The sequence below is a fragment of the Momordica charantia genome, assembly GCF_013281855.1.
Source record: "Momordica charantia cultivar OHB3-1 chromosome 5 unlocalized genomic scaffold, Mcharantia_2.0 BLBB01000005.1, whole genome shotgun sequence".
In the NCBI taxonomy this organism is placed as follows: Eukaryota; Viridiplantae; Streptophyta; class Magnoliopsida; order Cucurbitales; family Cucurbitaceae; genus Momordica; species Momordica charantia.
Genome location: NW_028275163.1, coordinates 4,093,138 through 4,221,503, shown reverse-complemented (window position 1 = coordinate 4,221,503; position 128,366 = coordinate 4,093,138). Strand labels below are relative to the sequence as shown.

Here is a 128,366-nt window from a genome sequence, read left to right as displayed (position 1 = left end):
GGTAGTGTTAAAATTATAATTAGATAAAAGTGATAATGAATTGGTTAAAATAATCTTCTTTTAAAAATATGGGGATCAAAATAAATGTTCAAAAAGTACGTTAACTGAGATGAATAAAATTTGAAATTTTAATTTTTTTTATACTAACATTTTCTTGTGGTCTCACATAATTAATGAGTTCTTTTTTCCTTTATATTATTTATTGATTTATTTAAGTTGAAGTTTGAAAGATGGAAACCCAACCTACTACTCTCTTAAAGGAGATTTACTCATGCAGACAGTGAACATGTTAATATGATTGATGAATCAATTAACCAAAAAAAAAATATGTTTTGAATGTTTGGAATAAGTTCTATGGGGTATCTAAAGGTGTTACATATTTTTGTAATAACAAATGTGGTTGTTTTATATTGTTAAGATATATAACTAGTATTAATGTCGATTCATGAGTAGCGTCATATATGATGTCTTTGTTTCCTAATTCAAGGTTGACTTGCTCACAGAAATCTAGAACCAGTATGATACTTTGTCGATTCACTCAATACCTAAGTTAGTATTAAAAGTGAGAGAAAATAGGTATAGAGTACGTAGAGTTATTGCAGGAATCTCAGTGAGAATCTACTTCTTGTAAGTGGGAAGAATCTACGTAAGGGTTGTCGTAGGACTTCTTGCATATCTAGATTAGTGTTTATGTGGAGTTTTTATATGGATAGAGAGAGGGAGAGAGAGAGAGAGAGAGAGAAAACGATAGAGAGTGTGGAGACCTCTCCCGACGTTCCATGTCCGTCTCCCACTATCTCAAAGTAATGCAGCATCATCTGGGACACTTGCCTAACACCGTACTAGACACTGTACTAAGCGAGTTTATCAGTAGCTCTAACTGCATATGCGTCTGTACTACTAGACATTGATCCAGTGCGTTGTGCACACCTCTTGCAGGTCAAGAGAGTTCTACACGGCGTTTGAAAACTTCGCCCTTGACACCTAGCATGACTTAGTGTAGAAATAGGGATGATTAAAAAAGTTAATAAAGAAATTCTATAAGCGATTGGTCCCTTAACCTAATTTAGTGTATAAACCGGGATGATTAGAAAAGTTAATTAAAAAAAAAAATGTTGTGAAGGGTTTGGTCAAAAGGGATCATGCTCCCATTTAGTACGAGAGACTCTTATCTAAAATGGAGTTAGATTTAGACACATATGCCAATTTCCACTAAGTCATGTTCATATTGACTTCAACTAACAATATTATTAACGAGTGAATAATACACGAACAGACACTGATAATAATGAAGTGAGCATTAGTTGTCCTTGCTCCCAAATTCCCTAAATTGGAAAATGAGGAAAGGACAAAGACTAAAAATCTCTGCATGGTCTAGATGGACATGACATCTCCAACCATGTCTAATTTCTTTGACATCTCTAAATATAAGCATTTTCAAAATATGAAGTTTTGAAGCAAGCATCGGGAAGCAAACAAATCTAGATGGAGGAGATCTAGAATATACTCAATTTACAATTTTTTTAAAATTTATAATTTTAATCTAAAAGGGAAGACTGAAGAGGAAGAACCCATAAATGATTAATATTTTTCTATTTAAAAAAAAAAAGAAAAAAAGACAAGATGTAGAAAAGGGAGAGTGAGTTGTGAAAATTTTGCACTGTTTGCTGTTGCTGGCAGTGGCACATAGCCTGAGACACTAATTAATGTGGGGGCAGCGCCTCTGTTTGGTAGCGGGGATAGGCTAGCACATTCCCGGACTAAAACCAATTCCCATTTCCCAATTTCCATGTCCGGAAATTCCCCCAATTTCTCTCTCTCTTTCTTTCTCTTCTTCCGCAACTCCGCCACGTGTCCTTCATGCTCCCACCCCACAACTTCTTCTTCATACTATGCACTACGCTATCCCCTATATAACATTTTGCATTTTTTAAATTAACAATCGCATAGGTTCGACATTTTAAATTTGAAAGGGTTAAGTTTCATTTAAGTTTAAGTTTCTGTTTACGAATAAAATTATACCAAATGTAAATATTATTTGTGGAATAGGAATTCAAAACCAATTGAAATTGTTTACTAAAACTGGATGAAATTAGAATAGAGATGAGAGATATAACCACTACTAATATGTCGTTTTCTTATTTATAGTTCAAATAGATTAATTAAAAAGGGTGTTAGTAATATTTTTAATCAAAATAATAATTTATTTAATATTAACAAATAATAAATAATTAAAATAAAATTATATAAATAGAACAACCGTCGTTAATATAAAATATTATTAAATTTTATTGTTATAATGTTTAATATGGATGAACTCATGTCAGAAATTTTATTGATATTAATTAAATAATTTATAGATTAAATAAGAATTTATAATATTTTATTATAAAATTAAATTAACTAAGAAAAGGTAGTATACCATTTTGTTAGAAAAATTAAATGAAAAAATAAATAGTAAAATGGTAAAACAATTAACAAAAAATTTATGAATATTATTAAGAGACTAATAGAGAAAGATTAAAAGTTATAAGTTAATTATTGAAAAGATGTGTGGTCCATAGACTAAAAGAATCAGAATGACATTAATTAGGTTGCACGGTAAGAATGAGATTACTAATTTGATTCCTAAATTTAAGATAGATCTTTTCATTTAATTTCAGTAAACACCGACCAATGTAAGAAAAAGATATAGGAAATTTAGATCCAGGAAAACTTTGAGTTTGGATGCAAATTTAGAAAATATAAATTTAAGAAAAGTGTATGAGATAATAGATTTGAAATATTGTTGAAATTGAGTACCTTGAATTTAAGATTAATGAACAAATCCACAAGTCAGATATATATGTGTTTAACATCTCAAGTTGACCTCCCTAACAAAGATAAAATAAATTATTTGTTTTGAATTATAGGATGTCCATATGGAGACAAGAACTCTTAAGTTGATTTCTTTTTTTTTTTCTTTCTTTTTATAGGAATTTAAGTAAAAATATTGCTATTTGTATGAAATGCTTTAATTAAAATTAAAAACAAAATCAATCTAAAATGAACTATAGCGTACAAATATAGGAACGATATATTCCCATGACATAACTTTAATTAAATTATATTTTTATATCTTATTTTGGTCATAATTTTTTTTCCCAAAAAAATTCCTACTAAGTATTGATACGTCAGGTGCGAAAACTCATGTAATGATAGAAATTAGAAGTCAGAAAGATATATATAAAGAATTTTTTATAGGAGAAGTATATTTCTTTCTTTTATCTTTTTAGTTAAAGCACCTAAATTCAAAGGGTAAATATTTAAATTAAAAATTTTAAAATCAGGGAGTTGTTTAAAGCCAGAAAAGTAAGGAGAATAAGAGAGGAGAGGGAGGGAATTATTGTGTGCGCGTGCTCAGAGGCGATGGTGGTGTACACACAGTGGCACGCCTGTCGAGTCGTTGTCGTTGGCTTTCTTTGGATTGGATAACTCTTCTCGGTGTCACCAAACAACACACACACACACCAGGTTTTCACGTGACCATCACGCCCACCTCCATATATATATTTTTACATTAACCAACTTAATCTTGTTACAATAAATTTAATGTTGAGTGCCACGTCACCTATTCATCTCCAACGAGAAAAGCTATCAACCAAATATTCTTGGATACCTAAGATAGAATTCGAAGAGTGAATAATGAATATGACAAACTAGACTTGTTTGCACAAAGTTTGCGTACTTTGGAAAAATGTGTGATCGTAGAAAAAAGATGTGGCGACATAAAGGTAGATTCTCTAACACTTGAATTGTCATTCTACCGACCACGGTGGGACATATGGCTCTCAGTAGATTTTTCCCATACTTAAATTAATGTTTGGTCCGAGTTTTAAGATTACTATGATTCTTTTAAAGAAATGTTCAATAGATTTTTAAAATTTCCATTGTGTTTGAGATGATCTCCCAAACTTTTACTTTTGTGTCTAATAAGTCTACGAACTTCAAAAGTATCTAATAGATTTCTAAACTTTCAATTTTGTATAATCTCTAACTTATGAGATACCTTTTAAAATTTTCAAATAGATACTAGACACAAAATTAAAGAAGTTATGGTTGAAAATAGATTAATAAATTTTAATAACGTTGAATAAGTCCGAACCTGTTAGATACAAAGTTGAAAGTTCATATTAAGGCAGTTTAAAGTTTTTTTTTTTTTTTTTTGTTATTGGAGGTATATACCAATTATTGCTGAACTACGCTCGTTTTGACAGGTCTGTTTAAAGTTAAGAGACCAATTATACATAAAATTAATATTAAAAGATTTATTAGATACAGTCTTAAAAGTTCATAGACTAAACTTATAATTTAACTCTAAAATAGGATTTCACAATGTTTGTTTAGTACAACATTTGAGGGTGGAGAATCAAACTCGCAACCTCTCAATTAGAAATATATGTCAATTACCGCTAAGCTATACTCCCTTTGGCAGGATTTCACAATACTATGTAGTCTCTCTTTTTATATTTATATTCCACTGTTTTTTCTTCGTACGTTGCCCAATTATATTAATTTACTCTCCAATAACTTCTTTTTCCACATTTTCTTATTATCTTCCTATAATAATTTGGTTAAAGTAGATATTTTTGTTTTCATTCTTGTAACATTGTGTCTATTGAGAGTGTATGAACCTTAAAAATTCTAGTCACGTTATTTGACTTTGAACTATGTTTATTTTAACCCTTTTTACTAAAATTGATCAACAAATATAGACATGGTACTCATAAATTCTTGATATTAAAGGACTTGTAGGCAAATATAATTTAGGACTAAATCATCGCATATAATTTGAGAAAGTGACCGAACATGTTAAAATTTTGTCGAGCTCAAAAATTATTTGATGAGGGCTCCATATTTTTTTGCTTAGATCCAACAATACATTATTCTAATCATGGAGAAAGGTACATAAAGTACATAGACATCTAACATATTAGGTATTTCTTATTCTATGAACGCTTATTAACTATCGCTTTTTAAATTTGTAGATTCAGATATTATATTTGTTTGACATGTTTCATGTCAGTATATTACAAAATTTTAAAACAATTTATTTAAGTTTCATGTCTTTCTAATACTTCAAGTGCTTAATATGATAATGTTGGGTTACAAACACAAGAATTCTTAAATTCGAAGGGGGATTGAATAATATATAAGGGATTCAACCATTTTCAAAAGCCCTTAATCGCTAAAGAAAAAGTTAGATGAGAAGAAATGTAGTAAATAAGCAGGGAAAGGAGGGTAGCAGATAAAACAACCAACACATTTGGAAAAATGGACGATGTATATAGTGGGTGTTAACAGCATATAAAAGAACAAATTGAAACAATACGTTCTATATGTCAAAACGAGTACAGTTCAACGTTAATTGGCATAATCTACAATTTAGAAGTTGTGAGTTCGACCTCCTACCTCTATATCAGAAGAAGATATCTATCTAAACGACCTCTGCTAATAAATCAAATAAACAAAACTTTACAACCACCATTATTATACAAAACAACCTTAACTTCATCCAATTAAGTACTAAATTTTGTTTGTCGTTGTTCTTGTTCATTGACATGACGGAACAGCAGAGCAGAATGGAGTTGCTAATGCAATTTCTTCAAAAACATTGAAGCTCGCATTAAAAACACATTCGATTTGATATTTTACGAACTTCCATTATCGGCAGTCCCGCGGATCACGGACCCAAAATATTTCATGTATTTCTGCAGCCGAGTGGTGGAGCGAGACCACTTTTCATTCAACTCAAAAAGAACGAAAGACAGCGGATTAGGGCAAAAAAGGGCAAAAAGAAAAAAAAAAAAAAAAAAAACGCCATGGAAAGTGATGCCTTTCCTTTGTCACCTGCTCCCTGCTTGATTTCCGGGTTCAGTCTAATAGAATATCTCTCCGAGTCAAACGCAGCTTTCCCGAGATTTGACGTTTAGTGCCCGTCTTCTTCCACATTCCTCCACTTCCATCCAAATTCCAAACCCACAACAACAAGTGGGTTTGATCAGACCCTCAAATGGCCAGTCAAACCCCCTCTTCTTTACTACTCTGTTTTATGTATTTTATATGCTTTTATTTGCTGAAAGTTGAAACCCCATTTGGGATTTTAGTGCTGCAAGTCATTGAGTCAGTCAGTCACTAAACGTGTTTGATGAAATGCCTCAATGAATCCTGTGATGTGTTTTTGCCAGTAGGAATACGGGGGATTTATTATGTGGTTTGGGGGGGATGTCATAGGATTCGAACGGATTTGCTTGAATTGGTGCCCTGAATGTGTTTGATGAAATGCCTGAATCAGGCTTTCTTTAATATCTTTTATGAATATGCTGGCAGAAACTAAGCCTCAGTTGCACGAAAGTATAGAGTAATCAATTGTAGTGGCAAACTGCTTCAAATGCTTAACTAGGACACATCCTTTGGGGGTGAGCAGAAAAATTTTGCAGCCTTATTATTCAGGAGGGGAACAGATTGGACTTGTGCTACAGAATGATTACTTTGAGTTGTCACTATTCATTTAAAGTTTTGATTAAGTTGGAAGAAAAGATAATTTAGCGACAAAAGCTGATGATTATAAGCCGTTTCAATATATTTTTTTCCTAAGACTTTTTCAGTAATCTTCACGTGCCTCTGGCTTTCTAGGAGAGAGATACCATGCCTCAAATGATTATGATTAGATTTTAATAAAGAGGTGACCCTACTAATTCTCTTGATTTGGGCAAGAATGATCACCTCACCTCACACCTCGACCCAAAATTCACCCCTCTCTCTCTCTCTCTCTAACCGAAAAAGCAGTCTGCTTTTGGTTATTTACTTTATCCGCTCAGACTTGACAGAGGCAGAAATTTTCTTTTTCACAGGTATTTGATAATTTGTGCTTTTCTAAATGGTCAAATTCTTTGGTTTTACTCCACCCCAGGTCATAATAAAGTTCAAAAAGGTACTCCTTCAGCCGTGTCTTTTAATGAAGATATTACATTTCTAAAGTATAATATCATAGACTTAAGCTGCACTCTAAGTACTACTCTCTCTCAATCACACCCAATACACCATTTTAATAATGGTTTACAGTTCAGATTAAGCCATTTTGTACAAAATATATCTATTGTATTTTTAGGAAAGAAAATCATATGCATTGTCTGTTGGGAATGAGACATCAAATTATATTTTAGACCCCCAAAGCTCAATAATGTATGGTTTTGGTAGAAAGAAACTTTAGTTAATGTGGAGCCCTTTAGGAGCATAAGGCACTACACAGTGCTTGGAATCTCAGTGGCAGAGAAATTTTAGGCTTCAATTTCTTGCCCAACAACTTGCGCAATTTCAGTACAAAATGCCAACTGAAACCATCCATCTTTCTGTATGTATAATAAAGATCGAAAGTGGAATTTATTTGGGTGTTTTTGGTACGCAAAGTTGGTGTGTGAACTAGAAAATAGCCAAAACGGAGTCAGCCAATAGGTTCATTTATTTTATTTCAATGCCCTAGCCATTATTACTCGCACTAGGGGTGCCAATCGAGCATGAACAAAGAGCCACTCCTCTAAAAAATGTTTGACTCACGAGTTGAAAGTTTGAATTTGTATAGTCATTCGAGTCAACATCATAGGTGATTCATTGGTCCAAAGGGATTAGAATAAGTAAGAGGGAATGAGCTCAACCTCACCACATACTTTAAAAATTAATTTCTATATGTTTCTCAGTATCAGATATTGTAGGGTCAGACGGTTACTCTGTGAGAATAATCGAGATGTACGTAAGCTGGCTCGGATACTCACGGATATGAAATATATATAGAAAAATAAACTTTAGAAGCTCACATTTCGTTTGAAGAATTGTGGTTTACAAAGTTAAGAGGGTAGTTTGAAAGGTAATTAGATCATGATATATGAGTTTATGCAGTCATTTAAACCAATAAATTTGTGGTTGGAGAACACCTACACCATATACACAAGTCAATCTGAACTATAGAAATACAATCTATAAGCTAATCCCAACTGTCCCCTAATGGATTAGGTTCCTACAATAATTTAGAGGGCCATCACTGAAATTGGCGAACAAGCACAAGCCACAACGCCATGTTTGGTGCAATTGATAAACATTGATTACTCATATTATATTGTTGTTTTTCTTGTATTTAATATGTTATCTCAATAGTTATATACAATCCATTTTCCATGTTGACCAACCTACCCATCTATGGCTTTGGTTGCATTTTGTAGCAGTGTAATTTAATAAGTGATCAGTTGTGGAAGATGAATCTAATTGGCCTTGCTATAAGATCCTCTCTTATATACAATTAGACACTATTCTAATTGACCTCATATAATAGTGACAAATAAATCATTACTGATAGGCTTTAGAAAAATGGAGTCGGCTACATTTTCTTGAATGGTCCAAATTGCAGAAAGAAGCTGGGCTATGATTCCTAGTCCTCTTATAATTCCTTCTCATTCTAGCTGAATAATTTTAGAATGAACCTCAACTTTATCTTTTAAAGTATTGAATATTATCTGTTATTGGAATGGAATCACAAGTAGTTTATTTACGAGGAAAAAGGGTGAGGGACAATTCAGCCTAACAATAATATAGTGTTTAGTTGAAGTTATTTTGATAGTCAAATCATCGATACACATGACATAAAGAATTTTAGATTTTGGAGGACAAGAGTGAAAAGGGAGAGAGACAAGAGAAATTGTATTGAAAAAGATGAAGATCTTATTTTTCAATGCATATTTTGCTGGGTAAGATTATTTGATACGTGCAAGTAGGGTCATTATTTTTATGCAATGTGTGGATTGACTTAGTTCTAAAGAATGACTTGAATTAACCTTAGAGACAGTTCATGAGTCTCTGGTGTTCCCAATTTCTTAACTCAACATTTCCAATTGGAAAAATAGTCTCATTTGAGAAGTGAAATTGACACAATTTTTTATTCCAATTAGTATTATTTTGATTTAAAATAATTCGTGTATTTATGACTTAGGTTCATTTTGGTCATTGTACTTTCAAAACAAATTCTCTATACTCTATAACTTTTGTTTATTTAAGTTCTCATGCTCTCAAGACATCCAATTTGGTCCTTGAAAAGTGACCGTTATGATCTCTTTATTTTCATCTTGATCTCATTTAAATGAAACATAGTCGTAACTTTGTATTAAATGGTATCTATTGTGTATAAAATGTGTTAAATTTATGCAAATGAAGGTCAAATTGATCCTTTAGAAAAACATAGATCAAAATACACATTTTCAGAGTATAATAACTAAAATGAATTACAAAATATACATCAGTATAGGAACTACATATTTTAATCTTATTTTATATATTTTCTTTAAAGAAAACTTATCAAATTGAGGCAGTCTTCCAGATGACAAGAACTAGTGCTTTATGAACTGAAAACTAGTGAGACCCAACAATTTTTTTTTTTTTTGAATAATCTCAACATCTAAAATAAAAAATTGGACTTTTTTTTTTAATTGGGTATTATAAACAATTGTGTAGTAATAGTAGACCTAAAACTTGAATAATAAGTAGAGTGAGGACCCAGGAAAATGCAGTACCCAAGTCACATGCTCCACTCATTATTGGTCCAATTTGTCATACAATAGTCCATCTCAAACATTTTCAAACGTATTCTTTGAAAATTTAAATAAATACTTGAGATTGATTTTTAGGTAAGTTTACTTATTTTTGCAATTAAAAAAAATTCCTTTTGAATGCAAATCTCTAAGAATTGTTTTCTTCTACTGTGTACTAAATGACATCTTTCCATACAATTCCTAAGATTTTGAGTGCTACTTAAAAAATAAGTCATTTTAAAAAGTGAAAAATGTCACACGAAATAATTACGAGTAAACAAGTTTAGTTTTTAAAATGCAAAAAGTAAAATTCTTATCAAGTATGACCTTAGTGGCCAGCATTCCGAGTTTGAACTTCACTACCACAAAGATCATTGCTCAGCACCGCTCGAGCTAACAAATACTTTAATTTTCTTTTTTTTTTTTGGGTAAATATATTAGTTAACAATTATTGATTTTTTTTGCAATAAAATAATTAATTATAACTAAACAAAATGCAAGTTCATATTAATGAAGTATATAGCTCAATAGATTAATAGGTATTTTCTAACCTTAGGAATAATTGATCATTCACGTAGCTTAGTAAATTAATTATGTAAGTATCTTAAGTGAAATCAAAACATGTATTATTATTTGCATATTAAATGTACAAATGAAGAAGGAAAAGAAATATAGAAAATGGAGGATGAAAAGTGAAAATATAAAAAGTTGGGGGAGGAAATAAGAAAATAAAGGAAAGTGAAAGTGAAGCCGATTGGAGGCGGGAAGCCGAGCCGAGCGAGAAAGCGAAGCTGGCTGAAGCCGAATGGTTGTATCTGGGAGGACCGGCTTAGGCGGCTGGATAAGAGAGCCGCAGCGGGAAACTCAATTATTAATTATTATTTGGCGAGACCCTTCCTTTTTTATTATTTATTTTTTTATTTGGACTTTAGGACCCATGGTAAGTGCGCAGTGCACCTTCCCACGCCCAATTATTACCCCATGGTACCGAATCCAGGCCGTAGAAGGAAAAAAGGCATCGTCGTTTTCTGAGCGTACACGTGCCTTGATGATTTGGTTTCGTAACGTCAGAACACGCCTATGTGTATGAGTGACCGTACCTGATTATGATTGGTCAAAAACGTCAACGCTTTTCCTTTGGTTTAGACTTCAGAGCGCCTCTGTAAATGATGCCATCTTCATGCATAAATGATTGATGATGTAGAGCCACTTACGACGTCGTTTTCCACTTCATTATTCTTGTTCTTTCTTATTTTTTGGTTTGATATAACTCTTATTTTCGTTAAATTATTATTAACAAACAATATCAATGTTATTACAATTTCAAATAAGTATACGTTTTTGAACAAGAACTAAGGAGAGAAAAATGTGCATGCTCATATGTATGTGTATATATCGTGACTTGAGAAGATTATAAATAAGAGATGGCAGGATCAAAACGAACACAGCTCAACGGTAATTGGTATATACCTTCAACCAAGAAGTTGTGAGTTCGAATCCTCTGTATAGACAAAACCCTAGCTACGTGTTGCTTAATTTCGATACTTGATTCAAAGAACTTTTCACATTTAAAAAATAATAATTTTTGATACGTCAAAAATTAAAAATAATGGAGAGAAAAAAGATGAATTTCAAAGCAAATTAAAGTTTCGAGGGAGGAACAGTTTGATTCTCTCTTTTGATTAAGTATGAAAATCTAATCATAAATGATACAGCACATATAAAAACTTTTGATATAGTAAACAGTAGTTGTCTTCACTGATCTGAGCAAGCTTTGTTATTTCTACTCTTAATTAAAAAGGAAAACCATATTTAATTAAGCATATAATTAACTTCTTCAAACGTTAATTCTATAATTTCTCACTGGCATAAGTAAACTTGAGAGCAGAAGCTTTGTTGAACTTCAAAAGCTAGCTCCTCCAAACTTAGCTGACATTCAAGCCCTATCTGCATCCAGAAAATCAAACAATTCAGCTCCGAAAAAGAAAACGAGCAAAGACGATCGTCAGTAAAATATCGACTTAATTCGAATGCTCATTCTATTAAGAAAATATATGATCAAAGTCTCGTATTGATCCTAACAAGAGAAAATAATAGGTGATCTAAGTAAATTTATATAGATTTATATTTGAAGTAAATGGGGTTGTGTCCTCAAAAGTTTGGATTAATTTTAGCATTATTTAAGACTATGGAAGAGTAATTCAATCAATTTTGTGTATTTTTCCATCATATTTGTAATGGGTATGTGCATGCATGCATTTAATATAATTCTAGTTGCTGAAGATGAATTCATAGCTAAAATTGAAAACCCAGAACCCTAGCCAAAGCCCAAATCTTAAGATTGCTGAACTCACTTCCAAATTACTCAAGAAATCAAGAGAAAATGGCCATTGATTTCTTGAACCCTACTATGATCACATGCCAAAATATTGTTAAAGGAATTTATTTCGATCTCATATATATGACTGTAAATTTAAGAGCCATTTGGTTTTACAAATATTTTGTTCATTAATTAGTTTCAAAATCCTAAATTGTTGATCAATACTTTCAATATATATGCATGTGGCATGAGCTTTTGAAAATATTGTTGATAAATTAATTATTGAGTTTTATATTACCCACTCCCAATCCCTCCAAAAGCTTTAATTCCTGTCTAAAATTGACAATTTTGAACAGAAAAAAAAGGGGTACTTAATAGTAACAAAAGTTATGGAATTTTAGGGTTAGAAAGAAATTAGGGTTTCAAGTCTCATTGTAAAATCCCCAATCAAAACCCTAACAAGGCCAGTTAGCCCTATTTTTTTTTTGTATACCTTGACAACGAAAGAGTATAGAACAGTGTCATCCATGCTACTGACGTTGAGATGAAGAACCTCAAAGGAGAGCCCCTCCAAGACACTAATCATCTTCGAAAGTTGCCCGGGAATTCGCCGGGAAATGATCTTCAGCAACACGTTTGATCCCGAAATCTTCGCTTCAACATCCGCAACCGATGAGTTGCAAGAAGCTCCAACCTCACCTGCGTTGTTCTCGAACCCAAACAACCCGTGATCGGCAACCACCACTTGCCGCCTCGGACTCGGACCAGGGCTAGGGCTTACGCTCTTCCTCCTCCGCTTGTTCGACTCTAATGACTGCAGAACTTGGTGCAACTCCTTGATGAACTCAATCACTCCCCCTATAATGGACGCTTGATCTCCCTAATAAAACACAAAACCAAGATAAGAGCGAGAAAAAAGAGAAACAGTTCACCGTAGTACCTGCCACATAATGTGGCAAAACCCCTTCTGGCCCAATATAAATTTCTCTCTAATTCATTGAACAATATATAAAACCGTCAACCACATTGCTCCAGCTCCCCAAAACACATTTCTCGAGCGAGAGGAGAGAAAAAGAGAGACCCTTTTGATATAGAAGCAAGGGGTCAAAGATCTCAAAACCCTAAGATGTTCATTCATCTGCCTTCTCCTGTTTCTCTCCACAGCAATATGAGCCATATGATCTCTGTTTCTTGTTGATCGCCAAGATTTGTTGATCAATTAGGCACCAAAAAGAGAGAGAAAAGTGAGCAGTATTTATATGGATAACAATGCAGGAGGCCAAGTTGGTGGGGGGTTTTTGGCAATAAATGCAAAATGCTGCAGTCTCGTGAGAATTTTTTCACTTTCTTTTTGGTTTCATAATTTTTGCCTCTGTAATATGTGCATGTATTACGCGTCTCACGCCTAATAGCTTGCCCTCAATTACGTGCCCTCGTGAGTTAAAAAGATTTATTTCTTTCTTTGATTTGCCTTTCTTTTATTATTTCCATGCAAAACTACTTCTTTCTCATTATATCTCTACGTACGTGTGGATCAAGGCTGAGGTGTCGATACACATGTTCGATAAATTGGAATTGAAGGGTTCGATATCGATATGTGGGAGTACTATTAACGTATATTCTTCTCTTTCTGTTTTCGCTCTTGAAATATGTGTAATAGAGAAGTCGGTAATATAAATATAAGTATTGTAAGTGGTTTGATAAATCAAAGTATTTCTCCTAAAGGCATGGGGCCTTCTAGTATCGGGTACGATGTAATATTGTGTTCAAGTGAGCTTAATTTTATAATGACATCTTCGTACTCAACTCTCTTTGTCACTTGAATTTCAGTTCCCTTGATAATGAGAGTAAGACAAGATTTTTAAAAGAATTAATAAATGAGATGAAAGTTTGTTATCTTTTATACCAAAAAGCACCTTAAATAGAAATATCGATAAAATTTGAATTCCTTTTAGTACAATATAAGGTTAACCGTGCATGATTGAACTTTTGACCTCGAGGAAGATAATAATGCCTAGCTTTTTCATATTCCTATACGTTCTCATTCAGCTTACACGCCTGGCATAATTGGGGATTTGCAAATAATTCTCACAATACCGGTGTAAGCAATAAAATGTTTGTTTTGTAACGTTCTCGTTTCTTGTCTCTGTTGCCTATTTTTTAATAAAGAAAAATAAAATGGCATGGCCTTCAACACTCATGCATTCAAGAATGATACAACAAAATTTTTATTTACATAGGAACAAATTGGAAACGGGAACAAAAAACAAGAAATTTGTTTTCATTGTTTCCAAAATTTATATACAATTTTGAGATTGTTTCTAAAAAATAAGAAACAAAAAACATAAACAGCTGTTAGAGAACATTATCAAACGTGCTCAAAAATCTAAAAAAAAAGAATCTAGAGATGACCTTTTTCTCCAACCATAAGGGATAAGTTTATAATTTTAAATTGACTAGAGCATATCTCAACTCATACGAACAATTTACATTAAAAAAATGTACTATTTTTTTCTTAAAAAAATCCAATGTCATGAAAGATTAGTCACGGAAAAACTTTGCAACACAACTCATTTTTTCAAAAAGGCTAATTGGAGAAGAAATGACCCTATTAAATATAAAATAAAAACTAAATAGAATACAAACCATGAAATTATAAGTCAAAATATGTCTATTTCAGCGGTAATTGACATAAATCTCCAACCAATAAGTTATGAGTTCGATCCCTTAGTCCTACATGTTGTACTAAAAATACCGTAAAATTACAAAAATAATTGAATAGAAATTTTATTCACATTATCAACTTCTAACAAATCGATTCTTCAGTTTGGCATATATATATTAGTGATTATTAGTCAATTTTGATTTACAAGTATATCAACTATGATTTAACTTGTCGTAAAAAAAAGAAAACCCATATTTTAAAAATCTAATTAAAAAAACTACCACTAAAAATAAAATTTTATTTCTTAAAATGAATTTTGGGCTTTTGGGCCTTGGGAGATTACTGAAAGTTTTCAATTGTGGGCTCGGCAGCCGTGCAGCTAGCCCAAGTGTGTTTGCAATAAAGACATTTTTTAAGGCAGGAATTTTTCCACTTTTAAAATATTATTTTTAAGATTTTGAAAATTATTCAATATTTGGTTATTAAAAAAAGTTGAAACACTTAGAGGAGTGAGGATACAAACCTCTGATATATCTTACAAGTTGAATTCTGCTCCACTTTGGATACTTCAAGTTCTCTTTTAGTTAATTTAATCTTGTTTTTATTTAGGTGAAAGAAATTTAACACATAAATTAACTTTTTCTTTTTCTTTTTTAATCTCACTTAAATTAATTTTTTATATTTCTAACATATAAATATAGTATTTTTTTAGATGTACCGATTTTAGTAAGTTACGTTATAATCTATTTATCATGGTTACGAAGTTTATATATACAACATATTTATCCAAACAGATTTATGTATTGTGTTGGATTATAGTTTTGGCTTTCTTTTTTTTTCTAATACTTTTTTCAAACGAAAGTTGATATTTTTCATCTTTATAATTTTAGAGGCTTATCAATTATGGAGGTTGTGCTGCTGGTCAATAAATCACTGCAACTTGTTTTCTTCTGCCGACAAAAGCATTTCATAATTATCGTTTATATTTCTATTTCATAAATTAGATATGCATAAATAAAAAAAATAAAAATTGAGATTACCTTTTCTCTTTCAAAAGTTGATAATAACTTTTTTTTATTACTTTTGGGGAAATTAAGATTTTAATATAATTTCAATTTTTAAATTAGAATACTAAAATAAATTTCATAGTACTTTAACTTTAATTGTACATATATATATCTAGCTCGAGGTACACCATTTTTAAAAGCTTTATTTTTTAATGAAATTTCTTAATCAAATGGGTAATCCATCGATCATGTTTGCTAAATTAAACTTTTGATTTAATGAAGGTTTAAAATCACTCTAAATTTTTCTTTTGAAGATGATTTTGGAAAATCAAGGAATGTACTCTTAAACAAAAGTATTCAATGGTAAAAAAATTTAACCAACTTCTAAACTTTTGTCTTTAAATAATGCTTTTGTTTTAAACTTGTTTGTAAAATAAACTTGTTTTCTATTCCAATGTATTGTTTCATATCATTGACATTTGAACCAGAACATTATGCAATTACTGAAACGTATCAAACAGAGCCTCAAATTATTGTATATATTCCAATGGCCAAGAGAGCAAATTTTGTCTATGGTGATGTGATGGCCTTAACGTTGGTTTAATTAAACCAACGTTATTTTGGAAATAAGTGGCGGTGGCAGAAGATCTTGGTAGGAGGGGAGGAGGAAAAGACAAAGTGGGATGGGAGAAAAAGACAATGAAAAAAAAATTGTGGGCATCCCACGTGTCTATCATGCCCGTTCGTTATCTCTTGATGAAACGATCGCATTTCGTGACAAGATGGTCGCCTGTGTTGGTTTTAAAAGTAATTTCCTGTTGGCGCCACGTACTATGTATGGTCGAGATGATTAAATGACGAAACAAAATTAAAACATATTATTTTTTAAATAAGTTGTGAAAGTTTGCATTTAAATTTGACCCTAAACTTAAATAAATATCATAATTTTAATCTCTAAATAAAAATATCTAAAAAAAAACTCACTAATTTAATAAAAATCAAAATTTTCACATTGTTACACAAAATCTCCTTTAAATAACTCTACCAAAACTTATCAATTTAAGTAAAAGTAAACCATCAAACTCTAATATTTTATCAATTATTTCATAATTATACCTATTTTCTAACTCATTTAACAAATAAGAATATTTTTCACAAAAATTTCAAATGAAAATCGATTCAAGAATAAAATTTACATGTGAAAATTTTATAACATTTGTGTAAAATACAAATGGATACAAATCACCATATTTTTATTTATTATATTTATATGCATTGGTGACCAGCACGAAATCCTTGGATATGCTACCGTCTCTAATCATATTATTATTTTTATGATATGATTCTATAAATGAGTAGATTATAGAATATGATAAATGTAGGTACGTAATCCAACATATTTTCAATAAAGTCAACTTGATTTGACATTAATATGCTTTAACATAAGATATTATATTATTTAATTAATATGCTGTTACATCGTAAGTTATCCACACGTAAGATGCTGATTCTTCCTTCACAATCTTTTCTCCACGTCTATCATTCATGGACACCTATTTTATTTTTTATTTTTTTAACTTTTGGTTATTGTAGTTTCAATTGCTAGATTTTTTTTATTTTTTATTCTGTATTTTGTATTTTTCACATCTCAATTGCTAGATTTTCATATAACTATAAATGTATCACTCAAATCGTAACAAAAAAATTTATGCGAGTTAAGTGGTAATTGATATATATCTCATACTAAGAGAGTGTGAATTCGATCATCCCCTCCTACATGATGTTGTACTAAAAAAAATAAACAAAAATTTTATATAATTTATGTTTTATCATCCACGTGAGATACAATCTCCCCAATTAACTTCATCAACTTTTAAATTATTATTTGATTATTTTTCTATGTTAAAGATTCAATTATTATTTCTATAGTAATGTAGAGATTAAAATGAAAAACATATACATATAAGTGTTTAGAATTTATAAAATTCCAATTTTTAGGTGTGCAATGTATCAGTAACGATAAATTAGTTCTTTTATGAATTGACTCATCTAATCTTTAATCTATTGTATGTTTAATATGTAGAGCATAAACCATATATTGCATTTTGTGAGACAATACGACTAAATCTTGAGTATAACACTTGTTGATATCATTTGCTAGAATAATTGATATCTTCCTATTTCTACAGTTGTATGATATGGTTCACTCTCAATTTCACTGGCACATGCATTTATTTTTAGTTTCACAAAAAAAAAATAACAATAATAGGGATGTGAACTTTATTTATATATCATATATCTAATAGAACTATGTTTACATTTTAATTAATATAGATATTTAAACGAACTATATTTGTTTAAAATATAGATTATTAACGTCTTTAACTAGTCTGATCTTGATATGGAGTGTCATCATTTCAATATCATTTTTTCACATTTTACCATAAGAATTTGATTTTAAAATTTATTAAAATGAAAATAAAGAAAATAGAAAGGTTATGAACTTTTTTTATAAATTATAAAGTATTTAATTGATCTCTAATCTTTAAATTTTGTGTCTAATTTATCACTTAACTTAAAAAAATGTCAAATAAATCTTTGAGTTTTTAATTTTGTGACTAACCAGTCTTTATATATTTTTAAAAATTTTAAAAATAAGGAATCAATTAGATATAAAATTGAATTTTGTAAGTAAAAAATCTTAAATTTTTAATTATAGATATAATAAATTATTTATGAATTTAAGAAAATATTGAATAAATCGATTTATTATATATAAATTAAAAGTTTGGAGCGTGTAGATACATGATTAGAAAAAATGGGTACTTTTTAAACGGATACTTTTTACAGGTTAAAGTTTTGTAATTTAACGAAAGTTGAAAACTTGACCAATAAAAAAAAGTATACTTTAATTGAAAAAGTAAAATTGAGTGTGTTAAATCATCACTTAATTAATTTATGTTTTTTTTGTTAAAAAAAAAAGTCCGGATCTAATAGTGGCAAATGGCAAACAGCTGGCTTGTCAGAGGCTCCACGTGGGCTCAAAGCGCCAACGGTTTCCATTTGCAAACTTGCAAGACTTTTCAAAGCCTTCCAGATTTGAAAAATAATTTTGAATAGGCTAAATTAAAAAGTTTCAAAAATATTACTATTCTTCATATTTTAATACTCTTTCACACACGTTTCACATGTACTTTTTTTTATTTGATTATTCACGAATAAGTGACTTTTGACGTTTATATCCCTATATCTGAGATATACATATTAATCTTAAAAAAAGTGGCTACTAAAGTTTAGTTCAATACTAATTGATATATATATCTAATCAATAATTCATGAATTCAATTTGTACACACCACTTATTATAATAAAAAAATCTAAAATGACGTAATAAATAATGTGAAAACTTTTCCAATATTTATCCAATTTTGTTATAATCACTCCTCTCACATGTTATAAATAAAAATCATCATTTATAATATCTTTGAAATAAATATTAGTTAATTTTTTTACCACTAGTTGGTTGCGGCAGAATGGAAATTGTATCTAATTTTGTAATAATCACTTGCCTCATTGGATCGCACCCGGCGGCTATAAATACACATGCCGATCCGTACCCAACTTCACCACCAAACAGCAATGGCTCCTTCTTCCCCTTCCACTTCCGTCTTCTTCTTCTTCTTCTCCTCCGTTCTGCTGCTGCTCGTCTCCACCTCCATAGCCGCGCCCACCCCGTCCTTCCGGCCCAAGGCCGTGGTTCTGCCCGTCACGAAAGACCCATCAGGCCAGTACATCACCCAGCTCCAGCAGCGCACCCCTCTGCTTCCGATCAAGCTGACCGTGGACCTCGGCGGGCAGTTCCTGTGGGTGGACTGCGACCGCTATGCCTCGTCCAGCTACAAGGCGGCCCGTTGCCGGTCCGCCCAGTGCTCCCTCGCCAAATCCAGCTCCTGCGGCGAGTGCTTCTCCGCCCCCAAGCCCGGCTGCAACAACAACACCTGCGGCCTCTTCCCCGGCAACACCATCATTCACCTCTCCACCAGCGGCGAGCTCGCCTCCGACGTCGTTTCGCTTTCCTCCACCGATGGCTTCAACCCAACACGGTAATTTCAATTCAACTCAACTAAACTACTTTCAAAATTAACTTAAAAGGTTAAAATATAGATTTATCTTCGATTTCCAGTTTTGGTTTGGCCTGTATTTTTTAAACATTTCTGTTGTCTATACTTTCTACTTTTATTCCTTTTAATCCCCTATTTTTTTAAAATACATTATTTTTATTTTTAATTCTAAAATTTTAACATAACCTCTATCCATAATAATTATTTTTAATATAAAATTATTGTTACATTTTTTATGGAATTACTATTGAAAAAATAGATTAAAAAATCTAATTAAACAATTAAAATAGTTATTTAAAGTACAACTAAAATAGATCTATTAAAAAATGTAGACAAAAATAAACCATAATTAAAATACATAATGATAGGGAGGAGATATTGTTTTAACCTTAATTTAACTCCCAAGTTTAATTATTTTATGCCCAAAGTAAAAAAAAAAAAAGATTTATACCCATTTTATTTATTTTTTTACAATTACATCCAATAGGCCTGTGTCGGTGCCGAAATTCCTCTTCGTGTGCGGCACGACGTTCCTTCTGGAAGGCCTCGCCGGCGGCGTGAGCGGCATGGCCGGATTCGGAAGGACCGCAATCTCCCTCCCGTCCCAATTCGCCGCCGCATTTAGCTTCAACAGAAAATTCGCCATCTGCCTCAGCGGCTCCACCAGATTCCCCGGCGTCATCTTCTCCGGCAACGGCCCCTACGGCTTCCTGCCCAACATCGAACTCTCCGATTCCCTCACCTACACCCCGCTCTTCATCAACCCCGTCAGCACCGCCGGCGTCTCCACCGAAGGCGAGAAATCCGCAGAGTATTTCATCGGCGTCAAATCCATCGTGTTCAACGGCAAGCCCCTCCCCATAAACGCCTCCCTCCTGGCCATCGACAGCGACGGCGTCGGCGGCACCAAGATCAGCACCGTCGACCGCTTTACCGTCTTGGAATCCTCCATCTACAACGCATTTTTGAAGGCCTTCACGACGGAGCTCCGGAAGGTTCCGAGAGTGGAGGCGGTGGCGCCGTTCGGAGCTTGTTACAAGACGGGCAGCTTCGGGAGCACGCGGCTGGGGCCCGGCGTGCCCTCCATCGACTTGATTCTGCAGAACAAAAAGGTGATTTGGAGAATCTTCGGAGCAAACTCGATGGTGCAGGTGAACGACGACGTTTTGTGCCTTGGGTTCGTGGACGGAGGGGCAAATGCGAGAACTTCTATTGTTATTGGGGCGCACCAGATTGAAAATAATTTGCTGGAGTTTGATTTGGCCACTTCCAGGCTTGGATTTAGCTCCCTTCTCTTTGGTCGGAGGACTACCTGCGCTAATTTCAATTTCACGTCCAAAGCTTGATTAAAATAACAAAATTAATAAATTAATAAATTTGAGTTCAAAAGTTTAAAACCCATCCATAAATATTGTATTTTGGCATTATGTGAGACGCTTTTATTTTATTTTTAATATTATGTGTTGGTTGTGAATTACATTTCATTCGAGATTCGGATAAAGTGGTGGCATTATTATAATTAAATACAACGTACCGACCGGATTTACGGAAATCTATGTTTTTCATTAGTTTTTTAATGGTTAATCCTACTCTTTTGTCGTTTTATTTTTACTTAATTTTTTTTCTTTTTCGTTCTTCTAAATTAACAATAATTTTTTAAAAATAATAATAAAAAAACAATTTATCATCATTCTTGTCCTTTGGGCTTACTAAAGGCCATTGCCACTTAAACGAGCAACAAGGTTTTAATTCAAAATTTAAAATTAGATTAATTTATGTGTTAACCAATGTAACTTGTTAAGTTTCCGTTTAAATTAAATGTCTTATTATATACTTTATTACTAAATTGTAATAAGGGCTAGAAATGGTAATAAAATTTTCAGAAATGGATGGGAGTGTTCGTTTAATTTTAACATTATCATAATTTACATCTAACCATATTTAATATTTTTTTATTATATTTAATCTTGATTATTAACACTAAATTAAAGTGAGAATATAAAGCTTTAAACGTGTGTAAAGGCGTTAAAGCGAGTATAGCTCAACTGTAATTGACATATATCTCTAACTCAAAAGATTTTGAGTTTGATTCCCACTCCACATGTTGTACTAAAAAAAGTAAATGTGGGTAAACGAGATGGCGATTTATCGTATAGAAGAAGAGATCCGCGGACCTATTGATTGACCATAGATGCGACCGCCGGCATAACCATAAAAAAGATCATTAAAAAAGCGTGAGCCGTTATTAAAACATTATAAAGTTGATGATTCCCACCAAGAATTTGATCGCCGGGTCGTGCTTCCTGGCAAGATCAGATCAAGAATAGCCAAAGGCTAGGAAAGCACAGTCAGACTAGTGCCACGCCGACTTTCCCAAATGCCCACCACCGGCCCAGAAAAAGAAGTTGGCTTATTGAATGCAACAAGAGAGGGCTCCCGGATCAAGGAGCACGTATAGAAAGAGGTCTTTTATGATGCGGCGGCGGACCGACAAACTGGAAAAACAGCTATAGCTATCGATACCATATTAAACCAAAAGCAAATGAACTATTTCTTCTGTATTGAGGATCATCGAAATAAGCAAGAATACTATTTCTACGAAAAATACCATTTATGGGTATTTCAATCGAAATATCGGAAGGGGGCGGTAGCTCTTTTTCTCATTCTTGAAGTGATTCAAATTGAATGATGAATCCATTTCTTCGCCTCTTTGCCAATAAATCATAATTACCGTGGAAAATAGCAGGATATGTGAGATTACATTGACCCGTACATAGGATTGGATTAAGTTCTGAATAATCAGGAATTACGCTTTCGTTTTTACCAGAGAGATCTGAACTATAAAATTTTTGTCTCACTTTATCGTTAGGTCACACGTGTAAAGTAAGTACCACACATATCATAAAAAATAAGTTAACTTTAATTATTAAACATCAACTAGCTAATTATTTATTCATTTGGAATATTAAAACATCTATCTATGAATTATCACATTGACATGGGATTTTTTTAAAAAAACAAATGACAAAAGTAGGTAGGATCAAAACACATTCCAAAAATAGGGTAGGTAAATCGCAGCCGTTGGCTGTGATTTCAAGAAATCGCGACCGTTGTGCGCGATTTAGCACGAAATCGCGGCCTATGACCACGATTTTAGCCTTGGCTGCGACTTCCATTCTGAAGCAAGTCGCAGCCGTTGGGGACAAAATTGCTAGGGTTTTGGTGGGGACAAAATTGTCTCCACCCGTGACCCCCTCCCCCATTTTTACTTTTTCTTTCTTTCCTCCATGGTCCCCCCTCCCTCAATAAAAAATATATATGAAAACTCACTAAAAAAAAAGTGAAAAATGTTTGGAAGGAAGTCGCATGCATCGCGGAAAAAAAAAGAAAAGAAAAATGTGTGGAAGTCGCGTGCGTTGGACGCGACTTCAAGGGGAAGTCGCTAGCATCAGCTGCGATTTCCGTGGACGCAACTTCCACGTCAATAACACCTCACCCGCCACATAGACAATACACGTTGCACGGAAGTAGCGTCCATTGTATGCGAGTTTTGACCCCTCCTTTGACCCAACCTATTTTTGTCAATAGTTTCAAAAACCTAAATTACTTTTGTATTTATTTATTTAATTTACATTTATTTAGTTATTATTTTTAATTAACATTATTTTTGTAATTTCTTTTTAAAATGTCATTATTTTAAAACTTAACCCCATTGACATGGAGAATATAATGTTAGTATTATTAATTGTAGGGTTTGTAAAAGAAAGAAAAAAAAGCGTTGTCGATAACCCTTTTGTTTTATGTTTGTTTTAGAAAAAAATTGTTTTTTACAATTTTATTTGTAATTTTCACATTTTTAATAGCATATTGGAATTCTAAGTCAACTATTGAAAATAAACACAAGTTTTCGAAATTCTTTTCCCTCAATATTTTCAAATTTTGATTTTGAAAATATTTATTAAAACTATATAAGACTGTCATAAAAATAAAAAAAAATTATAAAAAATAAAAGTGAGATCCAACTAGTTTTTTTTTTAATCTAACAAACGTTATATATAATAGTGAATCCAGTTGTGTCAAGATACAGACTACAGTAGTCATGACATTTATTATTATATTTTTTAAAAAAAAAAGTCCATTTATTAAAAAATTCTAACAAATTCAAAGTTTTTTTTTTTCTCAAGATAATTAGCGCGCTTGCTAGAAATTGTAATGGAAGAATCAATCGAAATAAATAAAATCAATGAAATGGTAAAAGTATAATGAATATTAATAGAGAGAAAATAATAATGTAAAGATTCAAACATAAAACCTATCATTCTTATAATTAAACTACCAATGAACTAAAAAAATTAACGAATTATAATAAATTTAAATATATGTGTTAGATATCTAACGAATATATTTAAATAATTGAAATTCTTTTTAATTACATTTTGTATTTTTCATCGTTGCTCAAAATCTCGTGTTTTAAAATGAAAAGCTCCCTTATTCTAAGATTATGTTTTAAATTTGTAATAAAAAAAATTGGACTTGTTAGTCCATATTATTAATTAAATTTCAGAGATATTCATGTGTCCCTCGAACGAGTCGCTTCGCCAAAGAACAAATGAGCCTGCAACCAGAAAACTCGACACTGATGCAGTGTTCCGCTTAATACACTACAACGCTCAAGTCAGTAATCACGTCGTGTTGTACGACGCCTGACAGGAGTGTATGCCCTTGACAATGGATTGAACGCTCCTCCACTTGCAGGCCTGCAGCCTACCACCTGCCACCAGCAGGCCGCGAGGCTAGACGTGCTCCCATATTGTGGGAGTGGTGGTCCTCTCCCCTACCTTTGCAGTGTACGGTACGTAACCACCATGTTGTCCTACGCCTCTTTGTAGTTGACACGCATCCTGCTCGATTTTGACCCTTAACACATATCATAGTTTAAAAATGAGTAACTATTCTTTCTCAAATTTCAAATTTCATTTTAGTTTCTAAATTTTATATTATGTACACAATGTTAAGGATCTGTTGAGAAGATAAAAGACTTAACTATTATAGATCAGTGACTGATCTTATTGTCAATTGGTTTTGACATGAAACTCATAAATATCTATATGATATAAGAACCAACAAATTTAAATAAGCATCCAATTTAGAAATGAGATCGAGTTAAGATTAATGAATCCAAAAGAGGCATAATCTTAAAGGACATGTTAAAGATTTAAATATAAGTGGGTTATTCTCGGTGAGAGAGTATTTTTAATTTGTCTGGTAAAAATTTCCCAATACTCGAAAATATCATAATTGCCAATTGCCATATCTACAACTTATCATCGTTTAACTAAACAACTTATTTAATATTTACCGATTATTCCTATCGTTATCCCCGTATCTTATAAACAATGACTAATCATTGTATTTTTTATAACGGTTTTTTTTTTTGTTTTTTGTGAAGACAATATAATCAATATATTTAAACGAATAAAAAGTTTGAATATGAAATGTCCACCGACCAATGTAAAGTTTCTGATTGAAAAATATGGATGCAAGAAATATACGAGAGGGGTTGCTGAAGTTAATTTAATTAATATTCACTAAACAAGTTATAAAATTTAAATTAAGACAATTATACGTGAGTTATAGATAGAGGTATATTTCCTAGTCCAATATGTGGAGGTGGAGGTGAGATTTGAGCTCATACCGTTTTGTCTTAGATTTGTTCTCGCAATTTCATAGTACAATATGTTGGAGAGGAGATTCGAACTCGCAATCTCATGATTAGAGGTATATTTCAATTACCACTGAGTTGTACTCGCTTATCCTTTTTCTAGAGCTAGGCTATCTTTCTTCAAGTGAGAGATCGGATCGTGAAACCTCCGCCTTTGGGCTCCTCTGAAATCCTATGCTCATGTCTTTATCCTAAGGGCTATAGAACTATCTCTGGCAAGCATTAAGCCGTCGAACTGCCGACTCTAGTTGCTTCTACGTGCTATATTCTCTTCGCCTAACACATTCAACTACCTTTTCTTGCAACGAGTTCGACTGCAGCTCACATTTTGTTTATAATCTCTTTTTATGTGGCTCCCCTTCAGGTTCGGTTCTTCTTAGTTGGAACCTCGAACTTAGACCACCTACGCGCTGGTAAACGAAAACCACCTCGACCAGATCAGAGTAAACAAGAATGTCGATCAGGCCCCTTGCCTTGAAAGAATTCACACGCGGCCACCTGCTTTCCCAAAATAAGGGGAGATCCGCTGCTTACTGTTCACGGAAACATCCGACCTATACGAGAGTCAAGTCGTCCACGTATCTTTCTGATCTCCTTTCCTTCTATTTATCTGATTTTTGACTTTGACTCATTCTCAAAACTCAAAGGAGATGTTTTCGGATTTCTAAACGAATGAACAAATTAATTTAGAAGAAAATCTTGATTTTTTAAAAGATACGACAGATGAAGGCATTCAAGAGTCGATTTTAAATTATTTTAATGAAAATTTCAAATACTTGTTGCAAAAGGAATATAAACGTTGACCAACAATTATTATGCTTTCTTCCTTCCATTACGTAATTTACTGGGTCGCTTTTATTAATAATGTTAATAATAAAAGTTATTTTTAAAATATTATATTTTAATTAAAAATGTTTAAAATATGATATGTTTTGAAACTTTTTTAAAAATATAGTAGTTTTAAAAAAGTGAAGGGTGATCGTCTCTTGAATAGACGACCATTTAGACGTGGCGCCACGCGTAAATTTTTTTAAAAAATTTGAATCTTAGGTCATGCATTTTTCTTTTTTATAATCATTAACCATCATCTCTTTTTTTTTGAAAAAAAACGCGTGACTTAAGATTCGAATTTAGGACGGGAGAGATATAGAGCAGTAGTACATCCACTACACTACTCAGGAATGTTTTTGAATTAAAGCTACTAAATAATATATAATATAAAACATTATACTTTTTTTTTTCAGAAATAAACCGACCGGGTGGTCGTCTCTCGAAAGAGACCATCCCACATGGTCAAGAGACGACCAACATTCAAATTTTTTAAAAAAATTTACGTAGCGCCCGCGTGGCGCCACGTCTAAATGGTCGTAAGAGACGACCAACTTTCAGTTTTTTAAAACTACAATATTTTTAAAATAAGTTTCAAAATCTACAATATTTTTAATATTTTTAATTAAACAACTATATTTTTAAAATAAGTTTCATTTACAACAATATTAAAAAAAACCGGGTAATTTACTTGTACGATTTAGCAAATAAAGTCAGTTTTTCTAAACTCTTACAGCTGGCACTCCACGTGGCATCCTCCATTTTAACATGACCATGATTTTCTATTGGATAAATGTGTAATTAAGTTTCTTATTTTAATTTAATAAATTAAAGATACTCACTCATTAATAAAAAAAAAAAGAATGAAAGAATTGCAAAAGAAGTCAAATAAAAATATTTTAGCGATTGACAACAACACTTTAAAAAAATAATAATCTGTTACATCCATTGAGTCATTGACCATACAAAGTTAGTTCAAAAAAATGTTGTAATACATGAAAATTAAGTTAAATTAAGAACCAGAGGAATTAAGAGATATAATGATAAATAAACTTTTCGTTGACAATTTCTATTGAAATTTATTACAAAATGACCAAATTAATAACTATCAATACATGGATAAAAATTGGAATTTGAATAAATTTAATTCCTGGTATAAAAAAAAGGAGGAGATAGGCATGAATCTATATGCATCAGAAAAGAACGTTGAGTAATTCACCTTTGCCGAGCATGTTGTGCTATAAATAGACTCGGACCAGTTTACAAAATGCAGCTCCTCAACCTTTGAAGCCATAGCTAGTAATAGTATAGCTCCTCAAACCTCCAATGGCTTCCTTCATCCATTTTCAGCCATTTTTGTCCTTCACATTCTTCTTCATCTTCTTCTTCTTCTTCTTCACCTCCATTTCTGCAACTACCTCTTTCCGGCCCAAATCACTGGTTCTTCCGGTCATCAAGGACCCATCTCTTCAGTACATAACCCAACTCCGTCAAAGAACCCCATTCGTCCCCTTAAAATTGACCGTCGACCTGGGCGGCCAGTTCCTCTGGGTTGACTGCAATCACAGCTACGTTTCCTCCACCTACAAACCGGCCCGTTGCCGGTCGGCCCAGTGCTCACTCGCCAACTCCCGCACGTGCGGCGAGTGCTTCTCACCGCCCAAGCCCGGCTGCAACAACGACACGTGCAGCCACCTCCCCGACAACACCGTCGTCGGCCTCGGCACCATTGGGGAAGTCGCATCCGACGTCGTTTCGCTCCAGTCCTCCGACGGGTCCAATCCGGGTCGGGTCGTCTCAATTCCGAATTTCCTCTTCGTCTGCGGCACCACTTTTCTGTTGGAAGGCCTAGCCGGCGGCGTCCACGGCATGGCCGGGTTCGGCAGGACCCGAATCTCTCTGCCGCCACAATTCTCCGCCGCCTTCAGTTTCAACAGAAAATTCGCCGTCTGCTTGAGCTCCTCCACGGCGGCCCCCGGCGCCATCTTCTTCGGCGGCAACGGTTCTTACTTTCTGCTACCCAACATCGAAATCTCGACTCTCATTTACACCCCACTTCTGATCAACCCCGTCAGCACCGCCGGAGCTTTCTTCGACGGCGACCGTTCGGCGGAATATTTCATCGGCGTCAAATCAATTTTAATCGCCGAAAAAAACGTCCCCCTCAACAATTCCCTCCTCAAAATCGACAGCCACGGAATCGGCGGAACGAAAATCAGCACCGTCAATCCGTACACGGTCTTGGAATCCTCAATTTACAACGCCGTCGTCAAAATTTTCGTGGAGCAGCTGCGGCTGCAGGGGGAGGAAATATTCGGAGAGTAGCGGCGGTGGCGCCGTTCGGGGCATGCTTCGACGGGAAGAACATAAGTAGTACACGCGTGGGGCCGGCGGTGCCGACGATCGATTTGGTGCTGCAGAGCAAGAAAGTGATTTGGAGGATTTTTGGGGCGAATTCGATGGTGGAGGTGAACGGCGGCGTTTTGTGCTTGGGATTTGTGGACGGCGGCGTGAATCCGAGGACCGCCATTGTCATCGGCGCGCATCAGATTGAAGATAATTTGCTGGAGTTTGATTTGGCGAGTTCCAGGCTTGGGTTCTCGTCTACTCTGCTTTTCCGGCAGACTACTTGTGCCAATTTCAATTTTACTTCTAATGCTTAGAGATGAACAAATAAGATTTGATTTTAAGTGCGTGTGATTCCATTTCTGTGTGAGTGATGGTGAATGTTGTTGAATGAATGTTTGTATGTAATAATATGTATATATTTGTGTACAAATAAAGGAAACAAATGGGGATTGTTGTCGTGTTTATTGTTTGAAATTTGGAGCTATTTTTATTTAGAATACAATCTATGGGTGTGTTTAGTTAGAGCAGAGTCTCCGGCTACCAAGAAAGTACAAACCTTACTAGATAGAGGTAAGTTGAAGAAGGGTTTGGGATCTGAGGACCTATCAGAGCAGGGAATTTTAACTACCTTGATAGTCGGGAAGAATCTTAGACTTCCGCTTGGGTCCCACAATCCAATAACTTCAACCAAAACTACATTACTTTCATCAATTTAATAACTGTAATCATTTTAATACATTTACTTTTAAATGAGCAACAATTTAGTCTTCAAATTTAGCATCTAATAATGTAGTCTCTGTTGTTTCAAATTTGTAACCATTTGGTATTTGAAAATTTTTCTTTTAAGTTTCTTATTTATATATAGATTGATTAAATTGAAGTTTCTTATATATATATAGATTGATTAAACTGATGAGAGATCAAATGTGTTTATAAATTACAAATACTATATCATTATAGGATAAAAATCAACACTTAATTTTGATAAGAATTTTTACGACTAAATTTTTACAATATTTGACCTACATGGATTAAATTATTACCAATTTAAAAATACGTAGACTAAATCATTATAAATTTAAGTTCAAAGATTAAATCATTAGTTCAACGAAAACACAGAGATGAAAGGTATTTTTTAACAAAATAAAATATTTATAACAAGGTTACATTACAATTGTGGAGTAAGATCTTCAACCCTATACTCGAAGTTACTAGCATTTTAATGGCAAATTAAATAAAATTGCTAATATATTAACCAAGAAATTAATAAAGTAAAGATCGAACTCATAGCCCTCGGAAATATATGTCAATTACCATTAAACCTGTGTTCGTTTTTGCTATATTTTTGAAGTTTTAATGGAAACATTTGATTTATATTTTAATTAATCATGTAAATGTTACTGTTTAATATTTTAATTAATTAGTTCATTTTGTTTTTGTAATAATAATTAATTCATTTAAAATATTTTTTATTTACTTTTTTTCTTAAAACTAAATCCAGTCTTATTCTCTACGGGATCCAAAAAGAACTTTTAGGTCTGTTTTTCGATTCCGATAAATGCACGTCTGAGTTCGAAATTATATTAACTTTAGACAGTAACCAACAAACATACGATATACCACCATATTATTTTCAACATTATTTTCAAGGTAGTCGTCCTTTTCACGGTCACAACAGCATTCTTTTCATCCTAATCTTCATTCTATCCTAATAAATTATTTGGGGTTAAGAAAAGACACTACAAGGAAACAAAAAAATAAAAATAAAAGAGTTTGAAACATCATGAAAATCATGCTTCCAACTACTCATCAACAAACAAGCCAACCAAAAGCACCTGCCCACAAACACAAAATGGCCTCAAATGAACCCAATCACCCCACAAAAACACACCCCGCCGCTGCTCATGGACCCCAATCCGGCGCGCCCCGTAAATGCTGATCTGCTTTCCTCATAACAAACTAAAACAAAGGCCTTGAATTCAACATGAATCTTATAATCTTGTATGTTTTGTTGCAGGTTTTGGCTGAGATGGTTGGGAGTTTTCTGCTGATGGTCTGCGTGTGTGGTACCACGGCCAGCGCTGGACTGATGGGTCTGTTCGACTACGCCGTCGCGGCCGGTTTAACGGTCGGCGTTTTGACGTTCTCCTTCCGCCCCATTTCCGGTGCTCATTTCAATCCTGCCATCACTCTTGCATCCGCCATTTTTTCTCACTTCCCATGGTCCCTGGTAATGCCCTACGCAGTGGCACAAACCACAGGCTGTGTGATGGCTACATATGCAGGAATGTTCATATACAACATCAAGCCACAACAATTGACCACTCGACCATTTCAGCCCACAATTTCTGCATTCCTCGTTGAGCTTCTCGCAGCCTTCATTCTCATGTTCCTCGTTTCTTCCTTGGCCCATCATCAACACCAATCAGTAAGCAAGTAAATCAATTTATTAATTAAATGTTAAATTAGAGCCGTCGTGATTTGGGCTTTGTTGGGCCGAATTTGGTGTGATGCAGGTTGGTCAGTTCTCTGGCTTTGTCATTGGAATGGCCATTGGGCTTGCTGTGCTCATCACAGGGTAGGTGCCGCCCCATTTTCCTCTCTCTCTTTAAAATACTCTCCAATTTATTTGCCAATTTCCAATTCCATCCCTCGTGTTTAATTAAGGCATTTATCTATATCTTATCTACACATTTGATGGACTAAAAATAAATTTTTTTTAGAAAACGGCTAAAAAATAAAGTTACTCAATGTTAAAGTAAATAAAGTGACTTCACCCTCGTTATTGGGCCGACCCAATCTAAAAAATAAAAGGCTCGAGTTCGACCTTAGCCCAACTGCTATGAGCTTCAAGTATTGTTTAGGTCGACCCCGACCCAACTTCTAAGACTTAGACCCATGACCCAATCTATGGCCTAAGTCAATGAACTAAAGTTGGATCAGCTTGAATTAACCCTTTGAATCGGATCAAACTAGCCCATATAATAAGTTATTTTTTTAAAATCAAATTGTTTATTTTAGGTTTAAAGTAACAAATTATATTATTATATTAATATAAAACACATTTAGAGGAATTAGAATTACACTACAGAACAAGGTTAAATACTTATTAATTATATATTAATAATCAATACATGTATATATAGTTACAATATATAAGAGTAATATTTGATTATATTAATTGAAGTTTAGGGCTGGTCCATTTGGGTCAATCCAAATATGACAAACGGGTCGATGTATGGGCTAGTCAAATATGAAAAATAAAGATCCATATCCAGTCTAATTTATAGATGGGTTAAACTGTGTCAGGCCTATCAAATGTTGACTTTAGACCGGGTTGTATTGGGCCTTGATTGAGTTTGAGTCGACATTTGTGCTTCAGCGCCGATGATAAGGCTGAAAGTGAGTACATTTTTTAAACGAGTAAAGGAGGAGAAATAATGTATATTTGGTTTATTTTAGAATTATGTATGATTTTGTTCGGTAATGGGCTTTGGGCCAATTCAGGCCCATTTCTGGTGGATCAATGAATCCAGCAAGATCGTTAGGGCCGGCAATTGTTTCATGGGCTTTCGACGACATATGGATATACATTACAGCTCCGGTGATCGGAGCAGTTTCCGGTGCTTTCTTGTACGGCGTCCTCCGCCTTCGTCCCCCGCGGGCCAATTCTCCCTCCTCCGCTTCCACAACCAGACTTTTTCCTCGCTCCTCCTCAGCCAATGCATGTCTAATAATTACTTAGCAAATTATCATTTTGTTTAAGGCTATATTTGTAATTGCATTGGCTTGACCAATAACAAATTAGTTTTTGTTTTAAGATATGAATGCAATATTTTCATTTTAATTACGCCAATCTTTTCTTTTTAATTATTTTGAGTAGAATATGTGTGGGTAGAAGATCAAACTTACAACCTCTTTGTCGGCGATATATGTCAATTACCATTGAACTATGCCAATCTAAACCTATCTTAACAATTAATACATTAGTAACATTTTTTATAGGCTGAACTCACATTTGTAATAACGCTATTTTTTTTTAATAGAGATGACAAAACAAAGATGTTAAAATCTTCTTATGTAATTAAAATTTTTAAAATTTAACTTAAAAATAAACTCATAAGTTTCACGAGAGAAGGCCATGTATTGGAAAGTCCCTTTTTTTGTGGTATTGTTTTGAATATATCAACTCTCTCGTCTACCTCATATCATTTAATTTTGATAACAATTTTTCATAGCACTTTAAAACTATTTTTAATTAGTTAAAAACAAAAGAAATATTGCAATTAGGGTTTTGATGGAATTTAATTCATCAATAAAAGACAATCCAATCAAGATTCAACTTTATTGGATAGGGAAAAGTGTGTAGCAAGTTGTAGAAATGATAATTAAAAAAAAAAAAAAAACTCCATGAAAAATCCTAACCAAGAAGGGACAAACAAAGGCAATGATGCAAGATAGTTTTTGTGGATGGAGATTGCTTTCTACTTTTCCAACCAAACAATCTTATCTTCTTGAATTTAAGCCCAACCACTCACAATAACTGCTTCTTCACATTTTGGACTCTCCAAAAATGGTAAAAAAGGATTTAGAATTACACATATAACCATCCCCAAGAATTTCAAAAGTTAGAATTAGATTATATGCTTGTTTTGGATGGCCAAGCGTCGAAACATCTCTACTTATTTTTTAAAAAATCAGTAGTCTAACAATAAAAATCTTGTTTTGTTATATCCATCGAGAACAATAATCTTCTCAAACCCCAATAAGAAACATGATCCATGTTGGTGATATCAATGCCATTACCTTCTCAATTAAGAAATGGAAACCAATAAAATTTTTAACTTTCTTTCTTCTCTCTCATCAAGATCACATGAGGCCCTTTCACCATCAAGAAAAATGGTCCACTTATAGTTTTTAAAGGAAGAGATCACCAATACAATAAATTCTTCCCCCCAATCCATAACACAAACTTTGAGCTCCAAAAACCTTAAAACAAAATTGACCATTTCTTCAACTTGGGATGAAAGTGAAATTAATGACTAAGAAACCCCCTAAATTGGTTTCTTACTCAAACAAAATAAAAAATGGGTTTAAAGACCAAAATATTTTACATTTGGAGAGTATACAATTGGGAGTTCAAGTATCTTTCTCATTGGAAGTTTAGCTCAAGCCTTCTTTATGACCTAAAATATAGAACATGTCACTTTCCATAACCTTCCCCAACTGAAAATTGTCTATACATATGATAATGGGAATATTGAAAAACTATTATCTCAAGATTTTGAAGTTCTCTCGTATATCCTTACTTTAGACTTTCATTCTTGTGTCATATATATTTAGAATTGATAAATTACTAAAAAGGGCAATTTTTTTTTTCAACGACATATTAGGTGGGTATCCGAACACACGATATTTTGGTTGGATACATACTTTGGTTGAGCTAAAAAGTGAAAATATATATATATGAAATAACTAAATTAGAAAATATTGGATATAAAGAGAAAATATTAATGAGAGAAAATTTAGTAGAGATAGATTCACTACTTTTTAACAAAGAAAAAAAAATCTAAGAAGTTTTAGCTTCTAAAAAAAGGACAGTAGTCAAACAAAAGTATTTGTTGAGGTTTTAATCATTCAAATAATGCATTTGGGAGCTCCCAAGTAAATTACCTTTATTATTTAATTGCTAATATTTTGCAAGTATTTCTTTCATATTTAGATTAATAATTAATTCATATTTATTTTAATATTTTTGAGATATTGAACTGCTTTTATAAAGGAAATACATACCTTCAAAACACACCTTATTGAAAACAATAAAGAAAAAAAAAAGTCTATTTATTTGGCCTCAAACTCCTTGATAAATTCGAATTCTCTCTTAGACAAAAATAATTGAGTTCAAGATAAAAGTGGTAAAATATAAAGTTGAATTAACGTTGAACCACACCAACTAATTTAATAGAAACTAATTTTTATCAATGGTGACTAATTTGATTAGATATGTGAATGTAAATTGATCATGAAAATTCAAGTAACGATTCAGACAATAATCAATCAAATAGAATCATAAGCGTTCATGACAATACCAACTTTTAGAAAATCAGCAAGATTTTTTCATTATATTTAAACCCAATACTTTAGATTAAACTTTTATTCGAAGTTGGAAGTTGTTATCACTAAAGCCATCAGCTCCAACTTAGATTCAAATATGATGCAAAGAAAAGTGGTCCAATACAAATTTGAAGATGTGGTTGTCTTTGAAGAACACAAAAACAAGCCCTACCAATGGTTGCTTTCTATGGCATGGAGGATAAAATGGATATTGCCAATGTCATAATTCCAAGGTCAATGGAAACAATAAATAAATAAAAAAACAAGATGAAGATGTATGGCCCTTTCTCACCTATTTTATCCCAATAAATTTATTTTATTTATCCATTTATTTTGTCTCAATTAGGATATTGAATTTCGGTTAAAATAGTAGTTTTAGTCCTTTTACTTTCAGCTTTGGTTTATTTTTGGTTCATGTACTTTTAAAAGGTTCGTTTTTTATTCATGTACTGTCACTTTTAGTTCCTTTTAATCACTGTACTTTTAAAATATTCATTTTAGTTCGTATACTTTTAAAAAGTGATCATCATTCTACTTCCTCTTTGTAAAATTTTACACAATTTTTACATGTAATGGAAACTCTTTAGTATAAAGTAATATGTACCTTTAAAGACATATATTGATTGGAGTGTCAATTTGAAATTGTGATAAAAAAAATTGAGATTAAGAATAAAATTAAAGGTCGTGCACTCTTTAGAAGTAGAGCAAAATGAATCGAGGTTGAAAGTAAAGCAATCAAACTAGTATTTTAATCTTGAATTTTCGTCGCAACTCAACATTTTTATATGTCTATAAATTTGACGTTGACATAAAAAGTATATTGACAATTTTCAAAAAAAAAAAATATATTTATTTATTAATTTAAATATTTTTTTTAGGAATCTTTTCAATTGACATGAATATTTTATCAAAATTCCTATTGATATTTCTATCAAAGTCGATTTAAAACCTCTCTCAATCCATAGTGGTGGTAGTGGTTGGATTGTGCCCAAACCCTAATTTTTAATTTCCCTTCCTACCCCTCTCTTTCGAAGAAATTCAAATAAGTACCACAATTATTTTTATTTTGTCCTTTTCCGCTTTGTTAAGCTAATTATTAATTATATCATTATTTTTTTTATTGGCTGCTTTATATATAATTATTTGATTCTCTACTTTGACTCTCTCTACGTTTAATTTAGATTTTTTAAATTAAATTTGTTTTTGAAGTGACATTGGAAACTATGGGCCATAGCCCAAAACCGTGGACGTCGCCATCAGATATTGCATTATTACTTTTTTTTTTTTTTATAAATATCTATATCTATTTCTTGTACGTCATTTTCTTTTCTTTTCTTTTTCTTTTTTTAATTTCGGGGTACGTTTCTAATATAAAATTTTTAAAATGAGATGGATTCTAGAATATTTATCACAATTGGTTTGTCAAGATGATGTTTAAATATCATAATTTTTTTTAGGAAGGAAAAAGAAAGATATTGTTTTTTTTGTTTTTTTTATATTTAGGTGGCAAGATTTTTTTTTTCCCTACATAACAATTTTTATAATTTATGAAATTGTATTTCTATTTCTAATATTTATATAATTTTTTTTTAATTTTATCTTGAATGTTTCAAAAAGTTTGAGCTTCATAGAAGGTGTTTTTTTTTTTCCAATCAAGTCTTTGTTACGTTTTCTTGGAAGTGCTGGCTGTTTTACTTGATGTTAAATTTTGTTAACCAAGTAATTATGCAACAGTAAAATATATCTATTTAATTGAGTTTAAATATCCATAAAAGTAATTTCATTTTTTAAGAAGGTAAATCAAGAAAATTTGAAAATCCAGGGTTTCGGGATCTACAGATATTTTATTTTTAGTTTCTTTAAAAAAAGGAGAGATTTTTTTTTTTTTGGAAAATAACGAATAATTTCAAAAATTATTTATTGGATTTAAAATTAAATTAATATTTATAGGTACACGTCATTAAAATAATTGGAACGAACCCTAGAGTGAATCACTAAAATTTTATAGTCAATAAAAATACAGTCACGTCAAAAAATGAGCAAAAATTTTTAATATGTGTGTGGGCTAAGTACTTTTTTTTTTTTCCTTTTATTTCACTTTTATCCAGATGTTCACTTACATATTTGAAAACTAAATTAAAAGAAATGTAAAATCGATTTCAAAATGATTTCTTATACAATTTTACCTTTTTTGTGCACATTTAGGAACATCATGCAGCAGATGTGATCTTCGACAAATAAAATTCAGGGAATAAAAACTGCAAAATAAAATAAATTTGTAAGCATATCCTTACAAAGTCTTTCAAACAATATGCATATTAGTGAGATATGTAAGTACGCCAAGTTTCGTATCGAACGGAATTCAGACGTGCACTCTATGTTGGCGAGTGACTCCTCGTCACTTTGCACGTACACGCCTGTCAGACCAAGAATGCCTTAGAACGTACCTTAGGGAGAGGCATGGTGTCAGCTCTCCACCACCCCTTGGCCCTGTGGCTTAAGTGAACTATGCATGTGTCATGGCATGGACAAGTGTTGCAAGACCAAGGTCTTCGGCGTATTCGTTAGAGAATATGATATTTGAAACAAATTACTAATTTAAAATTTTTTTCTAATTAAGTATTTGATTTTTTTATTATTATTATTTGATTTTTTTTTTTTTTTTGAGATTGAAGAATGATTTGAGATATAAAAAAAAAATTAGATGTTATAAACTAAACTCTCAATTTGGATAACCCTAACTCCAACCTTCGTAACTCTAACTCCTTCTTCGCCATTTTGGATTGCACCCTCTTCGATTTCACACTATTCCTCTTCTCCTCCTCCTCCATCATCGCCTTCACGCTTCCGTTTATGTTCCTCATTTTCCAAGGCAAGCCACCCATTGTTACCATTGTTGAACCTTCTTCTGCTACCACCACCAATACTTGCTCCTAGACGAACTCAGGAACTAGAAAATCAAGATCCACGCTGCTAATAAACCTTCTATGTTTATGTTCCTCCAACTCAAACACGATGATGATGAAGAATTGATTGCCTCAATACGATTTGTTACCGTCATTGGTGAAAAGCTTGAAAATTATGGACATCAGCAAAATGTTTTGAAAACACCGTGGAAAAGGACGTTCTCAGTTTATAGTATTACTAATTGTTTATCTATTTAAGAATAGGATACTAGTTTAAAGTTTATAACAGTAATATTATTTTGAATTTTGAAACTTGAAAATGGCTTTTTATATTAAGCTTTATCTTTATAATTGTTGCAATCCTAAACTAGGAGGGTCAACGGAGTGGATCACACAATTATAATATCTTTAGGAAAATTAAGAAAATGTTATATTTTGTTAACCAAGTAATTTTTTTTTTTTTTTTGACGGAGGTTAACCAAGTAATTACGCAACAGTAAAAGATATCTATTTAATTGAGTTAAAATATCCCTAAAACTATTTTCATTTTTTTTAAGAAAGTAAATCAAGAAAAGTTGAAAATCCAGGCTTTCGGGATCGACAGATATTTATTTTTAGTTTCTTTACAAAACAAAAAAAAAAGGAGAGAAATTTTTGGAAAATAACGAATAATTTCTAAAATTATTTATTGGATTTAAAATTAAATTGATATTTATAGGTACACGTCATTAAAAGTAATTGTCACGGGCTCCACGTCTTGGACAAGTGCTTTACAGACTTACGACGTCACCAAATTATTTAATCTTTTATTAACTAATTTATGCTTTAAATATCTTTTTTTTTTAATTATTCATTGATGTGTATGATTATTAATTTATTTCCAAAAGTACCCCTAGAAATTCTATTTAATTAGTCGCTTTACCTTTTCAGAGCAAATGGCAAATATTGATGGCTTGAAGATTCAAATTCCTACATTACTTTTACATTCTAACCAAAAAAAAAAAAAAAGAAAAGAAAAGAACATTTATTCTTCCAACTTTTTTTCTTCTCTACTTTGATTCTTAAAAATTTTCTGTTATTTATTCTGTTTCATGCATCAATTATTCAATTTCAACAATTTATTAAAAAAATTATTTTTGTATAAATAAAAAAGTATGAATTCTTATTTTGTCTCGAAATTTTTAAATATTTTATTTCAACATTTCGTACCATTTAAATTAATTGAAATCTTACCAATTTTGCATGGTTTTGCATTTGATTTTATATGTGTCTTAAATATAGCCATGGATGACTTAAACTTTTTTTAAAAAAGTAAATACATTATCATAATTCAATGATAATGTCAAAACCAACTTGCATAAAAATTTTGAAATGAAAAGAAAAAATTATCAGATGCATTTAAACCTAAAAATGAAGATTCTTCAAAACCTGTTTCACTATTCAATATAATATGCAATACTATATTTGAAAATAATTGGTTTGGTTTTATTTGGTTTGAATTATATATATAAATAAATTATGGTAGTCAAATTAATGATTTAAGGTAAAATATATTTGGTTTAAGATTCTAAATGCAACACAAATTTAAAAAATGACAGTTTCATCATTGAACTTTATAAAAAAATTGCTGTTTGTGACATTTTTTTTAATATCATAATTAAAAAATAGATTAATATTCTACTATGATTCAATAAATTTTGTTTATCATGTCTTTTTTTTTTGGTCGCAGTTTATCACGTACTTCTAAATCAAAAAAATAATTCTTAGTAACCAAAATTTTTGAAAAAAAATTAATGGCTCTTAATGGCCGGTTGGCATATGGCTTTTAAATATCAATAAAAACCTCGTTTACTTTTTATTCCAGTGAGAGAAATTTTTATTGGTTATTGATGTTATTAATTATAGATTCAACAGTTCAGAAAAAAAAAAGAATTATCTACTTAACAAAAAGATGTTACTAAATGTTAATAAATTGAATAAAACTAAAAAAAGAAAAAGATATTTTAATTGACGACTGACATAAGTATGACCCTTAAACATGTTGTTGAATTTTTAGAGGTCAATAGTTCAATCTTCGACTCCATATTATGTATTACACTAAGAAGAAGAATGATTTTAGTTGGGATTTAATTAACCACTTTTAATTTCTTTATTTACTCAACTATATTTAGATTGAAAGTTAATTCATAATCGCAATTCTATTTCAATTGTGTAGTTCTCTCTCTCTCTCTCTCTCTCTCTCTCTATTTTGCAGATTCGTTACTATTTTGAATTAATTTTGGAAATATTCGAATACAAGGTGGTTTTTTGTACTCTAAATTCTACCACCAGAGCAGCCACGTGGCCAATTGGCATTGGCTTTTAAATTTTCAGTGAAGAAAGTTCAGCACTTACACGCAACTATGCTTGTCCTTTTCCCCAACAAAGCATGTTGTTTGATTCTTATCCAAATTACTTTGTCTCCTAAAACTTGTTTAATTTGCTTAGTCATAAATACCAAAATTTATTTAATATTGCTTATGCAACTTGATAGTCACATCTACACACTTGCGTGTATAACTAAAAAAAAAGGTATATATTCATAAAAATTTCCTAGAAATCATTTAAATATTATTTTAATCCTAAATTCTCATATATATATATATATATATATATATATATATATATATATATTATATTTATTTATTTATTTATTTATTAGTACAACATGTGGAGTGAGATCGAACTCACAATCTTTTAATTTGAGATATATGTCAAATACTATTGAACTATGCTCGTTTTGACAGTTCTCATATTTATTTTATTTTTAACTAAATTTAGAAAAACTTTGCATAAAATAACATTTTAGTATATGACATTAGTGATTAACCTAGTGGAGTAACGAGAATTTGAGAAAATGGGTATTGGGTTTGTAAGGTGATTGCAAACAAAATCTCACACTGGCTAGGGAAGAAAATGATTGTGGGTATATAAGAGAGGACAATTATTTCTATTGGTATAAGGCCTTTTGGGTGAAACAAAAAACAAAGTCGTGAGGGCTGTGCCAGTGACCATGTCAAAATCACTTATAAGCTTGTTCTAAAGTGGTATATCGTCACATTATCATGTCTTATATTGAATATTGATAATAGGGTTTTATTTTTCTTTTAAGATTTTGAGATCCTTTTCTAACTACTTTTATTTAAATTATCTATTTTGATTTTTATTTATTTAACTATGAGTTTTTTTAAAACGTGTGTTTAAAAAAGTGACCAATAACCAAAGCAAATAAATGTATTAAATAATCTTTGAAGTTTTCAAAAATACAAAAATACTAAAATTAAAGCTATTTTCTAATGAGACTTAAATGCACTAAGAAAGTTTAATTTTTCACCTCATATTTGTTGTCCCTAAAAAGAGGAAACCTAACTTTAATACTTTGCCATTTTTCACATAAATTTAATATCATATATACCAAGAGAATTTAATGAATTATTAAATTATAATTATCATCTCGTATAGAAGCCAATTTAGCTTACACGTGGAGTTGATATCAATGGAAAGCATAAATGCAACCGTGAACGAAAGTATATTTAAAATTAATTTGATTAACTCCCTAATAAATTTTATAATGACATCTTAATTTAAGCTAACAAAACTATTAGAAACTTTTATTCTTTATCCCCATGAAATTGATCTCCATTATTGAGTTAGACTTACTTTGACATGCTCAAACTTGATTTAAAAACACATCAAACACGATTAGGATAATCAATACCTAAAATATAATATCATATAACTACACAAATTTTCATAATTAATTATAGATCGTAAAAAATGAAAAAATAATTAATTGAGTGCATTAATTTTATCAATTTAGAGTTCAATATAACAAGTTTAAAAGAGTAAAAATTAAATTAATAGCGTAATTTAAAGTTCTAAAAACCGTTAATGAGAAGAATGAGATCAATAATTAATAATACTTCTGATTCTATAGCTATGATTAATTTATTTTCAGCAATTTTTTTCTTGAAGCCATCCAACAAAATCTTGAACCAAAACTTTAAAATACAATAAAGTTTCACAATTTGACACAGCACAAACACAAATAGTTCGAAGCATCTTTTTATTTGAAAGTTTCCTTTTAATATATAACAGCCAAGCAGATTGCTCTGAAAATAGAAGTTGTAGAAATAAAGCAAAACTAAATCAATCAATTTTATTTATATATAAAAAAAAGAAATTAGATATTTCTCTCTCCATCTATCACATAATTTGAGTAAAAAAAAAAAAGAAAATACAAATATTAAAAATGTAAAGCTTCAAACTTATAACCTATTGGATAGATTACAAATACCTTAATTATATTTAGATTAGCTATAAATTTATTTTACATCGTTTTGATTTATAAAATTTATATGATTGTAATGGTAGGAGTCTTGAGTCTTGTGGTATCATTTATCAATAAAGTAAGGGTGAACATATGAATTGAAAAACTGAGTTGACCGATCGAAAACACGTCGGTCGATTGAATTTTTTTTTTTGATAGACAGTTCGCTTGTTGGTTCTGAAAAATCAAAATTTTAAAAAATTACATTTTAATATTTTATAATTACATTAAATATTTGGACTTATGATTTGAATTAAAACTACTATGTATTTTACATTTGGATAAGAACTAATATGTACTACGTAGTGATATACTATTAGTCCAATATGTATTTTAAATTTTTTTAAAACATATATTACTTTCCTACTCAATAATGATTATTGATCCGTTTAAAATGTCTAGTAAATAAGGAAAAATACTATATAGAAGAAAATTTGAGTGAAAATAGTAATAAAAATTGAAAAAACACTGCATAGTACATATATAGAAGAGAATTTGAATAGAAAAAATAAAAATGAGTCAAATTAATTAAAAATAAATAAATCACTGTCGATTTAACTTATAAATCAGTCGATCGATTAGTGCATACTGAAAAATCATCGGTTTTCAGATTTGAAAACCTACCGTATCGGTTTTCAATAATAAAGTGGCAAAAAATCGACCCCGACGAATCGATAATCAACCCTATCATAAAGTCTTGGATCCAAGTCGAGTGCTGGGTCGGGAGATACAGGTGCTTGCTACCTATGTGTTTTTGAAATAAGAATAATGAAAAAAAGATTGGCGGTGGGGCCCGGTGATTCGTCCACGTCATCATTCGGGTGCCCAGGAATCATCGCCAGCAGGTGGGTCCCGCCCGCCACATTTCTATCTCCTCCTACACCTGGCTCCTTACCCCTTCAATTTTTTTCCACCCCACCGGTAGGAAATTACAAACCAAAACTAAAAAATAAAATAAAATAAAACACAACGCTGAAATGACCATAATACCCTCCTCGCGACCTATATATCCCCACGAAGCTGGCGACCGGCCATCCACGTCCGACCTCTGATATTTCTTCCTTCACCCATTCCATTAAAACTCTCTTTTTTTTCCTTTTCTTTTTTCTTTTTGTTTTTGGTTCAGTTTTAGTTTTCTAGCCATGTTGGGCGTTTTCAGTAGCTCGATCATGTCGCCGCCGGAAGAGCTAGTGGCCGCCGGCAGCCGTACGCCGTCGCCGAAGATCACATCGGCGGCTCTGGTGAACCGGTTCGTCGAGAGCAACGGCTCCGCCGTGTCGCTGCAGGTCGGGGACCAGGCTTACCTCGCTTACACTCACCAAAACGAGTCCCCTTTCCAACCCAGGTAATTACAACGTCGTTTTTTTCTTTTTCCAATTTATTAAATCAACCGAAATCCGGTCGACCTTCCGATCAGACTTGTAGACTCCCCGGCGATCGGACGGTCGAGAATGACTTTATAGTTCTTCTATCTCCGCCGTACGGTTATTGTCTGTTTGGATGCTGAGAAAACTAGAAGAAACCGACGGGAAAATCGTTTTGGAGTGCTCGATCTTTCTCCGCGGCGTCCAAACTCCACTAAATTTTCATTAAATTGGCAAAATCAAAATTTTGTTTGTGTCGGAAAAGTTTTTAGGTGAGAGTATTGAATGGCTACGATTTGTCGATCTCGTGGGTAGCGTGACTGGCACGTGCGATCGTGCTCACCGATACTGCCCTCCCTAGATTTGTCTGACAAGTGTCCATTGGCGTCCTGACACGTGTGCCATTGTTTTTGTCAATCGTCTGACAAATTATCCACTCAACCAATAACATAAAATAAATATTATTTTAGAGATGCGGAACATAATTGGATAAATAAGACATGATAAAATTCAATAGTTGGATCCTATACCCAAATAAATGTCTCAAAGTTTTTTTTTTTTTTGAAGGAAAAATGTCTCAAAGTTAAACTATATTAGTCCACTGTATTTCAACTGGCCAAAATATTATTTATTTAGTGTTTTTTTTTTCTTGGTTTTCTTATCAATCTTTCTGACTTTTCAAAATGAGATAACCAAATAGGATTTTAGCTTAATTTCAATTTAGGTCATTTTTAGCTGCGGATGAATGCAAAATGTAAGGAAAAAAAATCAAATAATTTGAAATAAGGTCCTTTTTGGCGGCTGATGAATGCAAACTTTAGGAAAAATTTTTATTGTTACCGTAGTATTATTCAAATCTTTCGACCCACGTCTTTTTTAGTACAGAAATTACTAATGTTAGGTAAAAAAAATTTATGTCTGCATTTGGTTAAATTAACGTGTTCGGTGTAATATTAAAATTTTTAAAAAGGTTATTATTAAAAGAATCTTAAAAAATAGGGGTCACGTAACTTATAATTAATGCTTCTTTTTCTCTCTTTTTTATTGGTTTCACTCAATCGAGTAAAGTAAAAACCAATCAGAATTCGATCCTCGTTCGCACGACACGTGGTGGGCAGTGACGTCAATCCAACTCATTAAACAAATATTAAATAAAGGTAAACAATTAATTAATTAAATGATTGATGAATAACGTGACGACAGGTCGTTTGCGGTGAAGGACGACATATTCTGTTTATTCGCGGGAGTTCTTGAAAACTTGGGGAGCCTGAGGCAGCAGTACGGGCTGGCCAAATCGGCAAACGAGGTAATTCTGGTGATCGAAGCTTACAAGGCGCTCCGGGACCGGGCGCCGTACCCGCCCAGCCACGTCGTCGGCCATCTCACCGGCAATTTTGCCTTCATCGTCTACGACAAATCCACCTCAACTCTCTTCGTGGCTTCTGTAAGTCTCATAATCCCCATTTCTCTCTTGCTTTGATCAGTTCGCTCGGTGTTCGTCGAATAATCAGGGCTTTCGCCGTGCAATTCTGGCAGGATCGGAACGGGAAGGTCCCGTTGTATTGGGGAATCACCGCCGATGGATATGTGGCTTATTCCGATAACGCCGATCTGCTCAAGGGTGCTTGCGGGAAGTCACTTGCTTCTTTTCCTCAAGGTACATCCTCCTCGAGCTTTCCGAGTCTCTGTAACTGTCGGCTTTCTCTGTAAAGATAATTGAGGTTTTGTTTTTGTTTGTGTTTTCGCAGGGTGCTTCTTGTCGACAGCAGTTGGTGAACTGAGATGCTATCATAATCCTAAGAACAAGATTACTGCAGTTCCTGCCAATGAAGAAGAGATATGGGGTGCCACATTCAAAGTAATTCAAAACACTACATTGGATTTTTCGAATTTGTCACTGAATCCTTGATGTCTAAGACTTGTTTTTGTGGTTGATGTTCGTTTTCAGGTGGAGGGGCCAGCAGCTGTAGCAGCCACACGGTGAAGAGTGGATTTTTTCGCACGGCGGTGGAGATTTTCATATATCTGAGTTTGTCCATTTGGGGAAGATGGAGAGGTTTATTTGTGGTTGAAAAAGATGGATAGCTAACAGACAGGGATGTGTTTGTGTTTGTGTTTGTGTCTGACCAGAGAGGCAGATGGGTGTGTTTTTTTCTTTGTTTTCTTCTTTTTTGCTTTTACCTGATGTAAAGTCCTTTTGCTTTTGGTGTCAATAAAGTCCGTGACTTTGTAGAATTATCCTTTGTCATACACATCAAAATTCTAGATAAAGAAACTTGAATTTTCCACCACTTTTGATTCCGCCATTTTCGACCATCTATTCCAATGTATTGTTTCATATCATTGACATTTGAACCAGAACATTATGCAATTACTGAAACGTATCAAACAGAGCCTCAAATTATTGTATATATTCCAATGGCCAAGAGAGCAAATTTTGTCTATGGTGATGTGATGGCCTTAAAAACCATAGATATTGTCTCTGCCTTTGTCTGTTTCTACATGAAACGACCAATTGTCATGTTGATTAGCCTCTGGAATAGAATATATGACCGACACAACCAATTGACTCATGAGTACCTCCAGCAAGGTTGCAAGATCAGCAGATTTGATCAGTGAGCCGGAGAAATATCCTCCAGACTGCAAGAAGGAACCAATATTAGAAGTTGATCTGTTTTTTATATATAAATGATCTCCATCCCCGACGTTCACCGTACCTTCTCCACAAGAACTCGATGATGTCGGTAGTAAGGGTTGATCTTTTCTTATTCTCAAATGCAAGTGATGCAGCCCTTCTAAGTAGAGCAGATCCAGCAATGCACCCTAATATGGTTGGATTCTTTGGGCTATGTGTAAAAGGGCTTCATAAAAGATCATATATGGAATCAGAATCCGTCAGATGAGATTGAAAATCATATGCTGTTTAAATTCTAAAACTTGCCTGGTAGCCAAATTCCCATCTGTGGCTAAGCCTTGCCGCCGTGCCCAAGATACGAAAACTGCAACACTGAAACCACAGGGAGAAAGAAAACAATTTCAGACATTGTTGAAGAAAGTCGTGAACTTTTAGGGTTCTCAACTCTTGAATGAGAAATATAAATAAGGTACGTTGAAAAGATTAATTCATGGCAGTACTTGCCTTCCTGAAAGTATATCACCTTGGCCACCACAACGGCGAGGAGAACCATAGATGCTCACTGATTGTACTGCATCGGGTACCATAAAATTCACTTAATGGAAGAATCCAGTATAATCTAGCAAGGGAGAAACTCTGACACCGTATTAGTATTTACAACAACCCTTAAGAAGCACAAATTCCTAAATCTTCATGGACATTATGACAGGTCAAAACCAAAAATCCAAAGGATTTTACAGAAATTAGAAAGAACACTTTCAATCTATATTCAATTTGATTCACTTCCACCATGATATCAGGACAACAGCTTAGCTTAGTATACATAAGAGGGAATTTTATTGTTTTTTTCCTAATCTGACCAGGAGGTAAACTTCTGGTTGGTGACACTGACAATCAATTAATCTCCTAATCATAGAGAAGAAACATTGAATGTAGCACTTTTACAACATTGACATGGAAAATTATTTTGGAGTTGTACTCGGTACCTGTCTCACCGTCACTGATGAGGTCAGCTCTCCCTTTCCTGAGTATAGTTAGGCCACCAATCCTGATCATGTCCAAAAGTTTAGAGAACCAAAGACTGGAAAATTAAATTAAATAATAATGTACACTATGTAAGAAATTATAAAATAGAATGGAGCATAAACCCGCGTAGGAAAAGCTATCTCCAATTATCTTTGGCAATATAGAATGCCAGATGATTATTTATAGCTAGCCAACAAGAATCCCTTTAGTAAGATACAGTTATAATTTTCATCCTAATGTTAGTACCTTCATACTTCATAAATAATTATTTCAGGAAAGAAGTAGGCTAAATCGAGGAGTGATCAACTGTTGGAAGGGTAGGACACACCACCAAAACATTCCCATTCTTGACATTGAACCATTTGGCTAAAGACTTCAGAATGTGCAAATAGAGTTACTTCATTTAGAAAAAACGATAATGAGTCCTGAATATGTAGTAACATCTATTCTGAATTCTGATCAGATGAGGTCAACCCCTCAGCTTCCAACTTTTGTAAATATATGTACCTTAACCCGCTGATTTTGGGGTTGCGCTAGGTAGTGTGTCCATACAAGATTCACTTGAGCAATAAGTACGTCACCATTCCAGAATCATGACATATGGAAACTCTATTCAGATGGGAAAACATGAAGACTTTACCTTTTGACGAGGGACAGCAATTGCTTAGAAGCATCTTGTTCATCGATTTCAGCAAGCAGCACATTTTTCACAAGACGTTTATATTCGTTTACATTTGGAGTTAGGACGGCCAGGGGGTAATTGCTTACAAGGTGAAGATTGTCAGTGATAAGAAAGAGTCCATCCTGAAAAGCAACAAACACAACCAGCTGTCAGCAGCCACCTCCTAGAGACCTGTTGGATAGTAGCATGCATAACAATAGTATAAACAAGGCAAAATCGTATTTGCTTTGGTATATGCATACCCCGTCTATAACCATTGGTATATTGGTCTGCCTTGCATGCTTTATGATTTCGCTGACACAATCCTGCAACAGTTTTCAACCATTAGCAAAATTTTATGGTAGCGTTTCATAGGCAAGACAAAGAAATTTGATGACAAATCCAAAGGAGAAAGTTGTTAGATTTGAAAAATCACTTCAACCTCTGGGATGATTATAATTCATGTTTGAAGACTTGTTGAAAAAGTAAAAAGGCATAGGCTTACAGCCAAAGCAACCGCCAGAAAATATCAGACCAATGTAATTGAAGAAACAGTGGAGTAATTAACTTCATTTTACCATTTTAGTGGTCTGAAAAGGCAAAAGAGAGACACAGAGAATCAAAATTTTTCCATTTTTTGTAAAGACTCAGAGAGTGGAATTTCTTACATCTTTTGTATCTATCTTTGGGATCTCAATTGATTTGATTTTCGCACCTAAAATCCTTTGAACAAATAATTGTAGGGGTATCAAGTTACCAGCCCCTGGTATTGAAACCATTTGTAGAATTTACGCCAAGTTAGCATATATAGCCCTAATCAGCTTGTCCAAAATGATTATTTGAAACAAATTATCATCAGACTTACTAGTTCTAATGATCTTGAGGCATTGTCCTTAGCCTATAATAGAACCAACTAATCTGCACTTTCAAAGTCTATCATTTGAAGCAGGGGCAGCTCAATAATTACAAGTAATAGTCAGAGACGCTGCTGAAGTTCTGTTTGCAAGGCATCTGGGAGTACCTTATGCATATCAAGTTTGGGTAACAATATGACTTGACAATCATTTTCAGATAAGAAAATACAATCGTTATCGAACTATGCATCTTAGTTCAATCTACTCGAAAGAATTAAGACATGGGAAAAGTTCTAGCATCCTTCCCTAACTATGCACTTGATTTCAAATTTGTTCCTTAAGTTTTCAAATTCTCAACTACCTACCCCCATACTTTTGATTGATTTAAATTAAGACTCCCAACCACTAAAAAACAATGAGAAATGGACATGAATGGTTATTTTTAAAACTACTGACTGACGTGTACAACAAAAATGAGGTTTTCGTCCCAATGTGGCAAAAGGACTACAGTAAAGAAGGATTTTACCTTCATTCATTCAGCAGTTAGCATGAAGAAGGAAAAAAGGAGAGGGCTTTCACTATCTCATTTGCCAAATCAATATGAAAAATCTCATTTTCTCAAACATGTCAGCCAAAAGGTTGAAAACTTGAAGATATCATTAAAGCTTTTAAAATAAAGTCCATAGTTCAAGAGCAAATTATATAATTTAGCCAAAAAGCAATAACAAAATCACCAGAAGAAATGGGTCCCTTCCGAGGCCTGGACCAATGACAAGGCAATCAAATCTTTCCAGCCACTTGTCAACCTCAGCAAGAACCTTTTCTGCAATGAACTTCTTTTCCTCATCTCTAAAACATCATTAGAGGCATTAGAAAAATATTAAAATTTCCATTTAATTCTTTTTTTTCCCTCGGACCGAAATATAGAAAGCAAAAAGCACCTGACGCTGTATGATTCTTCTAAAACGGGATGCACAATTAACTCTGGACTATAGCTCTTTATGACAGGAGCAGCATCTTTTGTGCAGAAAACGTGAGACAAATCTGCACCCTGAAAGGAAAAACAAATGGTTTGTTTGTTATACACCTTACCTTCACGAGTAAAAAGAGGAAAAATTAATTATATAAACAAAAATGTAGAATAAAATTCTCTAACAAGACAACCAAGAAAAAGAGTCTGAACTAACAATTTTCAAAGCTGATATAGCAGCGAAGTATGGAGCACCTGTGTACTCACGACATCCACCAATAACAGCTATCTTCCCTGATAAACATATATAGATTGTTAAATAGAGTATTTCTCAACCTTAGCCACACTCTAATTCTAACACAGGGAAAATCATAAAATAAAGCATAAAACGTAATTGGAAGACAAAAGCGTAAACTGACACCAGGGATCAATATTGAAAATGAGTTAGCAAAATCTATCCAATAGCCAAAAACCATCAATTTGAAAAGTTGACTAACTATAAAGTTCTTGCAAACTGATTCATCACAAAAAATATACTCGAGTATTTACCAACCATTTGCGCAGATGGAAAATAAAAGAAAAGCCATAGAACTACAGGGTACATTTTGAGCTTACCCGCCTGGCCTTTGTATCTGTTGGGATCAAGAGAAGGTGTAATTGCTCTTATAATGTTCTCAGCATCAGCCTCAACAGAAGTCCCACTCATGGCTTTGATTTGTTGCCGCCTATTCTGATGGGTGCAATCACCGAAACCTCCAAGAGACCTTATCAAGAACTGTTGTCGTCTAAACACAGCCGAGGAAGCCAAAATTCAATTACTTTGCACTGTCGATTCACGTCAACTGATTAGGTCTCGAACGTGATGGAATCCGAAAATAGTTACTTCATTCTGTGGAAAATCAGTACCTTCTACTAATGCAACAGAAATGAGACTTAAAATAATTCGGTTCTTTAACCCACAGAAGAATTTTACAATTGAAACCAAAATCAAAGCTCAATTTGAGCCAGGAGCCTCAATCTTCGTCATAGAAACCAAAATCAAAGCAATTATTAGGGGAAAAAAATGCAACCTAATTCAGCTCCGATTTAGGGGAAGAACTATTCTTCTTAGAGAATCAGCCAAGCTAATGAGAGTCCAAATTCAATAACGGATAGAAAAATTTCAGGTTCAGCATACCTTAAGAGTTCTTCGCCTTTCGACGGGAGGAGGAGGAGAAGAAAGACGAAGAAGAGCGATTACACGAGGAAGGTGATGTGGCAGAAGTCAATCGTTCCACGTAGAGGGAGGTTTTCACTCAGCTCGGTCGACATGTAGTCCCAAGAAAGCAAAGCAACGTTTGTTCCGCTTGTTGAAGAAATATCGACATGTCGTTCAAATCACTTTTTTTTTTCTTTTTTTTTTCCATAAAATTTACACTCTTGTCATTGATACTCATTATCCAATTTACTAGTATTCAAAATATAAGATTGGTAAATTGAGAGATTACAATTTAAATTCTTTAAATTTTGTCTAATTAGACTATAAAAAATACCAAATCCCAAAATACTAACAGATCCCAAAAATCTTCAATAATTGAAAAATTTTGAAAACTCCTCCTTCCTCCGAGTTTTCTTCTTCCTCTCTTGTTCGAAGACTGCTCCGTTTCGACTGTCTGTGCTCCTTCTCTTCAACTTTTCTTCTTCGTCTCCAGTCGTATACGTTCCTCCATCTCCAGTGCCGTCAACGTTCTTCGTCTCCGGTTGTCGTCTCCATTATTTTTCATCGCTGGAGCAGTCCTCTATTCTTCCTCTCTCGTTCGATTTCCGACTGCTCCTTCATTTTCGTTTGTCGTCTCCTTCGTCTCGCCAACTGGAAAGTAATTTTTTCTCACATTCCAATATATCCTCCAAGTTTTTTATTTCATATTTGAACAATGTTAATAACCTATTGTTTTTTTTTTACTACTAAACCCCTTCCATACACATATATATTCAATGTTTTTTTTTCGATCTATGATTTTGTACAGTTTAACGCTCTATTTTTGTAGCCAAAGCGAGCATAGCTCAGTAGTAATTGTCATATACCTCAAATCAAGAGACTGCGAGTTCGAATCCCCTCTCCAACACGTTGTACTAAAAAAAAATAGGAATATGTTAACTAATGCTCTGGAATTGGTAAGAAATTATTTCAAATTCCAAGATTTAAGAAATTAATTATATGGGTGCAGGAGAGTGATGTGAATAAATTAGAAAAAATGAAAAATCTATTTTTCTCCTACAAATAGGGTAAATTTGTAACTTCTTATGTTTTAATTTAAAATCCTTCCAAATCTGATCTATTTGGAACGGAATTTCTTTTTTGATAAAAAAATACTGATTTTAAATGACCTGTGATTTCAAATTCTTTCCACCAAACATCGGATCCATTTCGTAAGGTTTATTTTTTCATTTTTAATAAAGAAAAATGTTTCGTAACGATCGATGATAAAATAATATTTTTATTTATATTAGGAAAAATTGAAAATGTGAATAAATTTCTACATAACTGTCAGAATGTTACAAGAAAAAACAATGCTAAGATGGGATGATATTAAGCTACGAAGGTTAGTGTTAGAATAACAAGTTTAATCTCAGTTACACCCTCAACCAAATTTAGGTCAGTGTTGCGAAGAGAAGAGAACCGATGAAGGAAGCGGCGAAGTTGAATGCGGCCAGGTCCGGCTTGGTGGTGATCGGAGCTCTGGCCTTCGGATATCTCAGCCTGCAGCTCGTGTTCAAGCCCTACCTCGAGAAAGCTCAGAGCTCTCTCCAACATCCCCATTCGGAGCCCTCAACAATTCCCGAAGACGCCATTTCAAAGCGCCATGATTAAGCTCCATCTTCATTCTTTTGCCTCAGCAAGTATAAATAAGTTTATCTCGATGGAGATTACTTCCAAATTTCTCCAGATTTCATGTGTCGATACTCGTTGAAGAAGATTACAGGCGGAGATACAGACAAGCCAGACAATTAATAAACTCCTGAAAACTTCTCTCTGATCAAGGAGGAATCCCTTTAGTTCTCATGGTATGTGCTCACTGAAATCTGGAATTTTACCATTCCAAGATTCACTGTGGTTCCAATCGTTTCTTTGCAACATCACGAACATTGTCCGGGAAGAAAATTATCTGTTGTAGTTTGATGTTCTTAGGTTATAAATTTCAGTGGCACTGCGTCTTTGTTATGAAAAGTGAAGATTATACTTTGGTCTATCTATGTGGTAATACTATTATGTTTTCGGTTTCTTTCATGATAGTTCAGATTAATAGTTCATCAGCTGATATCAAAAACATTCTCCATGGTTATTCGCAAGACAATTTAGCTTTCTTCTTGAAAGTGTTCTTATCTGGAATGACCTGCCATCGGCAGCAGTTTCTGTTTTTCTTTTTATTTCTTTTTACTACTGCTCCTGTGATGTCTGAATCTCAACCACACTAAGATTTATTCTTATCTTATCAAAAGATTTCCCACGGGTTATTTCTATTATGAATGAGTGGATCATCCACTCTGGTATCATGTATTATTGAAAAAATGGTGATGTTTGATACAAATAAAAGTCTGAAGATTTAGTTAAGATTAGAAATTGATGTAAATCTAGTTTGTGCACATCTTCTCTGTCTCTTTGAGCCTAAAGAGTTGGAAAAGCCAAATCTTCTATGATTCTATCATACATGATTGGGTTGTGAAAATTTTTGGATAGGCTTTTCACACTCTGATTTATCATGGCAAAAAGTCTCTCACATCATTGGCCTTCAAATAGAATTACTTGATTGAATGATGTCCGAGATCCCGAATTCGAAACGGGATTAGAGAGATCATTGAAGTCTACTGAAGCTGGTCTTGAGGGGGCGGTGTGTCTCCTGGTCACGTTTAACAAAAGCACCAAACCAGACCCTATCAGTACCCGTTCTCTGCAGTTTAAGCTTCTTTTGCTTCACTTGCTGGCAATGTAGTAGTAGTAGACAGATGGCAAAGAAAACCGTCATCGAAGCACGGTTCAGATTGTTCGAAAGGGAAGAGCGACTGTAGTTCGACTTCTGAGATATGTGTTTTGCAGCATAACTCATTCTCATGACTGTGTGTATCATCAGCTATATCTGCAGCTTGTGAAAGAAAGGGAGAGGATAGAGGCAAGGGCTCAAGAGAATCAGTTCATAATTTTGCAGAAGAAACTAAGAAGGGGGGGAAATTCATTTGGAAACTGAAAAAGGAGTTCTCTGATCTGAAGAGTCACAGCTGAAAGTTCTTCAATATTTTGAATATCAGATGCTTTTTCTCGAGTTTGAGTTCAATATTAGAGCTTTACTGTCCAAATTATCAAAAGTTATATATATAATTTAAGTTGTAATTGACATTATTTGAAACTCTGAGAAAAACAATTGACAATTGGAATCTATTGAATAATCATCTTAAAAGATTGATTGAGATGAATTGATGTTAATCCTTGTAAAAATGAGGAGGAGAATCCTGACTGTGGAGGTGGGGCTGTTGCCACCCAGCACAAGCTGCATCATCAAACTGCATCTGTGTTGAGTGCATTCGAATTTGAACTTAAAAGTAACATATCTTATCAATTAACTCATATGAATTTAGTTCCGCGGTAATTGACATCGGTCTCTAAGAAGAGGTCGAGAGTTTGAATCTCTCCATCATCATTGTTATAATATAAGAAAATTTTAAATTAATAAATAAAATAAGACTGCAAAAAGAAAAAAAAAGTTATCAAACAAATTAGATTTTGCCGAATAAGTTTTTAACTTATCCCGAAAAAGTAATTAAAAATAAAAAAATAAATAAAAACATTGGACCGACGCGCGGGATTGGACTTTAACAATGGCCATTGAGTTGAGGGCGCTGCGATACGACGAACGGCGACTCAATCCTGCGTGAAAATCAAGCTACTTCCACTTCCGTCCAATTCCGAACTTCCGCCGCTACCCATTACACTGCCACCGGAAAAACGCCCTTTTTGCTCTCTCTTCTACTCTTTACACTGCGAGAAATTCCTCCGGGACTCGAGAGTCGGCGCTGAAAGGCTTCTAATGGCGGGCTCTGTCGTCCAATCTAGTCGATCGAGGGACCTAGATAAGCTCCTTCTTAGGCCCGGTAATCTCATCGGCGCCAATTTTGAGCCTGGTTCCCAAGTGGGTGCTCCTTCTTCTCTCCGACATTTTGTCGAACACCTCGTCTTCAATATCTGGTCCGCAATCCCTTTATGGCTAAGTTAATTTTTTTTGTTTTCTTTCTACAGTTGAGGGATGACCTTCAACAGTACGTGAAAGTGTTGGTCGTAGGAGCTGGCGGGTTGGGCTGCGAGCTCCTTAAGGACTTGGCTTTGTCGGGTTTTCGGAATCTGGAAGTTATTGACATGGATCGTATCGAAGTGACTAATCTCAATCGTCAATTTCTCTTCAGGTTCCACCTATTTTCTTGACTTTATCTGTATTTTGAGAGTTCTACTCGTAGTATATTTTATATTTTCTACTTTTTTAAGAACCGGGGCCCCGGGGGTAGTAATCTGAAGTTGGTTGCTTTCATGGTGGCTTTTTTGACACTTTGTAGGGGTAATACTGCGCAGTAAGGACTTGTCAAATTAATCTATATTTTCGAATTACCCATTACTGACTGCTGATGTATATTTATGATATCACGAGTGCAAAATCTGCACCGAATCAATTAATACGACGGATCAAATGCTTTTTCCTTTTTGCCAATTTGAATTATCCAGCAGTTGATTGCAATCACTTAACATTTTCTTATTTGGAGACGCTATAGAAGCTAGTTTGAGTTACACTGCAGCTGATTTATTTCCTCTTACGTACATCTGCATATACTTTACAATAGTCATAAGCTAGGATTGAGTATGCCGTTCAGGAGATTCTTGACGCTAGGTAGCATTTGTAGGCTTCAAGATGTCGGTAAGCCAAAAGCTGAGGTGGCTGCAAAACGTGTTATGGAGAGAGTTAGTGGTGTCAATATTGTGCCACATTTTTGCCGGATCGAGGACAAGGAAATTGAATTTTACAATGACTTCCACATTATTGCACTTGGCCTTGATTCCATTGAAGCTCGAAGTTACATTAATGCTGTAGCTTGTAGCTTCCTTGGTATGCTATTCTTTAACTTTCTATATTTTCCTTATGTCTTTTATCTATCTTGCTTTCGTTAAATATCAATGGCATGATGATGAACGAGAACTTCTTGACTTTCTTTTCTCTTTGCAATGTCTAGAGTATGATTCTGATGATAGTCCATTGGAAGAAACAATTAAACCAATGGTAGATGGTGGAACTGAAGGCTTTAAGGGCCATGCAAGGGTAATTTTGCCAGGGGTCACACCATGCTTTGAGTGTACCATTTGGCTTTTTCCACCTCAAGTAAAGTTTCCTTTATGTACTCTAGCAGAAACTCCTAGAACTGCTGCTCATTGTATCGAGTATGCCCACCTAATTAAATGGGATGAGGTAATATGTCAGTTACCATGTTTTTCATTGATGGTTGTGAATGTATCAGTTTTGGGACTTCTGATACCTTTTCTTTTAGGTTCATAGTGGAAAAACTTTTGATCCAGATGATCCAGTGCATATGAAGTGGGTTTATAACGAGGTACATAAATTCCCATACGATCCGGGAACTCCTTTCAATTAGTGATTTTAAACTTCTAATTTATATTTCCACGTCTATAGGCTGTTAAGAGAGCCGAGCTTTTTGGCATTCCGGGAGTTACATATTCACTAACTCAGGTACATATTAGTCTGGGAATTTTCACATCAATAGTGATATATTGACGCTTTCTTATTATTTTTTATGAAAAGCCACGATTTCATTGAGAAGTTTTCTTATTATTTTTTTTTATCTTTATCTTATGGTTGTTCTTTTAGAAAGTGCTTATTAACTACTTTTAGTTTTTCTTAATTAATTCTTATGAGAAAGTTGATAGTTACTACTCACTTTCTGTTACAAATGCAGCTATATCTGATTTACATTTTCTAAATGTTGTTTAAGGGCGTTGTGAAGAATATCATACCTGCCATCGCTTCCACCAATGCAATTATATCAGCTGCATGTGCACTAGAAACATTGAAGATTGTATCAGGATGCAGCAAAACTCTATCCAACTACTTAACGTGTGTACTGTTTACTTTAACCATGTGATGATGCCTTTTCATTTTAATTAAATATTGATAATAATTTTCTGGTGCAACGTAATAGTGGGTTTTCTTTATTTCTTACTTAAATTGTATGAGTAGATTACATCACACGTCAAGCTGCAATGAGTCATTTGGATTTATCGCGTGCAGCATTTTTTCAGTGCTTGTTTTTTCATTTTGCAATATGATCTGAAAGTTCTGCTTCTCATCCATCCTTCTCCTAATTATTCTTATTATTCTATTCTTGAAGTGCAAGTCATCTAATGCCTAGTTAGTATACTACACGTTTTCTGGTTTACCAATCTTTTCCTTCTATTAATTTGGCAGTTTCTATAACAAGTACTATGTCCATGTTGGAAGTTGAATCTAGGCTTTTATGTGAATGACACACAATTTACGATGTTATTACTTGTTTTATTGTATATCCTGGTTGTCTTTCTGATGGGATTTAATACTCTTCCATTGTTTCCTTTTATTTGTGGCTTAAATTTGCAAATGCATAGAATTTAATTCGAAATGATCCTTTTCCAGATATAATGGTGCAGAAGGTCTCCACACTAAAGTGACCGAGTTTGTAAGAGATAAGGACTGTCTTGTATGTGGTCCAGGTGTTCTTATTGAGCTGGATTCTTCAATTACTTTACAAAAGGTCTGTTATTTAGCTTATCCCACTTCTACATGTTATGTGCAGAGTTTCAGACATATCACTATTATTGATCTTGTATTTCAAGTGCTGCTCTGTTAGTAAATTTCAGATGATGAGAAATCTCTTAATGGCTTCATGACGTCACTCCCAATTTAAATTTGTGTGAAACAGTTCATTGACCTGCTAGAAGATCATCCCAAGCTCTTGTTATCGAAGGCAAGCGTCACGCATCGAGGGAAGAATCTATACATGCAGGCGCCTCCTGTACTTGAAGAGATGACCAGATCAAATTTGAGTGTTCCACTTTTTGACTTGATGGGCAAAGTTTTGAAAGATGTAGTCCATGTGACTGGTGTAGCTTCTAAGAATGATAAGAAAACTTCATGTCTCCGAAAATTACGTGTGGCTTTTAAGGGTGTTGACGGTGTTACAGATATGGACACTGCAGGTGGGGCTTAATGTTTACATTTCATTTATATTTCCAAATTTGAGTCAGATGACTCTCTCCCCTCTTACATGGAAATTAATGGAAAAAGTTTGATGTGGGGTCGGATCTATTCCCATTTTGTACAATTTTTTTGTTGTCAAAAGATTCCTGAAAAGAACAATAGAGCTGTGAATTTGTTGCCAGAGACTGATGTATTGCACAATGATTTACTTCTTTCATCCCTCTTACTTCAAGCAACCATGTGAAAATTAACTACTAACAGTGATTGTGACTTAACATAGTGGATATTTGCGAAGATTTCCTGGTTGATGATGCATGTTTCAGTGCTGTTTCAGGCCATTTGTGTCAGCTTCAACTGGGAAAACTAGGTAACAAATTTGTCGCTGCTTGTATATTGAATAATTTTACTACTAATCCTCTGGTTTGGGAAGATTGTTTTTATCTGGTTAAGTAGAAGAGAGAGAAAACAACTAAATACTACTGTTTGTCTTTATGAATTCTCTCACCAGCTGCTGATCCCAAATCTTGATGGATTTTCTTGCTGAAGACAGGCGACTAACCAAGAGATATTACTGATGCTGAATATTTAATGCTATAGTAGAAAGAAAGAACCCTTTGATCTAACATCTTCTTGAGGGGCCTCCAATGCACAAGATGTTAGGCAGCAAACATGGAGGGTCCCCCAACCAGCTAGCAAACCGAGTGAAAATGTGGAACCCTACTACTACCATGATTATTGATTTAGTACTTTGCACATTTGGGTTCACTGTAAAGCTAAAGTGGATGAAAATTAGTGATATGGATTTTAATGAGCTTTTGAAAAAGAGTTGCAATATATCATGTTCGTTAGGAGATTTGATTCCCTTTTCCATATCAATATTTTTATGTATTTCCTGAAAACACAGGAAATGAGATGTGTTAAAAAGACTTTTATATTTAGTATATGGGTTTGTTTTCATTTTTTATTAGACTATAGATTTACTCATCCATAACACCAACAAGTGAGGCGAGAGATTCGAACTTCTGATTTCTTGATCAGACACAGGTATTAATTATTGTTGAGTTAAGTTCATGTTGGCCTCATCTATAACACTTTTTCCACATAATATGAACGGATCATACAAATTTAGTCTCTCTCAATCGTTGGGTTATCAAAACTATGTGCCAAACATCTCTGTATATGTTTTTGGAGAATGCAAATGCAATCGGCCCCACGAAAGAGATGTCCACCGACTGCCAGAACTAATGGTCTTAAAAAACATACAGATGCACGGATGAGTACCTATGACAGTTAGCTAGCTAGTTGAGAGCCAGATAGATCCTCTCCCATTTACGACAGTCCAGATCATTTATTGCTTTTCTGAATACTTTTCCATAGATACATGATCCAATCTACCTTGCTTATATTAATGTGAAACATGCTAATCAGATTTCCTCTTAGTGAACTGAAAATCCATTAAAGAAATGCTGCAGCAGAAGCCACAAACCCAAGTGCGCTGAAGATTTAAGCCTATCTTTGGGCTTTTAGATAACTGGATGGAGATGGTGGTTTTTGGAGAAGATTTTTGCCGGCAACCGATGATCCTCATCTTTTCCCCAACTGGATAACACCATTTAATGATTCTTGTGGGGTCTGCAGACTTTTGAGAGATTGGCCAGCTGTGGCCAATGACCCACCATCTCACATGCTCAGCCAATGTGGTTTTAACTCACCCATCACTCCCTTTTTCCAATTTCCCCTCCTTCAAAATTCTATATATCCTCTCTCTCTTTCCCACCCAAAAGAGAGAGAAGAGGGTGAAGGAAAGTGTGTGCGTGTGTTATAACAATACAAAGTAATTCTCTTTGGTTCTCTGCTTAAGCTAACAGACACCCCCAACAAGGCTAACTCTTTTTGCAGTTCTGAGTGTAGACATGGAAGTAGCTTTGGAAGTGGAAGATGATTTGTTCTTTGCAGATTTGAGCAGACAGCTCTCTCTTCTTCTCATGGATGAGAACGAAGATCCTCTCCCTCACCCACATGTATCTCTTCAGGTACTCCCTTTTCTCCCTCTCAAAGGGGTGTAGTTCAATCTTCTGTTGGGTTTCTCTCTCTGCTGTGTCTGTGAATTCAAACCACCTTGATCAATTTGCAGGCTTTCTCACATGGAGGCCACCACCCCGCCCGGCCGGTGGCGGCGCATGACCATGCCGCCGCAGCCGCCGCCTACATAGGCGTGAGCAAGGGGACCGGCGTGTTCATCCCCCGGTCGCTGCAGCCGGTGAGGAAACAGAGGCGTGGAAGATACAACAACAACAACAACAACATAAAGGGAAACCGGCAGTTTCCAATCACTATTGATGTGAACTCCCAAGTATCTTCCAACCATTCGTTGCGTCCCAAAAAGGGTTAAGGATTCGAATAATTTGATGAAAAGGGTATCAGAAATCAGAATTCAGATTTAAAAAAGTAACCATAATAATAGTAATAATAATTCTTTCACCAAAGTATTAAGTATGGTGATGCTGTACATGGAAGGCTTTAGTTTTAGCTGTGTTAATTACTGGTTTTAAATGGTTTTTGCTGGTTCATTGGAAGCCCAAGGTTTATGAACCTCCCCCCACCCCCCTGTGAAAAATTTATGGTTGTTCATGTTCTAATAATATGGGAATTTTATTTTGATCCTCTTTCTCTCTGGTTTTTCTTTCCTTTTTTGTTTATGGGTTTGTGAGTTGTAAGTTCAGAGTTGATCTGAATCTGAACTGTGTAAAAGCTGAATTTTTTTGAAGAATATGCTCTTAACTGGCATTCCCGCAGTGCCACATGACCTTTCATATGCTTGAATAGCTGGATATTTGTTCTATGGGACAGATTTATGAGACTTTAATGTGGAATTCTGTTATTGTTAACTTTTACCTAAAAAGTATACAAAAATGATGGGCGAATTATGAGGGTATGAAGATTCATTAAATAAGGTTAAATTACTGATTTAATTACTACGTCTAACAAATTTCTAAACTTTAAATAGTAATTTTATATTTCAATGTTCATGTCTAATAAATTATTAAAATTTAGAAAAGGTAAAATTTGATTTATTACACTTTTAAAGTTTATACTCTATTAAATATTTTCAATAATCTTGCTCTTCACAGAACCTATTAAATATTTTTTAAAATTCCTGAACCTACGAAAAATTTGTCATGTGAACTCTTTTGAATTTAAAGTTAAAAAGAAACCTATTTTCCATTTTTGGTGAAAATTTTGGTTTTTAGCTAATTTTGTGGATAACCACAAACTTGCATACGCCAATCTGTGGAGAAAGTACAAAGAATATATATATATATATATATAACAGTGCAATGAATATCCACGAGATAACTGATAGGAAAAGGATAAAAATAAACCGACCAAAATAATAAAAAACTTTTTAAGAAAATATAAAGGTCATATCAACAACTTGAATGGATCAGTTTTCCAAGATGTTGAAAGAACCCCCACCGCTATTGTTTAATAAATAGTAAAATAGGTACTAAAAAAAATAGCAAAATAGTATTATTTATTTATTTATTTCTTTTAATGAATTAATTATCCACAAAAGGCAACTAGCATGTGACCCAACTGATGCAAAATGGCCCATGGTTTTAATTTTATCATTAAATAATATATTTTGTTTTCCATTTTTCTTTTCTTTTGATGGATTCTTTTCAAAATTTTTTATTCTTGGACAAATTTATTATTATAGTTGAAATATAATTTATTATATAAAGTAAGCCTTCCCTCCATAGGAGGAGGGATGGCCAACCGGTGGTCGGTTTTATAGTTATAGCTTCTTTTTTTCTTTTTTATCTTAAATTTTTTTTTGATGTTTGATGTGAAACATAGTTCAATTAGTTTAGATACATACTCTCGAATTTTTAACTAAAAAAATGAGATGCATTAATTTTTTTAAAAAATAAAATAGTGTCATAATCAAGTTGTATGAAAAATAAACAATTGAGTACTGCTTTGGAGTGTTGGAGGATCGGATGACTTCATTCACTTATCTACATGTCATGCATATTTATTTTTCCAATCAAAACAATAATGATAATTTAAGTCAATGAACCGCCAAAGCGAGCATAATTAGATTCATTCCTAAGCTTGCTTTGTTGCAGTAAGATGATCAGTCCGAAAGTGTTGGAGAGAAGAGAAAGCAGTAAAAACCTCTCTGATTCGGTCACCGAGCAGTCGGACGACTCTTCAGTAACCCAAGATGACCCCTTCGACGCTTATTTCGCTGTATACCCCCTCCATCCTTCGGAGGTGGAAGAAAGGTATATATATAGTTTAATCATAGTAGGGCCCCAGAACGCTAAAAAGGTGGGGGAACAAGAGTTGTCACGATAGGAGAGAGAAATGACTAAAAGAAACCAACGATTCTCTCTTCTTAAACAACCTATATCCTCCACACTTAATTAGCATTTGATAGATTATCCAACCCCGAGCAATCTTAGTTATTGGTAGGGGTTCGGTCCGTTAGCAGGTCTTTGTTTAGTCATTCAGATAGTTACTGGCGTTTTTTTAGCTATGACATAGCTCAGCGGTAATTGACATATACCTCCATCTCTCTCTATTTTCCTTGATAAGTGAATGGATCTATAATTTGGAATGAAAAAAAAACTAACGATATTGTTTGATTTTTTCCATAAGTTAAAAAGCGATTTATGTAATTTTAGTACCTGTCGTTTAAAGTTTGTAATGATTTAATCAGTGAATTTGTTTATTAAATTTTTTTTTATATATGTATATTGATAAATCAACAAATGATGTTTATAAATTACAAATACTAAATCGTTATATAATATAAATTGACACTTGATTTTGATAAAATACATTAGGACTCGATTACTACAAATTTAAAACTATAGAGACCAGAATTTGAAAGTACATAGACTCATTTTGGCCAACCCACCATCAAAGTTTTTACTTAGGAGGTGCTCTTGAATTACTGAATATCGTGAACTAAAAAACAATGTTGACGTCTCTAGTAAACCAATGATATTGTTTATTAGGGATTCCTCCTTATTGCATCGTATTCTCTCATATTCTGGTTGTGCCATTCGTGAAAATAAGTTGAAGAGAAGAACCAATTTTCTTGCGGTTTTTTACATTCTCAATCGCCATCATCACCCTAGGTAGAAATTTTCGACCACCCCCAAACCGATGGCTATCGGTTTTTTTTTTCCTTAATTTCTTCGAGCCGTGGAATTGTTATAATCTATCAGAATTTAATCACGCCGTGTTTTATAGGAAAGAAAGGTGTAGGTCTTATTTTGACAAAAATACATGGACCAAGTAACCATACAAAAGCATCATTGTTTTTTAACATTTTTCACATGATATAGATGGACCGCTTAGATCTTGCCACGTGGATAATTTGGGTGACAAAACCCACGAAAGAAACCCAACTTCAAGAAAATCATTTACTTGACTTCTACACTGCAAAGCTTTCGTCAATGGCGGAATTCAATTACGCCTTCATCTCTCTCGTTCTTCTTCTTCTTCCTTTCGCACTCCTCGTCTTCCTCTACTTCATAGTGCGTCCGCGTCCTGTTAAGATTCCTTTGAAGAATCGTCATGTCTTCATTACGGGTGGATCCAGCGGAATCGGGCTCGCGTTGGCTCACCAGGCCGCATCGGAGGGTGCGCGTGTCTCCATCCTTGCGCGCTCTCTAAACAAGCTCGAGGACGCCAAGGACGCAATCCGGCTCTCCACCGGCATCGATGTGGCCGTCTACGCCGCCGATGTCAGAGATTACGATGCCATTTCGAGGGCTGCAGATGAAGCGGGGCCGATTGACGTTCTTATCGTGAATCAAGGCGTGTTCGTACCTCAGGAACTGGCGGAGCAGGGAATGGATGAGGTGAAATTCATGTTAGATGTTAATTTAGTGGGCACTTTTAACATGATTAAGGCTGCCCTACCTGCGATGAAGAATAGAGTGGACCGTCGACCAGCATCCATTGCTCTCATGTCTTCTCAGGCCGGTCAGGTAGTTGCGCTTCTTGTTTCTTTCTACTTTTATTGCCAAATTGTATTGATTGCTGTTTCGTGTACACAAAGGATTCAATGAACGAAGAGAGGAGCATGAAATGTTTGGTATGGTTGAGTGAATAAGTCTTAAAAGTACTTTTTAAAATTTTCAAAATTTTCATAGTTTGGTTACATAATCAATTAAAGAAGCACTTGATGAACGCTCTATGATAAGTGTTTCACCTGAAAACGCTACTCCAGAAAGTCCCAAACTCATTCTTAGTAAAAATTTCTTTAATTATGTTGGAATGGTGAATTTCATGACATCGATGACATTCAAGCACTCACAAGCTGTAGATTCAGTAGAGATGCTAAGTTTTTTACTCCGAAAAATCCTCTTGTAAATCTGTGCAGGTTGGCATTTATGGTTACACGGCTTATTCAGCCAGTAAGTTTGGGCTTCGTGGTTTGGCAGAAGCCTTGCAGCAGGAGGTCATTGGAGATGACATACATATTTCTGTCATATTCCCTCCAGACACTGACACTCCTGGATTAGCAGAAGGTACATATAAAGATAGACCTGTCTTGCTTTATTGTATTGTTCTCATAGTCCTCACTCCTCAGTCAGGGTTTCAATATTTCCCAGGTGGGCTGGAATATTTTTAGCTCAGTTTCCAGTTCAATGGTTTGTATTAAAATATGAGGGGAATGGTTTGGAAGGATAACCAATTAGAGTATTAGCTATGTTTTATTTAAATTAGTAACCATCTATTTTTTGGTTCTTTTTTGGATATCTCAGGCTACATGCTACTTAGAAGGTTTCATTAACAGAAATCCTTAAATTTATAGTATCTTAGTTGGTTTCTCCATTTAAAAGTTACCTACACTTAATTGCAGAACATAAGAGAAGACCTGAATTGACCAGTATCATTGCTGCTGGAGGAGGCAGTATGAAAGCTGAGGCAGTTGCCAAAAAAACTTTAAATGGCATTAAATCTGGTAGTTTTATAGTCCCCTGCAACTTTGAGGGAGCATTATTGTCCATATCAACTGCCGGCTTATCACCTCAGAATTCATTCTGGATGGCATTCCTTGAAGTTGTTTTTGCTGGAATAATAAGGATCGTGGCCTTGTGTTTTCAATGGGTTTGGTATGGAAGTATCGAAAAGTGGAATGCACAAAAGAAAAGTAAGTATTCATTTAAGCTATAAAACTATCAGCTTGTTGAGTCCTTAATTAATATATACTACTAAAATTGCATCAGTTGTCTAGAAGCTCAATGTTTGATTGACTATTAAAGATGCCCTCTTTTTCTGGTTAATAAGATGTATTATTGTTTATTGCACTCATCATGCAGCAATGAGATATGGTTGAAATGCAGTCAAACTTTCATAAACATCGAAGGCTAATTAGATTTTGAGTTAAATACTTGTGCAATATCTGGTTCTGGGTTTTATTTTTGTTTCAAGACAATAATCATCTCTCTTCGAATTTCTAACATACGATGATGCAAATGAATTTGTTTTCCTTCTGGACTTTTTGCTAAGCAAAGCTGAGCTGCCTTTCTGCGCTCACTCGATTGTGAAAGTCACATGAGTTCAGGATTCTAATTACCATTCGTTTCGCTATAAATTCTCATACTCCTGATGTCTGCTATAAATTAGAATCAGTGCTTATGATCTTACTTGTGCCTGAAGCTGATCTATGCTGTGAATTAACCAATTATCTAGAACAACCTGCATTCAACCCGAGAACTTTTGTTACGCTATAGTGAGGTCTATGTGGTTGAGCCCTAATGCTCATATCTGGATAAAATTGGAACTCACTTTTTCTTATAGTTTTCATTTATTTGAGCATTTCTCTCTCTGCCATTTGATGAGCATGTGTTGATAGCCTTATCTATATCTTATTGCCAGGAACGTAGAAGATACGGGTGGTCCTTTTATTTATAGTTATCAGTAGTGAAAGTCCTTTTGACTCCAAAATAACTGGAACTGGAAGCGAAAGCTTGGGCAGCCGCTCAAACGGGTAGAACGCCATTGCTCCCGGATCGAATTTTCTGTAGGCAAAGGGTCAAGAACATCACGGTTGATGGGTTGTAATTTTCAGTTTGTGATAGGAAGGATATTACAGTTATTTGCTCTTTTCCTCTCATTTTTACAGTAAACTTATTATGATGTTTTCCTTACTGTTTGCTTTGAGGAGGAGTTTGAATTAACTTGTAGGGACAGAATTTGATAATGTGATGACGTTTGGACATTTATGAGCGTTTTTCTGTAGCAAAAAACAGCAGAATAAGATATGATATTTATTTAGCAAAATAGTTGTTAATTACCAATGGCCAACGCCATCGGGCGAAGTCGTAGATTCCTCAAATGTCGTTTTCGAAGTACATTCTTTTTTCGTTTTTTTGGTTATTTGACAGAGATAGCTGGAGATGATGGGGGGATTTAAAATCTAGATGAGATTCTTTGTATGGGTTAATCCGTAGTTTGATTAGCGCTAATAATGTGTCTTTTTCCTTTCTGGTGACTTTTTAAGTTTCTAATTAAATGATAAGACTGTTTCCCTTCACTTTGAAAACAGATCTAATAATAAGTGAGAACCAATCAACAAGTCTTCTAGTTTGTAACCTTTCCTCTTTTTTCATTTTCAATGTTTGGAGAATATACGGTTCACCTAATTGTTTATATTTCTCAATCAAGTTGTTCTCGTTTTCAATTTAATTCAAGACATAAATCAAAGTATTATTTTATCATTCTTAACTTATAAAATGCATATTTAAAAATAAATAAAATGTAAAACTTTTAAATTAATTTTTCTATAAAATGTTATTTTTCTAATTTAAAATGATGGAGCACAAAGGAGAAAAAGTTAACATATTTCTGTTTTCTTTTTCCATTAAAAAAAAGCAACAATTAATGTACAATGTATTTCTGAATATTTTTTCAATAAAAAACAATTAATGCAGTTTTATTTTATTTTATTGTTTTATTGAAAAAGAAGAAACGAATAAAATGAAAAACAAGAAATGAGAATACTTGGTTCATCTGATTATCAACCCTTGTATGGGAAAGAAAAGAAAAAGAACTGAACCAAATCTAAATGAATTGTGATAGTTTTATTTCAATTAATTTAAAATTGAATATAATCTTTTCTCTACAATCAAAATATTTGTGTACAGTAGAACAAAATCGAACCAAAAAGGTCTGACTCAATCTTGTGGTTTGATTTATCTTGATCTCAAAATTAAGGAGTTCATGTCGAATATTGGCGAGAAGAAACACCTTGTCAATGTCACGGTTTACAGAAATACTGACAAAAAAAATCCATACCCTATCTTATTCTAGGATTTTTTAATACTAAAATATTTTAAAAATTAGTTTTTTTTCCAATACAATATTAAAAAAAAAGGTACTTTTATTCTATTCTCAAGATCAACCAATCCCATTCAATTTTCACCCCTCCCAGCCACAAAGTAAAATGTTGGTCAATCCGGCAGGTTTCAGCAAAAATATGAAAGAATGAAATATTTGTACTGAAAGATGCATCCACAATTATTATGTATGGAAATGTTGATACCAATATGAAGATGTTCAGAAGAAATGCCGGTTACTGTCAGTTGGCAGAAATGTGCACAGCATATGGTTACAACTTGGAAGACAGGTGATGAAATGGTGAAGGGCTGGACCCATATCTGTTAACAACAGGTTAGGAACAAAAACAAGTCCACAGCCAAGCCAAAAAGATATAACTCGTCTTTTTTTTTTTTTTTTTTTTTATGTAATGAACATGAGTAAAAGAAAAAAAAAATTGTTCTAATTTCTAAAGGTTGTATTCAATATTTCATGTCAAATGAACAAAATCCAAATGGAAAAGAAAACATGTCAATTTGTACTTGATTTGTAAGTTCTTGTAAATAAAGAAACAAAATTCACCTGTCCCACAATAGTCCATTTTACTAAATATTTGGAACCATTTTAGCTAAACTAATGAGAAAAATATGAGAAGTATTATCATCAGTCTTACTTGTTTCAGTGAGGTTTGGTGTCAGGATGCAAAAGGCACTGCAGGACGCCAGTCAACAGAGGTGTTGGCTGTTCCCCATACGTTACTTGCATTAGATATGCCTCTAGTCTCATGTTGGGCTGATGAAGTACAAATTGACGGATGAATGAATCAAAATGCCTGGAGATAATGTTTTTCCTGTCAAAAAGGTATCATGCATAAAATATTTAGTTGAAACAGACCCAAAATGTTGCTAGAATATCCTATTCCATGGATATTTCATATTGTTTTGTTGGCAATTCCTAGTTCCTTAAGATAGCTAGAATTCTTTGCTATTTGGTTTATGACTATATGCTATCAAGTTGTATTAAGAAATTGCATGTTCTAGACTTCCTAGTATCATACCTGGCCATGCCACGTGAATCTTATACAGATCCTGGCTTGGTACAGGAGTTGCTTGAGGTTGCATTCGAACTTGAACCATGCACTTTGTTTCCATTTTCTAGAACTGGTGCTTCGATACTAACATTCTCTCTCACATGCATTCCCTTGAAAAAATTTGCTGCACTGGCTGTGATACCTCGACCAGTACTTGATGCAGAGTTTCGTCTTGCAACAAGATCGAGACGCCCAATCATTCGAGTAACCCCTGCAATCCCAGCATTCATCTCTCGCTGAACTCCTTTGCTCAGCTCCTTCAAAGAGCTATTGCGAGCAATAAGTTTCACTTTAAGACCTTGAGTGCACCTTGAAAATGATTCCTTGTATCTATGACAGAACAATCAAACCAAATCATATCAATCCTCCTGCGCTACAAACATTGAGACGTGTTCAAATATGAGTTTCCTGATATGCAAAGCTGTCATTGGTTGTACCTGGCTGATGTAGCAGAAAATTTCGATTTTATAGACTGTGGGAAAGAGAAGATGTCACATGTGTTGGTTCTTTGTGTATTGTCAGAAGGTGCTTGCCAATGACGAACTCTGCACATCAAAAAGACAATCTTTTAGGCAATAAGTGAATGGAATAGTCAATCTTAACAAGCAAAGATGAATGTAATGTCGAATACATAATTCTTTCAACAAGCATAGTCAAGAATACATAATTCTTTCAACAAGCATAATCAAGATGTGCAAAAGACGGATCATGCTAGACAATACTTTAAACACTCGAGATACTGTAAAAACCATTCTCACAAACCTGGGTTTCATCACTGGTTCACTACCAGCGTAAGGACTAAATGTTGTGATTGCATTGGTAGAAGCCACAGATGATGGAGATCTATAATGATCTTCAGATAGTGAACTAGAAGTATGTGAACGTCTGTCTGATGAATCAAAAACTAAAATCTCTTCAGGGGACGATACAAATTCTTGCCCAGAAAGTCTCCGCCTCTCCGTTTCGTGAAGATAATGAGCTCTGTTTGCTCCACCAGCTAGATGCTGCATAATTCGTTCATGAAAACCAAAGTCATTTGAGTAGGAAGCATTCTGAATAATCAATTACAATGGTTCGTAGATCGTCCTTAGTTGGGCAAGCAATATAGGATATGCAACAGTACGTTAAAATTGAAAATGGGTAAGCATTCCTCACTTGCTCGAGATCTTCCTCATGAATGGTTGACGTAGCACTGGGATTAATTGATCTTGAGAAACTTTCATTCCTCATTGAAACCAGTAGTTCTTGGCTGTAGAAATAGCCTAAAGAAGTGAATAGTCTAGAAGGCAAGGCAACAGAGTACATGCTTCATCAAGCAAATATTTGCATGCTTTTTCTCAATATCAATCACTCTCCATACGCCTTCAAATTTCCATGGCTTAGTCTTTAAAATGGGTTAGGAACGCCTAATAATCTAGTTTTTACTTTTTCCATTTAACAAGCTTCCAAGTCTAGTAATCTAATTTCAAAAATGAAATTACAATAAATAAATAAATACCAAAATTTAATACAACTATATGTGAGGATCGTGTCTACCTGGGTGTTTAGGGAATGATTTGAAAGTAGCATACCTGATAGGGTCCTTCATGACAAGTGATCGTGAACATATTGGGCACTCGTTGCTTCTTTTAGCCCTGAGAGGACCCCCCACCCAAAAGAAATGGAAATAAGAAGGGTAACACCAATGTCAGCCTATGCAAACGTGAAGAAATCGAGTATGGTTCAGGGGCTCACCATTCGAGAACACACTGTAGATGGTAATCATGCTTGCAACTAGTAATCTGAAATCAGCCAGCTTACAAGGTCAACATATTTATCAGCATGGCGTCAATAAAAGCCAAGAAATTCCGGAAAGAGCTCTCGAGATATTACATTGCGAAGATTCTTTTAGATGTAAAATTAGTAAACACAATAAACCATTTAATAGTACGTGTCATATTAAATATAAATAGACAAACAGAAGCACATTTCAGATATCAAATTTTACTTGAATCAATCACCACGGCGGAAAGTGAATCTAAAGAAAGAAACTGAGAAAGACGAATCTAGCGATGAGATATCAAATAATTTATCATAAACCAGATGAGTGATGAGATCAGTTGGACGAACACAGCACTATAAGTAAGCTATGACTATAGTTTAAGCAATACGATCAGAATGATCTAAGAAAAGCAACCCGTCGAAAACTCTTTCACCGAAACAGGGGAAGAAAAATACGGAGCCCTAAGAGTTGAACGTCAGACATTGACAAGAAGCTCTAAACTATGTCGCAAATCCTAATGCTGTTAAAGAACTTTACGGTCGCCGTCGCTAGTAGAGATTTGGAACTGGCTTACACTGGCAGGATCCTGAGAGTTGAAAGGTTCAAGGCAGATACTGCAACTGAAATCATCTTCGGAAGGATCATCAACAACGCCAGAAAACACCACCATCCTAGTTGAGATTGAAAATGTTGGCGTATCGGCATTAAAATCCGCCATCGAGGTTGGTAAATTAATAGAAGATGAAGAAGAACACAGCAACTGGTAACAATGTGGAGAGTGAGCGAGTGATTACAGAAAGTAATGGTGGACGAAGAAGAAATTGTACACCAACTCCATTAACCGATTCAGACGGCAAGGTACCATCGATCCAAATTTGCAAATATGACAAATTTTTAGCTAAAATATCACTCCTATACAATTTGTGTAGCATGGATAGAATATATGTGATAGATTATACTCCATATATCATTTTTAGCTATAAAGTATATTACTAATATATTTACATCAATGATATACCTATTATAAAGCAGATATTTTGCAAAATATTTTACCATGAGAAAGCTAACATTTAGTTAAAAATGCATTCCATCCGCTTAACTTTTTTTCGAAGTCACATTATGTCCAATCTTATTTTAAAATATTCGAGTTTAGTATAAGTCAAATATTATTTAATAAAAACTAATATAGTCACCTTTTCCATTCATTTTTCCTGCTAAGTAGATATTATATGAACTAGTATTCAAACCTAGGTAAAAGAAAATTAAAAAAAAAAGTTTTTTTTTTCATGAAAAGTGAAAGCTAGATCCTTCCGTTGGCATGTCAACATGAACTTAACTCAACGGTAATTGGCATCGGTCTATGATCAAGAGTTCGAATCTCCCACCCATCCTTCCAATGGCTTCCCTTTAGTTCTGATTCTTGGAAGAGAAGTTACATTACATGATAAATTTAAGGCATAAAACTTATCAGGCAAGTCTCCCAGTCCCAGCAATGATAATGGGCATTACTAGGGTCTAGGGAGGTGGTGCCAAATGATGGACACGCAATTTCTGGATCTTGATTCTTGGTGCTGCTGATTCAGTGTATATATCATCATTTCTCAGTCATACTTTCACCTAAAAATGGCTGTTGAAAGCACAGTACTGCTAACTTTTTCCTACTAGAAAGCCACAGTATTGAAGTACTTCCCCCTCTAGTTTTATAACTTGTCAACACATTCGGATTTGCCTAGTTAATGACTTTAGACGCAGGAAGTGACACAAGGAGGAGGTTGTCTTATTGTAGCAAATGACATACTGGCTAGGGAAATTGACGTGCCTGAAACAACTCATATAGACGACTTCGATCTCCCGAACTGATATCGACTATCTTTATCGAGCCGGAAGGATGGGTTAGATTTAGGAAACCATTCTCCCAGGAGAAATATGTGGTTACCAACCTTATAACATGAGAAGGGAGGTTTGTTCTGCAAAAGTTGAAAATGAAATACTGTTTTTTCTGTGATGAGCTGGTTGTTCAGACAGTTAGTTTCAACTTAACATTCTTACTAGATTTGATAGCACAGAATGAACATAATGTTGATATGGAGACAGAGCAAAGAGGATAGGCATTTACCTCAACATGCCCTTAGCTCTGCATAGTTGTTGTGTTGAAGAAGAATCACATCCATTGATATATTTTGTAGTTACATCATCTGCATTCTTATTTTAGGTGATCTCATACTAAAAATTAAAATAACCAAGAAAATAATACAAATTAATGAAGAATCTACGTGTTCATCAATGAAGAATAAACTGTTTATTATATAACCAAACCATCTTTAATTACTGCATTTTTTAATATGATGGTAATGCCAGAACGTATGTAGAAGCCTTCTGAAGATCTATCAGCCTCTTGTACGCCCTGCAATATGGTTCCAATATGATTACACACAATTCATTCCTTCCGAAGTCATTTGAAATCTCATAGGGTAATTTACCAAAACAACAGATTTCTCGTTTACATTATGGTAACAGTACCTCTGAATTGGCAATGACCACATTCTTCCCGATTCTAGCGTTCTTGTCGATAATACAGTCCCTGCACATTATATTGCATCAACAGTGAGGAATTAGAAACGCAGGCTGCAAAATATATGAAGATTTAAGGTTTTATTTTGGAAGTGGTGATCATACTTTATTTTTGTATTTTCTCCTACTCCTGTTGGTACTCTTCCTTCAGCTAACAAAGATGAAACTTCAGCATCAGTTTCATAGTAGTCAGCTCCAAGCATCACAGTGTCCTGCATTTTGCATATCATCACAAACCTCTCTCGTTAAGATTTTTTTTTTGTTCTTTGTTTTGCAAAGGATTGAATTGAACTCGTTGGTTGGATTTACTATAATAAATTGAGTTCTATGATAACAATCATGCTTCAGAAACTGAGACGTTTACTCTTTAATATGGACGAAAACCTGGAGCAAATAAATTGACAATTTTGATATCATCTTGTAACATCTTTTTTATTCGAACAGTACTTCATCTAATGCAACTACTAAGAAATACTTGGATGACACATTTCATATAATTTTCTTATTGTTTAAACCTTACTATGCAAGAGAATCCAGGAAAACATACTTTCAAGTGAACGCCAGAGTTAATTCTGGACCGAATGCCGACAACACTGTGCTCTATAAGGCAATTGGTTAAGAAGCTTCCATGTGAGATGATTGAATCTACAACCTGCAAACAAATCAGAATGTTATCTCTACATAAATGCAAAGAAAATAACCAGAAAAGCCGCTTGGCTGTTGTTAGTAACTGAATTATTTTTTCCAAATGCTGTTTTATTTTAGAACCATCCTCTGACATGTCATTCAGAGAGGACAAAACAGTGAGACACTGCATTCAATCTTTGTTCACATGTCATTCAGAGTGGATGAAACAGTGAGAAACTGCAGAATACTACTGACCTTGCTCTGGTCAATCTTTGTTGGTGGTAAGTTTCTTCTCGAAGTAAACATCGGTTTTGCTGCGTCGTAAAAGCTAAACCTTGGTGGCTGAAAGGTATAAGCAAACATGAGAGAATACCTATGGTGTGCAACGGCATAAATAACAAGATAAAAAGTTGGAATCACAACTCTAAGCCCTGCACTTTGCTTTCTTTAACATTGCAATCATTAAGAAAAAGTCCTAAATGGTGAGAGAGAGTAGCAAATCCTATATGGAAAATGTTTAGTTGCCCTACTTGCTCTGTCAGGGCAAGGTTAGCTTCAAAGAAGGATCTAATAGTCCCAATGTCTTCCCAGTAATCATTGAAGAGATAAGCCTGAGCAAAATTTTAGAGGCAACCATTAGTTTTATTAGTCTAAATTGTAACTAGAAAGTTGAAAAAATTGAGCATTTTTATCTGGAAACTTTTTAATATAAAATTATTTACAAATGATTTCGCAGGCTCAACAGAAAGATTAAATACAGACCTTTATAAAGTATTCTTTGGCTGAGGCAGGAATTATCTCTGATCCAAAGTCATTGGCAGTTGGAAAGCGCCATCTGGCTTGAACAAATTCAAGCAAAGTCTAATATTTTGTTGTTGACAAAGTCCTTTAAGCTGTAAGATGACTAGATTCATAATAGCTTTAGATGGGCAATACCTTAAAAGATTCAAAAGTATCTCCTTCTTGAAGACATACACTCCCATGGAAGCAATATATGGCTTCTTCTGAGCTTCTTCTTTTGAAAGTCCCAAAATTGTTGTATCTACTGCCTTCAATATTAATAGATATAATAAAGTTTAGCTTCGTCAGGACAATCATTTAAGTTACTCCATTTGATTTAAAGTTTCTAGTAGAGTCCATTTTCAACGTTACCATTGCCTTCAGGTCCTCTCCTTTAGGCTTTTCACTGAATGAAATTATCCTTCCTTTGTCGTCTATCTTCATTAGACCAAAGTCTGAGGCCCGGCTATAATGAAGAGTAACAATATTCTTAAACAAATTACAGAGGCATGAGACACTCTTCTGCTTCCGTTATATATTTCTGAAATAATTTGAATCTTTAGACCTAAATACTCAGTTGGGAATACTTTGAAACTTAAGACCTCGCAAGTTTCTGCAAACATAAAAAAGGACTGAACTGACTGCATGATCAAGGTCTGCGGGATTTTTTAGAATTATTGATTTTTGAGCAAGCCATCTGAAAGGAAAACTATATGTTACCACTCTCACCTGTCATCCATTGGCAGACAAGAAAGAGTGATATCTGCACCACTTTGCCTATGATTCTGGTAATGAAAAGATTAACGATTAAAACTGAATGTAACAAAAGATGAAGATTAGCCCACCAACTTCCTGGCAAGAAACCTACGTCTAAAAAGCACCGACAACTAAAACTGAAGGTAAGTGCAACAAGCCTTACCTGAACAAAATCCATATAGTCCATTCTGTACAAGTGATCGCCAGATAGGATCAATACATCCTCAATATTCTTGCTTCTGGCATCCTGCAGCAGGAAAGACTATTATTACTATCTCAATTCTTAGGTGAAGGCTGGTTTTCTATGTCATACATGACACCAGGGAAAATTTATATATATTTAACACTCAAATTTTCTTTTCTGCATGACTTTGCTTTATCTTTATGTTATATACTGTATAGGGGACACCTAAATTTTCACCAAAATAATCACTCATTTATATTATTCTCAATATCATATTTTATATCATTATGTAACTCCATAGGGGCATTTTAGTACCTCAAAGAGCCAGTGGAATTGTCGCACAGCATCTGCAGTACCTAGAAACCAATTTTTACCAGCCTCTCCTGGAGTTTGAGTGGCTGCAAGAACCTGAGATGTAGCTGAAAGCTCTATAAGTCATATTTGGTTTTGGAATGTAGGTATTGGAAATATAATATGCTCAACTCTTAAGGGACACGTTTTAAGTGAAGAAACACACCTCGACATAGCCATCTCCAAAGGTGATTCCACCACTGAAGTTGTAAGCTCGAGCAAGATGCCTATTTAGGGATGCTGAATTGAACTGAGTAAGGATATAGACTTTATTAATTCCACTGTTGATACAGTTACTCATTGGCACGTCGATCAGCCTATATGCTCCTGCAATTGGAACCTGTAACGGGAAATCATAAGAAAAAAACAGAGCAGTCATTGAAACAATTCCCCACATGGATACATATGAAAATAAAATGTAAGAAAATTTGAGTTTTAGTAGTGGATAACTTACAGCAGGTTTGGCACGACGCTTGGTGAGGGGGAATAGACGGGTGCCAGCTCCTCCTCCCAGAATAATCGCCACCACAGTCCGAGGGTCCCTTTTTTCCATATCTATTTCCCTCAACTAAACAAAGTCACAAGCAACAACACACATTATTTATTGTACGAGATCATTAGGAAAATGAATTATATACAAAGTCCCCCAATTTGTAAAAGAGAAAGAGAGAGAAGAGGTGGGTTTCTTTCTGATATTACTCCTCCTTACCGAACTAACTTTTTGAGGGATTTCACTTGAAATAGAAACAAAATAAATCTTTATGAAGGTTGAATACCTATTAATCATTTCTCTTTGGTATCTTATGGGTCTGTTTATTCATATAAAGTTCGGCTTAAGTCCAAATTGCAGCAAGTTGTTATATTCAACTAGAACCCCAAAAGGCGTATAATCAAGAAAACAAAGATTCAAATGTTCTGATGCCATAGTAACAGGCAACCACATAAACTGTATGTGGTTTATATTGTCTTCAGTTCTTCAATCATAGCCAGTCTTTCTCCAAAGCCCAAACCATTTCTTGGAGACAAACGCACAACCAGTTATTTTGGCAGGGAAAATTTTAGCGAAATACGGACCATCATCAACCGTATGTGGTTTATATTGTCTTCAGTTCTTCAATCATAGCCAGTCTTTCTCCAAAGCCCAAACCATTTCTTGGAGACAAACGCACAACCAGTTATTTTGGCAGGGAAAATTTTAGCGAAATACGGACCATCATCAACCGTATGTGGTTTATATTGTCTTCAGTTCTTCAATCATAGCCAGTCTTTCTCCAAAGCCCAAACCATTTCTTGGAGACAAACGCACAACCAGTTATTTTGGCAGGGAAAATTTTAGCGAAATACGGACCATCATCAACCGTATGTGGTTTATATTGTCTTCAGTTCTTCAATCATAGCCAGTCTTTCTCCAAAGCCCAAACCATTTCTTGGAGACAAACGCACAACCAGTTATTTTGGCAGGGAAAATTTTAGCGAAATACGGACCATCATCAACCGTATGGGCAAACAGCTTTCATAAATCATCAATGTCGAACACCGAACAGAGCACACAAGGTTTAGTTTCAAATCTCTACAAATGACTCAAATAAACCTACTGTTCAAACTCCACTGTTCCATATTGTATGAAAAAGATTAAGAATAGAATACTGCTAGGCGGAGTTCTAAACTTTACCGTGGCGTCGCCTACGGCTACACTAGTGGTGAGAGACATGCAAACACGTCGCGGAACGCTCTTAGAAGCAGCGGCCACTCGTTTGGGCTCCTTGAGCTTCATCCCCATAAATTGTCCATTGCAAAACTGGACAGACCTCCAGTTCCTCCGGACCAGCGCAGTAGCGCGTGCATCCCGCAGATGCGCGGCGGCGGATAGGGCAATCCGGCCGTCGGCAGAGACGACCATTTCCGGCGGGTCTCGGAAGCGGAGAACAGAGTTGGAAAATCTAAAAAGGTTATGGAGGTGGAAGATGAAGAAAGGTACGTATTGAGCGAGGATCACTCACATGGAGTGCATGAGAGGATTGGGGCATGTTATCCTTGAGGAATTTCAACCACCAATTCTGATTGGCGCGCGCCATGGAATTGGAAACTCCATTAACATTTGAGCCCTCTCGTTTGATATCGAATTACGAATCCGAGAATATGCTTAATGGTCCATTCCATTCAACTGTATTCACATGCCAACTCTTGCTCCTCCAAGATTTATGTAACTCCATTTTTTTTAATTGCAAATCATGTGAGGCTGAATTTCGAACTCACTTTTTTTTTTTTACTACGGTGATGAGGGAATTCAATTATGGTTGACTAGCTTTGGCGCCAACTCACATGTTAAAATATAAAATTATTGGTCCAAGATATATACAAGTTAGAGCTATACTTAGATGAGTGTGTATGGTTTCAGTAATAAAATGGATAGTTGTTTGATAGTTATTGTAGCCCGAATAAGTTCCAAAGACCATCTTGAATGGTTTACATGTCAACAGTAGCAACATCTTAATCGTTCTGGTCAATTGTGTTTCTCAACCTTTATCATTCTATTCTAGGGGACTCGACTCAACAAAAATACTTACTACTGGTCGGTTATGACCAAATTTGTTGTGACACTATTGAAAAATTTACCGTTGAATATTTTAAAAAAAATGCTTATATTTTTAGTTTATCTCTTATTTGTTTAATATTTAATGTTCCAATAATTATTATTGATGCAAATTTAAAAAATATTTTATAATTTATCTCTTACATATTTGATATATTTAATGATAATATTACCATGATTTCTTCAATCATTTTTCTCTTGGTTGAACTAAAAATAAGAAATATTTATTTAATGATGAAAATATAAATTACCGTCCTTCAAATTTACACGAGTTCATATTAGTCCACCAAAATTTAGTGAATTCTACCTTTATTCCTTATAACTAAAATATGAGTCACTAATTAAAAGAAGCAAGGTTAGAGACTGATGATGGCGACAATCCAACGTAGCACCTTGATCGTGAAATATCGATTGCTGGTTGAACCCTGTAAATTGCTCAACATATTTTATTATTTAATAATATAAGTATATAACTTTAAAAAAAAGTGCACGTATAATTAATAATTTAATGACAAGGTTCATAAAGTAACTTTCAACCAGGTGATGGTTCAAATTCTCATTTCATCCATTATAAATTTTTAGTATTGAAAATTTAGTAGTAATAATTTGATGGCATAAAGATCAACATTCATATATTACAAATTTCATTCAAAAAAAAAAAAATAGAAAAACATTCCTGTAGTTAGATGATAACAAAACAAGTTATATATTAAAGCAAAACTAATAGTCAATTTTAAGTATTGGAACTCACAATTATCCGATAAAGAAAAAAAAGAGGTATATATTATTTAAAACTTTGTTAGATAGAAGGTATGTGTTATTTATATTTAATTTGATAAAAAGGGTATTTAAGTACAAACCGTGTATTGCATAGTGAGTATAGCTCAGTCATAATTAGAATATATCAACTAAGAGGTAGTGAGTTCGATTCCTCATCCTCATATGTTGTACTAAAATAAAGTACAAATCGTATATCTTAACTTTAATAGTAGTCTCTATAAAAAATAAATATTGTCAAGTCATCATATAAGTATTATTCTTCTTAGTATTGACTAATTAAACATTGTTCCTATCTTGTATCGTGTTGCTACATGAGCATAACTCAATGACTTAAGTTGATATGTTGGGTAAATTTAATTAATTTATGGATATCTAACATCTCCACCTCCTTGCATGGTGGATACTGAAAATCCGTTTGTTGAGTCTATTTCTTAAGGTTTAAAATTTGAATTTTATTTTACCTTCAATTAAATTTCAAAATATATCAACAATTGTTTGCTAGTCATTATTGAACAATCTCATTAGCAACCATGACTAGTGCAAAAATGGTAGGGAGGGGAGTGAGTATTTTATATTAATAAATTAATTAGCAACTTCATAAATAAGAAATACTAATCACAAAAGTAATAAAATGGGATAAAATGTATCCGTTCCAGCATATTATTTAGATACATATTACCATTCTTAATATCGATGGTTGGATCCACACCATTAAAATTATTGAACTAAAATATATATAGAGAGGATGCGATGATATATTTTTTTAGATGAGAATTTTTTATATATTTTTACATCTTTTCAATGTTTACCGTTTATCTAATCATAGTTTTGCAAAGAAAAACAAATTGAAAATGTTTATTTTGAAAAAATATATGTATGAAACAAGTGGAAAGTTCACTACCCTATGCTCTAGGAAATCAAACCAAGTAAATTAGGGAAATAATATTTGGAAGGATAAAACAATGAATTCACATATTCACCAATCAAGAGGTTGTGAGTTCGATCCCCACCTCCACGTGTTGTACTAAAAAAATGTTATGTCATCAAAAAATACTTAAAATCAAGTTGTTATCAATCTCTTTTTTAAGTCCAACGTTTGAACCTTGAAGTTCACTTCCACATTTTGCAATATTATAAAAACCAAATGAGTAAAATGAACATTTCAAAAGTAAAAAAGAAAAAACGAAATCATTATCAAATTGTCAAAACTATTAAAAATAGTAATTTATTGACTTATTTGAGTTTATGATTCAAAATTTGAACCATGAGTGGCTCACTGGTTTAGGATTATGGTAAATTGAGATAGAATGAATTCAAATCCCATAATAATCATCCACTTTACCAATTAATTTTATGTGTAGTAGGGTCAAACGATTGTCTCTATTTACAAGTATTTTAAATAAAAATTTTGATTACAAATTTGGTTATAACTTTTAGAGTTACAATTTAAAAATATTTTTAATGGGTCCCTAAATTTTAAAAGTTATGTTTATCTAAACTATATACTTTAAAAATTTTCTAATAATTATAAACTTTCAATTTGTCAACATAATTATAAATTAATTATGATTGAACTCACAACCTCTTTTGATTTAAGATATATGTCAATTACTATTCAACTATATCCTCCAGCATCATAACTGACATGTGGGACCATGTGCAGGTTGATTTTGGGGAGTTGACCTGTTATGATTTCCTGAATTTGTTAAAACTTAAAACATATATTATCGACCCAACGAGAGAGGGAAAGAAAAAAAAAACCGTGTACGTTATCGTTTCAAGCAAGCCACCGGTTGCCATAGAACCGGCGCCGGCGAACACTCCATAACAGCCCGTCGCGCCGGCCAAAGCAACCGCTTCGGCTAACCACATTCCAATGGCTGCAACCCTTCTTCCCACTACCAAATCTCCTCCCCCCTGGCTCCTCCTCTCATCTGAAAGGCTCCATCCAGTTTATTTCTCCGTCCAGTTACCCAAATTCAACAATAGCAATGGACCCCTATGCTCCACGTCTAAATTCAGGCCTCCGCTAGCCTTTCCGAGCTCATTTTCTTTAAATAATGTCGTCGATTCTAATTTCGAGGCCTCCACTCTCCGCGAGATCTGCGATGGACATGTTCCCGACCATATACTGCGCAGGCAAGTCGCCACATTCTATCAAATCGTTAGGGTTCCCTCTTAATCTATCATTCCTAATAATATTTCATCTGGGGTGTTTTCCTTTCCCTCAATTTTCTTCTCTAAATTGATGCAGGGCTGAGGAGATTGGATTTGTTGCCCCAACTGATGTGCAGAGGCAAGCTCTTCCAGTTCTGTTTTCTGGCCGGGATTGCGTGCTTCATGCGCAGGTAAAATCTATATTCATATGAAGTAATCTTTCCGGAGAATGGGCTATTTTGAATCCTGATTGTCTTTTTTTTGTACTGGCATTATTCAACTCTGTTCAGTTCTTTACTTTCTTACTCTTATCCTTCTAGACAGGTTCTGGGAAGACGCTGACATATTTGCTATTGATATTCTCCATCATAAACGCTCAGAGATCAGCTGTGCAAGCTCTGGTTGTAGTGCCCACTCGGGAGCTTGGAATGCAAGTAAGATTGGGCTCTGTATTTTCCAAATTATGCTTTAACTTCATGTATTTTCTGCTTTCGTTTGTATTTTGCTCTCATTCTGTAGTTTTGATATCTGAATTGTGTTGCTTTGAGAAACATTTCACTTGACCAGTGACAAAAATGTGGGGGCTTATTCTTGACGCTTCTTACAGTGTGATGGTAATGTTGTTTATGACCTCGTGGAATGGAAGCCAGGTTACAAAAGTTGCTAGGATGTTGGCCGCAAAGTCTGCAGCGTCCGAACTTGGGCAGAAATCTTATGTTGTCATGGCTCTTTTAGATGGAGGCTTGTTGAGGAGACACAAGAATTGGTTAAAGGTGCTGCATTTTTCTTTGCTTTATGCATAATTGATACTAAATCGCTGGTGGATGAGTTCATTTTCTTAAGTAGAGTCAATGGCTTTTTTGTGAAGTTGTCAATATACGTTGTTGTGGCTTCTAGTTGTAAAGTTATTGCCTCGTTCAGTTTGAATTCCTTCAGTTCCCAACTTGACTTTATTGTTATCAATCTTTTTTTTTTTTCATCTCTTCACTCTCTTGGGTTGTGATTAATGGAAGAGAAGTTTCCGTCTAGATGAAAAGTTTGAGGTATAAACTTCTTTCAGGCAGATCCCCCTGCAATACTGGTGGCAACAGTTGGGAGCTTGTGCCAAATGGTAGAGAGGCAATTTCTGGATCTTGGTTCACTGAATGTGCTGGTAATTGATGAGGTACTTGCAAAGAAATTTTATTTCAGAAAGGTTTTTGGCCATAGCTTTCAGGAATAATCACTAATTTGGAACTTTGCACAGCAATATACTCGTAGCCACCATAAAACTTGGTGGCAAGCATTCATGTGTGCGTTTCAGATGCTTGGTCATTATCCAAAATATTATTATAAGAAACATTATAAAAATGCTGAAGTAAGCATGTTCTAATATGTTATTTCAAGGAATTGACATCTTATTGTCATTTTTTTGTCAGGTTGATTTCATGTTTAGTTCCTCAAAGCAAGTTAGTTCTCTTAAAAAACTCTTGACATCATATTCTTCATTCAGTAATCGTCAGACCATCTTTGCAAGTGCATCGATTCCCCAGCATAGGCATTTTCTTCATGATTGTATACAGCAGAAGTGGACCAAAGTGTGTATATGCAGCTCTTTTTTGTTATCTCCAATATGTGATGCAATTTAGCCATTAATTTCTGTTAGAACTTTCCCTCTCTTTATCTGGCAGAATGATGTGATGCATATTCATGTTAACCCAATGCAGCCCATGCCATCATGTCTACTCCATAGATTTGTGGTAAGAAATTTTATGGTTCTTTTAGATGTTATTATACCCATGGATCTTGCTGGACAAATAATTTCCCTTATTTTAACCATTTTGATGTACCTTGCTTAGATATTATCATTTGCTTGACAGATATGTGACAAGAACAAAAAGCACCAAACCTTCCGTTCCTTATTACTAACAGATGAACCTCAATCTGCAATCATTTTTGTCAGTGAGCAGGTTTGTGTCGATTTTTTTTTAAAATTGAAAATTTTCCAATTAAATAGGGAGCATACTCTAACATCTATTTTCACTCGAAGCTTTAAGATTCTTCACAGTTCACTTTTTGTAAGAAAATCGAGCTATACAAGGAAGTCACATCATATTTGTTACAGATTATCAATGGATTGAATGCTCTACTTGATCAAAATCCAGAAAGTGCCTTTTCTTATTGGTTGTTTCAGTAATGGGTTCTAGATATCATTTGACTATGAAATTGGATAATATGCAAGTGCAGCCATGGCTGCATATCGAAGCCCATTTAGTTTATATTTTAAGGTTTGGAACTCTGGATTGTAGGGAATGTCAGTATTAGAAAGCTGGAAGCCAACTCCTTTCAATTAGTTGCATCAGTATTAAAGATATGTAACTCCTCTGATTATCTAACATTGGTGCATCTTCTCTGCTCAATTTACTCTCAACTCTTATTTGTAGTCAGAGAAGTCAAAGAAGGCTGGAAATATTTCACCAACAACTATGATGATTGATTTCTTGAAGACTTCATATGGTGGCTATTCGGATATCATCCTTCTCGAGGAAGACATGAATTACAATTTACGAGCATCTTCCCTATCGGTAAGTTTTTTTATGTACTCTTTGGCAACCATAATGAAGGGGGGGTGTTGAAACTGCTGCAGAATCAGATAACTGGAATGTGGTATCTGATATGATATTCTATCATCACTTTTCATCCACTATTTCCTGCCTAACAATGGTCTATTGGGGGCAGGCATCACGAGAATGTTAGACTATAGAAGTTCTTGACTCGGGTTTTATGTCGAGACTGACTTGCCAACATGTTTGTATTTGCATTCTTGATTATTTTGGATGGCAGGAAGTGAGACAAGGGGGAGGTTATCTTATTGTAGCAACTGACATAGTGGCCAGGGGGATTGACTTGCCCGAAACTACTCATATTTACAACTTCGATCTGCCTCGAACTGCCATCGACTATCTTCATCGAGCTGGACGAACAGGTAGGAAACCGTTTTCGAAGGAGAAATGTGTGGTTAACAACCTTATAACATCACAAGAAAGATTTGTTCTGCAGAAATTTGAAAATGAACTGCTGTTTTTCTGTGAGGAGCTGGTTGTTTAGATGGTAAATTTCAACTTCGACATTTATATGATGCTGATCATAGAGTTTGAGATATCATATAGTTCTTAATTTTGGGCTAAACAGGTAGATATGAATTTTATTTTAATTTTTTTGGACAAGATATGATTTTAGTTACACCCTCCAATTCGTATTTTGCCTGAACTGACATAAGGGAAAAAAACAAATAAATATTAAATGATTAATACAAAACTAATAGTAAAGATAAATAGATCTTTAATGCGATTTATGAATTAAATTAAAATATTTAGAAGTTTAAGGATTAAAACAAAATAAAGATGAATTATATAAATATAATTTGACAAGTGTAGCTGAATAAGATTGAGCTAAACTGCCATGGCCGTCCTGGAGTGGATTTGACCTCGGTACCCTCATTTTCAGGTCGAAATTCAATGAAAAATTTGACATCAATTTACTTGAATATTTTCAAAATTTAAAAAGAGAAAAGCAGATCGTCTTATTTTGAATGTTAAATTGTACAAAATATATATATGTATGTATGTATAAGCTATACTCTCGTTTAAAAAATACCTTTCACCTTTCAAAAGATTTACAATATGCTCTTGAAGATTTACAATAATTTTTTTTTAACAGCACAAATGACGTTTAATCCTTAATTGCTAAAACCTTTCACGTTAACCGTCATCTTTCAAATATTTTGAAATTATAGGAGTATTTTTGAAACAGAGGCAAAGTTGAAGGTTATTTGGTATAATTTAACCATTTTCTAAAATTTTGAATAATTAATTAAGCAAAATTATTTTAATAATATTCGCATGACACCATTAATGAAATATCCATAAGTTATTTGAATTTAAATAGAAATTATTGTTTTACATTATAAAATAATAACAACAACGAAGTACAATTTATTAATTTATTTTGAATTAAGAGGGATCGTATCACTATTTATATTGTAAGTAGATTATAACCCGTTAGTTTGGAAAGATTTGGGTGAAAAGTATTTTTAGCCATTAAAAGTAAGTTTCAAAATTTTTTAATATTTAGTTAAAAATAATTATGAAAGTGTGAAAAGACTAATAAACACTATTAAGTGTAGTGTTTCCTCCAAAATTACTTGGGGAAGAAGTAATTCCACTCAAGAGAATTGAGTGATCCAAAACTTATCATAAAGTGCATTTTGATTTTGATTCAACATTGTCACTTTTTCTTTTTTGTTTTTTTTTTCTCTTTTGAGCATAACATCACTTTGTTTTTTTATTGGTATTTTATACCTTAATAAAAGATATTTTTTATCATCACACGAGATTTTTACAACCTCCTGATCAGAGACATGTGTCAATTATTGCTTTTATCACTACACGAGATTCTTACAACCTTTTGGTCAGAAACATGTGTCAGTTATTGCTAAAGCTAAACTCACGTTGACATCTCTATATTTTGAATAATACATCTATTTAATCCTTAAATTTTAAAAACTTAAAACTACATCCATGTATTTTGAATTATTTTTATTTTTAGTTTAGGTCATTAACTTCAACTGATATATAACATAGATTTGAAACTTAAAAATTTTTTGAAATTTAGGTGTAATGACATGATTCAACAAATTTTTTTAAAGTATGATTCAATAATTAATTGGACAAAATAGAAATAAATAAAATGATAATTCACTTAGGACATAATATATATATATATATATATTTATTTATTTATTTTTAAATCTCAACCGAGTTGATCAATCCTCCAATTAGTTACTAAATCGCATCACTTCATTCAAATTTCATAAACGGAATGTTATATCTACATTCTATCGATGGATGTAATATAATTATTGAAGATAATAAAGATGTAAAAGAATGAGCAGACAAATATTCAATTCAGTTTACAAACATAATAAACAATTGAACAAGCTGTTAATTGAATTAAAATTTAAAAAATAAATAAACAAAAAAGAATAAAAGGCTAAAAAAGAAAAAAAAAAAAAAAGTAGTTAAAGGCTTACGTTAGCGGATTCTCCACCAGTTTCCAAAAGGATTCCCAGAAAAGCATGTCAACCAATTGTTTGGTTTTATTTGATAAAAAAAATAATAAACATAAAGAAATATAAATAAATAAATAAATAAGGCAAAATAAGCCTATGGAAACTCCAAAGGACAAACCTGTCTCTTTCCCCCACCCTATTTTTATCCCTTCCCTTCCTAGAGGAACATGGAATCTCATCCACTCTACTTTCTAAACTCCATTTATAAAAAAGCTTTAGTTCATAATTTATATTAATTTACTCATTCTAATCTTCCATGTTGGACTCTTAGTCTCTATACCTTCAAAATATAACAATTAATTAGTTAAGGCATTCATGACTTCGCTAAACATCATATATTCGAATTTTCATATCTTCATGTATGATCTGAACTTTAAAAATTATTAATTTTTAAGATGTATAATAAAATTATATGACTTAACTATGGACTATCATATTCCAAGTAGCGTCCTTGTCAAATTATTTTCTTTTTTTTGCCTACTACTCAAGTAAAAATAACATTCTAAATTTTTTTTTTTTTGTCTTAGATTCAAACTCACCATTGATGATAGAATTAGAATAAATATTTTTTTTGTTTCCTAGATCACACAAGCTGCTATATCGTTGCTTTATGACCGATCTCTAGTTTTGATCTTCTCTCCCAATCAAATATATCAGGTACGTTTACATATCAAAAGTTCATCACGGTCCAATTATGACTAATATCTATAACAACCTCTACATGAAAATATAGACAAATAAATCAAGATAACAAACCTCCTCCAAACTCAAAATTAAAGACACGAGCTTCAAATACTTGTCTATTCTAAGACTAAATTAAACAAGTTTGTCGACAAGAGTATAGCTCAACAGTAAATCAAATCTACTTCTTCTTTTGAAGTCAAATTTTCAAATTTTCGTACGTACGAAAAATAATAAATTATAACAAATTCTTTAACATAAAAAAAATAAAATTGTACAGAGATTTAAACACAGCAATATGAATATTTAAGGATGTACGATTGAACGAGTGATTCTTCCATATGTCTGTTGAACTTTTTTTTTTTTTTTTAATATTTTTTGTAAATTTGTAAAACAAATGTACATCAGAATATGTATAAATAATATAATAGAAAGTGTGAGTTTTTAGTACAATGTCAGAATAGGCCCTCCCTTCCCCTCCACAGCTTTTAATTTACACTTTTTTTTTGGAATTTCCTATCTTGCTTTCGAGATCTTGGCCTTGATGCTTAGTCAACATTCTCTCAAAAAGCCACCATTGATTTATCACCCACATTCTTGTGTTCTAAAAAATTAATGCTTATTTATTCAATTATATCTTTTGTATAGTTTATAACTCATATCATTATTACTTATTAAAGTTTGACATTATTATTTTTAATGGAATTAGCTTTGCCACATGGCTAACTCATTTTATCTACTCATCCTAAACCTTAATACCTTAGTACAACCGACCTAATTAACTTATTCCACCAAATAGAAAACATTAGTAATCTATCTTTTGAATAGATGTCATATGTTTTGTCGGTTTAAGTTGAATTTTGATCCCTCCTTGAGATCCAGCTTGTAAAGAAGAAAATGACGGTCTGTAAAACAGAGGTGAGCATTCCGAAGATCAAGTTAATCAGTCTCAACGTGCAAACTATTTGGTATTATGCCGAGCAATAAGATACAGTACAGTATTTATAGACTTTTAAGAATGTGAACCGATGTATGTCACTCTGCATGTCCCGAAAATTTCGACGTTTATTCGAGGGCTGTGGTAAGTGGGGGAGATAAAGCGATTGCGTAGCATTAAAAGTATATGGTCCATGAACTCTCTTTTGATCAGACTCTTTGGTAAGATTTCAAGAGTAGGTTATAGGTCGAAGGAGATACTTCAAGCTTTACGCAATCATTCTCCTGACACATAACATGTTGTTATATGTCCTCTAATATGGGTAGAACAGTAGAGACCAAACTAATTTTTTTAAAACCAACCAAATTCGAGCACGCCTCAAGACACCAATTACTATTATTTAGATCGAAAGTTTAAATCTCCTCGTATTAAAAAAAAACCTTTAAAACCCCACGACACAACTAAAACAAGCCTCAAATTGGAACTTAGAAAATTAAGAGGATCAAACTAATCTAAATATAGCACTCTTGAAGTCATAGTTTAATTAGTTTTGGTTTTAAATATTATTCTAGCCAACTTTATATTTATGTTATTCCACTTTCTAAAATTTAAACGATTATATATAATCTCTCAACTTTTCTCACGAAATAATTTGAACTTAAACCAATACCATATTTTAATTTTTACCTTATTTTTTCTTAATGAAGATATTTAGGGTGATATTGTAATCATCTATTAGTACCTTTTTACACATAATTAGGTGTACAATTACTTTGTTGCATGGATTACGTATGATTCCATTATTATGTTTTTTTTTTTTTTTTTGTTATTTGGTTTTAAAAAAAAGATTTAGTGAGCGAGAGAAAGGAAGAGAGAGAAACTGTGGAAGCAACATGGCCAAAAAGGAAGCCTTTTTGGGTTAGTTAATTAATTAATTAGGGCTTTTTCTTTTTAAATAATTAATGTGAGACATGAACTGGATTCTTTGTCTTTCTCGCGTAAAGCATTGGCTTAAAATTCATAACCAAATTAAACCCTTTTAATTACTTTGGCTTTCATGTTAAGGCCAAGCCATATGACGCATGCAATTCTCGCCCTAAAAAAAGAAAAAAAATTCTCCATCACTAATTACAAAATCAAACTAACCTAAATAAAATATCCGTTAACCATAATTCAAAGACCTATTAAAATATTTTTAAAGTACAGGATCAAATAAACTTATGAGGAATTTTTTTAAAATACAACAAAATAGGGCCTAACCTTTAAAATTTTAAGATGAAACTTGTAATTTAATTTTATAATAATGAGTTTATACTTTTTAGAATAAAAAATTAGATCAAAATTACATATTTGAATGACGGTTCTTGTTAAAAATATCCACATTGATTAAATTTACTAAAATCAATCAACTTAAGCTTTGGAATTACGTGGTTCAACACGATACAGTCTATATTTGAACTGCATGTAATGTTTTTGAGATCTACAAACCAAACACATTTACATAAATTCAAGCTACCTCCAAACCCAAATTTGTTAAAAATTGTGGGTCAAATATTCCAATATATATTGCTCAAAACCTAGAAAGAAAACATATATAAAAAAATTCATTAACAAATGAAACTACAACATTTGTCCACTAATTTAAAATTGACACTTCTTTTTTCTTTCTAAGTTTGTCGTAATTTGTAAAGATATTAAGTCATCAACCATTAGACAACAAATGAATTTAAACTCTCATGGGACTCAAATAATTAATCTCTATTATTTATAGCTCAATTAAACACTTTTTATTACCCACATTTTCAAGTGTCGTCATTTTCCACAATGCTCTTAAGAAATCAAAATTGATGTCTTTAAGATTACTAAAAAAATGTGACATCATTGTCATTGTCCTATTTCCTTTCCATAATTATCATAATTTAAAATTGTAATTAATTTAATTAACTTCTGTTTAACAATTTTTTTTAACGCGAGTTAGTGGAAAAGAATCAAAGAGTGCACAGCTTTAATGTGTATGATCGCATGCTATGCATAAATATTAGCTTTCGAAATTAATCTCAATTTTGGGTATTTTACGCAATATTTTTCATTAATTAATTATCTTCTTAATTCAATATATATATTATAAGTTGCATTAATTAATTACTCGTTTATTTATACTAGAAAAATCACCAAACTATCACCATCTTATGAAACCCTTTTCTTTGGGTTTTGTGTGGGTTGTAAGTTTAATCGAATTTTATGATTTTTCAAAATATTTCAAAAATTATGACAGTCTTGAGTCAAATAGTAATTAAAAAACAAATAATTTCATAATTATAATTAAAATAGTCTCCTACGCCAATAATGAAAAGAAAATTAGAAAATGATATATTTTTTTAATAAGGTGATACCAATTATCAACCTATTAGCATTTTAAATCGGTTGACATTGTATAATAAAATCTAATTTCAAGTCTTAATAAAGTTTTGGCCTACTTGAATGCTCTTAGCATGCAACTCAAAGAAACATGAATCACAAAAGATTTAAGAAACTCTTGACTCAACTTGAAAGGAAAGTTCGATGGCTAAAATTTTATTATCACCGATAAAACAACCTAATGGTCAGACTTTAGATAGCCTCCCAACTAAATCATAAATTTCACATCATCAATCATAGCGAAAATACAAAAATATCCTACCTAATATGTTTAAGAAATGATAAAATTGGAAAGTAATAACGAACCTAAGCATCGTTCAACTAATTAAAACAAGGAAAAAAATTTGAAGTGTAATAAAATTACATTAAAAATACTTAGATAAAAGTGTATAATAATTTAAAGTCGAAGGATTGTTCATATCACTTTATGATCAACTAATTTTAATATTGGAGATATAATTAAAAAATGTTAAAAATTATATAAATGACTAAATTATATTTAAGGAAAAATACATCGGTACTCGCCAACCTAGCGTAGCTATAAATATTCGTTGACTAAAAGTCTCCAAATTAAAAAAAAAAAATGAAAAGTAAAGAAAAAGAAGAAAAAAACGCGGATCGGAGGAAATGGGAGAAATAAATAAATAAATGAGAAAGCGAAGTGGGTGCGTAAAGCAGTTTAGGAGCCAATATTTGACCAAGTGGGTGGGTGCAGTGAGCAAGGATGGTGCTGCGGAGCCACTCCGAAACCGGTAACATTACCTGATCTGACGCAAAAGCCACTCCGACATGTGGTTTGTTGCTTGACGAACTGTCGGAGAAAATTAACTATTTTTCGTTTTTTCACTTTTTTTCCTTAATTTTAAATTATTTGAAAGAATGTACTGTGCACACAGAAAATACATTTTTTAAATTTTGTTTAATATATATTTTTTTTTACAAAGAAAACCTTAAAACTAACTCAACCAAGTGGAATGCAACCATTCTTATGTTTAAAAGTAATTTTGAAATAAGTATTCAGTGATATAAAGTCATTTTAATATTTATTTATTTTTAGTGTAACATATGGAAATGGGGATCCAATTTAGAATTTCTTGATTGGAGACATATATCAATTATCGCTAAACTATGTTCGTTTTGGTTTAATATTTGGTTCTACACTTTAAAAGTATTTATTAATACATTTTTCAATCAAGTGTGTGCTAAAATAGTGATAAAGTTCTCTTTTCCACCCTATTGGATTACGAACTTCTAAAATAAATAAATGACGTTAATGGAATAATTAATGTAGAATTTCATAAAATTTAAATTTTAAGTATACTGGGATTTGAAAATTTTCTCATATATGAAATGACAAATTAAATTAAATGCCTTCAAGCATATAATATATATATATATATATTTTTTTTTTTTTTAAATAAATTTTCACTTAATTTGTTAACTTTTGTAACCTTAAAATTTTTAACCACTTGATCAAACTTTAATGAACTTTGGACAAGCAGTAAAAAAACTCTCCTCAAAATCAAAACCCAAAAGTATCTGCTGCAATAATGCTCAAACCTAATCAACTCAATCAAAACAAATATTCGTTAGGGGTGAGTACGTTAGTGGTCCTCTCGCCAAGGAATGCATGTTTGAGTCTCAGCTTGAACATATCAAAGACGAAACAGAACTGGTCAACTCTCGGCCTCTACTCCCAAAGTGAGAGCCCAGCTTGATCCCAACATGGGAGCTAACATGAACATACTAGCCAAAGATCTAGTAACCACCAACGAAAAATCCACTGACATAATAAAAGGGGTACGCTTCCCAAAACATCCCCATACAATGCAGAGTTCATCTATCACAAACTTATGCGATTTCGATGCAATATAACCCACTTTAGCTTGACACTAGTTTGGACTAAGTTCTAACTTAAGTTTCTGAGTGTACGTGACCAAGTAATATATCGGTGCGAAGTTCTATGTATAGATACTTGTCTCGGCTGATAGGTGTCCACTTCGAACACGAAACCGACCAACGTGTCATTTTGTCCATAATCGTTCATCAACAATCTAACCCGGCCCCAACCACAAAAATCAACCCCAACAAATAAACCTTTCTAGTTGAATCAAACTCAAAAGGCAACTTTTCCCCCTCTTTAACTCCAAAGTTATGCCCACATGGGGCTTAAGCTCAACTCTCAAGAAGGGTGATCTCCCACCTCTAAACTCACAAAAAGGACCAATTTGATTAAATTTGCAGTACACATAGAGCACGTTGGCAATAGCTGTGAGTTTCCTTGAATGGCATACTCTCTTTTGCATTATGGGAAATGGTTGAGTGGAAAGTTTGTGTGATTGCAGAGATCTCAAGTTTTGGCCTTGTCCTTCTTTAATGGCAATTTAAGGTTGGCCATTGGTATAGTTGATCTTGTCAGAGAAATAATAATAAGAAATATAAATGTTGAGTGAAGAAGAAGGCTTTAAGATCATCCAGAAGCCACAGCCTCAGCCTCAGCTGGCCGACACAGATGGAAGCGTGACACAGCGTGTAGAGGATCACACATTGATTTTCCCCTCCAAAAAATAATATGCTTCACACATTAAATTCGTACCATTTTATACCCCTATATGTATTTCATATTTTTAGTGCCTTCACACATGGATTATTATTTGTGGAATCCCTGTAAAACCCTAATGTTAATTCATTACTGTACTAAAAAAATATATATATTAATTCACTACTTTACTTCTTACACCCATGTTTGCAGTACGTGTTAGTTTTGTAAAGTGTGTAAACAAATTTTCACGTTGGTTAGAGACATTTTCGGTGAAATCAAAAGCAAAGCCATGAAAATTATATCCAAAGTGGACAACATCATACCATTGTGGAGATACTTGGAGTACGAGGGATACCATTGTCCTTAACAATACGATATGTTGGTATTAGTTGCATTTTATGGGGTTTATATATGAAGTTGTGTTTATTAAGTCACTCAACTTTAAAATATGTATGTAATAAATTCTTTAACTTTCAATTATTGGACACAAAATTGAAAGTCCATACCTACTAACACTTTTTAAAATTTAAGGACGTATTGGACACATAAGGATCTATAGACACTTTTCAGAGACCAAATATATAATTTAACATTCGTTCGAAAAACTAAAGTCCACATTTATTTCTTAAATAAACAATCTTTGATCTTTCTCAAATTCTCGAAACTCCAATAATGAAGAATATAATGTTGGATTTCTTTACTTTGGGCATAATCCTCACGATTTTGCTTTTAGTTTGATCCAAGACCTCGTACCATTGAACATAATTGTCTTCATCTATATACCATGGATCATTCCCTTGCCTATCTAATATGAGATTTTGTTTGCATTTTCCTTACAAACCCAACATAATTTTATAATTTAAATTCCAATATATATACTATGTGATAATATTTAACGTTATGTAAGTGCATATTTGGAAATCGATGGCAAATGGATTCATCAAATCGTAATACATTTATCCTATCATGCCTAAGTATGACAATGAAAATGAAAAATTATAGAAGGATCGTCTTATATAACATGGTACATAATTATAAAAGTGACTAGTTAGGGTGATTTTTTGGACCAATTACATCAAATAAATTTGTGGACAAAAATACAAAGAAGAGAGATTTTTTTTTTTTTTTTTGAGAAATAAAGAAGAGAGAAATTTTATCTCCTCATGAATTAATTATATCTCTGATGTATCCGGAAGCAGTGGAGAAAAATGAGGCAATTGAGTAATGAATTCTTAATCCTAGATTTCAGCCAACATAATCATTTGATGCCATGAAAAACATAATTAATTAACCTACCAACCTCAACCTAAAATTCAAATCTCATCATGAAGTATTGGAGAAAAACCAAATTTTAAATTATGCTTTTGTTTAGCCTTTTTGTTAAAACTATTAAATTAGTAGCATTTGACTAAATTACTTTGAACTTATGATTATGAATAAATTTATAAGATTTTAATATCTTAAATTAGGTGGCCATCCGGAATTTGAACTAATTTCCTTGAAATTGTTTTATTTTCTTTTGTTCCACATACTCTATTGTCATTAAGTCTACCCACAGTTATCATAGTTAGATGGTCAAAAATATGCTATACGAAATCGTGAAAAATCAAGTCTAACTTTTAAAAACAAAAAAGATAAATTGTTTTCATTTTTAAAGTTGACAACAATTTCAAATGTGTTTTCCCAAAAGTTCGTAGAGACAAACATAAACATAATGATAATTAAAAATCTAAACGTGTAATTAAATTGCAACAAAAAAGAATCATAGATGGGGGAATAGAAAAATAGAAGAAGGGAAATTAAAATAATGAGAGGAATAATTGGAATTAGAAATTCAAAGGGGGTGGGCTGAGATTGATGTGGTGGTATTTTAAAAGGGAGTTGGTCTTGTGTTGACTCTTTAAACCCATATGAATCATACACACACCAATCAATTTAGGGCAAACCCATTTTTCTTTTATTTATTTTTTTTCTTTTTTGTGTGGATAAAATCTAAAAAAAGAATAAATATATTTATATATATGCAAAGAAGAGCAAGAGAAGAGAATGAGAATTAAGGGAAATCACTGTCAACAAATATTTGGGAGAATCTTTTTGTTTCCTGGCCTTTTGTTCTCTTTCCTTTGGAACCTTATGACCCAAAAAAAAAAAAAAAAAGCTGCTAATTTTTGGACCAATATCAACATCTTCTCTCTCTCTCTCCACATATATTTTTCCCCTAATGAATTAAAAAAAAATTAATTCCCACAAGAAAAAATTAAAATGACTAGGAGAGGGGTTTTTGTGAGTGGATCACATTGTATTCTTATCATTTTGTTTTGCTTCCTTTTTTTTCCCATTTTTGAAAAATGAATTTTGACCAATAAGAAACCAAGACGAGTTGTTAAAAGGGCATAAAAATGGACATCCAAACAATTAGAGGGTCTTTTTTTTTTTTTGGTATTTCTGAAAATAGATATATAGACAAAACAAGAAACCAAAAGGAGTTGTTAGAAGGCCATAATCATTCTCCCAAATTACATGAATGCTGATCTTGTATATGTCCACTTTTTTTATGTCAATTTTGCCAACAACATGAGCTATTTGATTCTGGGCCATGCATCCATTTTTCCAACATCTTCGTGCCTTCTCTGTAAAAGATTCACAAAATTTCATGGATTTTCCAATTTATTAAGGAGAGAATATTGAGTTGCCACAATTCACTCAAGACAACGTGAATTTCAATCGTTATTATATCCCACTTTCGAATAAGGTATTAAATTTTCATCGACATTTCTATATGTCCATGAAATTCGACATTGACATTTCTATAATATTGTAAAAAAAACGAAATATAGAAAATGTCAACATAATATCACTAATATGATTATGTATACCGTTAATATTAATAATTTTTAACTTATTTTAAAAGTGTGAAATCATTGTTTATTTAAATATTTGTTGTGAAATTTTTTTATAATCTTCGAGAAATATTTAGGTTGACATCAATTGCAAGTTCACAAACTGACATATAAGAGGGTATGCATTTTATATTTAAGAATTTAGTTGTTAATATATATATATTTTTATCAATAATTACAGTATGGGAGATCGAAATATCGACCTTAACGATGGTAATAAGTGTCTTATCTATTAAGCTATGCTCGGATTAAACTTATATTTGATAATTAAAAACATTGAATTATATTTGAGATGTGAGTTGGCTAATTAATTAACTGATAGAATAGGTAAAATTACATTATTTTTTTAAATATATTACACAAATTTCCAAAATTAGAGATATATAGGCAAATTTGGATTTTGAAAACTTGAAATAGTAAATTCACCCTTTTTTTTTAAGACTAAAAATAGTGAATTCACCTAATATTATTCCACCCACTAATTACTACTATTTGAAGCAGTAAGGTCCATTTTAATATTCTTCAATAATCAACAATGTACGGCCTAACCTCCCATAATAAAATCATTTTTTGTTGTTAGGTTTTTTTTCTATTACCCCAGAGTCCGCTCTTTGAACTTTTTGTCCCTATACCTGTGGCTGTAAATGCACCCCAAACTATCCATTGGAGACTTGGTGTTAGGGTTTTTGATAAATACTCAATTATAAATCATAGAATTTATTGATATTTATTTTAAATAACTAAAAGGAAAAAATGATTTGACATCAATTAGTACGTTTAATTTTAATTTTAATTTCTAAACTTTACTTACTTTTTTGACCTTGTCCGTTGTTAGTAAATAAATAAATAAATATATATATGTGTGTGTTAGTAGAATGAAAGGAAACGAATGAAGGAAGTAATTTAAGGGAATTTTTCATTTTTAGCCATGTACTAAATCTAGGGAACAGATTACCTCGAACATAGAAACTTAATCCTAAACTTCGAATGATATCATAGTACAACTAATATCTTCTGGAAACAAAATCTGAAAAAATTATCATGAGCCAATGAATAAATAACATAAAATTCAATTAGCAAAACATTAAATATTAATCTTAGAATAACAAAAAGTTAATAAAAATATAATTTTAAACTTAATATTTATTCATTATATATATATATATATATATATATATATATATACAAGTAAAAAATATCAATTTTTCTTTTTTTTTTCCTTCTAAAATGTAAAGAGTAGAGATTCGAATCTCCGAAAACAAACCTGAAGACTTGTGTGGAAAAAAAAAAAAAGAATTTCACTTTGTGTTTGATTTATTTAGTGAATTTGAAAATATTGTGCATTTTGTAAGGTAGTGTTTGGGCATATTGAGGAATTATATAATTCAAGTGGGGTGAATAGGCCCCCACCACCATACCTCACTCCTCACTACCCTCTCCCTCTGCCACTTTTTTCCACTACAAATTCACACCCTTCCTTCACCCCTTCCTTCTCACACTTAATTATCCCCTTCACTTCCATCTTCCTCTCCTCTCCTCTCTATCTCAATACCAAAAAACAACACAAAAACTTGCCTCCTCCCCTCCAATGGCGACAATGGTGTATCGAGGAGGCCTTCACCTCTGCGTCGAATCTCAATTCATCGAACCAACCTGGCCGTCTCGCATCGCCACCGCCGCTCACTTCAAATTACCCTCCCCGCGCCTCCCTCACCCTGCAGTCCAATTCGCTCTCGAATCATGTTTTCTCGATCTCGATTCCTCCAAATCCCTAGATCAACGCCACCACGGTAATGAGATTCTTGTCTCCAATTCCGACGCGATTCCGACGAAATCCGACGAATTAATCGACGGCCAGCAGAAATCGGCAATGGCGACCAAGGAACAACAACAAGATCGGGGAGTGGAAGCCTACGTTCATCCGCTCGTCAAGCGCTCTCGCTCCACGGCTCTGAGCGAGAAGAGCCTGGCGCTGTGTACTGAGAATTTAGGCAACGAGACTGGAGTCGATTTCGTCGAGGACGCCGCCATTTTTTCCGATCTGAAAATCGAGAACGCCTCGCGCTCGCCGACGAGGAAGCGAGTGAAATCGAATCTTCAAGGTAACAAGAAATTTCCTCCGCCTTTGACCACAATCGCCGGAACCGATGCGATTCGCGTGCGGTCCTATCGCGAAGACGGCAGGTTGATAATGGAGGCGGTGAAGGCTCCGGCGCGGCTCTCGTATTTCCAAGTCGAACGAAGCCATGGCCGCCTTCGACTGAGCATTTTGAAAAGTACCACTCCCAAATCCGAATTTGACTCCGCGGAAGAAGAAACAAAAGACGACGTTGAAGTGGTGGGCAAGGAAGGTAATTATGAGAAAGACGCGGGGCGGAAATTGGAAGAAAATGGAAATGGGGCTGAAATCGAAATACAAAAGCTTCAGAGGCCATGCAGGTTCAACAAGGCGGGGAAAAATAATAATAATAACAACAACAACATTGACAACCAAAAAAACAACACGGAAATGTTATTACTGACCCGGGAACCGCTCTCCCTCTGGGTCGCTACTTCCTAATTAATATTTAATATTAATATTATTGATGATTTTTAATTTTACATCATATTTATTTATCTCTCTCTTTCTCTGTAATCCTTTATATTATCCAATTATTCCACTAATTTCACGTCCCTTTACTCCAATTTTAATCTTTTATTAAACGTGCTGACGGCTGCCCAGCCATAGAGGGACGGAAACGCAGATGTTTATTGATGGTGATTAATTTTATTTTTGCCTCCACCCGTTAAACAAAATCAAAGTTATTTTCCAACGTCCTATGATAACTCAAGTTCACAAAAAAAAAAAAAAAAAAAAATTCTTTTGTCATTTTTTTTGTTATTTATGACGAAGATAACATATTCCACGATAAGTTTGATTTCATTCACTTCATGTTCAAACCATGTAATGTCATTTCCGAAAATTTATGACATAATAGAAAAAGATATTAATATTCATGCATGGGTTCATTCCTATTATTGTAAAGTCTCTTTTCAATGTGGGATCCTTAACATGCGTCCCTTCAAGATTGTGGTTCTTTTTGGTCCATTGATCTTAATTGGATGTTCGTTTGAGCGTTTTGGACTCTAATACTATATTAATATTCGTGAGATTTCATCTTAAGATTAATTGACAATGAGAAGATTAATTCATGTTTATTATATAAATTATTATAAAATCGAAGTAGGATCCTGGACAACAGAGTGGAGGAAGGACAGAAAAATCCAAGAGAGAAGCGTACGGAGAGATGGTGGGGGTGGTAGTAGATGGTGGTGTCAGTGCGAAACAAAGAATAATAGGAATTAGGTTGCTGAGGGGTACTACACAATGTGTACTGATGATGCTCTTTTATTTTGGGTGTGTGGGGGAAAGGGATTTGAGGGTTTTGAGGGACATTAAATGAGATATTGAGGTTATGAATTAAAGAGCACATGCAAATTGGTGCCACGCTATGCTCCGTAACAACGACCAAAAGTGCAACTTGGAGTACGATCCACTGGGGAACCACATGCCCATCCATTCACCCGAGGTGGAGCTTCTTCTGCCTTTCAAATGCCCTGCTCCGTCTCTATGTACGTACGTATGTATGTATGGTTATGTCTATGTCGTTGGGAGTCGAGTCGATGCATGTGTGTGCTTTATTGTGTGTGAATGTAGAAAAAGGTAAATATCTATTTGGACTACTTGGGTTTGGGTTGAGTACGATGGTTGAGCGTCCACGTACTGGCTGTACCCACCGTTTCTTTTTCTGGGGTCGATATCAACATTTGTAGTAGCTCATCCAATCTCTGATAGACCTGATCCGAAAAAATATGGTTTTGTGAAGGAAAATACGTAAGGTTGACTGGTGAGTATATTGTGCTCATCCCTATTTAATGTTTGACCAATAAGAAAGATGAATGGAAAGTAAAAGAATTTTTTTCTTAATAATTTATTTTTCTTTCGCTGGGGATGGGTTTTGGAATTTTATAGTCAAGTTTTAGAGGCTGATAAAAAGATAATTTTTTTACCTTTTACGATGTTGTTTGGAAAAAGAAAGAAAGAAAAATTTTAGGGAGTCTATTTGATAATAATTAAAATTGTTTCTTTTATGGAGATTTTTCTTTATTCTCTATTCTAATCTGTTTTCAAATTCTTACAAAATATATATTTTTTTATTTATTGGAAAAACTAACAAGGAAAATATTTGTATAAAACTAAAAGTAAAAATATAGTTATTAACGGGGATGTAGTTTTTTCTTTTATTTTGAATTTTATAAGATTTGATTTTTTTTTTGTAAATTAAAAATATCAAATGAATAAACATTGGTACACGTATAGATAAATATTATCTTATAAAAAATTAAAAAACAAATTTAATTTATATTTGACCTCTTGTAAATGAAGTAAACTATTCGATTAAGATATTATCTAATTAACTTCATGCCAAGTATTTGTTTTTATTCCAGAGAAGAAGAAAAAAACAGTGCCAATTAATTATTTTAAAAAGTATATATTATATATGCAATATATAATAATAATTTTTTTTTCTTTGATACGCAATATATTATAATTATTCCTTAAACATTGGAGATTTTTTCTTTTAATCTTCTATACTCATATACAAATTCACTCTTAATTTCACGCCTACGCTCACAGCTCTATCCTATTACTCGATTTTTTGTAATACCAAATTTCACTCATGTTGAAAATGACAATAGAATATAATTCATTTCAATAAACTTAAAAAGATATGGATAAGATTTGTCTCAAAATTTTAAAGAAGTGTCTCCTTGGCTTAAAAATATGTCACAATCACTGTTGAATATATATATATATATAGTTTCTATATTTCGATAATTATATTTATTTAGTCGTGAACCAAAAACAACCAATTGAATTGTTATGTTTTGAGTTAATCTATTTAATCTTTTCGGTTAACATCATTTTCAACAAAATAAAAATATGACATATCCACTTGAGACTGCTCACTAGTTGTATTTTAGCATGCGGTGATACACAGTATACTAGAAAAAATTTTCTCTTAGCTACGTAAGCTATTAGTCTTATGATTGAGAGTGAGTTTGAACTGTATAGTTATTCTCTCGTTTGTTTTTTTGAAAAATTTATAGATCATTCTCTTTTAATCACTTTTCGTGATGAATTCACATACTCATATGATCATAAATATATAAAAAGTTACCATAAGTTACCATGCAAAATTTTGCACTTTTCTTTTTCTCGAAAACTTTTAGCTTTTGTCATGTTTCTTTTTCTTTCTAGTTCAATGATTATGAGGTATCAAATAAAATCATCGATATTTAAAATAGTAGTATAACTGTATTTGGATTGGTTCTTTAACCATGTTGATAACACGTCAAATTAGCTGATAAAACGAAAGAAAAGCATGCATTATATTATGAAAGGAAATTAAACTATGTGATGTTTGTGAACTATATAACCAACGAGAAATATTTATATTCATAAAGAAGGAGCAAATTGGCGCATGCAATTTGCTACCTAAAATAATTATAAATAAATGTGAATAATTATATTTTGCCAAAAAGGCGAAACCAAAACCAAAAAGCAGCTGGGGGATGCCAGGTAGAAAGGCAACAATAATTTTTAAAAACGGAAAACGATGTCGTTTTGTCCAAAAGAACTCCATTACCCACGAAAGTTTCCGTCAATGCAATCCCACCCAAAGCCCATTTTATTTGACCTAATCCACAGCAGGATCCGACAACCAATGGGAAACCTCCACGTGTACAAAAATTCATTACGCAAAAGCCAAAGGGAGCAAAGAAGAAAGAGCCATTGATCGTTGTTGTTGGATATTTTTCAAAAGGTTTAAATCTCATTTACTTTTTTTTTGACATTTCTTGGTTTCTAATTTTCAAAGTATCTATTTTAATTCTTCAACTATCATATTTATTTTATTAAAATAAATTTTTTTCAAATATTAGTGACTAAATTAGATATTTTGAAAGTTTGATTCTTTTTTTCTTTGAATTGAGAATTGAAAAGGGTTCGAATTTTGTTTTGTCTGGTTTTTGCTTGCTCATTAAGTACTTGGAAGCTGCGGTTTGTATTTAATTTGTTCAAACCACTAAAAAAGAAAAAGAAAGTAGGCTCCATTATCCATCTTTCCATGCTATCGTAAGACAACATATATGAAAAACATGTTACAATTATTAGTTAATTTATACTATTCAATTATTAATTCATTACTTTTTCTAAATACAGACGTGAAGAGTTTCATAGTTCGTAATATCTTTTCTCTGTTTTCTATTTTTTTAGAGATATTTTCATAATTATATATAAGATTTTGAAATTGAAAAACATAAACCTAATTTGTTTATTATAATGTTTTTTTCTATGTATCTTATTTTATTAAAAGAGAAGCATGAGAAACCATGAAAGAAATAGATATTATTGCATGTTTGAGATTATCTAAATCTAGATATGTTTTTCTTACATAATTTTTATTTTAAAGTACGAATTTGTTTTCATTTTTTCAGCCACTCTCTCTTAAAATAGTTTATTTTAGTACAACATGTTAAGAAAGGACCCCTCTTACAATAGTTAATCACTTTTTTTTCACTTAAAACTTGAAAGTATATAAAATATAATTAAATACCCTTAGGTTTGAGGATTTCTTTTTTACATTAATTTTATTTTTTTTAACAATAAGTGCTTACGAGTCAACACCCTTGCCATTAAGAAAATGTTGAACTGAGAAAGTTGATGAGAACTTACAAACTTGGTATTTTAGAGATACCCTAAATCTTGTATGATTGATCAACAAAGTTTGATTAATAAAGCTCTTGTTACGTTATTGTTGTTGTTAAAATGCATCAAAGATAGTATCTGATCTGATCTCTATGTGATGCAGCGTTGTGACGTTAGGGGGCCTCTGATTTCGCACGTGGGAGATCGAGACGCTGCCCCCCGCATTAGTGGTTGGCCCACCACCGGAAGCAGTCAAACGGAGGCGTGAATGCAAGATGCCAGTGGAATGATCGGTTGGATAGAGCAATGTATACGTGCTTCAGGATGAATCGTAAAACCTCTTAGTTTGCTAGACAATTTGGTTTTAACTAATGAATTTCGACACTCGATTATGACGCCAATCAAACGTATCACCTTTAACTTTATCTTCTTCTTTGCTACCACTTACAATTCGACAACTCTTTATTTTTTAAAATACATAAAAAATATTTTTTCTACTCGTCAAAAATTTAACAGAGGGTCTAAATATTTAAAAAAAAACAGAGAGAAAATAAAAGGAAAGAAATCTATTAAAGTATAGATTGGACATAAAAATCAGAAACAGTAATGAGTACGATGGGCAACAATAAGGGTGTCGATAAAAAGGATGTTAAAGTGTGATTTTGGCAAAGATCCTTGCCATTCATAAAGGCTCTCTTGTTTTGTTGGCACCTAAATTTCAGCCAAATTAAAGAAATTCTAGTTAAAGACGATTTTGAGACTAAATAAATTAAATTTTGATCGTCAGTGAAATTAGTAATAAAAGAGGCATAAAATTGAAAAGGAAACAAATGAGTAAAAATGTGTTTGATTCAAATTTTGACCAAATCTACGGAGCTCAACCCTATGGACGAGTTGATGTTCTGGCAAGTAGCTAGGAGACCCGTAAAAAATAGTAAACACTCTTACACTCAAGTCAGTAGCTAACCAATCTATACTCGAAAGATAATATAGTTTCGCCTACTTGAAAATGAGTCGAGAGGTCTCTAGCTGTTGTAGTACATTTTCTATACGGGTGTCCTCCAACTGTTAACTCAGACGTCCAGTACGGAGATTACGATTTCGACTTTGCTTAGATCGCAAGTGGTAGAAGTTGGGGATCTAGGTCGGCTCATCCCATAAATGACTTCTCAGTCGGTCTTTTGGATCGGCTCAGATTCTTTGGAGAGTTTTGAGTGACATTCATGGTTCAATATTATCGGTCTTATTGCAGACACATGGTCGGGGACAAATTGCCCTCCAACAAAGAATTGGAAAGAAAAATTAGGGTGAATAATATTTTTAGTAAATAAAATTGTGGTTTTTTTTTCTCTCTTTTTGGCTTTTCCAGAAAGCTTTTTTGAAAATCTTTGGTGCCTGGGAGTGGCGGTGGCAGTGGGAAGAAATGTGCAGTAGGCAGTATATTTAATTTTATGTGAAGAGAAAATTTTGCAGTAGATTCGGTTGTAATTTTCTCGGGAAACAAAAGGAATTTCTGAAGATTTTGACGATCTTGCTCCACCCCATATCCAATCATGGGCCCCACCTCTCCCGCATCATAATAACCACCCTAACGCCTAACTCCCCTTCTCCATTTTCTTTTTCCTCTTTCTAATTCTTAATTTGCTTTTTAATGGATCCTAAATTCGTAATTAAATCATTCTATTGTAAAAGAAAACAAAATTATGTTTGGTTAAATTATTATTTTATTAATACGAATATGTTATTGGAATAATACTCTACACTTGAAACACAGTTCAATCTGATGCACCCATCAATAAAATTCATTTACTTCAAATGGTACGTATGTTGGTTCAAATATGTTAACAAAATAATGATTTAATAATACAACAAATTTTTTTAGGTTAAAATACTATTTTGGTCGTCTTGTTTTTTTAGCTTTGGTCATTTATCTTGATCTATGTGTTTTCAAAATGTTCATTTTAATTCATGTGTTTTCAATATTTTTACATTTTAGTCAAAAATATTCGTTTCAAAAAGTTGTTATTTTTGTCACTTAATTTTATTACACAATACTACACTCTTGAAATGTAATCAAAGGATTTTGGTCAGGGATAGAATTTTGTGTTAAAAAATTTGAAAATATAAATTAAAATAGTCACTTTTTAAAAGTATAAATTGAAAGTACATGCAGAAAATGAACCAAGTTAAAAATATAGGAATTAAAATGAACTAAAATTAGATCAAAATAGTATTTAAATTTTTTTATTTTCTATAGATGGATTTAATTAGCAATTTTAATACATTAAGGGGTAAATTTGACTCTCTCACATATCTGGGCAGTTTTTTATTTCTATTTTTCTTCCTTCACCAGCCAAAATCCATGGCATCTTTTTGACCTTCAATTACGAATAATGAATTTTTCCTTTTTAGATTTTGTAATCATCCCCAATTTCAAAGGAAGATGTCGAGCAGTGGCTGTCATGTCATGTCAGCTTCTTTTTGTACACGGATTTCCTTACATTTTGAAAATTCAATCCAGATTCTCAATCGACAAATTATTTTATGCTTTTCAAAATATATTTATTTATTTTGTGCTTTTTGTTTTGTTTGTTGGATTGAAATTTAGGTTGGTTGCAGAAATGACCCTATGAAAGCGTGAAGTTGGAAAAAAATAGTAGACTCAATCAAAAAATTATAAAAGTGGTTCAGATGAGATCTTATTCACATCAAATATATTAATAAACCAATGATTTATAATATATTGAGTATATTTTGCTCATTCGTAGTTTAAGTATAATTAATTTAATTAATTAATAAATCACTAAATTTTTTTTTTAAAAATAACATTGTTTTAATTTTTAATTGAAGAAAAATTATCTTCTAATTTTGCCAACAAAATATTAGCATAATATTAACACAGTATTTAAAGCATTTTGCTCCTTTCTTAAAAGTAGGTTAACTTCCTTATCTTTATATTTGTTGTAAAAAGAAAAAAAAACTTGAAATTTTTGTTGTTGAAAAGGCTTACTATAGTTTTCTTTCTTTCTTTAGGATAACAACACAACTAGACATTTTCAGGCACCTAATTACATAGATGTCTAGAAACTCTTGTTATTTATAGATTTGTCAAAATTGAGACCTCTTTGTGATGGGACCATGGAAAAATTACCAAGCTACTATATTCATATATTTTTAATAAATAAATAAAACTCTAAACTTTAAATGCATTGATTAGTTATTATATTTATTTAATTATTTATTAAAATACTATCATTTAATCATTGTTGTAAATATTTATATTAAATTATCATCCATTTTCACTGGGAAATATTACCTCTAAAAATGTAATAATAAATATGATATAATGACATTTATTGAAGGCAATTTAAGGGAAAAAAAACTTATTTAAATCTTGTACATTTGTAAAAATGTACACCTGTGAAATATAATAGAAACAATTTCTGTTTACTTTTGAGAAAGAGCCCAAAAGTTTTTAATTTTAATTATGTGCCCTTAGGCCTATATGGGGCTGTGTATAGAAAAAAGCCCAGAATAAAATTGGGCCATCGTGCAATTATCCGGGCTCAATGCTTGGTTGAGGCCCACCGAGCCCAACAATTTTAAATAATAGCGCATATGAAAGTTTAGTTCAATTATGGGCCCCAAAAGGCATAAAGCCCAAAATCATATTGGACCGACATGTAATTGTCCCGGCTTCGCAAGCTCTGGGAAAGTAATTGGGTGTCTGATTCATTTCCGGCATTCTGAACCCTCCTAAACCCCTACCACCGGCGGAGGGCCTTCAAGAATGGGGAAGAAGAAGCATAAGCGGCCGGAATCAGAATCGGAGGCACTTGACAGAGGCGACTCCGAAGCTCAGCTCGTCAATGGATGTTCTCCTGAGAAGAAAAAGAGGAAGAAGAAGAAGAAACTTGAGAATGAAGAAATTGAGGGGGAGAAGAGGGAACCGGTTTCAAAACCTACAGTGAGCATTGCGGTATCCGGTTCCATCATTGACAACGCTCAATCCCTTGAGCTTGCCACCAGAGTACGCATTTTTTTCTTTTATAGGCGAGTGTTTTTTCGAGTTCCTGCCACTCAGAGGATGATATTTTGTTATGCCTTCTCTTTGAGATACTTGATTTGTTCTCTGGCGATGTCCCAACTGAGTTATGTGATCTTCCCTTTTTCCTTATGTTTCATGATTTTTTTTTTCTCAGTTGGCTGGTCAAATTGCTCGTGCGGCAACCATATTCCGAATTGACGAGGTCTCCGTCTTTCTCTCTTTATTTTTTACATTTTGAAAATGCTGGTCCGATGTTAAAGAAACGTTGCTTCTTATTACATTTGATAAAAATACACTTTAGGAGGTAAATTCCAATGTTATAGGACATCCTTGGAAATGCTCAAGTCAGGAAGATAATTTTTGCGTGTATCAGGTGGTGGTATTTGACAGTGGAAGGAACTCAGTGACTGGCTCGGATACTGTGGCAGCGAACAATTCTGACGAGGATGAAAGCGGCGCTGCTTTTCTTATAAGGATCTTGAAGTATCTTGAGACACCACAATACTTGAGAAAAGCTCTTTTCCCAAAGCACAACAATTTGAGATTTGTGGTCCAACCTTAAATTGCTTGGTTGCTTTAATCAATTAAGTAACATTTCCTGTTTTTTTCCTTCTAATCTTCCGTCTATCGTGAATTTGGTTATAGGGGATGTTGCCCCCGCTTGATGCTCCCCACCATTTGCGCAAGCATGAATGGGGTCCCTATCGAGAAGGTAAATAGGTTCTGTATGTGAGGAGTTTATTGTTGCCTCTTCTGTTTTGAAATTCACTAGAAAACTCGCCACAAAGATTCTCTAGATTGTTCAATTTCGTACTCAAGCATTGTGTGGGTGTGGGAGGGGGTAACAAGGCACTTTCCATTGATATCAGTACACTAAGCATACAAAAATTATAGCTTTAGTTGTGTTAGACCCAAAGATCTTTGTTTTCCTTTTGAACTTTGGGCCATACTACAGTTCCTGGAGATGCATCATCACCTCGCACCAAAACACCAACGATATTGAAAAGTTCTAAAAATAGCAAACTGATAGAAAAGGGTACTGGAAGAATAAGTGAAGCTGGCTTCCGTCATTTGACCTGCACATAACGCAGATGCTTGTGTTTAAAAAAAGACCAGGAACATCTTAGTGGCAATTTTTTAGTCGATTCAGTCCTGCGTCCAGATGAAGAACTTCACTTTCTCCAGCCGAATCAGCCCCTTACCTTACAGATAGCTTTGTACATATCCTCTTTCATGACTTATTTAGTGGCAGCATGATTAAGAAATGGTGATTTGCACTCCCACCAACTCTGCTGAGGAATGGAGAAGCCAAATTCTAGTGTCTACTCGGTTTCTTGGTTTCCTGCCATTAATCATTTCCAGCAACCTTGAGAATTTGTCCATCTCTTTCTCCTACAGATTTCTTCTACTCAAACTTCATTTACTTTTGCTAGTATTTATTTTCCTAAGGTTCCCAATGCCCAAGCTTCATTTCTTCGTTGGTGCTCTAGTTGACTAGATGCCTAAGCTTACTTTTCTCCTAACGTTCTTTCCTTTTTCCCAATGCCCAAGCTTCTTTTTTTTTTTTCCTTTTTTAGAGTCTATAAGACATTGCTAGTAACTTGTTCATCTTCGGGCAGAAAATTTCTTTAAAGATTGTGTCATAGTTTGTGAGAAGTTTTCCGCTCATCATTGATCACTTTTACATCTGTAGCCTGAGAAATCCAAGTTTATTCTATATATTTCAAGAGGCTCCTAAAAGCTGAGTTTAGGGCTAGGGCTAGGACTATATATATTTATATATGTACCTGTCTGGCTATATTGTTGGATGACTTCTCATTCATTATGTTGGTATCCTTGGCTACTGCATTTCTTCTTGTTCACATTACATTTTGGACCTCGTTTTGTCATGTTAAACTTAGGTGTTACCCTCACACAGAGAGAAAGAGCTCCGGATGCTAGAGGAACGCCAGTTGATGTTGGTCTGAGTAAGGTAAAGCTATTTTTTATTATGGCTTCCTAGTTCTATAACTACATGTATCGATAATGAAAACATTATTTTTTTTGGATAAGAAACGATTCATTTCAAAGGAGACAAAAGAACAAATATTTTGGATAATGAAAACAAATTTTCTCCTACATTAAGCGTGAGTGGTGCTAACATGTTGAGTTAGATGGATTGGAAGGTTTAAAGTATGCTAATTCAATTTCTTTGTACCATTTTTAAGTTCAATGCTCCCATCGACCATATATTACTTAAGTAGGTGTTTTTCTTTGGCTTAATAATTGCATTTAAATTATGCAGAATGTGGTAGTTGATGAAGTACTTGAACCTGGAATTAGAGTAACAGTAGCTATGGGAACTGATCGCAATTTACTTGCTGGTAATATCTGATACCTTTTTTAGTACATATTTAATAAAATATGAAAATTGACTAATTTTTCCTCACAGCTAAGCTATAGATGCCTTGATGAGTATTGGCTTTATGCTTGTACTTTTGAGGTCTGCAATATGGTCCAATGTCTGCAAGTATTAAGACAAAACTTGTTGAAACTGAAATAGAACATAGAGACCGAAAACTTCCTATCCAAAAAAAAGAGACCGAAAACTAGAGTTTTGTAACTTTACTACTTTAGCTGCAATGCAATACATCATTAGACAATATCCCATATTTTTTATCTGAAAAAGTAAAAACCAATAAAAGAGTGACTACTGCCAAAGCTTGTATAACTTACTCCTGATATCTAGCAACAACCAGTCGTGTCTCTTAAACAAATACATAATACAGACTTCTAAAAAATGACAAACCAACTTCTATTCTGGATCCCCCACCAAACTTGACTAATCCAACAACAAGAAAGTACTGATAACAAATTTCTAAACAATTATGAAAATGTTTCCAACAATCTTTTCTTTATGCTGATGTTCGACATTCTAACAAGGGTTGACAGTTCTTTTCTGCAATTCTTGAAAGGGTATCAAACCTATTTCAGTTGATTTGATAATATCCTTTGTGCACTTAAAACTAGATGATGGTATATTTCTTCTCCATTGAATGATTGTTACAACATGAGATTCTAACTTCTGGACCCTGTATTAGAGGAGAAATCTTGTCATATATTTATGCATGAATTTGACTTCAAATGGTTGAGGTAGGTAATATTTCAGCTATTGTCTGCCACAGTCATAGTTCGGCTCCCACTTTCATGGGCATTTAAGCCAGTATATAACCTTGTGTAGCCACAACACCATGAAATAATAGAAATGAATTTATGATCATTTTAATGCTCAACTTACGTGTATGTGTCATGCCAATGTGATTATGTCGGAAATGGAAACTAAGATTTGCCGATGGAATTCAAGATCTTAAACTTGATTTCTCCAGATCTACCCCGCCAGGTTGCCTCATCCTCAAGGCCTGTGGAAGAAGGACTTTATTGGGGTTATAGAGTGCGATATGCTTCTTGTCTGAGTGGTGTATTTAAGGAGAGTTCATACAAGGTATCTGATTATACCTCTCGATAAATCTTTTTAAATTTAATATCATATTCTTAACATTTTGTTGTTTTATTTCAAGGGTGGTTATGATCACGTGATTGGCACCTCAGAGCATGGAATGGTCGCTAAGTCCTCAGAACTAAAACTACCCTCTTTCAGGTATTTTACTTTAGCCACCCCCATGTGACCTGGATAGTTTGTTTCTAGCTGATACCTTAAGCATGTCATTTCTAGTTGATTTCTCGGTACCTTTATTCATGGCTGAAATTATCATCTGTAGTATCATTTGAACTATATTGGCAAGGTTGAACTCTGCCAACTCTGGAGAATTTTTTCTACCCCCTTCACGACATCCAACAAACTTATAAATTACAATTGTGTGCCTCTCTATATGCTTGCCTCCATAACATCATTGTTTGTAATGGAAAAATGTGTCCGAGAGGGGCTTTTAAGGAAGCAACAGCGTTATAGGCTTCTTGTCAATTAAATGTATAATGAGCCTCTGTCTTGTGCACCTTATCATAGTTCAAAAGGCAGTGTAAAAAGGTTCCATTTTTTTAACTAATACACATTTTCATACATGGGTAATTCTCTATCCGAGCCATTCTAAGCTGCAACTCTTTGGGCGATTGTTCTATTTGACAGGCATCTTTTCTGGTCCCGCTTTCTTTTTTCCATCATTAGTTGACTGATTGCTTAAATTTGCAGGCATCTTTTAATTGCCTTTGGTGGACTTGCCGGCTTGGAGGAGAGCATCGAGGAAGATAACAGCTTAAAGGTGTCCATGTTTAAAATGGTGTTCTTTGTTTGGGTTACTCCAGTCTCCAGTTCAGAACTGACTATATTCTTGCCATTGTTTTGATCTGTCAGGGTAAAGATCCTCGCGAGATCTTCTCTTCATACTTAAATACATGCCCGCTGCAAGGAAGTCGAACAATTCGAACAGAGGTACTCCCCCTATTCCCATCTCCTCTGTTTTCTTTTTCTTCCCTACAAATTTACTGATGCATACATGGGTGGGATTGGTGATTAGGAAGCAATATTCATCTCTCTCCAGTATTTCCAAGAACCGATAAGCCGGGCGATGCAGGTGGCAGCAGATTAGATTAGAATGTTCAGCTTCAAAACATGTGTTGTAGAATCTTCAGAGTTCATGATCATCATGTCAATGAGCTCTCCCGCTGAACTTGGCAGCTGATTCAGTTTGTGTTGTAATTGTAATTTTAGTTGTCCTGGAAATTTGGGACACTTTAATTAATGTCTTGTTTTGATTTTCTAGGCCTAGAGAATATGGACAAGATTTTTAGGGACGGAGGAAACATATCCACGATTGTGGGTAATTGAAACGGTCCCATTTTCATCACAGCCAATGGTGGGAGTCTGGGCTTCCAAATTTTTTTATAATTAAGTAATGATAATTTGAATTTCAAATTTAATGAAATATATTTTCAACATGAATAACTCAAAATTAGTAAATGATTATCACATGGGCCTCAAAATTTTCAAAATCTTAAAGGTATAAATGTCATGGTTTTTAATTCAAAATATAAGTCCAAGTTAACCAACAAATTTTTTTTTTATGCTTTTCAAAAAAATTAAGTTAAAAATACATCTAAGATGTATTTTTTGTTTTGTTAATTACTTTTTAAAAAATCTTTTAAAATGTAAGCGAAAAACTAGTTTTTAAATTATTTTTTTTAATTTAGTTAAAAATTAAAATGTGAAAATATATTAAAGAAATTTTGAAAAATTAGGCATAATTTCTATTTAAAAAAAAAACTAGAAACAAAATAATTTTAAAAAGTCTATTTTCTAAATAATTTTATGCTAATATAAGATAATATAATCGTGTGTTATAGTAGCAGTAATAGCCGTCAATATAAACCTAATTTAATTCAACAATAATTAGCACCTGTCTCTGGTGAATTAAATCTTCTAACTTTGTGCTAAAAAAAATTAATAATAGGGTTTGTGAGATTACTCCATCCACTTGAAATAGAAAATATTGGCTTCATGATGAAAGGACTTAGATTGCTCCAAATCAACATAAGCAAAGGCTTTAAAGTCTTCACTGAACTACAGAGCAAGATCCATGACAACAAAGAAAAACATACAGTTCATTACAAAAATTCCTATTATCACTAGTCTCCACATAACGACGACAGCGAAAACCGAAAGAATCCTACAACTACAGGCATCTATTACTATGCTGCTCGTCGAAATTGTCGAAATTCCTGTTGATTGGGGCTAGATTAGATTCAACACTTAGAAAGAAAAATGAAAAGTCTGAAACTAAAACAGATGCCTCTCTTCAAATACTAGTCTAAGAGACAAATCTTGCAACTAAACTACATCAAAGTGCTCATAAATACAGAACCTCTAGTTCTCTTGAGTAACTTCAAGGTTCTTTAGTTTCGAACCCAATTCATCTTCGTCATTCTCATCCTCTACAGATTCCTGATCGTCGCCATCTCCACCTTCAGGATCATTTTCATCCAAGGGCCCGAGAAGATTCGGACACTTCTTGAAAATATCATTCACCTCATCAATGCCTTCATCAGAAATGAAATTTCCATTGATGTTCAGCAACACAAAACCAGGCTTCTGAACCAAAGTTTGAGCCAAAACCCGAGCCCCTGCTCTCCTTATTAAGTTGGTGCTCATATCAACTTCCTTCAGGTTGCTGTGACCTTCCAATGACTTACTGATCTGGATGGTTCCCTCGTCCTTCAGTTCATTCTCAGACAAATTCAAGCTGGTTAGATGTAGCTTTTGTGCTATGCAAGCAGCTAGTACGGAAGCAGCTTCGGCTGTTATGTCGTTCCCAGCCATCTCCAAAACTTCGAGTGCAGGAGCAGTTTCCTTGAGTACATTGGCTATGGCAATTGCACCTTCATCTTCCAAGTTCAGGTAGCTCAAATACAATTCCTTGAGATCTGCATGGTATGAAAGAGCTTTACTCAGAGCAACTCCACCCTCCACTCCAAACATGTTGTCCCGCAGATCAAGTTTCTTCAATCGGGTACACATCTCGAGTGCTATAGATAACGCGACTCCCCCCTCAGAGTCTATCCTTGTAGAGGAGCAACGAAAATCTTCCAGTAGAGGAGAACGCTTAACAACTTCAGCGATAGCAAGTGCACCTTCATCGCCTGTCATATTATTATGAAATTGAAGGACCCTAAGCTTCTCCGTCGAAGGAATCAACTCGGATACCGCCTGGGCAGCTTCCTTGGAAATGCCATCATTCATCAAGTAGAGCTCCTCTAAACAAGTTTGGGATTTCAGAAGAGAGCCAAAAGCTCTAACACCCTTCTCACCTAAGGCATTGTTTGAGAGGTTCAGGGACCTCAATATGCTGCCTTCTAAGGCATCTGAGAATATTTTCATGACTTCTAGAGCTTCCGACTCCGGTCTTCCTGCAATAAAATCAGAGAGGTCCACTTCTTTTAACTGATCCTTTAGGGATGCCAGAATGGGCTCAGTAACACAAGCTGCTTCTAAACCAAAGCTTCGATTGCTAAAACATATCTTGGTATAAGAGTTCCCGAGCTCTTTCAAAGGCTTAAGAAGTTCTTCAGCTTCCTCTGCATCGATGAAGTCTCGTCGACCCTTTGAAATGTCAAAACAGGTTTCACGAGGAGCACTAATGACATCAGATCCAACCTCCTTGTCCTCCTCGACTCTAGGACCTCTCTTAAGAACCTCGAGAAGAAGCCTGCTACATTCCTTGGCATAAAGTTGCACAGCAGCACCTCCATCACCATCAGGCTGTTTCTCGTAATTCTGATTAGCTGTAACAAAAGCAATATCTTCAATTCTCTTCGACTCATCTGTGGCCTCTTCCTGACTAAGAGTACCATATTTTTGGGTGAAGAAGGATTTGCTGGTAAGGTTATTAGTCATCCGATCCACAAGCATTTTCCTAGTATTTTCACTAGGAGGCCACAACTTGATAGAGAATGGCCTACGTTCGGAATTTGTGATTACAGAGTCCATTATCAAAAGTGCTCAAAATCCAGCTGCCTACAGCAGGTAAAATAAAATGAAACTTAGAATTATAAGGAATATAAGAGTTTTGAAAAATAACACAAGTGTGTAGTTCTCTAGAAAACCTTAGCCACTACGTAAGAGAAAGACAAATTATATGATATACAAGTCATGAATCAAAAACCCAGTGGACTAACATATTATACTTATCAGCACACAAGCACAGCTCAAAGAAATTTTCTTCATTTCCCATTTTTTTACTTCCACCAAGCAATCAGCATATCGTTCCCGTAGTCCAATAAGGAGCAGCAAGAAGGAAGAATATAAATTGGAAGAAGAATGGATAGTAGAGGCAACAAATATTCAACTTAACTTTGTAAAATACAAGATAAATAAGCAAAGATCCAGTAGGTTAACACTGAAAGTAGAGTGTTGGCAAACCATTTCTAGCTAACCCCATTTCTCCCTCACAATAAATCGAAGAAAGAAGCAAGAAATGCTCACTCAACTCCATATCAGAACAAATCCATATCCAGCTCTGCCAGAACTATTCACTTCAAAACTACTTCATATTATCCCAAACAGGAGAAACTACCGCTAAATGTCAAATGCACTAGAAGTAAGCCATAGAAGGAGAGTGTCGAATAATATTGTGGGTTTTTACGATCAGACTCGTTCAAGAACAAACAAAGAACAACCCCATGAGAGAAAACCATACATTGGCAACATCTATCATGGATCTAACGCAAAATAAAGCTTCACACACTTAAAAATGAAATAGAGAAGAAAATGGAAGCAACCCCAGAAGGCAAACAAGCAGCAAAAAGAGGGGAAAGAAGAAAACCCTAGTCATGGAACGAAAAGGGAACAACAAGAGAAGAGAAAAGAACCGTTCTTCACCTGCTGTAGATGGGAAGGAGAGACTGAGAAGAGGGAAAGTGGGAGAAGAATTTGGAAATGGGAAATTTGGATTAAAAGTGTTAGGAGGCGAATGGGGAGTGGCTCGGCTTTCGAGGGTTTGGGCTGCGTTGCGTTAGCGCTTAGCATCCAAATGGCTGGAGCCGAACAGAGCAGATTGGCAAATTTGAACTTTCAGATTGCCCGGTTTCGATTTCTGCAAATTTTCTTTTCTCTTTTTTTCTTAATGTTTTTCCAACGATATATTCCTCATTGTTTGGGCGGAAATAAAGAAGATTCTTAATCCATCAATACTCGCTTCACTTAGTTTTTTTTAGCTGCGAGTGTCTCGATCGGGCCAGTTTGAACACACTTGTCTTACAGGCCAACCACCCGATCCTGCTATATTTGTTGTCGAGAAACATATAGCTATTATAGGATTTGAACTCATTCGTTATCAATTAACTATTTATCTCTTATTACCAATGAACTACCCAAGACGGTTATTATTGAAAGTTAAAAAAAAATACAATAATATAAATTTTATTAAAAAAGGAAGTAATATGTTGTGGCCAGCTTAACAATAAGATCACAAATTATATCTACAACTATATTTATGGAGTGTATCCTAAAAATTGTGATTGAAAAAATATTTTAAAAAATAAAATAAATAAAGATGAGCCAAAACAATCATTTTTAAACAGTAGAAGATCAAAAAAATGGAGATTCCAATGTAGATTAACTAAAATAAGATTTAAATCAATTTTTAAAAATTAAAGGACTGACTCTATGATTAAACTTATGTATTAAAAAGCAGAATTAACTGGAAAAAAAAAACAATAGTAAATACTTTTGCTTTTGCATGAATTTCCAATTATTTAGAAAAACATATTGAAGTATATTTGCAATTATTAAAAGCACTGGGAAAAGCCAATCATATAAAATTGGACCCATGATGCTCCAGGGAGGATATGAATTATCATGAAAATAAAAAAAAAATGAGTGTACGAATCACGTGGGTAAGTTTAGAAATTTAAAATCACAATTTGAAAATGTAATATATGCATGTGGTGACTCTGAAATATATTTTTTCTTCACTTTTCAAAAAATAATAATAATAAATATATATATAATTTTTTTTTCCCAACAAACTCAATCTCTTCCATCATTTCTATCATATCAAAATTTCTTTTTCCACATGATTAATATCATCATTTTTTTAATTTTGATTCTCTCTAATGAATGCAGTAAATAATTGTAGTTACGAGTTTGGTGGATTCATGCACTCCCTTCTAATTAATCATAGTTTTTAATTTTTATTTAATCTTGCACTTCTAAAATGTCTATCTCACTCATACTTTAATTAAAATTAAATTGACTACAAATCTCAATTGATATTTTAACCTCATCAGTCTAGCTCAGGTCAGATCCAAGGTCAATATTCAGTCTAATCCAATCGTTCCATAAATTAGATTGGATATCAATATTTATTTTTTAAATTGGACATGCGTTTGAGTCGAATTTGAATGGTTAGACTAACCATAAAATATAATATATATTATATATTATATATTAATTATATTATTAATTAGTATTTAATATGGCTTTTTTGTGTCATTTTCATTCACATATAATATTCGAAAAATAACAAAATACAATTTATTTATTAAGGATAAAATAACTACAAATATTATATAACAAAATTTATTGATAAATAAGAAAGTCCATTTATAGGTCTAACTCAATTAAGAAATGGGCTATAGACATAAAGCTACTCGAAATCTAACTTAAACAAGTGTTTGAGATTCATAGAAATTGGGCTTTTACTTGTTTAGACCACAGACGGATCGGATCAGCCCAATAATGAGGGTGTATATTGGAACATAATAAAAATCTCTTATGAAAATGACTGTATAGTTTATTTTGATGTCATAGAATATCTAAAAAAACGAAGAGAAAAATATAAATGAAGCAAGCAAGATAGAAAGTGTGTGGAGGAAGGATTTGATTTATTGAAGTGAGAATTTGTTACAAGAAAGAAAATAAAACTAACCATTAACTAACCTTAAATTTCTCTTTCACCAACACCACTATATCATTAAGCCAAACTTAAGTACTAACATGATAAATAAACATTTTTGCACTCATTTTTATCAAAATATTGTTTGAAAAACTTGAATATCAATTTGGATTTTACAAGGGAAAAGGAAAATATTGGCTATAAGCCTAGAATTGTTTCTCTTTTTTTTTCAAGTATAATTCCAATAATTCTGGCCTTTTTCTCTAGTACAAGTACAACCATATTTGTGACAGGGACATCCATTAGACTTGGACAAAATACAATTTTTAAACGATTAAAAATATAAGATACTAAAAATATAACTTGTTTCATTTTTTGTTTTTAAACATTTCACTTTTTATTTTTTGTTTTTAAGAATTAGGCTTGATTTCTACCATCTCATTAATATGTTTTTTACTCTTAAAAAAAATTGACTTCATAGCCAATTTTAAAAAATAAAAACAAATTTTTAAAAATTACTTTTTTTTATTATTTTTTGAAATTTTGACAAAAGTTGATACCAAAATAAAGAAAAACACAGATAAAATTAGTATATATACACTTAATTTTTAAAATGAAAAAACAAAACAATTATCAAACAACCCCCACATCTAATTTAATTCCATTTAGTTAAATAGATGTTTCTTATCATTTCATTATACTCCATTGCTCCTTTAAAATCCTTCGAAGTACTAATTTGTACAAAATGGAATGATATGGAATTATCATTTAAAATTCTGAGGTGATTTTAAAAACCCCAATTTCAATCCTTGTTAAAGAGAGCTTCACACAAACCCAAGGCAGTCTTAACTCAAACACCCTCATCTCTTTGAAGAAAATATCATATCAACCATCAAATTTAAATTGAAGTATAATAGATGTGAAGTATTTCTAGTGGCAAATTTACAGTGTTCTCAAAGCTTAATCATTTGGGAAGATACATCAATTCATAAAACAAATGCAATGCATTCCAAGGATAAAATTCTGGTTGAGAACTGAGGTCATTCTATCTACGCAATGGTATATTACTTGAGACTTTATACAAAAGATTGATCAAAACCCTCACCATTAGAGAGAAAAAAAAACAGAAGGATAGTGTGCCATAAAACAAATTAACTAATTCGAACCTCAATCTAGCTCGGCAGCAGCAACCAAATCTACCTCTATCTGTACATCGTGTTTGGTTAGAGATGATGAAATTACGGGACGGTGCAGCCATCTACAGCCGCAAGCTGTGAAGGTTAGGCTTGGTCAGGGCTTTGGCAAAATAATTGCAGATCTCGGGTAGTATGCGTTGAATTAGATGAGAGTGCCTGCAAGTATTGGCATGAAGAAACACTTAGAAAAATGCAGGGAAGAACCAAGTTTTTCTATCCAAAGCCTCTGTTAGGTGTATCTATATGTTCATGACTATAAAGTAAACGTACAATTTGCTTCCATAATAACTATGGTAAGAGAAAAGGGCCCTAGATCTAAAGGTTTAACTTCCAAGTTTGTTGTCAAAATTGAGAAACTTGAAATGAAATTTTAAGTTAATTGTGTTCATAACTGGTTGACTGTGTTCAAAGAAGCAATACATACCCCGGCATCGCACTGAGTTTATCAAATTGTTCCAAGATAAAAAGGATGCACGTGTGCCTCAAAGATATGGCGTTGAAGGCTTCTGAAAGTTCATACATGCTCGAAACATTTTCCAACGATATATCCTGAGAAGTTCAAAATTAATATATAGATATATATAACAACAGCCTGAGTGACAGACCAAGTGAATGTGAAATATCAGAAAACAAAAATAATATTTGGTCATTCATAGCTTACCTGTGCAATGGTATATTCGCAAAGTCGTTTAAGTCCCTCCAAGAGATACTGATCGGCAGCTCTAAGGAGATCTTGAGCAATATCCAACGAGACATCCACAGATCCAGTGTACACAAATCTGTATGACAACTTAAATTAAATTAATTAACATAATACTACTTAAATTAAAATTCTGATAACGTATGGAATTTGAACTGTGCGAACCTCATCATTAGCTCAAAGACTTCCCATCTAATATTTGGAATTTCTATATCCTTTGCATCCTTCTCCTGAAATGCATATTAAAAGCAATCAGTGAAATTGAACATTCTGAAACAATACATACGATTATAATTCAAACTAATTCCACTCTGAATTATAAGGTCTAAGCATGCTCAAGAGTGATAAAAATCAAAGGTATATTGTCCTGAATTAAATCTATACGACCACTAATGACGAATTGGAGAAAAGATCAAGGTACAGCCATTTTAACAGGCAAAACAAAAAATACTGATCACACTTGAAATCCTAAGTCCCAAGTAAACTGGAAACAAGGATGACGGAATGGGTTTTAAACAGATTGGGATGCTCACCCGATAGCCACCATCAAACATAGCACGGAATGCATCTGAAGAAGCAAGCAAGCAAATTCTGTGGGCATGGAAGCGTCTACCTGCACATGTCAAAAAGGCAACAAAAGTTGAATGAGATTATTTCAAAAGCAATAGATCATAAGTTCTTTGAAACATGATGAAAAACATTTATCGACCTTCCACAAGAAAAGTCACATCAGACAGTGTAGGATTATTCACATACTGTTCACCCAGGTAAACCTGCATGACATATTTTACACGTGAGATGATCCATGTAAGATGCCAAGGAAACTTCAATTCAGAGTTACAGTAAGAAATAGTATCAAAATAATACAGCTATGCCCATTTTTACGGCCATAAAATTAAAGCGAGAACAAATACTACAAATTCCAGAAATTGAAAATTCATTTTGAGGGATGAATCATATATTAAGAGGCTCAAAGGACCAACATTCTCAACCTTGCCCATTAACTCTCCCTTTCATAAAGGGTTTTCATTCTCGAGCCAATGTGTATAGTATGTTTCAAATACGTTGGAAGGGATTATAAATTTGTTAACATCCTACCTGTGGTGTTGGGGACGGGGGGGCAGCATCTACAGGAGAAAGAGTCATGGCTTTATTTGCCAGCTTGTACAGGGCAACAGCACCATCAAGCTGCTGCTTGATACTTGAAGAACCAAGCAGCCCAAGAAGCAACTCCAGACCTGCAAAATGCAAATGCATTTATTCAATTATTCTACAACAAAACCTCCATTAATGAAAACCTTATGCCCCACTGCACTCTTAAAGTAAAAGAAATTATTCAAATTCTAGGAATATAACTTGCCATTATTATCAATGAATATGGTTCTCTGATCGTCAGGTGAACAAAGATGAGCAAGAGCAAGAGACACTCGTCTTTGCACGGCCTTCTCAGCTACACGCATTAGGTGTAGCAAGTGATTTAAAACCTATCCAAGGAAAAGAATGCAATTAAAATTTGGAAGGCATCCATCCATATTGACAAGTGAACACACTAGAACATTAGACGTCAAAATCCTAAAACATAATCAGGAAAGTTACAGCTTACCCTTCCATGTATCTTCTCCTCTAATCTCTTGAGTGTCTTCGCTACACAATCTTTTGTTGCCTGAAACAAAATCGCCAATATGTTTAAGTCCACGCTTGGCAAAGCAACAGAGAGAGAGAGAGAGGAAGCACCACTGCTGGATGGGAAATTGTCTTTCCACCTCCAACGATACATGTAAAATCCACTAAAAGGGGAGTGCGGTAAATTTAAACAATGAGATAAGGAAGGGTAAGTTACTTGCACTATAAATTCTCCATCCTGCAGTTTCTGAACTCCACCCACCCTAATAAAATCAGATACATTATCCTACAGAAAGAAATCAAAGATTACAACAAATTACATTAAATTATAATCACAAAGTCCAATAAAGCAATCCCCAAGTTTATATCGATATTACAGGCAATATACCTCATTATCTGCAAGACCGTAAAGAGCAAATGCTGCATTATGTTGCAAAGAACCATTTTTTGAATCAAGAAGCTTCAATAATGGCATTAAACCACCATTATGAGCAATACCAGCTTGATTATGAATTTCCTGAAAATATAATTTTTTTCTCAAGTTCAGCAAAGAAATTCACAAGACCTTATCATTCAATTCTAAGAACAACAAGAATTAAAAAATAATAAATTCAGAGAAGAATAACTCTTAAAAAAAAATAATTATGCAGATTTTTAAAATTCATTAATGGGTAAAAGATAAGCTACTCTATACAAAAGGAATACAAATCTTAAGCAGCAGATCTGATTTTGAATAGAAGATAAAGAATATAGTACCTGAGCCAACCTCCCCAATGCAAAAGCTGACATTTCTCGTAGCTGTACATCAGGTGATTGCAGCATCTCAATTAAGGGTCGAACAGCACCCCTCTGTACGATGTGAATCTACAAGTGTTTTATTTGTTCGTTAAGAAAGTTAGGGAAAAAAAGGTAATATGTAACAGAAATCAAAAGGTGAAGATATATTTTGTAGTAAAAAAAACATTTTAAGGAAATAACGGTTTCAAATATTTGTCATGCAATCAATGCATCCCCAAAATATCAGGCCAAGCCAGTATGGAAATAAAAACTATAAAACACTATATAACTATAGCGCTATTACAATAATGAATAGCTTGCCCCTTCTGTTTTCCAAGAAATCAAATAGGACACAGATTCTCATCTCTCCTTTTCAAACTAGTTACCATGAAATAAAAAAATCAAATATTTTAATTCACCTTACAATCTGAATCAGTTGCCGCAAATTGTCCAAGTAATAAAGCAGCTTCTCTTTGACTCTCAGAGCAGCAAGAACTAACACAATAGGAAATAATTAACATGATTCAGACTAATGGAGATCAACTACGTCTTCACAGCATAACAAGTAATGATTGATAAAGCTAAATGGTACATAAAAATAATGAGGAAAAAAGCACGAGATATGTACTGAAGCATAAACAAGTGAAAAGATTCCTGAAACTACATGTACTGAAGCAGTGAAAAAGAAAAGAAGTGACAAGATTCCAGAAGTTTGGAATACCTGAGTAATCCAATAACAGGTTGCAAAGCTCCAGCAAGAAGAACTTCTCTCTTTATATTTGGGGATGAGTGCACCAGATTTCCAATAACACCAACCTAAAACCCACAAACCATATTTTGTTGAATACAAAGTGAATATATCAATTTGTTAAAAAGCATGAAATATGCAAGTTTGTACACTGAAAATACCCTACCGCTTCATAATGTATAGCAGCATCCTCAGACCGAAGCATCAAAATGAGTGTAGGAAGAGCATTGCACTCAACGATCTGCCAGGTTGTTATTGAACTGGATTTAGTATTTTGTTTATTGATTCAATAAAAAGTTACACATTAATCCTCGGAATATTAATCATACGGTGAAAGATATCTATGTATATGTTTTCAACAAAATAATTTTAGAAAATGATGCAATTTACAAATTAACCGTACATTTCTTTTTTTTTTAATATCTTTAAAATATCTTTGTGAGATTCTAATTTTTTGCAATCCAAACTTATTTTGTTGGGACTAATATTTATTTTTGGGTTTATAAACACTTCTTTCGGATCTTTTCTAGATTTTTTTCAATTTTTTTTAGCATTGTGACGGTAATGTGTGATTTGCATATTAAACCTATAGTTGAAAATTGAATTCACAGCATGACATCAATTACCTGATTTTTGTTCTCATCGTTTTTAAAGGCCAATGTTCGTAATGCCCCAGCAGCAGCTCTTTGCACCTTTGTGTCAGTAAATTCAAGCAATTCAACAAGAGGAGGGATTCCACCTTCCATCCTGAATGTTCAAATCCTCATCAAGAACAGGTAATGACATGTACAAAACTTAAAAGTTAGACAACTAAGCATACCTAACCCGTGTTTTAATGCAACTGTTCTCATGAGCAAGATTTGTAATGGCATCTGCAGCTCTACGAATAACACTATTTACCGCTCGAGAAGAACCATCTTTGTGTCTCTTCAATAGGTCAACAAGGTGTGACAAAGCACCAATATCAACTATCAGTTGCTGGTGCTCGGGCTGTTGAAAGGGGGGAAAAGTAATCAAGGGGTCAGATATCATTTGCAGAAATGCACAACGAATTCAGACTGAGATGAAGGTGACAACTGATACGCATACATTAGTAAACTATGTTTTACTCCTATCCAGATGCAAAAATCCAACAAAAGCCTGAGAAGGGACTACGCAACAACTACAACTTTAGACATGCAATCTAATTGAGAGGTTGCATTTACTCTTGCATCCATGGATCCAATTCCCAGAATTTTTTGCAACATCATGACGCAATACCTATTAGACTTAGTCAGCGAGAATAACATTATTTATGCACATATTTCAAGTCCAAAATATTTCGAACGCCACAAATTTGAGCAGAGAAAAGTTCGGCTAGTACATACTTCCTCAACTGAAAAAACATGTAAAACTAATACATACACGATCAAAATGATCACTAGAAAGGTAAACTGAAAAAGAGTAGGCCTAGTAGATATAGATCAAATTTGACCTTCACAGCCAGTAGTCCAAGTGCGAAAGCACTTCCTTTCTCAACCTCGTGCTCAAACGGCTTCGGACTACGATCACCTTCAACAATAGGCGGTGCTTGTAGATGCTTGACCAAAGCAGGCACAGCTCCACCTTCCACAATCACGTTTACTACCTCCTCTGGCAACCCCAAGAAAACACAATAAATTCTAATAAACTAATAAGAACACAAGCAACAACGGCACAATCACCAGGAAAAAGGGGAAAAAAAACCCTAGAAACTGGAGAGATCTCGAGAGAGAGAGAGAAGTAAAAGGTGGAAAGCAGAAGGAGATCGGAAGAGCGTTGGGGGAAAAATACCATTCTTAGCAAGCTCGGCAAGGACATGAGTAGCACGCTTAGCAGCAGCTCGATCGGGTTCGTTCCATGAAAAAGTGGAATTGAGAATTTCAACTTGAGCAGTGACCTCGGTGAGTAAGGCTTGCTTGGCATCGCCGGTGGGCACAGAGATCTCCCGTTCCTCTTCAAATTCCTCCTCCAGTTTCCGCTTGTGGCCTTTCCTCTCTGGGAGACTCTGATCTATGCGCTTCTGAAGCTCCATAGACAAACCAGAGGGAACTTGGATAACGAGAGACGGAGAGGCTGATCCCAAAACCAAATCTGGGGGATTCGATGAAGTGGGAAAAGGGGAGAGATAGAAATGGGTTGGATTGGAGGGTAGTTTGGGGAATTCGCGCTGTAAATATTTTCAGATTTCCCTCTTCTTTTGTCTTTCGCTCCCATTTCCAGTTTTTCGTTCTGCGGCTCGCATTAAATCAAAACCGGTCAAAAAAACCAAAAACCTTCCCCCGCCGGAAAACTGCTCCTCAGGATAAACCGCCTAAAGTACCTAACGTGCGCCGTTCCGCGGTGATGGGTGGTGGGGCTGGCCCACGAAATATCAGTGGGCCCGAATGAATCCACGTTTTGTCCACAGTGCAGGCCCATCTTCCTCGGGACACGCTAATGGGCCTAATCATGGGCTTCTTCTGCTCCCGTGAAGGAAAAATGTCGACGTGGTATCATGATGTGATCCAATCGGAAGACGGTGATTGTCCACGTGTGCTCAGCTGAGAGCCCGTGAGCCCACCATTTGTGTTTTGTTTTCTTTTACATAATTATAATCTTGAGAAATTTCGCAAATGCTGTGGTCCCTGCGTTTTAGTAAATAATTGTGGGCCTTTGCAAAAAAATAAATAAATAATTGTGGGGTCCATTATTTTGACGTGAAACTGTAAAAATACAAAGTAAAAGTAGCTTCTTCCTTTTTTTCTCTGTTTTTTTTAAGTTACATTTTGTTACTAATTCATCTACCATAAGTACAGACATTTACTTCACGTATATAGCAATTTAGTAGTCATTACTTTGATTCAAAAAATTAAAAATAAAAAATTATTTTCTTCTTTTAATAGAGGTGGAAATTCAAACTCATGACTAGATAGGTACCTTAACCATTTGAGCCATACTCGATTTGGCAAAAATTAATTATCTTTCAAGGTTCGAGTGTTATTTCATTTCTTAAATTTTTACGTCTTTTTCTTCTGATTTTTGTATTTAGAAATGTTTTATTATAGTATAGTGTGTCGTTGCTTTGGGGGAAAAAGTCATGTTACTAATCAAAACATTCATTTCTAAATATAATAATGTACCAAGAACATTTGACTTGAAACAAAAATATAGTTTTTTTTTTCTTGTTAAATCTACCATAAAAGTTCATGCTAAAACACTGACATTTAGTTATTAAAAAAACACGACATTTAATAACTTTGGGAAGATTTCAAAATATTTCAGATTTAAGTTAAAATAATCATAAAACTAAACTGAGATTTTTTTATTTTGGTCGTTATACTTTCAAACACCTATTTTGGTCCATTGACCATTTTGATTAATGTTTGCAAAATTTTGACACAAATTTTATATATAATGAAAACTCTCTAATATAAAATTACGTTTACATTCCAACAAATTTTTTGAAGGTAGGACGGTGAACATGTGGTTGAAAACATACAAAAATGAAATCTAACCTTTCGAAAATACGTGAACTAAAATAAACAAAAGCGAAAAATATAAACATGGAAGTTCAAATACTAAAATAAACAAAATTTTGATCAAAATAATATTTAAATCAGTATTTTTTAACAATTTTGGGGTGGAGAATAAAACCATCTAATTTTGATGGTAACATGTGTCTTATATATCCAAATTTATATCCATTCATATATTTTTTTTTAAAATATAACAATCAATACACGATTTAGTAGAATTGTTATTATGTAATTCTAGAAACATTATAATATAAAAATATGCTTGGAGAAACTTATAATATTGGAAAATATACATTATAAAAGGAGTCTATATTTGGGTCCAAGGTTGCTTGCTTTGCCGAAGGAGCGCGGGCTACACCTACGCAGACGTGTTATCAATTATCATGAGATGGTCCAAGTCTCCTCCGTTTTGCTTTTCCTTGTCTCTTTTTTCTGTCAATTGCTTTTACCAAAAGAAACCCCCCAAATATATGTAATAACAATAAAATTAAAAATTAAAAGTCAAAATTCGCATAACATGTCGATTATCAGCTATTAATACAATCTTATATTTCTAAAAAATTACAAAAGTCTTTGAAAGTATTCTCTCGATTTCATTAGGTTTTGAAGGAGGGTATATTCCCAGTTGGGAAATGTGAAGCCAATACAGAAGTGAATATAAGAATGAAACAAATTTGAAGATGCCGCAGAGCTTGCTAGCTGAGGACACAAAATATTGAGACACTGGTTGTAACGTCTCAACGTTGTCGTAAACCTAAAGAAAAAAAGAGAGGCATGGGAATTTGAGTAACGTTTAAATGTTCGTAGCATTGAGATGGTGAGGACAGCGCCTCAACGCTACAGTGCTATTCTAAAATACAGCTTCTTTTTATTTAGGTTTTTTCTCGTGTGGCAAATCAAAACGGTGGTGGTAGACTTTTGGAAAAGAGGAATATGCGAGATTCTTTGATTGTAGAGCGTTGGCAACAATCCGTTCTCGTGAGTATCGTGCGGTTTTTCATTCTGTATCCTAAATATCTATTGTTGTAGTGTTTAGAAGCTAGGTAATCATTGTTGTGTTCATCTAAATAGTGATTATAGAGTGTTGAGGTCCATTGTATTATTCTCGATATATTGAAACATGCATATTGCATAATATTGGACGTAGCCTTGAGCTTGGAAGAAGCAGTATAATCATCCGGTGTTCATTTCTATTTTACTTGCATTTCTTTTAGTGTTATGTTAAATTGTGACTTGCTCAATTTTTGTACAAGGGAGAAAATATAGTTAGATGATGGAGAGTAGTTTGTGTTTGAGGACTAGGGTTTTGCATTCTTCCCAACAATGGTAACCTTATATATTTATTAATTGATGTGACAATTCACAATAAGGTCACGTTAAACTTTACACATATTTTTAACATGTAATAAGATACGTCGAATAACATATATGACGAAAACTATATATATATTACTTCACAAAAATTAATTGACACCCTAAGCTTTATTTTTATTATATTTGACAAGTAGGTATGGGGCCTATGGGCAACGGTACGTGAAATGTGATAATTTGGTCACAGTAGGAGTTGTCAATACTCTATTGCTTTGACTGATCAAGAGAGTTATTTCTTTTGTTTCTTGTGGCTATCATTATTTCTTTTCTTTTCTTTCTTTTTTTTTTCTTTTTCAGTTTTCTTTTAGTGAGCAAGAGATTAATTTTTGTTGTAATTAATACTGTCTGTTATATTTGACAAATGGACATGGAGATTGGTCATTTTTACTGTAATGATGTGATGTACTGCTACTGTATGTATGCTATTGATTTTAGCACAGTGCAATTTTTCAAATTTACTTGTACGTTATTATAAAATTTATTATTTAAACTAGAAGTGATTTTGTCATCATAAAAGCGATTATCGTCGTATCAAAATCACTTCCAAACACGTCTTCATTTTTTACCGTAACATACAGCTGATTATAAAAAGGAGTAAAAATAATTTTAACCTATGTCAAAAACCAGTCACAAACATGCTTAGTCTCGCCCTATAAGCTTTTACGGCGGTACTTAATGTGAATATTCCAATGGTCCCACCGATAAAAATAGTTATTTCTTTGTTTTTCTGGCCCCAGTTGGCTGTATGATCATTTTTTGGGTACTTTCAAGTGAACGTGGGAAGGTTTTGTTTTCTATCTTTCTGAATCCGTTTATCAATTTCTAAGGTTGGATATGGAATTAGACATAGGTCTTTACCATTATACTATATTGTATATTAAATATTATAAATATATATGTTTACTATTCATATTTAGCGTTATAGTAAAGCATACGTCCTACCTTACCTATATTAATAAATAGTGTTTTAGATGGATTGAATAGTATAAAACACAAATAATTGACATCTACTTATTCTCTTGAGGTAAGAAGTTCGAAACTTCCATACCCTCAATTTGTTGTATTAAAAAAAAATCAAAATACTTAGTTCATATATACATTGAATCATCATCAAGTAAGAATAAAAAATACACCCATTAAGTTTTATCTATTTAATAAAAAAAACTAACATCACTAATACTAAACAAAATAATTTTTTAATATGGGTAATAAATATTTTGGTTAAAAAACACCTTTGGTCCATATAATTTTAGTGAAGTAATAATTTAGTTCCTAAATTTTAGCTTGTAACGATCTAGTTCATGTACTTTCAAATTTGTAACAATTTGGTCCTCAAACTGGAGTATGTAACAATTCAATCTCACTAGTTTGAAATTTGCAATGATGTAGTCCCTATTGTGAAAAACTTTGTTAAAATTCTTATATATCTAAACCGATGAATGACCAAATGTATTACAAAGACTAACTCGTTATAAGATAAAAATTGATACTTAATTTTGACAAAATTTTTCACGATAGGAACTAAATCGTACAAATTTTAAACTATAGTGACTAAATTGTTATTAAATTGTTGCCTATTTAAAAGTAAATAACTAAATCATTACAAATTAAATTTTAGATATCAAAGCAAGAGAATAGGGACGAAACGTGTTGATAAAATTTTCTTCTTTTAAGTATATTATAAAAAAATAATCGTAAAAATTCAGAAAGATGGGCTGGGCCTCCAAGGATTGGGCTTGGGAGGCCGACGACGAGGGAGCCCACGATGGATCCACATGGCCGCCGCGACCGCGACTGGAAGTCAACGCCGGAAAAACTGTAGAGGAAAAAGAATGCGTGTCAAAGTGGAGCAGGG

At 33.5% G+C, this 128,366-nt stretch overlaps 16 protein-coding genes across 27 annotated transcripts; 10 read left to right on the top strand and 6 right to left on the bottom strand.

The window, feature by feature from the left end:
* Positions 1-10,243: 10,243 nt before the first annotated feature.
* MUTE (basic helix-loop-helix (bHLH) DNA-binding superfamily protein) lies at positions 10,244-13,149 on the bottom strand. Its single transcript, XM_022282515.2, has 3 exons — positions 13,016-13,149; positions 12,428-12,814; positions 10,244-11,561 (listed from the first exon to the last, which is right to left on the bottom strand). Exons 1-3 carry the CDS (start codon positions 13,109-13,111, stop codon positions 11,475-11,477), a joined length of 570 nt encoding a protein of 189 aa, XP_022138207.1. The 5' UTR covers positions 13,112-13,149; the 3' UTR covers positions 10,244-11,474.
* Positions 13,150-19,216: 6,067 nt separating this feature from the next.
* LOC111009323 (putative aspartic proteinase GIP2) lies at positions 19,217-21,211 on the top strand. Its single transcript, XM_088124624.1, has 2 exons — positions 19,217-19,709; positions 20,215-21,211. Exons 1-2 carry the CDS (start codon positions 19,246-19,248, stop codon positions 21,071-21,073), a joined length of 1,323 nt encoding a protein of 440 aa, XP_087980750.1. The 5' UTR covers positions 19,217-19,245; the 3' UTR covers positions 21,074-21,211.
* A 6,156-nt stretch (positions 21,212-27,367) lies between these two features.
* On the top strand, positions 27,368-29,090 carry LOC148211174 (putative aspartic proteinase GIP2). The gene is given in 2 exon segments (XM_088123650.1): positions 27,368-28,548; positions 28,551-29,090. Coding segments are annotated over 2 exon segments (1,335 nt in total). The 5' UTR covers positions 27,368-27,603; the 3' UTR covers positions 28,941-29,090.
* Positions 29,091-30,244: 1,154 nt separating this feature from the next.
* NIP7;1 (NOD26-like intrinsic protein 7;1) lies at positions 30,245-32,417 on the top strand. The gene is made up of 3 exons (XM_022282512.2): positions 30,245-31,054; positions 31,143-31,204; positions 32,134-32,417. Exons 1-3 carry the CDS (start codon positions 30,611-30,613, stop codon positions 32,369-32,371), a joined length of 744 nt encoding a protein of 247 aa, XP_022138204.1. The 5' UTR covers positions 30,245-30,610; the 3' UTR covers positions 32,372-32,417.
* A 10,619-nt stretch (positions 32,418-43,036) lies between these two features.
* Positions 43,037-45,670, top strand: AILP1 (aluminum induced protein with YGL and LRDR motifs). 2 transcript variants are annotated; one of them, XM_088123935.1, is made up of 5 exons: positions 43,040-43,360; positions 44,583-44,823; positions 44,916-45,036; positions 45,128-45,237; positions 45,328-45,670. In XM_088123935.1, exons 1-5 carry the CDS (start codon positions 43,158-43,160, stop codon positions 45,361-45,363), a joined length of 711 nt encoding a protein of 236 aa, XP_087980061.1. In that variant the 5' UTR covers positions 43,040-43,157; the 3' UTR covers positions 45,364-45,670. The 2 variants fall into 2 exon arrangements, with proteins under 2 accessions (XP_087980062.1, XP_087980061.1); XM_088123936.1 differs by lacking the exon at positions 44,583-44,823 and having other exon boundaries at positions 43,037-43,360; positions 44,864-45,036.
* LOC111009202 (pfkB-like carbohydrate kinase family protein) lies at positions 45,640-50,852 on the bottom strand. 5 transcript variants are annotated; one of them, XM_022282192.2, is made up of 12 exons: positions 50,703-50,852; positions 50,141-50,350; positions 49,743-49,819; positions 49,497-49,606; positions 49,290-49,404; positions 47,965-48,027; positions 47,681-47,844; positions 47,001-47,062; positions 46,519-46,585; positions 46,321-46,386; positions 46,097-46,240; positions 45,640-46,019 (listed from the first exon to the last, which is right to left on the bottom strand). In XM_022282192.2, exons 2-12 carry the CDS (start codon positions 50,229-50,231, stop codon positions 45,992-45,994), a joined length of 987 nt encoding a protein of 328 aa, XP_022137884.1. In that variant the 5' UTR covers positions 50,232-50,350; positions 50,703-50,852; the 3' UTR covers positions 45,640-45,991. The 5 variants fall into 5 exon arrangements, with proteins under 5 accessions (XP_022137884.1, XP_022137885.1, XP_022137883.1 ...); XM_022282193.2 differs by having other exon boundaries at positions 50,141-50,414; positions 50,703-50,846; XM_022282191.2 differs by having other exon boundaries at positions 50,141-50,434; positions 50,703-50,795.
* A 3,504-nt stretch (positions 50,853-54,356) lies between these two features.
* Positions 54,357-58,644, top strand: ECR1 (E1 C-terminal related 1). Of its 3 annotated transcripts, none has more exons than XM_022282388.2 (11): positions 54,357-54,687; positions 54,795-54,958; positions 55,448-55,650; positions 55,775-56,007; positions 56,087-56,149; positions 56,230-56,286; positions 56,549-56,670; positions 57,226-57,343; positions 57,512-57,788; positions 58,124-58,156; positions 58,298-58,644. In XM_022282388.2, the coding sequence occupies exons 1-11, from the start codon at positions 54,586-54,588 to the stop codon at positions 58,315-58,317; spliced, it is 1,392 nt and encodes a 463-aa protein (XP_022138080.1). In that variant the 5' UTR covers positions 54,357-54,585; the 3' UTR covers positions 58,318-58,644. The 3 variants fall into 3 exon arrangements, with proteins under 3 accessions (XP_022138080.1, XP_022138079.1, XP_022138082.1); XM_022282387.2 differs by having other exon boundaries at positions 58,070-58,156; XM_022282390.2 differs by lacking the exons at positions 58,124-58,156; positions 58,298-58,644 and having other exon boundaries at positions 54,359-54,687; positions 57,512-58,006.
* A 688-nt stretch (positions 58,645-59,332) lies between these two features.
* LOC111009324 (uncharacterized) lies at positions 59,333-60,450 on the top strand. The gene is made up of 2 exons (XM_088124108.1): positions 59,333-59,822; positions 59,924-60,450. Exons 1-2 carry the CDS (start codon positions 59,703-59,705, stop codon positions 60,179-60,181), a joined length of 378 nt encoding a protein of 125 aa, XP_087980234.1. The 5' UTR covers positions 59,333-59,702; the 3' UTR covers positions 60,182-60,450.
* Positions 60,451-63,221: 2,771 nt separating this feature from the next.
* Positions 63,222-66,040, top strand: LOC111009463 (3-dehydrosphinganine reductase TSC10A). Its single transcript, XM_022282548.2, has 4 exons — positions 63,222-63,800; positions 64,196-64,343; positions 64,679-64,969; positions 65,698-66,040. The coding sequence occupies exons 1-4, from the start codon at positions 63,264-63,266 to the stop codon at positions 65,703-65,705; spliced, it is 984 nt and encodes a 327-aa protein (XP_022138240.1). The 5' UTR covers positions 63,222-63,263; the 3' UTR covers positions 65,706-66,040.
* A 1,225-nt stretch (positions 66,041-67,265) lies between these two features.
* On the bottom strand, positions 67,266-72,245 carry LOC111009283 (E3 ubiquitin-protein ligase RHF1A-like). 4 transcript variants are annotated; one of them, XM_088123728.1, is made up of 10 exons: positions 72,106-72,245; positions 70,564-70,660; positions 69,962-70,008; positions 69,799-69,861; positions 69,383-69,476; positions 68,990-69,231; positions 68,665-68,772; positions 68,195-68,557; positions 67,811-67,987; positions 67,266-67,478 (listed from the first exon to the last, which is right to left on the bottom strand). In XM_088123728.1, exons 1-8 carry the CDS (start codon positions 72,111-72,113, stop codon positions 68,215-68,217), a joined length of 1,002 nt encoding a protein of 333 aa, XP_087979854.1. In that variant the 5' UTR covers positions 72,114-72,245; the 3' UTR covers positions 67,266-67,478; positions 67,811-67,987; positions 68,195-68,214. The 4 variants fall into 4 exon arrangements, with proteins under 4 accessions (XP_087979854.1, XP_087979852.1, XP_087979853.1 ...); XM_088123726.1 differs by lacking the exon at positions 72,106-72,245 and having other exon boundaries at positions 70,564-70,722; XM_088123727.1 differs by lacking the exon at positions 72,106-72,245 and having other exon boundaries at positions 67,811-67,969; positions 70,564-70,722.
* APL1 (ADP glucose pyrophosphorylase large subunit 1) lies at positions 72,220-77,379 on the bottom strand. Its single transcript, XM_022282325.2, has 15 exons — positions 76,931-77,379; positions 75,713-75,826; positions 75,425-75,598; positions 75,223-75,315; positions 74,887-74,970; positions 74,697-74,752; positions 74,340-74,433; positions 74,124-74,236; positions 73,950-74,022; positions 73,718-73,798; positions 73,443-73,529; positions 73,108-73,212; positions 72,666-72,772; positions 72,510-72,570; positions 72,220-72,393 (listed from the first exon to the last, which is right to left on the bottom strand). The coding sequence occupies exons 1-15, from the start codon at positions 77,156-77,158 to the stop codon at positions 72,292-72,294; spliced, it is 1,572 nt and encodes a 523-aa protein (XP_022138017.2). The 5' UTR covers positions 77,159-77,379; the 3' UTR covers positions 72,220-72,291.
* Positions 77,380-80,359: 2,980 nt separating this feature from the next.
* On the top strand, positions 80,360-83,994 carry LOC111009507 (P-loop containing nucleoside triphosphate hydrolases superfamily protein). Of its 2 annotated transcripts, none has more exons than XM_022282604.2 (10): positions 80,360-80,770; positions 80,886-80,979; positions 81,109-81,222; positions 81,439-81,561; positions 81,849-81,953; positions 82,207-82,365; positions 82,459-82,527; positions 82,648-82,737; positions 83,212-83,352; positions 83,612-83,994. In XM_022282604.2, the coding sequence occupies exons 1-10, from the start codon at positions 80,508-80,510 to the stop codon at positions 83,873-83,875; spliced, it is 1,422 nt and encodes a 473-aa protein (XP_022138296.1). In that variant the 5' UTR covers positions 80,360-80,507; the 3' UTR covers positions 83,876-83,994. The 2 variants fall into 2 exon arrangements, with proteins under 2 accessions (XP_022138296.1, XP_087979715.1); XM_088123589.1 differs by having other exon boundaries at positions 80,725-80,770; positions 81,113-81,222.
* Positions 83,995-96,828: 12,834 nt separating this feature from the next.
* On the top strand, positions 96,829-98,061 carry LOC148211173 (uncharacterized). Its single transcript, XM_088124279.1, has one exon. The coding sequence runs from the start codon at positions 96,965-96,967 to the stop codon at positions 97,934-97,936; it is 972 nt and encodes a 323-aa protein (XP_087980405.1). The 5' UTR covers positions 96,829-96,964; the 3' UTR covers positions 97,937-98,061.
* A 7,775-nt stretch (positions 98,062-105,836) lies between these two features.
* Positions 105,837-111,018, top strand: LOC111009468 (methyltransferase C9orf114 protein). The gene is made up of 11 exons (XM_022282554.2): positions 105,837-106,157; positions 106,330-106,377; positions 106,549-106,725; positions 106,821-106,887; positions 108,077-108,147; positions 108,460-108,538; positions 109,541-109,656; positions 109,733-109,812; positions 110,362-110,431; positions 110,524-110,601; positions 110,687-111,018. Exons 1-11 carry the CDS (start codon positions 105,918-105,920, stop codon positions 110,756-110,758), a joined length of 1,098 nt encoding a protein of 365 aa, XP_022138246.1. The 5' UTR covers positions 105,837-105,917; the 3' UTR covers positions 110,759-111,018.
* Positions 111,019-111,643: 625 nt separating this feature from the next.
* On the bottom strand, positions 111,644-114,773 carry RANGAP2 (RAN GTPase activating protein 2). Its single transcript, XM_022282491.2, has 2 exons — positions 114,544-114,773; positions 111,644-113,679 (listed from the first exon to the last, which is right to left on the bottom strand). The coding sequence occupies exon 2, from the start codon at positions 113,650-113,652 to the stop codon at positions 112,033-112,035; it is 1,620 nt and encodes a 539-aa protein (XP_022138183.1). The 5' UTR covers positions 113,653-113,679; positions 114,544-114,773; the 3' UTR covers positions 111,644-112,032.
* A 2,690-nt stretch (positions 114,774-117,463) lies between these two features.
* ARIA (ARM repeat protein interacting with ABF2) lies at positions 117,464-123,830 on the bottom strand. The gene is made up of 19 exons (XM_022282302.2): positions 123,417-123,830; positions 123,079-123,236; positions 122,425-122,594; positions 122,231-122,351; positions 121,771-121,845; positions 121,578-121,672; positions 121,276-121,351; positions 120,836-120,943; positions 120,468-120,596; positions 120,297-120,365; positions 120,060-120,119; positions 119,817-119,940; positions 119,555-119,694; positions 119,166-119,229; positions 118,990-119,069; positions 118,622-118,686; positions 118,418-118,535; positions 118,181-118,305; positions 117,464-117,912 (listed from the first exon to the last, which is right to left on the bottom strand). The coding sequence occupies exons 1-19, from the start codon at positions 123,655-123,657 to the stop codon at positions 117,819-117,821; spliced, it is 2,112 nt and encodes a 703-aa protein (XP_022137994.1). The 5' UTR covers positions 123,658-123,830; the 3' UTR covers positions 117,464-117,818.
* Positions 123,831-128,366: the final 4,536 nt, after the last annotated feature.

What these genes read in the sequence shown, in the direction of transcription:
- ECR1 (XM_022282387.2), top strand. Translation starts at nt 54,586, where the DNA reads ATGGCGGGCTCTGTCGTCCAATCTAGTCGATCGAGGGACCTAGATAAG. An exon ending in TGAAGTGGGTTTATAACGAG is followed by an intron (nt 56,150 to 56,229) that starts GTACATAAATTC and finishes CCACGTCTATAG; the next exon opens with GCTGTTAAGAGAGCCGAGCT. An exon ending in ACTCTATCCAACTACTTAAC is followed by an intron (nt 56,671 to 57,225) that starts GTGTGTACTGTT and finishes ATCCTTTTCCAG; the next exon opens with ATATAATGGTGCAGAAGGTC.
- ARIA (XM_022282302.2), bottom strand. Translation starts at nt 123,657, where the DNA reads ATGGAGCTTCAGAAGCGCATAGATCAGAGTCTCCCAGAGAGGAAAGGC. An exon ending in ACGATGAGAACAAAAATCAG is followed by an intron (nt 121,846 to 122,230) that starts GTAATTGATGTC and finishes ACAACCTGGCAG; the next exon opens with ATCGTTGAGTGCAATGCTCT. An exon ending in TGTGACTTTTCTTGTGGAAG is followed by an intron (nt 119,070 to 119,165) that starts GTCGATAAATGT and finishes TGACATGTGCAG; the next exon opens with GTAGACGCTTCCATGCCCAC.
- LOC111009323 (XM_088124624.1), top strand. Translation starts at nt 19,246, where the DNA reads ATGGCTCCTTCTTCCCCTTCCACTTCCGTCTTCTTCTTCTTCTTCTCC. An exon ending in GATGGCTTCAACCCAACACG is followed by an intron (nt 19,710 to 20,214) that starts GTAATTTCAATT and finishes TACATCCAATAG; the next exon opens with GCCTGTGTCGGTGCCGAAAT.
- LOC111009324 (XM_088124108.1), top strand. Translation starts at nt 59,703, where the DNA reads ATGGAAGTAGCTTTGGAAGTGGAAGATGATTTGTTCTTTGCAGATTTG. An exon ending in ACCCACATGTATCTCTTCAG is followed by an intron (nt 59,823 to 59,923) that starts GTACTCCCTTTT and finishes ATCAATTTGCAG; the next exon opens with GCTTTCTCACATGGAGGCCA.
- LOC111009468 (XM_022282554.2), top strand. Translation starts at nt 105,918, where the DNA reads ATGGGGAAGAAGAAGCATAAGCGGCCGGAATCAGAATCGGAGGCACTT. An exon ending in TTGATGTTGGTCTGAGTAAG is followed by an intron (nt 108,148 to 108,459) that starts GTAAAGCTATTT and finishes TAAATTATGCAG; the next exon opens with AATGTGGTAGTTGATGAAGT. An exon ending in CTAAAACTACCCTCTTTCAG is followed by an intron (nt 109,813 to 110,361) that starts GTATTTTACTTT and finishes TTAAATTTGCAG; the next exon opens with GCATCTTTTAATTGCCTTTG.
- RANGAP2 (XM_022282491.2), bottom strand. Translation starts at nt 113,652, where the DNA reads ATGGACTCTGTAATCACAAATTCCGAACGTAGGCCATTCTCTATCAAG.
- LOC111009283 (XM_088123726.1), bottom strand. Translation starts at nt 70,707, where the DNA reads ATGGCGGATTTTAATGCCGATACGCCAACATTTTCAATCTCAACTAGG. An exon ending in CTACAGTGTGTTCTCGAATG is followed by an intron (nt 69,862 to 69,961) that starts GTGAGCCCCTGA and finishes GGGTCCTCTCAG; the next exon opens with GGCTAAAAGAAGCAACGAGT. An exon ending in TTTTCTGCTACATCAGCCAG is followed by an intron (nt 68,558 to 68,664) that starts GTACAACCAATG and finishes GTTCTGTCATAG; the next exon opens with ATACAAGGAATCATTTTCAA.
- AILP1 (XM_088123935.1), top strand. Translation starts at nt 43,158, where the DNA reads ATGTTGGGCGTTTTCAGTAGCTCGATCATGTCGCCGCCGGAAGAGCTA. An exon ending in ACTTGCTTCTTTTCCTCAAG is followed by an intron (nt 45,037 to 45,127) that starts GTACATCCTCCT and finishes GTGTTTTCGCAG; the next exon opens with GGTGCTTCTTGTCGACAGCA. An exon ending in TATGGGGTGCCACATTCAAA is followed by an intron (nt 45,238 to 45,327) that starts GTAATTCAAAAC and finishes GTTCGTTTTCAG; the next exon opens with GTGGAGGGGCCAGCAGCTGT.
- LOC111009463 (XM_022282548.2), top strand. Translation starts at nt 63,264, where the DNA reads ATGGCGGAATTCAATTACGCCTTCATCTCTCTCGTTCTTCTTCTTCTT. An exon ending in TGTCTTCTCAGGCCGGTCAG is followed by an intron (nt 63,801 to 64,195) that starts GTAGTTGCGCTT and finishes AAATCTGTGCAG; the next exon opens with GTTGGCATTTATGGTTACAC. An exon ending in CACTCCTGGATTAGCAGAAG is followed by an intron (nt 64,344 to 64,678) that starts GTACATATAAAG and finishes ACTTAATTGCAG; the next exon opens with AACATAAGAGAAGACCTGAA.
- LOC111009507 (XM_022282604.2), top strand. Translation starts at nt 80,508, where the DNA reads ATGGCTGCAACCCTTCTTCCCACTACCAAATCTCCTCCCCCCTGGCTC. An exon ending in GTCTACTCCATAGATTTGTG is followed by an intron (nt 82,528 to 82,647) that starts GTAAGAAATTTT and finishes TTTGCTTGACAG; the next exon opens with ATATGTGACAAGAACAAAAA. An exon ending in TACGAGCATCTTCCCTATCG is followed by an intron (nt 83,353 to 83,611) that starts GTAAGTTTTTTT and finishes TTTGGATGGCAG; the next exon opens with GAAGTGAGACAAGGGGGAGG.
- APL1 (XM_022282325.2), bottom strand. Translation starts at nt 77,158, where the DNA reads ATGGTCGTCTCTGCCGACGGCCGGATTGCCCTATCCGCCGCCGCGCAT. An exon ending in TAGCCGTAGGCGACGCCACG is followed by an intron (nt 75,827 to 76,930) that starts GTAAAGTTTAGA and finishes GACTTTGTTTAG; the next exon opens with TTGAGGGAAATAGATATGGA. An exon ending in ATACTTTTGAATCTTTTAAG is followed by an intron (nt 74,023 to 74,123) that starts GTATTGCCCATC and finishes TGTTCAAGCCAG; the next exon opens with ATGGCGCTTTCCAACTGCCA.
- MUTE (XM_022282515.2), bottom strand. Translation starts at nt 13,111, where the DNA reads ATGGCTCATATTGCTGTGGAGAGAAACAGGAGAAGGCAGATGAATGAA. An exon ending in CTTGCTTCTATATCAAAAGG is followed by an intron (nt 12,815 to 13,015) that starts GTCTCTCTTTTT and finishes GTGTTTTATTAG; the next exon opens with GGAGATCAAGCGTCCATTAT. An exon ending in TATACTCTTTCGTTGTCAAG is followed by an intron (nt 11,562 to 12,427) that starts GTATACAAAAAA and finishes TTCTGGATGCAG; the next exon opens with ATAGGGCTTGAATGTCAGCT.
- LOC111009202 (XM_022282192.2), bottom strand. Translation starts at nt 50,231, where the DNA reads ATGAGTGGGACTTCTGTTGAGGCTGATGCTGAGAACATTATAAGAGCA. An exon ending in CAGATACAAAGGCCAGGCGG is followed by an intron (nt 49,820 to 50,140) that starts GTAAGCTCAAAA and finishes TATGTTTATCAG; the next exon opens with GGAAGATAGCTGTTATTGGT. An exon ending in GAAGAATCATACAGCGTCAG is followed by an intron (nt 49,405 to 49,496) that starts GTGCTTTTTGCT and finishes ATGATGTTTTAG; the next exon opens with AGATGAGGAAAAGAAGTTCA.
- LOC148211173 (XM_088124279.1), top strand. Translation starts at nt 96,965, where the DNA reads ATGGCGACAATGGTGTATCGAGGAGGCCTTCACCTCTGCGTCGAATCT.